The sequence below is a fragment of the Coregonus lavaretus genome, assembly GCF_964263955.1.
Source record: "Coregonus lavaretus genome assembly, contig: HAP1_SCAFFOLD_848, whole genome shotgun sequence".
NCBI lineage: Eukaryota > Metazoa > Chordata > Actinopteri > Salmoniformes > Salmonidae > Coregonus > Coregonus lavaretus.
Window position 1 is genome coordinate 56,514 of NW_028163880.1, and position 144,179 is coordinate 200,692.

General features: G+C 44.4%; 1 protein-coding gene across 1 annotated transcript; it reads left to right on the forward strand.

The window, feature by feature from the left end:
- Positions 1-102,565: 102,565 nt before the first annotated feature.
- On the forward strand, positions 102,566-103,681 carry LOC311117689 (A-type voltage-gated potassium channel KCND2-like; the record flags this gene model as incomplete). The annotated part of the gene is made up of 1 exon (XM_084192619.1): positions 102,566-103,681. The coding sequence occupies one exon, from the start codon at positions 102,566-102,568 to the stop codon at positions 103,679-103,681; it is 1,116 nt and encodes a 371-aa protein (XP_084048745.1).
- Positions 103,682-144,179: the final 40,498 nt, after the last annotated feature.

Consider the following 144,179-nt stretch of genomic DNA (forward strand, 5'->3'; position numbering starts at 1 on the left):
TTTATGCTGTGTTGTTGTTAGTGCTGCTGTGTTGTACAGGTGTTATAGTAAAGCCCTGGAGGGTGTACCTTCTGTGGTAGAGCTTTATCACTGTAGAGGAGACAAGCCTCATTACTCTGACACACACACCTCATCTCACCTCCACCTGCAAGAGATTATTCTCAGGGAGGGAGGGAAGGAGGGATGGAGAGGGAGATACAGAGTCAGAATGAGTCAGAGAAAAGAGGTACAGAACGTGAGAAAGACCGGAAGAGGGATAAATGATAAACAAGTTGATATGTAGTTGATATGGAGTCCCCTGTAGCTCAGTTGGTAGAGCATGGCGTTTGCAACGCCAGGGTTGTGGGTTCGTTTCCCACGGGGGACCAGTATGAAAAAAAAAATATATATATATATGTATGCACTCACTAACTGTAAGTTGCTCTGGATAAGAGCGTCTGCTAAATGACTAAAATGTAATATGTATGGGGAGCATGGGGAGAGTAAGAGATGAAAATGTGAGAGGAAGAGAGATTAACATATTTAGAAATAGATGCTTCTGCGATATGGATGTTACAGGCATGGGCGGTGTGTTCAATAGGGCGATATGGGCGACGCACTGCCAAACGGGAAAAGGAAGGGATTTTTTTTCTAATCAATTATATCATGGCAACAGTAGTTCAGTGTTCACGTCTGATCTGCCAGCCACTAAATGTCCAATCAGGCTAAAGTCGTGCTTCAAATGTCCCCGCCCGTTTTGGGGCGATTTCAGTCAGGTTGAAAATCGCCCAGAAGTCTCTCATAGCCTCTAATGTAAAATATTTTTTTTTCAAATTTCTGAGCTTTCAATACATTCTCTATGGGTGTCTGAGGGCTTGCACTTACGCGCTTTCGTCATACGTAACGTAACGTAACCATGAACGGCAGACAGCAACGCTTGGACAGCGACTGGTGTAACCGACATGCACCATCTTTCAGAAAAGATTAAGAAAAATGAGCTGTCAAAGACCCACATTGATAGCTGTTTGAGATTGTCTGCTTTGGTGAGAGTGAATATTGCCACTCAACTGGATGAGGGATACAGGCTAGCTGTCCGCCGCCACAACGATGAGGTTAGCAACAGCAGAGTCGTGAACACTGTCTACGAGAATCGAGACGACCTCATAGAATGTTTTGAAGCCATCCGGACGGGTTCATTGGGTTCATTTGACCAGCCCACCGTACCAGAAGCTACAGAATAAGGACATCGATGCTGTCTTTATCAAACGTGCCCTCGACAGCTTCGCAAGCAGTGTGCAGGCCATAAGGTAAGATAAAGATTAAACAATATCATTCGATCTTTCCCAAAGCAGAGCTTTATTTGAAAATGTATGCATGAAAGGAGACTGCATTTGTGTTTGAAATTACATTATTGTCATTATATATGGCCAGTGGTGTAATCTATCTTATTTTATATACTATGTGTACTGTACAGTGGTGCTCATAAGTGTATGAACACATTCTAAAGCTGACTAAAAAGAGGAATAAAAAAATAAAAAAATCATCTTTTGGAAATTGATCTTAATGACTTAATTAAAAAAGTTGGAAAATCCAACCTTTAAGGACACCAATTTTCTTTTCTTTTTTATTCCTCTTTTTAGTCAACTTTAGCATGGGATCATAAGCTTATGAGCACCACTGTATACTGTGCTGAACATCCAGGCTATGTGAGACACAAAGGCTAACTTAAACACTAAAGACTTTATGCATCCCTGCCCATTTTAAGTGGAACTGAAGTATTTGTACTATACATGGATACATTGCATATACCTGTGCATCACATAGACAACAATACTGTACAAAGCCAACAAACACATTGGTCTGTTTGCCTTCAGGGACTCCTCTCAACAGCAGCTGCAAGAAGCAACAGGAGCCAAAAGACCCAGAACAGCTTTGAGAGAAGAGGAGAAGCAGAGGCTGTCTGAAGAGGTCTGCAACACCATCCTGGATCACACCAAAGAAAGGTTCTCTTTCTCTGGCCACCTTGTGAGTGCTACCTTACTGCAAGCAGACATGTTTGAAAGGTACTGCCATTCAAAAAAATAAAAAATCTGTTCATGTTCATTTTTACAAATCTATACAATTGGCCAGAATATGGTTGTTCATATTTACAAATCTATACAATTGGCCAGAATATGGTTGTTCATTTTTACAAAGCCATACATATTGTTTATGCAGTGTTGAGGAATGTGAAAGAACACCCTTGATTATTTTTACTGTGATAACTTATTTTGCTTTTGTAAGCCAACACTTTTGAGATCAGTCAATAAATGCTTCTGGTATTGACTTATATGCTGCCCCTGTCTTCATGTTGTTGCTGGACATATCTTTTTTAAAATGTGTGTAGGTCACCTAAATCATCAGAAAAATTGCCCCTCCTGAGAATTTTTTCAGGAGCCGCCACTGGTTACAGGTGATTCCCCTGTATGAGATGTGATTGTGTAGATCTGTCTGGGAAAGGGATGGAGAGGATGAAGGCGAGAAGAGAGGAAAAGAGAAGAAATGGATGGAGGGCTGGGGGTTGGTGATGTCACTGATCGTGTTCCTGTCCATTCATCTCCTCTATTTATCCATCCATCCCTGCCCTTCTAGCACTACCCCCAGGGTGCAACGGACATATTCAATCTCTCCCTATCCCAGTCTGCTGTCCCCACGTGCTTCAAGATGGCCACCATTGTTCCTGTACCCAAGAAAGCAAAGGTAACTGAACTAAATGACTATTGCCCCGTAGCACTCACCTCTGTCATCATGAAGTGCTTTGAGAGACCAGTCAAGGATCATATCACCTCTACCTTACCTGTCACCCTAGACCCACTTCAATTTGCTTACTGCCCCAATAGATCCACAGACGATGCAATTGCCATCACACTGCACACTGCCCTATCCCATCTGGACAAGAGGAATACCCATGTAAGAATGCTGTTCATTGACTATAGCTCAGCATTCAACACCATAGTACCCTCCAAGCTCATCATTAAGCTCGAGGCCCTGGGTCTGAGCCCCGCCCTGTGTAACTGGGTCCTGGACTTCCTGACAGGCCGCCTCCCAGGTGGTGAATGTAGGAAACAACATCTCCACTTCGCTGATCCTCAACACTGGGGCCCCACAAGGGTGCGTGCTCAGCCCCCTCCTGTACTCCCTGTTCACCCATGACCGCGTGGCCAAGCACACCTCCAACTCAATCATCAAGTTTGCAGATGACACAACAGTAGTAGGCTTGATTACCAACAATGAACACAGCCTACAGGGAGGAGGTGAGGGCTCTGGGAGTGTGGTGCCAGTAAAATAACCTCTCACTCAATGTCAACAAAACAAAGGAGATGATTGTGGACTTTAGGAAACAGCAGAGGGTGCACCCCTCTATCCAGATCGACTGGACCGCAGTGGAGAAGGTGGAAAGCTTCAAGTTCCTTGGCGTACACATCACTGACAAACTGAAAGGGTCCACCCACGCAGACAGTGTGGTGAAGAAGGCGCAACAGAGCCTCTTCAACCTCAGGAGGCTGAAGAAATGTTGCTTGGCACCTAAAACCCTCACAAACTTTTACAGATGCACAATTGAGAGCATCCTATTGGGCTGTATCACCGCCTTGTACGGCAACTGCACCGCCCGCAACCGCAGGGCTCTCTAGAGGGTTGTGCGGTCTGCCGAACGCATTACCGGGGGCAAACTACCCACGCTCCAGGACACCTACAGCACCTGATGTCACAGGAAGGCCAAAAAGATCATCAAGGACATCAACCACCCGAGCCACTGCCTGTTCACCCCACTATCATCCAGAAGGCGAGGTCAGTACAGGTGCATCAAAGCTGGGACCGAGAGAATGAAAACCGCTTCTATCTCAAGGCCATCAGTCTGTTAAATAGCCATCACTAGCACATTAGAGGCTGCTGCTGCCTATTGAAATCACTGGCCACTTTAAGAAATGTAACACTAGTCACTTTAATAATGTTTACATATCTTGCATTACTCATCTCATATGTATATACTGTATTCTATAATAGTCTACTGTATCTTAGTCCATGCCACTCTGTCATTGCTTGTCCATATATGTATATATTCCTTACTTAGATTTGTGTGTATTGGGTATATGTTTTGAAATTGTTAGATATTACTTGTTAGATATTACTGCACTGTCGGAGCTAGAAGCACAAGCATTTCGCTACACCTGCAATAACTGCTAAACACGTGTATGAGGCAAATAACATTTGATTTGATTTGACTAGCCCATTGGGCCCAGTCACACTGCCAGCCAAGCCACATTTCTCCCTGTGGTCAGTTCTGTGGCTAATAGATGGCATTGCTAATGGCGTTTGTGGGAGACGGAACAACAGATGTTGGTTATGAGACTCGAGGCTGAGGGATGAGGCTGTTAGGGCGGCGGTGATTATGGTGCGATGGATGAGACCTGCATACAGAGACACTCATCCCCAACAAATACAGATGCAGCGTTTGTCAGGAAGCATGCCACATACACACATACAGTAAGCACACATGCACACGCACACAAATGCTCACACACTCCAACGTACAATTGGATCACTCTATATATACAGTAACTACTGCTGTACACACCTTTTCTATTCATATTCTACCATAATGTCTATATACACCATCATATACATATATACACTATATATACAAAAAACTGCCTCTGGAAGCAACGTCAGTACAATAACTGTTCGTTGGGAACTTAAGGAAATGGGTTTCCATGGCCGAGCAGCTGCACACAAGCCTAAGATCACCATGCACAATACCAAGCGTCTGCTGGAGTGGTGGAAAGCTCGCCGCCATTGGATTCTGGAGCAGTGGAAACGCGTTCTCTGGAGTGATGAATCACGCTTCACCATCTGGCAGTCCGACTGACAAATCTGGGTTTGGTGGATGCCAGGAGAACACTACCTGCCCGAATGCATAGTGCCAACTGTAAAGTTTGGTGGTGGAGGAATAATGGTCTGGGGCTGTTTTTCATGGTTTGGGTTAGGCCCCGTAGTTCCAGTGAAGTGAAATCCTAACGCTACAGCATACAATGACATTCTAGACGATTCTGTGCTTCCAACTTTGTGGCAACAGTTTGGGGAAGGCCCTTTCCTGTTTCAGGATGACAATGTCCCCATGCACAAAGCGAGGTCCATACAGAAATGGTTTGTCGAGATCAGTGTGGAAGAATTGACTGGCTTGCACAGAGCCCCTCTATCAAACACCTTTGAGAACGCCAACTGCGAGCCAGCCCTAATTGCCCAACATCAGTGCCCAACCTCACTAATGCTCTTGTGGCTGAATGGAAGCAAGTCCCCGCAGCAATGTTCCAACATCTAGTAGAAAGCCTTCCCAGAAGAGTGGAGGCTGTTATAGCAGCAAAGTGGGACCATGATTTTGGAATGAGATGTTCGATGAGCAGGTGTCCACATACTGTACCTTTGGTCATGTAGTGTATTTATATTCTGGACTCTGACATTGCTCGTCCTGATATTTCTTAATTCCTTTCTTTACATTTTTTGGATTTGTGTGTATTGTTTTGTATTGTTAGGTATTACTTCACTGTTGGAGCTAGAAACACAAGCATTTCGTTGCACCTGCGATAACATCAATAAAATGTGATTTGATTTGGCCTGTACAACAACAACAACAACAAGCAGCAGGGCGTGGAGAGCAGGAGAGCATGGAGGGAGAGGACAACACGCTAGGAGGCTCTACAATGGCCAATATCTACAGTATCTCATGGTCATTGAGTTGTACTACACACAGTGCACCAGCATTATCAACACAACCTGATAGAATCAGTGCTGTTAATGAAAATATGAAATTATCTCCCACTGATTTCAAATCAGATCTTACCACTTAATATAACCTATTCACTATGTTTGACTGGTAAAATGCTATTTCCACATTCAGATAGCATGCAGAAAGTGCATTGACTGTAACATGCTCAGACACAGCAGGAGGTGTGTACATTAGTGTGATGTTTCTCCTCACCTGAGTTCCCAAACTCAGGGTGCGTTTTCCCACTATGAGAGGTGACTTTTTACCATGAAAGTCACAGAGGCAGCGGTTTCTGCCAATTCCCCTATGAGTTCCTCTGTTCTGGGGAAGAAGGTTACTTGATAAAGCCCTATTGATGTACACTGGAGCCTTTCTACCGTGTTGACTTTGCTGCTGACAAAGAAATCTCTCTCGCTATCTTCTCTCTCTTTCTCTATGTTTTCTCTCTTTTTTTCTCTTCATATGAGAATAAAGGATTGCGCAAATGGCGATCCTTGGGAATCTGGATTGTGAGTCGATTTTGAAAAAATCGATATCTGCACATTAACTTTCAGAATATTGTATTAAAGATGTTGGCCTTCAAACGGTATTGATCGCCAGCAAAACAAACTCCCTGCATCGAAGTCAGAACAGCAATATTCACAATTCCATATACCTGAGTAACAATGTAGGTTTTTCTGTTGTTTTCCCATTGTATATTATCGTTCATGTTTTACTACGTCTCCCATGAATATAATAACTTGTTGAATGCCAGCAATCTCTTGGTTATGGATTCAATCTTGCCATGTCAGCAATATAGTCTCTAATATCCATAGTTCCATACAGTATCACTACAAGTTCTCTGTTGTTTTCCCATTGCATATCAATGTTAATGTTTCATTACAAATCTTGCATGAATATAATAACTTGATGTTTTAATGATTGGCAGCAATGTCTTGGGTATGGCCTGGATCTTGTGTCAGCAATATTATATAGTCTAAGAAATACAGGGTGAAGAGCTACTGTACTTGATTAGTTCAGGAAAATCAGTTCTGCACCTTTCACATGAGGAGTTGGAACTTGGAAGCATCCATACAATGCATTACTTATCACAAAAAAAGGGGCAAAAATGCATTACTCATTCCACTGTGAAACAAGACATAGGTAGAATTACATAGCATCATCCCGATTTCAAGGTGAAAGACTAATTTAAGATAAAGTAAATGATGGATTAGCAATGTGATATGGTACTATGGAAGCAATGTTAAAGGATTAGAAATCCAACTTGGTTGCAGACTGTTGAAACAAATTAGCCATACCCTGGTTCTTTCCTATTTCTTTAATGGTTTGTTATTTTTTAATTTTACAAAGGATTGTACTTGAAGATACATTTGAACATGTTAGGTTTTAGTAGTCAAAAGTGGTCACTACTGTGATCACAAGATGAAATGGTGCCTTCATGTAAAAAAAAAAAATGAAAAATACAAATAAGAATGTTCTTTGTAGCCTACTGCTACGTATGGGGATATGTTATATTCCCAGTTCTAAATGTTTTCTGAAAGGGTTTGTCTCCTCTTTCATTTCTGCTCAACAAATATCCGTTGTTCCGTGGTTTTGATCAGTCCCACATTAACTATGTAATAAATGTGAAGCACAAAATGAAAACAGCATGGGTGCGGAAAAATTATGTAATTCTCCAAAGCAAGAAACACTTTAAACAATTCCCTTTCATTCCTAATGAATCTGTCGGAATCTGTGCAACAAAACAAAAGATATCAGATCAAATAATTATCTAGCCACGAAATGGCAAATCTGACGACGACCTATTGAAATAAAATCTAATTGTATTTGTCACATGCGCTGAATACAACAAGTGTAGACTTTACAGTGAAATGCTTACTTATGAGCCCTTTCCCAACAATGCACTTAAAAAGTACAAAATTAACAAATAGATAAAAATAAAATAGTAACACAATAAAATAACACCATACCATATAAAAAAAAAAACAATAACGAGATTATATACAGGCTATATACAAGGAGTACTGATACCGAGTCAATTGACTGGGTTACGAGGTAGTTGGGGTGATTGATTTAGGTAATATGTACAGTACATGTAGGTTTGGTTAGGTGATTGATTGAAGTACTATCTACATGTAGGTAGTGGGTGAAACACAGACAATCCAGGTAGCCATTTAATTAACTGTTCAGCAGTCTTATGGCTTTGGGCTAGAAGCTGTTCAGGAGCCTTTTGGTCCCAGACTTGGTGCGCCGGTACCACTTGCCGTGCGGTAGCAGAGAGAACAGTCTATGACTAGGGTGGCTGGAGACTTTGACCATTTTTAGGGACTTCCTCCACTACAGCCCCCTGTATGTGAATGGGGGCGTACTCGGCCCTCCATTTCCTGTAGTCCACGATCAGCTACTTTGTCTTGCTGACGTTGAGGGTTGTGTCCTGGCACCACATTGGCAGGTCTCTGACCTCCTCCTCGGGATTTTTTATAAGCGTCCAGATTTGTGTCCCGCTCCTTGAAAGCGGCTGCTCTAGCCTTTAGCTCAATGCGGATGTTGCCTTTAATCCATGGCTTCTGGTTAGGATATGTACGTGCGGTCAATGTGGGGACTACGTCGTCAATGCACTTATTAATGAAGCGGGTGACTGATGTGGTAAACTCCTCAATGCTATCGGATGAATCTCAGAACATAATTCAATCTGTGCTAGCGAAACAGTCCTGTTGCGTAGCGTCCGCTTCATCGGACCACTTATGTATTGAGTGCATCACTGTTACTTCCTGTTTGAGTTTTTGCTTGCAAGCAGGAATTCAGAGGATGGAGTTATGGTCAGATTTGACAAATGGAGGGAGAGCTTTGTATGCATCTCTGTGTGTAGAGGTGATCTAGAGTTTTTTCGCCTCTAGTTGCACAGGAGACAAGAGGCTTGCTTGCTGTGAAGTTCACTTCCAGGTGACACCAAGTGGCAGTAGGAGGAGGAGAGGAGGGAGGGGAAAAGAGGGGGAAAGAGAGGATTGCGTCTGTCTGTGGTGAAAGGTTGTTTATGAGTTCACACAGAACTGTATTCCAACCACCAAGACCCAAAGGTTACGGAGGTTCTTTCTCAGTTGGGCTTGTGCCAACAGCAGTTTTCTTTCTCTCTCTTTTTAGTTGAAGGTTTTATGTCGATCGTGTTTGGAATGTTAATGATTCCTGCCTCTGTCAGTCGAACAGTGATGGGCCTAGACTGGTAATGTTCTGTTTTTCTTTTCATTTTTGAGTTCATATGGAATAGTTCTTAAAGTTGAAGACAGAAATGTTCACAGTTATTGAGGTTATGTGTGGGTTCGTAGAGTGTATTATATCCCTCCCTGCAAGCTAGCTGTTTGTGTGTGCGCGCGTGCTTGTGTGTGTAGAGTGTTGTACCCTGACCACTAATACTGATCTCACACCCCGGGGTGGGGAAAGGGTGGGGAGGGGACATGCTAATTTAATGAATGACTGATGAGGGGAATAGATGTCGGCCAGGTTGGGGACAAGGGCTTGAGCCAGTGACCTTGACCAGCTCAGACTGATGACACTATCACTGTGTCAGTGGAGGCTGCTGAGGGGAGGACGACTCACAATAATGGCTGGAACGGACCAAATGGAATGACAAGCACATTGAAACCATGAGTTTGATATCATTCCACCTATTCCGCTCCAGCCATTACCATGAGCCCGTCTTCCCCAATTAAGGTGCCACCAACCTCCTGTGCACTGTGGGACAACACAGACACACTGGGTATGCTGTCTGTTATACTGTACTATGGGGATCCTGTCTTGGTTTGGGTGCTCAGGGCATCCCAGAGGTCAATGCCAATCAGTCTCCAAAACTCACATCAGTTTGGGAAACATGAGAGTCTAACTAGTGGGATCCGAACCCCGGTCTCAGAGGAAATTAGACCAAGTGGAAATTCCCCCTTGGGCTGAGGATGACACTAATTTTAAGTCACAGGCAGGACTACCTCATCACAATTGTAACATATATGCTAGGAGTCAGGAAGCAGGTGCAGAAGGTGAGTTGAATAATGAGAATAAGCAGATAAACTAAACATGAGACGCGTACTGAACATGAACAAAACCAATACTGCCTGAAGACTGAGGCTACTGAGGGCTAAATAAAGGGGAAGTAATCAAGGTAATGATGAAGTCCATGTGTGCATAATGATGGGGAGCAGGTGTGCGTAATGATGGTTGCCAGGTGTGCGCAATGTAGATAGCCAGGACCGGTGGTTAGTAGACCGGCGACATCGAGCGCCGGAGAGAGGGAACGGGAGTAGGCGTGACAGTACCCCCCTGACACCCAGGATGACAGTGCCGAGGGCGGGGAGCGGGCCGGTCGGTGGAGATGAAAACCCCAGACAATGTTGGGGTCCAGTAGGGACCTAACGGCATAGGCAAGGGATCCATCGATGTCCAGGGGAGATGGAGGGGTGTCGCGAGGGACGGCATCAGCAAGGGGACCAGGAACCACTGGCCTGAAAAGAGGGTGGGATCCGGTAGTTGGTGGGGAGTTGTAAATGGTAAGTAACCTCATTAACCCTCAGGAGGACCTTGAAGGGCCCCACAAACCGGGGGCTCAGCTTCCAGCAGGGCAGACGGACCAGGAGGTTCCTAGTGAAGAGCCAGGATGGAACACGGGAGCCTCACTGCGGTGGCGGTCCACCTGATCCTTCTGACGGCGGACAGCGCGCTGGAGCCTCACTTGGGCGGCGTTCCATACCTCCTCTGCATGTTGGAACCACTTGTCCACTGCAGTCCACGGAGCCAGGGCTGGCTGATAGCCCAGGACGCACTGGAAGGGAGTAAGCCCAGTGGAGGAATGACGAAGTGAGTTCTGGCCCCCAGCTTTCCAGACCCGCAACATCAATCGGGGACCACAGTTGGAAACGATGTCCTCCGGAAGGCCATACTGCCGGAAGACCTGCTGGAATAGCGGTAGGTAGACCAGAGAGGGATAAAACAGCAGGATTTAGAGAATCTGTCAACAATGACCATAGTGATAAAACCATCAGAAAGGGGGAGATCAGTTACAAAGTCTATGGACAGATGTGACCAAGGCTGCTGAGGCACGGGAAGGGGAAGTAGTTTCCCTGCTGGAGCGTGCCAGGGAGATTTGGATTGGATACATAGTGTGCTACGTCCTGCGCCAAGGTGGGCCACCAGTATTTATCGGAGAGGGATTGGATGGTGTGGGTGATACCTGGGTGTCCAGCGGCGAGGGATGTGTGTGCCCAGGTCAACAGCCGATCTCTCACCCCCGTGGGGACGTAGATGCGCTCTGGAGGGCAGGTAGCGGGTTCCTTCTCCAGAGCCTGGCGGATGTCCACATCTACGTCCCAACACATGGGGCCAATGATTTATGAGGACAGATTGAGAGGCTGGAGGGCACTCACAGGACCCTCCACCAACATGGAACCACAGGGTGCGGGAAAGCAGGTCCTCCGGCATCCTGGTCCCAAGGCGATGATTCTCATCCTTGACCAGGAGATGGTGGGGTTATGAAGTTGGAGCCATGGGAGGCCGAGGATGAGTTTGTGTATGGGTGCAGTGGTGATGAGGAAGGGAAGGCTTTCCTGGTGCCTGGGTCCCACGGTGAGGGTGAGTGGTGATGTGCGTAATTATATCGGATCCCAATGGTCGTGTTTCCAGGGCTTGGACAGGAAAAGGAGAGGAGAGCGGGTATGAAGTTAAGTTCAGGGAGGAGGCGAGGGCCTGGTCAATGAAGTACCCAGCGGCACCGGATTCCACTAGAGCTGTAGAGACGATACTTGAGGGACAGCCAGCGAAATGGGAACCAGAAAGGGTTTGGCGGAAAACGATGATAATGGAATATTCACGCCTACCTCTGCTCTAGTGGACCCCAGATTGGGATACACTGGACACCACTGAAGCTGGTGCCCTCCTGGCTGCAATAGGGACAGAGCCCCAGCTGTCTCCGGCGATGCCACTCTGCCGTGGAGAGGTGTGTGGCCTCTACCTCCATGGGTTCAGGCTCTGCCTCAGGACAGCCAAAGGAGGGAGGCGAGTGGTGAGGTGGACACCGACGCTCCCGAAGAAGGTTATCCAGACGGATGGCCATCGCGATGAGAGCGTCCAAGGATATGTTGTCATCCCGACATGCCAACTCTGTCTGGACCTCCTCGCGCAGTCCACTTCGGAATAGATTGCGGAGCGCCGGCTCATTCCATCCGCTGGAGGCTGCTCACATCACTCTCTTCCCTCTGGAGGATGGTCGAAGACTGCCCTGAACAGAGCCATGAACCTCTTATAGGAACCCAGCTCCTCCTCTCCTCTCTCCCAGATGGCCGTAGCCCACTCCAACGCCCGTCCAGTCAGCAGGGATATGACCGTGGCAACCTTTGACCTCTCGTGGTGGGGGCTCCAGTCTGATAGGCGAAATAGAGGGAGCACTGGAGTAGGAAACCACAGCATTACAATGGAGTACTGTCATACTTCTCCGGAAGGGACAGTCGGGCATCGCTGACCTGGGCGGACGGTTGGGTAGGCTGGGGGACTGGCTCACTCTGACAACCCGTGATAGGAGGCACTCCGACAGAGGTATGGAGAACCTTGCTGGTAGTGTCGAGGCGGCGGAGAACACAGAGGATCTCCTTCATGGTCATACCCAGTAGAGCCAGCTGGTCGTGGTGTTGGTGGAGTAAGTGACCCTGTTCCTCAACCGTCCGGAAGATGGTGTTATCTTCTGCTGCTTCCATTATTTTCAGAGGCAGTATTATGTAACGTATACGCTAGGAGTCAGGAAGCAGGTGCAGAAGGTGAGTTTAATAATGAGAATAAGCAGATAAGCAAAACAGGAGAAGCGTACTTAACGTGAACAAAACCAATACTGCCTGAACAGAGTCTACTGAGGGCTAAATAAAGGGGAAGTAATCAAGGTAATGATGATGTCCAGGTGTGCATAACGATGGGGAGCAGGTGTGCGTAATGATGGTTGCCAGGTGTGCGTAATGTGGGTTGCCAGGACCGGTGGTTAGTAGACCGGTGACGTCGAGCGCCGGAGAGAGGGAACGGGAGTAGGCGTGACAATGATACAGTGAGTCCAACTCACCTTCAATACAAGAGCACTCTCACCATCTCTCTCTGTGGCTCCCATACCACTACACTCTCAAACAACCATATTCAAAAATACCAGTTGCTGAAAACAGCTCGTCAAACTAGCAACGTGGGAGGATTTGACAGCATAGCGCCACTCATGACTACAACATAGGGACCGGAGAAATTCATGTTCATCACTCACCATGTTAGGTCATCAGATGCTCCAAAAAGATATGTCTCTGCAAAACAAATCAATGCTAGCTAGAAAAAAAATCCTTGTTGGACCTGCGTTTACAATGTATCCAATTTCGGTTTCTGTGGTTGTTGGTTTAGCTTTCTGTAACTTTGTAGCAAGTACGGTCAGCATGTGTAGGTGCATATTGCATCATGATTGCAAGGTTTCCCATTTATTTTCCAACTGTCCCGTTATCTGGTTTTAATGTCCATTCTAGAATGCCCTTATAACCAATCAGAAATGAGTATTCAACAATGCTATAGTATAATTGGCATGAATAGACTGGTTTTACGCACAATAACGTTCTATCCAAGCTGGGAGAGAGCGCGAGGACGGCTCATGTCATGCAGGTTCAGGTAGCTATACAGGACAGTTGTATATTCAAAAAATCAATTGGTAGCTTATTAGTATGCTGTTGCATCGAAAATCAATGTAACAATCTACAATGTTTTAATTTCCAACTCCGACCTTACGAAGCGTCCAGATAAACTGTGTTTATGCCAGTGAGCCTGTAGTGTACCGTAAAATTGCAGGAACTATTTAAAATCCTTAAGAGTTTATTGACTCTTATGTCAGCCTTCCACATTTGTGGTGGAAGGTGGCCGAGCTACAGCGTGTTTGTCAGACCATGAGACATCACGAAAATCGGTCTTTTCACAAAAACATCTGTAGCGTCCGAACGGTTTGGCCTACGACCCTCACGGGACTTGTCTGAAGTTGATATCGCCAATGTGCCAACTTCTGTCTGTAGCGTCCACATTTTTTGGGCTACAAACCACTATGGAAAGTGGAGATTCTCACGAACACGATGGTGTTCTCCGTTTTGCTCTACAACTCCCACAAGTGTCACGGGACTTGTATGAAGGTAACCATATTTTTTTTAATGAAAGGAATTATAGAGGTAGTTTTGTGCCAACAAAAAAAGGGAGTAAATATGTGTCCAAAAAACAAAAATAATTCCTTAGCTTTCTTAAATCTCCTAGATATATGAAAGACACTTGACAGATATATGACTTATTTTTTTGACTGTCTTTTGCCATTTATGAATATGTTACTCAATGCATTTCTGTGGGCTACTGTATATTCTATATATATTCTATATATTCTGTATATTCTATATTTATCAAATCATTTTTAAATATATATTTTTTATACCTACAGGGGTCCTAAAATTCCAAATCAAATAGCTCAATGATCCATGGTATGATCATGTCAAAACAATTCCATTGTCACACCCTGATCTGTTTCACCTGTCTTGTGCTTGTCTCCACCCCCCTCCAGGTGTCGCCCATTTCCCCCCATTATCCCCTGTGCCTTTATACCTGTGTTTTCTGTTTGTCTTTTGCCAGTTCGTCTTGTCAAGCCTACCAGCGTGTTTTTCCCAGTACTCCTGTTTCTCCCTAGCCCCTGTTTTTCCTAGTTTTTACAGTTTTGACCACTCTGCCTGCCATTCTGTATCTGTCTGACACTGCCCTGGATTACTGACCTCTGCCTGCCCTGACCCTGAGCCTGCCTGCCATTCGGTACCTTACTGACTCTGCCTGCCCTTGACCTGTTGTCTGCCTGCCCCCTGTTTTGTTAATAAACATCTGTGATTTGAACTGTCTGCATCTGGGTCTTAACAGATGCAGACAGGTTTTAACAGTGCAGCATTTCATGGCATAAAGGAAAACATGATGGAGAGAGAAAGAACAGGATTGTTGTTCACAACCATCACCCTCACCACTGACAAAGAACCCCTCAATAACTTGTTTTTGATTGTATGGTTCACCTCTATCACAATCAGATATGTCCTTTTTTATTCACAGACGCATGCTACCCATCTGAGGAGACAGAAGGTATAGGCGTGCGAGAGAGAAGGAGGAAGAGGGTAAAGTTTTGCTAAACAGATGAGAAAATACTGAAGGGTTTCCAAAACACTCTGAAATAATACCTCCTTTAATCCCTGCTTTCTCTATGCACTCCTCCTCCTGTTTCCTGTCTTCTATAGACAGCAGCAGACTTATCATCTCTCGCTCTCTTCATTGTTTAAAGCCTGCACTCCAATGCTGAAAGGCTCTTTACACCAGTGATTTTGATCAGCCCTGAGGATGTACACTGTAAAGTAACAATTGAAATAATCTAATTCCTGAAAGAACACACATTGCGTCTTCCAACTTCATTACAAACTGGAGCAGGAAAATATCTGAGCTTTGGTCTGGGCTCAAAACAGGTACACTTTTATTAGCTTAAGACCAGCCGACTCCTGCCCTCTCCTCCTCTCTGTCCGTTTATAGCTAGCGTCCCCATCTGCAGTGGTGTTTCCCAGGCAGGCAGACAAGATAGAGCTAGTCCATTAGAGCATCGGCCCACGCACAGCACCAACCACTTAATCATTTATCCACCACAAGCTGAGGCATGAGGCATGGTACAAATCACCTTGCTCCCGGCTGACCCCTCCTCCTCACATTCCAGGACCCATCAGGTCTAGGGGTTAGTCTCCGCCTCCAGACAGGTCAGAGGTAACCAGGTCAGGTGGGTAAGAACCAGGAAATAGGTTAACCCTTGTAAACCGGAGATGTGGTGTTTAATATGCGTCTGACACAAGAAGGACCACTGGGATTCCGATAATTAGGGCCCTGGGTTAAATCACTGATTACCCCTCCTCCAATCCAGACCTTGGCCAGTAGGAGGTAAAGTACCAAACTGACCTTGAATCAGTGTTTAATCTAAAACCATATTGAGGGCTGAGCAAGCTCATGTCTCTGTCTGATCTTTGTATTATATTCATCACTGTAATGACTATGATTATGAGAAGTAGTGATGGATTAAATACATATTTTGATTAGTTTTGATACCCTTTTATAGCACAGCCTCAATAAGCCTCCCTGTCTTTGTTCTTGGCAAAATACACTCAAGTAAAGTTAACAGGATAAACCCTCTTCACTACTCTCCTCATCCCTTTCTCATCTCCTCCCTCCTCTCTACCTCCAGTCTCATCCTTACTTCCTCCAAACATCTCTTCCCTCCATCTTTTTGTTTTGTACCGCGGCCAAGAATCTGTCCCCTCCTTTTCTTCTGCTTAGACCTAAGCAATCCGCTCAGTAGTGTGGAAGTACTTCAGGCAAATGTCTCATTAAAAAGAAATTGAAAGCAAACACTATTTTCTCAGGGGGGAACCGTTGTCTCTCCCGAGTCATAAATACTGGCCAGTAGCTAGCAGCATCGCTTAATGGCACACTAATAAAATAATACTGTGGTATGGTGACCTGTTCAGACAGAGGGAGGAAGAAAATTGAGAAATGTTCCCCCTTAGCCTTCACAATTAAAGACAGGGAGCCGTAGGTAATGCTAGCGATTAGCTCGCTAGCAATCAGAGCAGCCTGAGTTCGTAATAGCAGGTCATTACCTGAAGAGGAATTTATTTCCCACAGAAAGCAATAAGCCTTCTGGCAAAGGTTATTAATCAGTGGCGGTCGGTGCCGTTTAAGATTTGGGAGGACACATTTTTTTAATGAGCATGGCCTTATTTCTATTAGAGTATATTGGATGACTGTCATTCATATTCTATTTCATCCAGCTCAATGTAACATAGATACAGTTGAAGTCGGAAGCTTACATACACTTAGGTTGGAGTCATTAAAACTTGTTTTTCAACCACTCCACAAAGTTCTTGTTAACAAACTATAGTTTTGGCAAGTCTGTTAAGACATCTACTTTGTGCATGACACAAGTAATTTGGGCTTTAGAAGCTTCTGATAGGCTAATTGACATCATTTGTGTCACGCCCTGACTCAGGGGACTCTTATATGTTGAGTCAGGGTGTGAATATTCTATGTTGTGTATATCTATGTGTATGATCTAGTATGTGTAGATCTATGTTGGCCGGTGTGGTTCCCAATCAGAGGCAGCTGTCGCTCGTTGTCTCTGATTGGGGATCATACTTAGGCAGCCTGTTGGCATGCATTAGTTGTGCGATCTTGTTCCGTGTTAGAGGCTTGTTTTGTGTTTAGCCTTAGGACTTCACGTTTCGTTGGTTTGTTGTTTTGTTCGTTGTGTTTATCGGTTAAATAAACATGTACGCATTTCACGCTGGGCCTTGGTCTGACCCGTCCTTAAACGAACGTGACAGAAGATCCCACCAAACACGGACCAAGCAGCGTGCCCAGGAGCAAACACCCTGGACACAGGTGGGGAAGATTTGGTCTTGGGAGGAGATATTTGTGGGAAAAGGACCCTGGGCGAAGAAGGAAGCCCAGGCAGGAGAGGAGCAATGGCAACACAGAAGCCGGCCGAGGAGGAAGCCCGAGAAGCAGCCCCAAGAAAAAAATGTTGGGGGGCTAAAGGGGTGGTCGGGGAGCGAGGGAGAAGAGCCTCGACCACTGCACCCGGTGGGTTTCCAGATTGAGTCCCTACGACCATGGGAAGAAGAGTGGGAACAGTATTATACTGAGGAGTCGGAGGATGACGACGACGATGAGTTTCTGTTCCCTAACTCGTGGGGGCTCCCGGAGGAGTCCTCACTGTAGGAGGAGTGCCGAGAGAGAGAGAGGGATCGGATCTGCAGGGTAAGAGAGGAGGCCACCACATTACGGGGCCTTATAGCTAGAATAGAGCGGGAGAGATCCATTCAAGAGGAGACACTGCAGGAGGCTCGTAGGGAAAAGGAGGAAGTAGAGGCACGGAGAGAGGAGCTGGTTAGGCAGCATAAGGAGCGGGGGTTAATAAAGGAACCCAGCTATGTGGAGATACGCACTGTGTCACCAGTGCACCTTCCCAGTCCGGCCCGGCCCGTTTCTGCTCCTCGTTCCAGGCCAGTGGTGCGTGTTAGAGGCTTGTTTTGTGTTTAGCCTTAGGACTTCACGTTTCGTTGGTTTGTTGTTTTGTTTGTTGTGCTTATCGGTTAAATAAACATGTATGCATTTCACGCTGTGCCTTGGTCTGACCCGTCCTTAAACGAACGTGACAATTTGAGTCAATTGGAGGTGCACCTGTGGATGTATTTCAAGGCCTACCTTCAAACTCAGTGCCTCTTTGCTTGACATCATGGGGAAATCAAAAGAAATCAGCCAAAACCTCAGAATTAAAATTGTAGACCTCCACAAGTCTGGTTCATCCTTGGGAGCAATTCCCAAACGGCTGAAGGTACCATGTTCATCTGTACAAACAATAGTACGCAACTATAAACACCATGGGACCACGCAGCCGTCATACCGGTCAGGAAGGAGACGCATTCTGTCTCCTAGAGATGAACGTACTTTGGTGCGAAAAGTGCAAATCAATCCCAGAACAACAGCAAAGGACCTTGTGAAGATGCTGGAGGAAACAGGTACAAAAGTATCGATATCCACAGTAAAACGAGTCCTATATCGACATAACCTGAAAGGCCGCTCAGCAAGGAAGAAGCCACTGCTCCAAAACCGCCATAAAAAAGCCAGATTACGATTTGCAACTGCACATGGGGACAAAGATTGTACTTTTTGGAGAAATGTCCTCTGGGCTGATGAAACAAAAATAGAACTGTTTGGCCATAATGACCATCGTTATGTTTGGAGGGAAAAGGATACCGAAGAATACCATTCCAACCGTGAAGTACGGGGCTGGCAGCATCATGCTGTGGGGGTGCTTTGCTGCAGGAGGGACTGGTGCACTTCACATAATAGATGGTGTCATGAGGAAGGAAAATGATGTGGATATATTGAAGCAACATCTCAAGACATCAGTCAGGAAGTTGAAGCTTGGTCGCAAATGGGTCTTCCAAATGGACAATGACCCCAAGCATACTTCCAAAGGCTACCCAAAATGTTTGACCCAAGTTAAACAATTTAAAGGCAATGCTACCAAATACTAATTGAGTGTATGTAAACTTCTGACCCACTGGGAATGTGATGAAAAAAAAAAAAACTGAAATGAATAATTCTCTCTACTATTATTCTGACATTTCACATTCTTAAAGTAAAGTGGTGATCCTAACTGACCTAAGACAGGGAATTCTTACTAGGATTAAATGTCAGGAATTGTGAAAAACTGAGTTTAAATGTATTTGGCTAAGGTGTATGTAAACTTCCGACTTCAACTGTAGGTTTAGGCCACTACATGATACTCCAATTGTCTCTTTACCAATCATGAGGTTGTTGCAACCTAGCCTACGAATTAAAGTTTATAACATAGGTGCACAGGTCGAGAGACAAATTGGAGTAATCAAGGTGCCAAACAGGGACACATTCAATATCGCCTTGCACACTCTTGCCTGCATCTAGCTGATCTAGGGTGTAATCATTAGTCCAAACAGTTTCAAACAATAGTTTTTATTGGACAAAGTCAGGTAGGTTTATCCCTGTTTCTTTACGTTTTATTCCATTTAAGAAATGTTTTTCAACAGAATCGGCGGAATGAATACACCCCTGATCACCCACACACACAGTTCACTTTCATAACAGCCACATAAAAACAGCATCATCACTTTGCTTGTTGTATAATTTCTTCTCGCATCTACGCGCTCTCCTCCTCTCACCTTTTCCCTTTGCTTGTGGACTTCAGTGCTCAACACAACAGCTGTTTGTGACCAGGCAAAAAAAACTTTCCAAGCCAAACCTTCATACCATAACCGCTAACCTCTACACACAGCTACACACCCGCTACAGTTACGCAGTACAGTGTACAACAAGCAGTTTAGCAGAGACACTGGCGGGCCCCGGTGGCAATAAACTAATAAAACCAAATGTTTACCTTGACTTGGAAGAGTTTCAGTGTTAGATAGCCTTAGCCATCTAGCTAACATAAATAGCATTCCTCTCTGTTTGAGACAGTTTGTTTAAGTAGGCTAAATTAGGTAGCTGCATTATAGCTGCTGCTTCTTTCTCTCTACTGCTTCTCCTTAATACAAACTAAACATCCATTTGTTCAAAACTGTTCAACTATTGTCTTTCTCTCTCTTTGAGTCAACTGCTCTCCACATTTTATGCACTGCAGTGCTAGCTAGCTGTAGTTTATGCTTTCTGGATTAATTGTCTGATCCTTTTATTGGGTGGACAACATGTCAGATCATGCTGCAAGAGCTCTGAAAGGTTGGAGGACGTCCTCCGGAAGTCGTCATAATTACTGTGTTACTGTAGATCTTCATTGCAAAACAGTGTGTTTTAATCCGTTATTTGGTGACGTGAAAATATTTAGTCTAGTTTTATCTAAAAAGGATAACCTTTTTAATGTTTCAATATTTGTGTTTTTATGAAATTCACTGAGTAGGATGGTCCTCTCCTTTCTCCTCTGAGGAGCCTCCACTGGTTTTAATACCATGTCTCAGAGAGGAAGGGAGGAAGGAGGCAGGGAGAATGGAGGGAGAAGGGAGGGAGGAGGGAGATAGGTCAGAGGCTTCATTCTGACGGAGGAAAATAACAATGTTTGCCGTAAAAAGGCACAGTGACACTTTATAATAACGAGCGCTCATTAAGGAAAATATTAGTCACTTAGTCATTGTGAATAATTAATGAAGGGGCAGTTTACCTCAGTTTATCTGCATGTTGGGACATGAGTTTTGGCACATTGAGCACATCGTGCCAAGTCTGTTGTGGTCATAATGTGCCTGTTCTTTCATAAATATGTTTCATTGCTTCATTATTGAGACTTTAATGTGATTCAATGAGACTTAAATGGTTATCCATGTAATAAACAGACAGTTAGCACATAGTAACCATATCACATGGCTATCAATCAGGTGGTAATGGTTAATTAGGCTGACTGTAAATTGTCATTAGATGCATTGACGCTCAGTCAGATGCATAGACTGCTCATCCATCACACTGATTTATATACAGTATAAAACCGTGCATCGGTCTCGAAGCATAAAGTATAGTATTAATCTATATGAAGCTGGGCTATTTGACAGATAAGGCCAGGCTATGCTGCATATGTGTACACACATGGAGAAACAGAAACACACACACACACACACACACACATACACTCAAAGGGATCGAGTAGTCTTTGATGTTGATAGAGCACACCCGCACACACGCATGCACACACACATATCATTATCTCCTAGATGGTGCTGCTCTGTGACTTAGGGGATACTGTAATGTAATCTAGTATGGAGTGCCTCAGCAGGCCTGACTGAGATCCATAACAATATGTAATAAATATACCAGGAGATTGGGCCTCCGGGTTATTCATCACACACCAGTGGACTGATGTAGAAACACGCACCAACTGTCACACACACACCTGGACTTCCTCCTTTTCCCATTCCCCCGCCACCAGGGATGGAATCTTTGATCATTTATTAGCAGCTGATGCTGTGTATGGACCTTCGGTTATAAAAGCCTATATAATTCCCTTTCTGATAGCCCCGGACCCCTGCTCATTTGGGGGGGTGGGACAGCAGAGTGAGTGAAATAAGATTACCATGCTTCAGCAGTGGCTGTCACCGGCTTGATGAAGCAGTCATCACCGCATAGCGCATAGCAATTGTTATACAGAAATATTTTAAGAATAAACACACTTGTGTAAAAATCAATAGAGCTCAATTGAGCTCACTGGCAACGGCTGGGCCTTTGTCAACCAAATAGGTTTATAATTGCGTTCAAAACAGCTGCAGGTCTTTACCTGACAGTTAGGCATTGCTGCGGTGTTTCTGGGAAAGTTTTATTTGAGTACTGTTGAATTCTCCAGGAGGTGTTGTTTTCAAGCTCGCTGTGATAAAGTTTGTGTGTGTGCGTGTGTGTGTGTGTCTAAATATGTTAGGAGATTAATCTGGTTCTTTCACAGACTCAAATGTACTGATCAAGAGTATTATGTATCTGCATCTGGTAGTGGTTGCTGTTTGCATCAATATGTTATTACCTTCTCCATCTGACTAGGATAACTGTATTGCTGGCTAAAAGTTGTCTTTATTTTTATATGCTGTAAATGAAGATGCTTGGATTAGTAGATAAAGAATGAGGCTGAAAATAAATAGAGTAAATAGATAGTATAGAGAACAGAATGTACAGAATATACTAAGAACAGAATGTACAGAATATACTAAGGTCATACTGAGTACAGAGAATGGATTATAGATTAGAGTATGGGGTTGAAGAATTAACCTAAGAATAGATGTATTCTAGAAACACAGGTAGAATTCAGCTGAAAAGCCATAGATTGATGAGGGTGAAATAGGATTTGAACAGGTGCTGATAGGACCACATACTCTAATTTGACACAGAGGAACACACACACACATACACGCACACACACACACACACACACACACACACAGGAACGCATGTGCATGCAAGCATGCACGCACGCAGACAGACACACACACACACGCACGCACGCACGCACACACACACACACACACACACACACACACACACACACACACACACAAACACTCTTTCTCTGATTGAGACTCTCATTCAGAAAGTAAACACAGATGGCATTGAGATCCAGATCCTTCTATGTGGTTTAGCTAAGCCTATATCACTGCGATTTAGCAAAAATATTATGTCCATAATCTTGTATTTTACAACAGTTAAGCTAAGTATTTAGTGCAACCGGCAAGGTGATATTGTATTTCTCTGAAAATAGGATTTTTGAAGTATCTGTGTGGGTATGATTTCTGTACCCTAACAGTTGCCAGATGGCTATATGGACACATACAATCAATGTGAAAGCTCACTAATCCTTTGTGGACAGAGAGCCGAATAGATAAGAGGTTATTTTCCTTGACGAGAGACAGAGAGAGAGACAGTGGAAAAGAGAGAGAGAAAGTGAGAGAGATCAATGGAGAAGGAGAGAGGCTCTTTCCGATTGCTCCAATTTGACAGGATTATACGTGTTTTGCAATTCCCTCTAATGACATGTGAAGGCATGCCGGCATTTCCTTAATCAAGTGTAATCTATTTTGAAAGTATTTTCACAGAAACAATATGACAATGATAATAACTATCCCCAGTGAGTAGATAGAGAAGTTATTTTGGGCTCCAACAGACTGACACGGGCCCCTGAGATATTAGCCAGGTGTCTCGGTACAAGACTTTTGTTACAAACATGGGCAGAAAGAGAATGTTCCATTTCAGACATAACTGATTATTATCTGTTGGGTTATTTCATTTTCTTCCTCCGTATGTAAGAAGAGGTAAAATGTCAAACAATTTGAAATGCAAAGTCTAGCGGAATATTGAGGGCTTCGTATAGGCTCTTTTTATTGACCATCATGGACTTCTCATGTCAGTCGATTTCTTTATATGCTCAATATTCTCTTCCCTTCTGAATAAAATCAATCACTCAAGCCGTACCGTACACACAGCACAATGGGAATAGTTAGCCATACAGTCATCTCTCATGGACAGATCTACGTAAACATAACTGATGGAATGGGATGCGTAGGATAACGAACAGCAGTAGTTCTGGTGTTTGGGTTTTTCCTCACTGGTTATTTGGACATATTATAATTTCACAGGTGTTAGCATCTTTGGAATTTCGGAAGGGGAGGGGACATTTAGCCTGTAACTTGCAAAGAGAGAGGGTGGAGCTCCTCGTTCTGGTTCCGCGCCTCGTTCTAGCATCTCTTAATCTCTTCTCTTCACACGTATGGACCCAGAACTTAATCGAGCAGCTGACCAATTACATGAGACTTTAGCTCTGAGTTAACCGAGATTAGCCATACAGTACAGGTCGCAGAGTGCATGACAAAACATAGCTCTATCTCCCTCCCTCCCTTCCTCCAGGGTTTGGGATGGGATCGTCTCATCTCATAGCAGTGAGATATGATGAGAGACCTCTCTCTGTGGTTGTGTCTCTCTCAGTGTCAGTCTCTCCTCAGGTAGCTCTGGTTCTGCCAGAGGCCCAGTTTTTCATGTGGCAGCTCACTATGCTGTCTGCACAGCATGGCACTGCTCTTCTATAACGCTATAACTCTAACACTCTCTCTCCCTCCCTCTCTCCCTCTCCAAGGGCTAGGACTGGAGTTGGTTATGATGCTGTAGTGTTTTTTTTTCTCTGTTTCTGTTTATTTCATATCTATTTTCTCTGTCATGCGTTGTATGTGATTTATAGGGGTTTGGGATAGAGATAGATGAGCTACATTTGTCACCTCTCCCCATCCCTCACTATCTGTAACTTCTAATCTCCCTCGCAGGACACCTGAGATCCAGGCGTTTCTTTTTTAAACCGGCGTCGATGTTCTAATTCTGATTCCAAACGACTCGAGTGACATAATAATATTTCATATTTAAACCTGGTTCTGAGAAGTCCTGACGGGGGAGAAAACAAAGACACAGGTGGTTTGAGTTCTAAGATCAAATCCGTCCGCTGCAGTTCAGTGTCACGTATCCGTTTTCTCTCTGCTTGGGTTTATGTTACTTCTTTCCTTCTCTCTTTCCTTGTGTCTTTCCATCCCTCCTCTCTCTCTGTCATCGCAGTCTCTCTGTTTCATTCTCTCTATTCTCTCCTCATCCCCTCTCATCCCTATCTTCATTTCAGTGGATATATTTTGGTGCACCGTGTGAGGATTGGCAGGTCTGCTTTTTTCGGGAGGTGCCAAGGTACCATGTAAATGGATTTAAGCCTCTGAGCCCAGGGACACTGGTTCAGGCCTCCCACGCCACTGTGTGAAAGTAGTTGTGCCCAACAGTTGGCAAGGCCAGGCAGCGTTAACAGCAAACATCCCTCAGACTGTGGGGTTGTGACAAGGCCATGGCTACCCCCCCCCCCGGGGTACTTGTGTGTTTGGTATTTGTTTTATTTGAATACCCAGAGTCTGTTTTGGTTTATTCATGTGCTGGTGCCAAGCGTTGTGCGCCTGGCCCCAAAGCAACACTCAGAGGAGAAGACTGCACACCCTGAGGCGACTGCCTCTCCGAAACACACAGACTACAGCATATCACAATATTGCAGATATCAAAGTTGCAGAGATGGAAGCAGGCACCGGGTGTGTGTTCAGGCTTTTGGGTTGTATTTGTTTTCATAAATAGAGCACAAAAATGTAATCTGCTGCTGTTGCTGGCTTTCATTTTAGGAAGTGCCTTTGGCTTTTGTCAGTCAGAGAGCAGTTGGCCCTTTCTGTCTGTGTGTGTGTGTGTGTGTGTGTTTATTTTTTATTTTTTTATTTCACCTTTATTTAACCAGGTAAGCCAGTTGAGAACAAGTTCTCATTTACAACTGCGACCTGGCCAAGATAAAGCAAAGCAGTGCGATAAAAACAACAACACAGAGTTACATATGGGGTAAAAAAAACATAAAGTCCAAAAAAAATACAACAGAAAATATATATACAGTGTGTGCAAATGTAGCAAGTGTGTGTGTGTGTATGTGTGTGTGTATGTGTGTGTGTGTGTGTGTGTGTGTGTGTGTGTGCCTCAGTGGCGGTCGGTGCCGTTTAAGATTACGGAGGACGATAAAAAATAATAAATGAGAATGCCTTATTTCTATTACAGCATATTGTATGAATGTCATTCATATGCCATTCACCCAGCTCAATGTAACATCAATAGGTTTAGGCTACTACATACTCAAATTTACCCATCACAAGGTTGCTAAAATCTAGCCTATGAATTAAAGTTAAAATGTAGGTGCACAGGTAAAGAGATATTTGAATAGTCAAAGTGACAGATATTGACACATTCAATACTGCCTTGCAGACTCTTGACTGCATCTAGCTGATCTAGTGTGTAATCATTAGTCCAACAGTTGCAAAATAGTTTCTATTGGACAAATTCAGGTATGTTTATCCCTGTGTTATTCCGTTTGCTTCCATTTAAGAAATGTTTTAACAGAATCGGCGGAATGAATACACCCCTGATCATACGCAAACACAGTTCACTTTCATAGAAGCTACATACAAACAGCATGATCTCTTTGATCGTTGTATAATTCCTTCTCGCATCTACGTGCTCTCCTCCTCTCACCTTTTCCCATCAGCTGTCTGTGACCAGGCTAAAAAACCTTTCCAAGCCAAACCTTCATATCATAACCGCTAACCTCTAAACACAGCCTACATCGTTGTCACCATATTAACGTCATACTCAACATACACTACATGACCAAAAGTATGGGGACACCTGCTTGTGGAACATCTTATTCCAAAATCATTGGCATTAATATGGAGTTGGTCCCCCCTTTGCTGCTATAACAGCCTCCACTAGTCTGGGAAGGCTTTCCTTTAGATGTTGGAACATTGCTGCGAGGACTTGCCTTCTTCAGCCAGAAGAGCATTAGTGAGGTCGGGCACTGATGTTGGGCGATTAGGCCTGGCTTGCAGTCAGCGTTTCAATTCATACCAAGGTGTTCGATGGGGTTGAGGTCAAGGCTCTGTGCAAGTCAGTCAAGTTCTTCCACACCGATCTCGACAACTTTTCTGTATGGACCTCACTTTGTGCACTGGGGTATTGTCATGCAGTCCCAGACCATTATTCCTCCTCCACCAAACGTTACAGTTGGCACTATGCATTCAGGGAGGTAGCGTTCCCCTGGTGTTCGCCAAATCCAGATTCATCCGTCGGACTGCCAGATGGTGAAGCGTCATTCATCACACCAGAGAACACGTTTCCACTGCTCCAGAGTCCAATGGTGGCAAGCTTTACACCACTCCAGCCGACGCTTGGCATTGCGTATGGTGATCTTAGGCTTGTGTGCGGCTGCTCGGCCATGGAAACCCATTTCATGAATATCGCAGTTTGGAACTTGGTAGTGAGTGTTGCAACCGAGGATAGACAATTTTTACGCGCTACGCGCTTCAGCACTCGGTTGGTATAGTTCTGTGAGCTTGTGTGGCCTACCACGGCTGAGACATTGTTGCTCCTAGACGTTTCCACTTCACAATAACAGCACTTACATTTGACCGTGGCAGCTCTAGCAGGGCAGAAATTTGACTAACTGACTTGTTGGAAAGGTGGCATCCTATGACTGTGCCACGTTGAAAGTTACGGAGCTCTTCATTCTACTGCCAATGTTTGTCTATTGCAATTGCATGGCTGTGTGCTCGATTTTATACACCTGTCAGCAATGGGTGTGGCTGAAATAGCCGAATCCACTAATTTGAAGGGGTGTCACATACTTTTGTATATAGTGTAGCTACTAGAACTAAAGCGTTAGTAAACCCGCTACAATCTTGTAGTACATTGTACAGTCAGCAGCAAGCAATTTAGCAGTTACACCGGCAGGCCCTGGTGGTAATAAATTAATAAAACCAAAAGCTTACTTGGAAGAGTTCCAGTGTTGGATAGCAATAGCCAGCTAGCTAACATAGCATCCCTCTCTTTTTGAGCCGGTTGTTTGAGTAGGCTAAACTAGCTAGCTGCATTCGCTAGCTAAGTGAAAGTGAGAAAAAAAATACAATGAAATCTCTCTCTCTCATGCATCTCCTTCAGGAATTAATTTGTTCAAAACAGTTCAACTATTGTCTTTCACTCTCTTTGAGTCAACTACTCACCACATTTTATGCACTGCAGTACTAGCTAGCTGTAGCTTATGTTTTCAGTACTAGATACATTTTTTGATCCTTTGATTGGGTGGACAACATGTCAGTTCATGCTGCAAGAGCTCTGATAGGTTGTAGGACATCCTCCGGAAGTCGTCATAATTACTGTATAAGTCTATGGAAGGAGTTGAGAACCACGAGCCTCCTAGGTTTTGTATTGAAGTCAATATACCCAGAGAAGGATGGAAACTATCTGTCGCCTACACCATGGTGCTACCCTACAGAGTGCTGTTGTGGCTAGTGTAGACCTTCCTTACAAAATAGTGTGTTTTAATCAATCATTTAGTGATGTGAATATATTTAGTATAGTTTTATCAAAAAGGTATAACTTTTTAAATGTTTCACTATTTTTATTTTTATGAAATTCACTGAGGAGGATGGTCCTCCCCTTCCTCCTATGTGGAGCCTCCACTGGTGTGTGTGTGTGTGTGTGTGTGTGTGTGTGTGTCTGTGTCTGTGTGTGTGTGTGTCTGTTTCTGTGTGTGTGTGTGTGAGTGTGTGTGTGAGTGTGTGTGTGAGTGTGTGTGTGTGTGTGTGTGTGTGTGTGTGTGTGTGTGTGTGTGTGTGTGTGTGTGTGTGTGTGTGTGTGTGTGTGTGTGTGTGTGTGTGTGTGTGTGTGTGTGTGTGTGTGTGTGTGTGTGTGTGTGTGTGTGTGTGTGTGTGTGTGTGTGTGTGTGTGTGTGTGTGTGTGTGTGTGTGTGTGTGTGTGTGTGTGTGTGTGTGTGTGTGAGTGAGTGAGTGTATTTGCACCAGTGTGATATCACGAAATGAGAATGTAAACAAGTGATTTGCATGCAACCTTCATAGCATCAATTCTTAATTATAACTCTCACTGCAAAAAAGTTGAAACAGCCAGCAATCCCTGTGTATGAAGAATACATTATTATTCACATCAGTGTTCCTTTCTGACTTACATTTTATTAATGTTTTGGTCCCAGGGACTGTCTAAATGAGATTTAAATATTCAATTGGGGAAACATTTTCTGGATTCATTGAGTCATACTGTTCCCCTCCCTTTTTTCATTAACACAGACAGTGGAGGACCGCAATACACAAGAGACAAACAGTGAAGAAACCTATTTGGGTCTTTGAGCTCATGACTATGATATCATGGACATACTGTGTATGTCATGGGTTGGGCAGTTCAACAATTCAACGGAACTATCATGGAGTCAAAAGGATAGGAGAGAATCCACCAGGTGACCTGTATTCTTCTTAGATAAAAGAGGAGGAAAGGAGGAAGAATGCAAGGATGACGCGTCCACAAGGTTGGAGTGAAGCAGCATTGAATGTATGGATAAAAGCGTGATGAAGCTGAATTATTACTACTGGTATCTTGCAGAGAACATGTGTCCACATGGTTGAAATAAAGCAGGAATTAATGTGGAATTAAAGCTAGACCAAAGCTGAAGTATCACTGCTCTCAGTATCTTTTTACTGTACTGATGCAGAGTGTCTTATATGGTTGGCTGCCATTGGTGTTTCAACAAGGCTAGCTGAAGCTCAGCACTACAGCGTAGTGCTATGGGGTACGTCTGCTCAGCTCTAAAATGATTTTCTGTCTTATCCAGAGCCATGGGAGAGATATTAATGAGCTCTTATTAATTACGTTTCTTTCACACGATGGATGAGAGGGGCTCGGCTCAACAGGGACTTGATGTAATAGAAAATAGAAGAGGTTTGATTAAATACAGAGGTCTCAGTAGACAGCTGAAGATCTGTATTATGAGAAATAATGGCATTTTGATATTTGGATTATGCAATCAGATTTGTCTGAGGCAAATCGTGTTACGAGAACTTGTTGTGTGAATTGTGCGTGTGTATGTTTGTTTTCCACTCTCAGTTCATCCTGCAGCTCTTGACATCCATTATCAATGTGTTTGTGGCTGTATTTAGTGTAGATTGCTCACTCGTTATAAATTAATGGATGTTGTAGTACTAGAGCAAACTACAAGCACTAGAAAACCACACACCCAAATGTACACGCACACAACCCCTTTTATGGAACATATTTTGTACTAATGAGTCCAGGCAAGTAGTGAGAGATTATGAATTCAGCTCTGATTGGGAAAATTACATACTGAAAGCATAATTAATAAGTAAACAAGTGCTTCTATTACGATGTAAGCTGATTGTAAGGTATGGGCGGGGTCTCATACAGTCCCCATATTGTGTGTGTGTGTGTGAGTGTGAGTGAGTCAGTGTGTCCAGTGTCCTTTAGACTGCAGGCAGAGCCTTCCATGAGTATATGGAAATGACAGTAGCACTCTAAGGTGAGAGTGAAATGGGAGTGTGGCGAATAGAGTTATAGAACACAAAAGAGAGAGGGGGAGCTGGAAAACGAGAAATATAAAAAAAACAAGAGATAGCTGGAGAAGCCGTGTCAGTGTTTGATATCGAAAAGAAAGGACAATATTTTTGAAGAGTGAAATTCTGTCAGAGTACTATCCCACAGAACCAAAAGAGAGATTGGGCTGTCTGGATCATAGATCATGATTGATGTAAAAGAGTATGTTAAATACATGTAAATTGCACGTAAGAGGAACAATCTAGCTTGATGTGGTGGGATTTGGCTGACATCACACTTTTGTTTTTGAAGTTAGACAGTAGTAAGTTATCCTCAAATAGCAGACCTATTCTGTCTGTGTCCAGTGAATGACATTAGAAGAGGTGGACTAATGAGCAACTACACACACACACACACACACACACACAGAGAATCCTTGGAAACCCACTGTGGCAATTTCTACATAAATTACATCAGCCCGCCCCGTATCTTATTTCGTCTATGCTTACATTCTTACTTTTTGAGTGTTATTGTTCATTTTCGGCCTCCTCTTGTGTATCTCTTTCTCAGGAGTGAATTCCATTTCCCTCTCTGATTGATCATATTCAAATAACCCTGCCGCTCCCCATTCACCATGGATTTCTTTCTGAATTGGAAGGAATTTTTTTCTAGCCTCGCCTTTAAGTTTCTAGCATCTGTCTGATAGCATGTCCACAGATGCCAGCGCTGTTTTAAGAAGTCATGAGGGGAAATTCACAAGCTTTCTGTCTGTGGAACTAAAGCTCACACATCACTAGGTCTGATGTGAGAATAGAAATGTAATGAGATCCTGTTGTAATTCACACATTTGGTTTGAAGGTTTATTTTATTATTTATTCTAAAGGATCATAGGGAAATTGATGAATTTCCATGTTCAGCCTTTTTTTTTTACTTGTCGTGTTCCTTCCATGGTTTTTAGAACACAAGGTTTTATTATACTTCATGTGGAACCATTAGGGCAGAACACACAACTGAACATATCATGTGGATTGGTGTGTGTGTGTTAGTGTTAGAGCGATTAACCAAATTGTTTTTATTTTTATTATTATTATTAAACAACTAATTGACTGACTTCGGTTCAATTACTTGAATTCCAGTTAGTTTTTTTGTTTTATTGCCCAATGCAACGTTTCTCTAGAAAGAAATCAAATAATTCACAAGAGAAATCAAGTCAAGAACTAGGCTACGTGGGACGCTAGGCTAAAGGAAGTAGTAGTTTTCATGAAGCAAATATTCAACCTAGTTCAGCGCAGAAACGTGGTAATTAACTACAATGACCATAATCCATTGCACCTGTTCTTTCAGGCTCGTACAGAGACGGATACACTTTTACGCTTGCTACGTTAGGTTAGATACACACAGACCACGTAGACCGCATAACAGAGGAATGTACACAACACAATGAGGAGAGGGATGGAGACCGTTTGTGAAAGTATGCCTTTTCTACGTTGAAAAACAAGTACAATTATTTTGTCAGACAGCTCTGCAGCATGCTTAGGCAGGCTAGCTAAATACAATAGGATGACTAAAGACAGTACAGTATGTGGAGGACAGAGATAACGTTAGTTGGTCTGGCTGGCTGCTACTGCCTGAGCAGAGATGAGATGATGATGGAATTAAAAATAATAATATATATGAACACATCTGGAATATTTTATTATGTCACAGTAATTTCCTATTTTACTATTGATGTCTACCCAATGTGGACCTGACAGTGACAATGGAATATTTTCAATGTTATGGCAATTTAATGTTCACTATTTTGGCTTTGTAATTTCCATTCAAAAAGCTCTAAAATCATTTTTATGTCACTATTTCATAATATATTTAATGTTTTTAAAAAATCATTGAAATCGAAAACCGTGATTATTTTTTTATAATCGAACCGAAACGGAACCAACTTCAAAAAGCACTAATCGCTCAGCACTAGTGTGTGTGTGTGTGTTCAGCTAGCTTGTCTGTGGTATGAATTGTGTAAATGTCTGAATGTGTGTGTGTATCTGCCCGGGTGTTTATTGTTCATTTACATCCAAATGACTATTTTCTCCCTTTGGAGGCTGAAAACAGAGAAAGATTGATTGCATAGAAATGTGCAGAGTCCATGAGCATCAGTAAATGCTCTCCATCTCTGTGTATGCACCAGCCAGCTCCCCATATAGACTCACAACCATGTAAAATGCACAAGGGCTGCAGTGAGAGGTGTATCGGTGTGTGTGTGTATCTGATTGTGTGTGTGCAAAATACTAATTTGATGAGGTCAGTGAAGCCCCTTTCTCGCCCCGTACCCCCCTTCTCTCTTCTCCTGTGTGTTTGTGTTCACCAGACGATAAGAATATTGGTGCATTTCTCCATGGAGCTTACGATTCGCCCTCCTCACTGCCAGGCCAGCATTAGCCCACCAGATAGAGACATTCTTAATGCTCTCAGGACTGAAAGAGATTGGACCTCCAAAAGCAGAGAGGGAAAAGAAGGATTGAAATGAGGTAAAATAGGATAAATGATAGAGGGAAAGTGAAAGGGATATTTGTGTGTGTGGCCTGTGCTTTATGTCTGTGGGTTTGTGTGCCTGCATGTGTTGTGTGTCCAGGCCTGTATACATGTGACTGTGAGTGTAGGAAAGAGAAAGCAGTCTGTCTGCTAATCCCTCATTTGAATCAGTTACTCATGTTAAACATGGACACACTGCTCCTCTCTGGCTGGTAAGCCAACATGTGTGACTCACTCAGGCATGGGAGGGATGGGAAAGAGGGATGGGAGGTAGGAGAGAGAGGGGAGGGAGGGGGTAGAATGTTGCAGGGGTAGGTTATAGTTGGAGTGGTTGACGCTCAATATTGTTGCCACTGTGATTTCTGTCTGTCTGTCCTCCCTCCCTCCCACCCTCTTTACCACACACCTACTTGTGATGAGGTGTGAATGACGGAGTCAGGCGCAAGAGGTAAAAGACAGAAATCCAGAGTTTATTCAGTGTACATGAATAAAGCGTAGCAAGCGTCAAAACGAAACTAGCACAAGGGAAAAATCCATCTTGGCTACATACAAGGAAAGAGTAGCTCAACCGAGCTACTACCTCTCACAATGAACAATCACTCACAAAGGACAAGGGGGAAGAGGGAACACTTATACACAGACTAATGAGGGAATGAGTACCAGGTGTGTGTGATTGACAAGACAAGACAAGACAAGACAAATGGAATGAGGATAAATGGAGCTGTAGTGGCTAGTAAGCCGGTGACGACGAACGCCGAAACCTGCCCGAGCAAGGAGGAGGGGCAGCCTCGGCTGAATTCGTGACACTACTAGCTCAGACTTCTGGCCCTGAACATGCCGTGTGTGTATGTATGAGAGAGAATAAGATGGGAGGGACAAAGAGAGGGGGGGATGTTAAATGAAGAGAACAGGAGCTCATGGTCGTTGATGAAAGCCTGTTGGAGGTATTCATTTAGGAAAGATTAAACAAACTCTCCACAACTGACGGAATTACTAACAGAAGGACTTGTTCAAATGATGACGATTGTCCTCAGTGTTTCATGTTTTCAATGTCAGATCATGTACTTGCCTGTTATTCTCCCCACCAAGCAGAGATTGAAGGTCAATGGTTTATGTAACATGGGAGTTTATCAATTGTATTTTTGTGTGTTTTAATATGACTAAACATGTACAGTGGATTCGGAAAATATTCAGACCCCTTCCCTTTTCCACATTTTGTTATGTTACAGCCTAATTCTAAAATGGATTAAATATAACATTTTCCTCATCAATCTACACACAATACCCCATAATGACGAAGTGAAAACAGATTTTTATACATTTTTGCAAATGTATAAAAAAACAAAACAGAAATACCTTACTTACATAAGCATCCAGACCCTTTGCTATTAGACTCAAAATTGAGCTCAGGTGCATCCTGCTTCCATTGATCATCCTTGAGATATTTCTACAACTTGATTGGAGTCCACCTGTGGTAAATCCAACTGATTGTACATGATTTGGAAAGGCACACACCTTTCTATAAAAGGTCCCACAGTTGACAGTGCATGTCAGAGCAAAAACCAAGCCATGAGGTCGAAGGAATTGTCCGTAGAACTCTGAGACAAGATTGTGTCGAGGCACAGATCTGGGGAAGGGTACCAAAACATTTCTGCAGCATTGAAGGTCCCCAAGAACACAGTGGCCTCCATCATTCTTAAATGGAAGAAGTTTGGAACCACCAAGACTCTTCCTAGAGCTGGCCGCCCGGCCAAACTGAGCAATCAGGGGGAGAAGGGCCTTGGTCAGGGAGGTGATCAAGAACCCGATGGTCACTCTGACAGAGCTCCAGAGTTCCTCTGTGGAGATGGGAGAACCTTCCAGAAGGACAACCATCTCTGCAGCACTCCACCAATCAGGCCTTTATGGTAGAGTGGCCAGACGGAAGCCACTCCTCCGTAAAAGGCACATGACAGCCCGCTTGGAGTTTGCCTAAAGGCACCTAAAGGACTCTCAGACCATGAGAAACAAGATTTTCTGGTCTGATGAAACCAAGATTGAACTCTTTGGCCTGAATGCCTAGCGTCACATCCGGAGGAAACCTGGCACCATCCCTACGGTGAAGCATGGTGGTGGCAGCATCATGCTGTGGGGATATTTTTCAGCGGCAGGTACTGGGAGACTGGTCAGGATCAAGGGAAAGATGTAGTACAGAGAGATCCTTAAAGAAAACCTGCTCCAGACCGCTCAGGACATCAGACTAGGGCGAAAGTTCACCTTCCAACAGGACAGCGACCCTAAGCACACAGCCAAGACAACACACGAGTGGCTTTGGGACAAGTCTCTGAATGTCCTTGAGTGGCCCAGCCAGAGCCCGGACTTGAACCCGATCAAACATCTCTGGAGAGACCAGAAAATAGCTGTGCAGCGACACTCCCCATCCAACCTGACAGAGCTTGAGAGGATCTGCAGAGCAGAATGGGAGAAACTCCCCAAATACAGGTGTGCCAATCTTGTACCGTCATACCCAAGAAGACTCGTGGCTGTAATCACTGCCAAAGGTGCTTCAACAAAGTACTGAGTAAAGGGTCTGAATACTTATGTAAATGTGAGATTTCATTTTTTTATTTGTAATACATTTGCAAAAATTTCTAAAAACCTGTTTTTGCTTTGTCATTATAGGGTATTGTGTGTAGATTGATGAGGGGGAAAAAACGAGTTAATCCTTTATAGAATAAGGCTGTAAGGTAACAAAATGTGGAAAAAGTGAAGGGGTCTGAATACTTTACGAATGCACTGTACAGTGGGGAAAAAAAGTATTTAGTCAGCCTGTAATTTTCATCATAGGTACACGTCAACTATGACAGACAAATTGAGGAGAAAAAAAAATCCAGAAAATCACATTGTAGGATTTTTAATGAATTTATTTGCAAATTATGGTGGAAAATAAGTATTTGGTCACCTACAAACAAGCAAGATTTCTGGCTCTCACAGACCTGTAACTTCTTCTTTAAGAGGCTCCTCTGTCCTCCACTCGTTACCTGTATTAATGGCACCTGTTTGAACTTGTTATCAGTATAAAAGACACCTGTCCACAACCTCAAACAGTCACACTCCAAACTCCACTATGGCCAAGACCAAAGAGCTGTCAAAGGACACCAGAAACAAAATTGTAGACCTGCACCAGGCTGGGAAGACTGAATCTGCAATAGGTAAGCAGCTTGGTTTGAAGAAAACAACTGTGGGAGCAATTATTAGGAAATGGAAGACATACAAGACCACTGATAATCTCCCTCGATCTGGGGCTCCACGCAAGATCTCACCCCGTGGGGTCAAAATGATCACAAGAACGGTGAGCAAAAATCCCAGAACCACACGGGGGGACCTAGTGAATGACCTGCAGAGAGCTGGGACCAAAGTAACAAAGCCTACCATCAGTAACACACTACGCCGCCAGGGACTCAAATCCTGCAGTGCCAGACGTGTCCCCCTGCTTAAGCCAGTACATGTCCAGGCCCGTCTGAAGTTTGCTAGAGTGCATTTGGATGATCCAGAAGAGGATTGGGAGAATGTCATATGGTCAGATGAAACCAAAATATAACTTTTTGGTAAAAACTCAACTTGTCGTGTTTGGAGGACAAAGCATGCTGAGTTGCATCCAAAGAACACCATACCTACTGTGAAGCATGGGGGTGGAAACATCATGCTTTGGGGCTGTTTTTCTGCAAAGGGACCAGGACGACTGATCCGTGTGTAAAGGAAATAATGAATGGGGCCATGTATTGTGAGATTTTGAGTGAAAACCTCCTTCCATCAGCAAGGGCATTGAAGATGAAACGTGGCTGGGTCTTTCAGCATGACAATGATCCCAAACACACCGCCCGGGCAACGAAGGAGTGGCTTCGTAAGAAGCATTTCAAGGTCCTGGAGTGGCCTAGCCAGTCTCCAGATCTCAACCCCATAGAAAATCTTTGGATGGAGTTGAAAGTCCGTGTTGCCCAGCGACAGCCCCAAAACATCACTGCTCTAGAGGAGATCTGCATGGAGGAATGGGCCAAAATACCAGCAACAGTGTGTGAAAACCTTGTGAAGACGTACAGAAAACGTTTGACCTGTGTCATTGCCAACAAAGCGTATATAACAAAGTATTAAGAAACTTTTGTTATTGACCAAATACTTATTTTCCACCATAATTTGCAAATAAATTTATAAAAAATCCTACAATGTGATTTTCTGGAGAAAAAACATCTCATTTTGTCTGTCATAGTTGACGTGTACCTATGATGAAAATTACAGGCCTCTCTCATCTTTTTAAGTGGGAGAACTTGCACAATTAGTGGCTGACTAAATACTTTTTTCCCCAACTGTATATGCGTCTGTACTAAGATGTATGTCTGTGTGTATTTGTCTGTCTGTTTGTCTGCCCATCTATTTGTGTCTGTCTGCCTTTGTCTGTCCGTCCGTCCGTCTGCATGTCTGTCGGCCTCTATCTATCAGTCTCTTTCTCTCTATCTGTCCGTCTGTTTGTCACTCTCCGTGTGTCAATATGATTTGTTGGAGAAAGAAGTGGCCTCTCCGGCTGACACCATCTGTCACCAAAGCACAGAGGCCACCCCATGGTGGGACGGCAAATGTCACACACTCACACATGCCCACGCTTGCAAACACATGCATGCACGCCCACACACGCACACCATCACACACACTGTGGTACTTGAGTAAGGCGATGTAATGCAACGCACAATGAATTTACATGAATTGTGTGCTCTGACCATGGCCCGCTTTGCTTTCATGCTCTAATGGCAATATTAAAGGACTATTACTGTAATCCAAGCATCACTTTAGCTTCACTGTCTCTCCGCCTACATACTGTTGCTCATAGAGTACTGAGCATTTACTGATACATATGTTACATGTGAGGCATTTAACAGTCTCTGGAGGCCATGTGTGTGAGGCCTTAGCAATTAGACCAAAGAAAACATAACGTTCAAAATAATGAATGTATGTGTGTGTATGTGGTCATGTGTAAAATGAACACCAATCCACTGGTGTACAGCATATTCCGTTGGCCTTCCTGCTGCTTTATCTGCGATGACCAATGACAACATCATCCTCTCCCTGCCCTCCTCTCAACCTCCCTCGCCGGTGACGATACAACAAACGACAAGGACAGGTGTCTGTCACTGAATAACAGTGAAGGGGGATATAGCCCAGAGAGAGTGAGAGAGAGAGAGAGAGAGAGAGAGAGAGAGAGAGAGAGAGAGAGAGAGAGAGAGAGAGAGAGAGAGAGAGAGAGAGAGAGAGAGAGAGAGAGAGAGAGAGAGAGAGAGAGAGAGAGAGAGAGAGAGAGAGAGAGAGAGAGAGAGAGAGAGAGAGAGAAATGGAGAGGAGAGTGAGTTAGAGTGAATGAGAAAGAGAGAGAGAGAGAGAGAGAGAGAGAGAGAGAGAGGAGAGAGAGAGAGAGAGAGAGAGAGAGAGAGAGAGAGAGAGAGAGAGCGAGAGGACATATGGACAAAGGAGAGAAAGGATGGGTATATTTAAACAAGAGAATCCGTGTTCAAGCCTTGTCTGTCGAGTGTGTTCTGTGGGTATATTCTTATACTCAAATAAGCCTTACGGTTTCCAATGCTCCTGATAGGTCGATATTTCATTAGGGGCGGGAATAGAGAATCTAGAACAGCTGTCTGGTATCATAATGACTTGACACGATAACAACAAGAGATCAACTGATCTGCTGGTTTATCCTTGTGGGTTTTCTGATGCAATCAAACTTAGTTTAAGCGCATTAAGTTCTGCCTTCTGCAGGAACGCATTAAGTTCTTCCTGTTCGCTGCAATCGAGCCATAATGTTGATATCATATCATTTTGATATTAGCCAGTGGTCTTTTGGAATGTAGAATGAGTGACACATAAAACATTTATTAACATATTTTCTTCTGATTCAGAACTCTTTTATTCAGGCTATGTAAAAGGAAAATACGGACTGTTGATCACTTTTGAATAATAGCACTTATGTTTTACTGTTTTCTGACGAATTTATTATGAGTCTGCTTCGATGCTTGCTGAGGAGAGGTGTGTGCTCATGTCGTTGGTGTGTGTTCATGTCATTGGTGTGTGCTCATTTCATTGGTGTGTGTTCATGTCATTGGTGTGTGTTCATGTCATTGGTGTGTGTTCATGTCATTGGTGTGTGTTCATGTCATTGGTGTGTGCTCATGTCATTGCCTTTTACTGCATTTTTTCACTGCAGTTATTTAATCTCATCCAGTAATAAAATACAATAACCAGCAGCAGTGTGTCCCATGTCCAGTCTATGTCCATGCACTGCAACACAACACAGAACCGAAGCTAGAGTGCAGTAGCCAGCGTATTCACGCATAGGCCCAGACCGGCTACACTAACAATAAAAGTTACATTAATGAACATAGTAGTTTATTTACTTGTGATTGTGTTAATCTGTCTGGGTAGAAATAACATTAAATTAAGTCAAGTATACAGTTGAAGTCTGAAGTTTACATACACCTTAGCCAAATACATTTAAACTCAGTTTTTCACAATTCCTGACATTTAATCCTAGTAAAAAGTCCCTGTCTTAGGTCAGTTAGGATCACCACTTTATTTTAAGAATGTGAAATGTCAGAATAATAGTAGAGAGAATGATTTATTTCAGCTTTTATTTCATTCATCACATTCCCAGTGGGTCAGAAGTTTACATACACTCAATTAGTATTTGGTAGCATTGCCTTTAAATTATTTAACTTTGGTCAAACGTTTCGGGTAGCCTTCCACAAGCTTCCCACAATAAGTTAGGTGAATTTTGGCCCATTCCTCCTGACAGAGCTGGTGTAACTGAGTCAGGTTTGTAGGCCTCCTTGCTTGCACACGCTTTTTCAGTTCTGCCCACAAATGTTCTATAGGATTGAGGTCAGGGCTTTGTGATGGCCACTCCAATACCTTGATTTTGTTGTCCTTAAGCCATTTTGCCACAACTTTGGAAGTATGCTTGGGGTCATTGTCCGTATGGAAGACCCATTTGCGTCCAAGCTTCAACTTCCTGACTAATGTCTTGAGATGTTGCTTCAAATAATCCACATCATTTTCCTTCCTCATGATGCCATCTATTTTGTGAAGCGCACCAGTCCCTCCTGCAGCAAAGCACCCCCACAGCATGATGCTGCCAGCCCCGTGCTTCACGGTTGGGATGGTATTCTTTGGCTTGCAAGTTTCCCCTTTTTCCTCCAAATATAACGATGGTCATTATGGCCAAACAGTTCTATTTTTTGTTTCATCAGACCAGAGGACATTTCTCCATGTGAAGTTGCAAACCGTAGTCTGGCTTTTTTTATGGCGGTTTTGGAGCAGTGGCTTCTTCTTTGCTGAGCGGCCTTTCAGGTTATGTCGATATAGGACTCGTTCTACTGTGGATATAGATACTTTTGTACCTGTTTCCTCCAGCATCTTCTCAAGGTCCTTTGCTGTTGTTCTGGGATTGATTTGCAACAAAGTATGTTCATCTCTAGGAGACAGAACGCGTCTCCTTCCTGAGCGGTATGAATGCTGCGTGGTCCCATGGTGTTTATACTTGCGTACTATTGTTTGTACAGATGAATGTGGTACCTTCAGTCTTTTGGAAATTGCTCCCAAGGATGAACCAGACTTGTGGAGGTCTACAATTTTTTTTCTGAGGTCTTGGCTGATTTCTTTTCATTTTCCCATGATGTCAAGCAAAAGGGCACTGAGTTTGAAGGTAGGCCTTGAAATACTTCCACAGGTACACCTCCAATTGACTCAAATTATGTCAATCAGCCTATCAGAAGCTTCTAAAGCCATGACATCATTTTCTGGAATTTTCCAAAGCTGTTTAAAGGTACAGTCAACTTAGTGTATGTAAACTTCTGACCCACTGGAATTGTGATACAGTGAAATATAAGTGAAATAATCTGTCTGTAAACAATTGTTGGAAAAATTACTTGTGTCATGCACAAAGTTGATGTCCTAACTGACTTGCCAAAACTATAGTTTGTTAACAAGAAATTTGTGGAGTGGTTGAAAAACAAGTTTAATGATTCCGACCTAAGTGTATGTAAACTTCCGACTTCAACTGTACATAAAAGCAGTGGTGTAAAGTACTTAAGTAAAAATACTTTAAAGTACTACTTAAGTATTTTTTTGGGGTATCTGTACTTAACTTTGAAAATAATGTACTTTTTACTCCATACATTTTTTCCTGACACCCAAAAGTACTTGTTAGATTTTGACAGGAAAATGGTCCAATTCATGCACTTGTCAAGAGAACATCTGTCACGATCGTTTATGGAAGATACGGACCAAGGCGCAGCGTGATAAGCGTACATTTTATTAAGTACTTAAACTCACGAAAAAACAACAAACAAACGAAACGTGAAGTCCTAGGTTACACAAACAAACCTATACAGAACAAGATCCCACACCGACTAGTGCCAAACAGGCTGCCTAAGTATGGTCCCCAATCAGAGACAACGAGATACAGCTGCCTCTGATTGGGAACCACCCTGGCCAACATAGATCTAAACGATCTAGCACGTCAACATAGAAAATAAGACATAGAAACTCCACACCGTGGCTCAACATTTAAGAGTCCCCAGAGCCAGGGCGTGACAGTACCCACCCTCAAAGGCGCGGACAGCGACCGCCCCACACAAACAAAACAGGGTAGGGGCCGGGTGGGCATTCCGCCTCGGAGGTGGATCCGGCTCAGGCGTGACCACCACTTTCTCTCCACCTCCCCGTTGCGCCCCTGGTCTGGTCTGGCACCGCTGACTGGAGCTGGACCCGACGACGGTGGATCGACCTGTACAGGCTCCGGACTGGAGCCGCTGGCCGGAGCTGGACCGGGCACCGGTGGAGCGGATTGCTCTGGCTCCGGAGTAGAGCAGCTGACCGGTGACGGACCAGGCACCCGTGGAACAGGCACGGTCCGTGCTTGACTGGACACACGCACCACTGGCTTGGTGCGGGGAGCAGGAACGGGCCGGACCGGGCTGACGACGCGCACCACTGGCTTGGTGCGGGGTGCAGGAACGGGCCGGACGGGCTGACGACGCGCACCACTGGCTTGGTGCGGGGAGCAGGAACGGGCCGGACCGGGCTGACGACGCGCACCACTGGCTTGGTGCAGGAGCAGGAACAGGCCGGACCGGGCTGGCGACGCGCACCACTGGCTTGGTACGAGGGGCAGGAACAGGCCGGACCGGGCTGGCGACGCGCACCACTGGCTTGGTGCGAGGGGCAGGAACAGGCCGGACCTGGCTGGCGACGTGCACCACTGGCTTGGTGCGAGGTGCAGGAACAGGCGGGACCGGGCTGGCGACGCGCACCACTGGCTTGGCGCGAGGGACAGGAACAGGCCGGACTGGACTGGGAACACGCACCACTGGCTTGGTGCGGGGAGCAGGAACGGGCCGGACCGGGCTGACGACGCGCACCACTGGCTTGGTGCGAGGGGCAGGAACAGGCCGGACCGGGCTGGCGACGCGCACAACTGGCTTGGTGCGAGGGGCAGGAACAGGCCGGACCGGGCTGGCGACGCGCACAGCTGGCTTGGTGCGAGGGGCAGGAACAGGCCGGACCGGGCTGGCGACGCGCACCACTGGCTTGGCGCGAGGGACAGGAACAGGCCAGACCGGGCTGGCGACGCGCACTACTGGCTTGGTGCGAGGGACAGGAACAGGCCGGACCGGACTGGGAACACGCACCACTGGCTTGGTGCGAGGGGCAGGAACAGGCCGGACCGGGCTGGCGACCCGCACCACTGACTTGGCGCGAGGGACAGGAACAGGCCGGACCGGGCTGGCGACGCGCACCACTGGCTTGGCGCGAGGGACAGGAACAGGCCGGACCGGACTGGGAACACGCACCACTGGCTTGGTGCGGGGAGCAGGAACAGGCTGGGCTGGACTGGGAACATGCATCACTGGCTTGGTGCGGGGAGCCGGAACGGGCCGGGCCGGACTGTGGAGGCGGACTGGAAGTCTGGAGCGGAGAGCTGACACAACCCGTCCTGGCTGAATGCCTACTTCCACACAATACGTGTGAGGCATCAGCACAGGACGTACGGGGCTGTGCACTCGTACTGGCGCTACAGCACGTGGCACTGGCGCAGGATATACGGGACCGAGGAGGCGTACTGGAGACCACGAGCGCTGAGCCGGCACACCCCGTCCTGGCTGAATGCCCATCTTTGCACGACACGTGCGTGGTGCTAGCACAGGACGTACAGGACTGTGCCGGAACACTCACGGCACAGTACGTGGCTCCGCATAACACGGAGCCTGCCCAGTCACACGCTTCCTAGCCTGAGTACAGAGGGTTGGCTCTGCTCTAACCGTAGGCTCCGCCAACCACCCTTTTAGCCCCCCCAAAAAAAATTATTGGGGCTGTCTCTCGGGCTTCCTCTTCGGCCGGTACCCTCTGCGTTGCCGCTGCTCCTATCTATAGCGCGCCTCCACAGTCTCCTCCCATGGACGGCGATCCATTCCGGCCTGAATCTCCTCCCAAGTCCAGGATCCCTTCCCGTCCAGGATCTCCTCCCAGGTCCAGGCTGTCTGTTCCTGGACACGCTGCTTGGTCCTCTTTTGGTGGGATCTTCTGTCACGATCGTTTATGGAAGATATGGATCAAGGCGCAGCGTGATAAGCGTACATTTTATTAAGTACTTAAACTCACTACAAAACAACAAACAAACGAAATGTGAAGTCCTAGGTTACACAAACAAACCTATACAGAACAAGATCCCACACTGACTAGTGCCAAACAGGCTGCCTAAGTATGGTCCCCAATCAGAGACAACGAGATACAGCTGCCTCTGATTGGGAACCACCCTGGCCAACATAGATCTAAACGATCTAGCACATCAACATAGAAAATAAGACATAGAAACTCCACACCCTGACTCAACATTTAAGAGTCCCCAGAGCCAGGGCGTGACAACATCCTTGGTCATCCCTACTGCCTCTGATCTCGCGGACTCACTAAAAACAAATTCTTTGTTTGTAAATTATGTCTGAGTGTTGGAGTGTACCCCTGGTTATCCACCAATAAAAATAAAAAAATAAAATTGTGCCATCTGGTTTGCTTAATATATGGAATTTGAAATGATTCATACTTTTACTTTTGATACTTAAGTATATTTAAAACCAAATACTTTCAGACTTTTAGACTCAAGTAGTATTTTACTGGGTGACTTCCACTTTTACTTGAGTAATTTTCTATTAAGGTATCTTTACTTTTACTCAAGTATAACAATTGAGTACTTTTTCCACCACTGCATAAAAGTAAAGTTATAAAGAAATGAACAGTAAGGTAAACAGAAACTATGGTGAATCTATTAAGAAAGTAATAGTAATTTACATGGTAACAGGATAACAGATATTTGCTATATAATACAGTGTCAAGTCCTGAAACTATGGTGAAACTATAAAGAAAGTAATTGTAAGTTACATAATAATTACTTAAGTATAGCGCTGAAATAACTGGGTAGCGACCATACTAGGAAACAACAGGGAAACAAGACGGAAACAAAACGGAAACAAGAAAGCAAAGACCCAGCTACAAGCAAAGACCCAGCTACAAGCAAAGACCCAGCTACAAGCAAAGACCCAGCTACATGCAAAGACCCAGCTACAAGCAAAGACAAAGCTACAAGCAAAGACTCAGCTACAAGCAAAGACCCAGCTACAAGCAAAGACCCAGCTACAAGTAAAGACAAAGCTACAAGCAAAGACTCAGCTACAAGCAAAGACTCAGCTACAAGCAAAGACCCAGCTACAAGCAAAGACAAAGCTACAAGCAAAGACTCAGCTACAAGCAAAGACTCAGCTACAAGCAAAGACCCAGCTACAAGCAAAGACCCAGCTACATGCAAAGACCCAGCTACAAGCAAAGACAAAGCTACAAGCAAAGACTCAGCTACAAGCAAAGACAAAGCTACAAGCAAAGACTCAGCTACAAGCAAAGACTCAGCTACAAGCAAAGACAAAGCTACAAGCAAAGACTCAGCTACAAGCAAAGACCCAGCTACAAGAAAAGACCCAGCTACATGCAAAGACCCAGCTACAAGCAAAGACAAAGCTACAAGCAAAGACTCAGCTACAAGCAAAGACCCAGCTACAAGCAAAGACCCAGCTACAAGCAAAGACCCAGCTACAAGCAAAGACCCAGCTACAAGCAAAGACGAGCTACAAGCAAAGACCCAGCTACAAGCAAAGACCCAGCTACAAGCAAAGACCCAGCTACAAGTAAAGACCCAGCTACAAGCAAAGACCAAGCTACAAGCAAAGACCCAAAGTTACGTTTTGAGGTTGGCCCACATACAGTATAAGTATGCTGTAGTTTCTTAAACGTTTCTGTTAAATAAACAGTTTGAAGTACATTCTTAATAAGTGTAGACAGTGCTGCAGAGAAGAGGTGAAATGGCCTTAATTAAATACTTACTACTTAAATGTTGCTTATTAGCCTCTGTTGCTGATAGTTCTTCATATTGTTATTTAGCAGCTACATACTAACTATTAACGGGTTATTACCGCATTCTTGCCCGGTTGTTGCCGTCTTATTTCCCTGTTGTTTCATATTACTTTCCGTAAATTACTTCAGCACTGTAAACTAAAGTACTACAGAGGTGTAAGGGAGTGAGGGGAATGAGTTCTTGAGTTAGGGTTATTACCTCCCTGATGCAATCTCAACCACTCATGACCTGATATCAGACTGTACCCACAATGGAAGAGATGGAGAGGCTCTCTAAGTAGAGAGAGATTGAATACATGGAACATAGAATGATCCGGAACATCGGTGATGGGAGGAGAACAGAGATATACTCAGGGTTTTAGTACCATATGAAGGTGTGTATGTTGATATTAAATATTGCTCTAGTGTCCAAGGATACATGCCATGCTATTGAAAATCATATCCACCCTTGCCTGACCAATCAATTCATTGTTCAATCGATACATGATTGATAGAGTGCAAGCCTGATGGTGTCAGTGTCGTGTATTCATGGATGCCAAGGGAAGCTAGGCTCATACATTTCTTTCAATTCGCAAGAGGCTGAATGTATCTCACTGGAGAAAGCATCCGAGCGAATGAAACAGCGCCCCTCTGTCTCAGTATGTGTAGCCCATCTATCTGATTCTGTCTGGTCAAAAAGAGTATGACATTGTTGCCGCCTGTAGCACTGAATGCAAGGGAAGCCAGCAAGCATTTGGCCTCCCTTTTTTGTAAAATAATAGCCAATGAGCGTTGCGCTAAACTGAGTGAGCTCAGCTGTAAATGGTCCTGGCGCACCAAAACAAAGTGTCAAGGGAAGCCAGTTTGGATTTGGCTTCACACCAATCATATTACATCAGAAGCCAAACGTCATTGTTGTCATTGTCCTCCGGTGGCTAGCTAGCTAGCTAAAATTGGCCCTTTCCTAAATTAGCCATGGATGGAGATAGGAATTTGACTTGTGGTTCTTAATTCTCCGTACTGGTCAATGATTGTAATTGCACACACACAGAGAAATCAGTATGTTACCATGGACAGCCACATCATATTTAGCTGACGTTGATTGGACTAAATAGTTTTTGGTATCTTTTAGTTGTCACTGTATTAGAGTAAGCATATGTGATTAGATGATGTTGAAACGTTGAAGTTGAAATGGTGCTGGAATAGTGGCGGCATCTCCAAATCAATATTTGTTTAGTAGTCCTAAAATGTTGGAAACATTAACTTGCTTGACCATGCTGTAGGTCATGTAGCTGTTTGTTACATGCATTATGTTTTGTGGACTTCGCCCGCCAGAAGTTGTTCTCCAGTTTTGTGATGAAACAAACGTATGGTTGAATTTATTCTGTCACTGTGTCTTATGATTGTCTTGGCCTTAGGCCTATATATCACGGTGGCAAGGCATATGAACTAACAGGTTATAGAGCAAACAACGCAATTATCACAACACATAGGTCATAATATGGCTTTTTTTGCGGCGGGGCTTGGCTTCCTTAGTGATTTTACCCACACACCGCTACTGCATGGTGTTGGACCAAAGGCCAAGTCCCTGGGGTCAAACTGATATCCTCATTACGACCGTAACTGACCCTAACCTTGTCCACAACCAACCCCCAACCATGATAAATATCCAACACTAGATCAACGATGCTGTTTGATAAGTCTATTGCAGGAAATCTATGGGCATTTTCTGAGGTTTCATTAGCACATCCTCTCCAGAGAGACTCAGGAAGATGCAGAATGTCTTTTGCAGGTCGGAGGGCATAGCGTTGTTAGAACATGCATCACTTTAAAGAGCCATTGTCTATGGATGGTAAGCTGCAGCCTTAGACTCTTTACAAGTCTTCATATGATGGATCTCTCTTTCATCTTCTCTTAATACACGCTTCTATCACTTTTTTGAACATTGAAATACACACACAAATACACGAGTGGGTGAGTAAACACAACAAGCACACCGCACCTCATTTCTCAGACAAACAGTGTCCGTTCGCCTGTCAAAGAGCTCTGCACACACACATACAGTGAAGCAAAAAAGTATTTGATCCCCTGCTGATTTTGTGCGTTTGCCCACTGACAAAGAAATGATCAGGCTATAATTTTTATGGTAGGTTTATTTGAACAGTGAGAGACAGAATAACAACAAAAAAATCCAGAAAAACGCATGTCGAAAATGTTATAAATTGATTTGCATTTTAATGAGGGAAATAAGTATTTGACCCCCTCTCAATCAGAAAGATTTCTGGCTCCCAGGTGTCTTTTATAAAGGTAACGAGCTGAGATTAGGAGCACACTCTTAAAGGGAGTGCTCCTAATCTCAGTTTGTTACCTGTATAAAAGACACCTGTCCACAGAAGCAATCAATCAATAAGATTCCAAACTCTCCACCATGACCAAGACCAAAGAGCTCTCCAAGGATGTCGCAAGGTCCCCCTGCTCAAGAAAGCACATATACAGACCCGTCTGAAGTTTGCCAATGAACATCTGAATGATTCAGATGAGAACTGGGTGAAAGTGTTGTGGTCAGATGAGACCAAAATGTAGCTCTTTGGCATCAACTCAACTTGCCGTGTTTGGAGGAGAAGGAATGCTGCCTATGACCCCAAGAACACCATCCCCACCGTCAAACATAGAGGTGGAAACATTATGCTTTGGGGGTGTTTTTCTGCTAAGGGGACAGGACAACTTCACCGCATCAAAGGGACGATGGACGGGGCCATGTACCGTCAAATCTTGGGTGAGAACCTCCTTCCCTCAGCCAGGGCATTGAAAATGGGTCGTGGATGGGTATTCCAGCATGACAATGACCCAAATCACACGGCCAAGGCAACAAAGGAGTGGCTCAAGAAGAAGCACATTAAGGTCCTGGAGTGGCCTAGCCAGTCTCCAGACCTTAATCCCATAGAAAATCTGTGGAGGGAGCTGAAGGTTCGAGTTGCCAAACGTCAGCCTCGAAACCTTAATGACTTGGAGAAGATCTGCAAAGTGGAGTGGGACAAAATCCCTCCTGAGATGTGTGCAAATCTGGTGGCCAACTACAAGAAACGTCTGACCTCCTGTGATTGCCAACAAAGGTTTTGCCACCAAGTACTAAGTCATGTTTTGCAGAGGGGTCAAATAGTTATTTCCCTCATTAAAATGCAAATCAATTCATAACATTTTTGACATGCGTTTTTCTGGATTTTTTTGTTGTTATTCTGTCTCTCACTGTTCAAATAAACCTACCATTAAAATTATAGACTGATCATGTCTTTGTCAGTGGGCAAACGTACAAAATCAGCAGGGGATCAAATACTTTTTTCCCTCACTGTATACACAAACACACACCTGCATGTTCGCACGCACAAACACACACACAGTTAGTTTTTCATGAATTGGATCTCTGACATTGAGATGAATGCTGTTGTTATTGAATCGTAGCCTGAGGTTATTACATAAGGATACACAGGAAATTTGACATTTAATGTACACATTTATTATGGGAGTATATAGACACAGTTCTCTGACAAAAACAATGACACAAGTAATGACATGTAATTCCATTTTAGGGAACTAGATAGCATATTTTGTGTTGCCTAAAGGAAAACCAACTGCCTGCAGGCCTATGTTTCATTCAAACGTTTCTTAAACTAAAGTTCTACCCACAGGACACACACTCAACAGACAAGGCTTGAACACGACTTCTCTTGTTTTAATATACCCATCCTTTCTCTCTTTTGTCTATGTTCTCTCTCTCTCTCTCTCTCTCTCTCTCTCTCTCTCTCTCTCTCTCTCTCTCTCTCTCTCTCTCCTCATATACTGAGTATGTCAGTATATGAGGCTTTATTTGGCTTTATTTTTCAAACATACACACACCCACACACAGACCCACGCACGCACACACACACACACACACACACACACACACACACACACACACACACACACACACACACACACACACACACACACACACACACACACACACACACACACACACATACACACACACACACACACACACACACAGGGAGGGTTTGGTGTTTGGGCGTTGTTGACGTGTGTTGTATGGGTAATAAATGGGCCGACCTCTGTGTCCCACAGACAATACTGATTATCACCGTCTGTCAAGAACAACAAAGACCTCAGTACGCAGGAGGAGACGGGGTTGTGGAAAAACATACACTGATCCTGTGTGTGTGTATGTGTGTGAGTGTGTTAGTGTGTGCTTGGTTGCTTGTGTTTGTGTGCGTGCGTGCAAGCGTTTGTGCGGTCAATTAACAGGCTGACACTAAGAGCACCCGATGTGCAACTCCCTCCATCTCTGTCTCTCTCTCTCTCTCTCTCTCTCTCTTTTCATACTCAGCAAAGTACGATGTGTGTGTGTCTTTGTGTCAGAGAGATATTTCACACACACACTCACTCACACATGCACACACTCACCCATACATACACACATGCAAGTGGAGGCAAGAAAAACAACTCGCTTTGGCACAATTTACAACTAGCATTTCACAACCCACCTTTGGCAGCTAAAAATAGACAATGAGTGTGATGGTAGTTGGAGCTGATATTGTCAGAGGTAGCTAGCTATAAGTTTGTTAAGATTCATAGAGTTCCATAACAGCCCTTCCCCTATAGATACAGATACACACACATGTTTAGGTTGACATTAAAGTACCCAGCTGTGGCAGACAGCATTGTTTGTGAAATTATTACAATTTCTATAGTACAGTAGCTGTCAATCATTTCATTCTACACGTATATAGAAACCTAATCTCGCAATGTATTTTTTTATACTCTCTGCCTTTCCCAGTTTCAATGGTAATGGCTGATAGGCCCCCAGCTCCCTCCTGTGATTATCAGCGTCATTTACAGGATCAGTGAGTATGTGTGTGTGTGTGTGTGTGTGTGTGTGTGTCTGTGTGCATGCATGTGTGTATATGTGTGTGTGTCTGCGTGTGTGCATGTCTGTGTGTGTGTGTGAGACGCAATGATTAGCCTTCATCAGGCTCCAGATGTTTTTATGTGGTCACTCCTGGACTGACACAATCTCTGCCAAGCCGTGCCAGATACAACCCCGCAAAACATCTGTGCCCATCACCCTCAGTGCATCTGTGTCCATCAGATCTATGAATAGAAAGCTCTGCACCATTACCACTGTTTTCTCTTTCAAATCAAAGACACAATGTTTTACTCACACATCCCTCCCAAAGGTGGTCAGGTTTCCTCATTGCAATTGTTATGGTAACAGCTGTGTGGTTTTAATTCCCAAATTATTTCCAGTTGAAGATCCTGCAGTATCGTACAGTGTAGGTCAATGCACTCCCATTTGTTGCCACCCTATGCTTCCTTGCATGATATGAAAATATGAATTCACTGTATGATGTTTGCGTTGTCAACAACTCCTAGCTTTTCTGTAGCCTGTCAACTATGTGTCTGTCTATCCCTGTTCTCTCCAAACCTGCACAGGCCATACAAACGCTTCACACCGCGTGGCTGCTACCACTCTAATCTGGTGGTTCCTGCGCGCACGACCCACGTGGAGTTCCAGGTCTCCGGCAGCCTCTGGAACTGGCAGAGTTCATCTCAGCCTATGCTGCCCTCCAGTCTCTCGACTTCTTGGCGCTGACGGAAACATGGATTACCACAGAAAACACTGCTACTCCTACTGCTCTTTCCTTGTCTGATCATGTGTTCTCGCATACCCCGAGAGCATCTGGTCAACGCGGCGGTGGCACAGAAATCCTCATCTCTCCCAAGTGGACATTCTCTCTTTTCCCCCTGACCAACTGTCACGCCCTGGCTCTGGGGACTCTTGTATGTTGAGCCAGGGTGTTCAGGTGTACCTATGATGAACATTACAGGCCTCTCTCATCTTTTTAAGTGGGAGAACTTGCACAATTGGTGGCTGACTAAATACTTTTTTTCCCCACTGTAGTTGTCCCTGATTGCACTGACTTTGCTCAAGAGCTGCTTGTTGGAAGAAGTGTACTTACTGTGATCAAGATGTGGTTGTCCCACTGGCTATCCTAAGTTGAATGCACCAATTTGTAAGTCGGTCTGGATATGAGCGTCTGCTAAATGACTTAAATGTAAATGTAAAATGGATGAGAGTGGTGTGTCAGTCAAAGGAGGGCGGTTGTGTGTAAAACCTGACATGATTGGTTATAAATCACTTATTGACAATCAGTCAGAGGAGGGAGAGTGAAGAAAAGAGAGTGAAAAGGGAGAGAGAGGGGTGAAGGGAGAAAAAAGAAAGAGAGAAGAAAGTGTAGAACAAACGGAGTAGACAGGTTAAACTGTCTCTTGTATAGTCAGCTACCAGTGTCTACATGAGTGTGTGTAAATGTACTTGTGTGTGTTTGCTATGTGACAGTGTTTGCCTCTGTGTGAGTGTTTGTTTGGAACTTTACAAAAAAAGTATAGCAGGCCTATGGTGTGAATGATAGTGTTTTGTGTACATTTGTACGTGTGGGAAAACCCATAAACCCAAACAGCCCAGATCCTTCCACTTCCTCTTATTTGTCAAAGTCTCACCACCTCATATTTTTACCCCAACACAGTAAACCGACAAAGACAACAACAAAAACAACTATATATACTTCTTTACCTTTAAACAGATATAAGGAGGAACGTTCCAATGTGACACAGCTCCTAAACATACATAATAGTAATGATAATAATAACCTGAGTAAGCTGTCTGTGAGACACAAGCAAGCAAACACACACACACACACACCAACACACACGCACACATAAACACACATGCAGTGATGGGGGAAGAAATTGATACAATTGTATTTTGGACAATATTATATCGATACTTTTAGTCCAAGTATCGAATTCAATCATTTTTCTTCTAGATAGCATTAGCTAGCGCTAGTTGGCTGTACTTGTGCCAAAACTCATCCTATAGCTTGTTCTCTATCTTCTTTTTAAATTGTGAGCCAACATGTTTTCAGCACTTTTATTTCCATGCTCTCTCTTGTCTCTCTGCAGCAGACATTTAGTGAGCAATATGTTTGGAACATGAAATCGCAATAAAACTGCAGTATCGTGAGAATCGCAATGCATATGGTATTGGCACCTTAGTATCGTGATAATATCGTATCTTGAGCTCCCTGGCAATTCTCAGCCCTACATGACACACTCTCACACACACACACTCACACACTCACACCTAAAACCAGCCGCCCAATTAGAGCTAGACTAAGTTGCAGTGAAGCATCACACTTTTATTTTTATCAGTTTTGTTGGGGTGTGTGTTGGCATCCCGCTGTGCAGGGACTCGTTTGAAAACTCGCCCCTCGTCCCCAAGGACCCGAGCGAACACTCAATCTCTCAACAGATAGATAAAAAAAACAAGGAGCTGACATTTAAAAAAATGATGAGTGGGTTGAGAAAACAGCTATGTGTGATTCCATTGTAGTTTTATGTATTTCTGGACTGTTGAATTATGACTGTAATACAAATCCTAAAGCGAAGCAAACAGCACAATTGAGGTGATGATTATAGATTCCGACAATCTAGAGATGGCTGATAAATATAGCGCTATGGCCAAAAAAAATGTGTTAGGCTAAGATATTGTCACGGTTTCGGCCGAGGCTGCTCCTCCTCCTGGTTCGGGCAGGCTTCGGCGGTCGTCGTCCCCGGAGTACTAGCTGCCACCGATCTATGTTTCATGTTCGTTTGGTTTTGTCTTGATGTTGTACACCTGTGTCTTGTTAGTCCTCGTTAGTGTCCTATTTAGTTCTCGTTGTGTGTGTTTGTCTTTGTGTGTGATTGATCTTCTGTTTCGTGTTGGAGCTACGTACTTCCCTCCAGTGTTTTGGAGAGGTTTTTCGCACATGTTAGTGCGCCGTTTGATTGACGCCTGTGTGCGCCGTTATTTCGCCTTCGGGCTTATTGTGCTTATTTTCTACGTGAATATTGCACTAAAGTCTTTTGGACTGAGCTTCTGCGTCCTGCGCTTGATTCATGCACCACACCCACCTTCAGCACCCCTTGACAGATATGTGTGCAACCAGCTATTTTGACCTGCATGATATTGTTTATTGCCACTCATTGTATTAGATGATGAACACTGTTTGTTACTACTTCCTGGTCCTGTATCTTAACCACAGGTCCTAACTCATGGCCCTATATAACCCCTGGTTACCCTGACAATGACCCCCTCAGCCACATCACTCTGTTGACACTTTTAGAGCCTTCCGCCTGCCGGACCACTATTTCACTGTGACACACATTGACACACTACTGAAAGCCCAGGTCTTTTCTCCTCTCCAGGGATTGTGTGTGTGTGTGTGTGTGTGTGTGTGTGGGGGGGGGGGGGGGGGGGGGGGGGGGGGGGTCAATGGTAGACATGACTCACAATGGAACAAACAATGGGAGATTACGTAACCTAATCTTATCTTGACTTCTGTCCTTCTCTGGTCATAATGCTCACTGCACTCTCCTTGTGTCTGGTCAAATTGGAAGCTTGCAGTATTCCTGGGACCTTTGGGATGATGGCATTTATTTAGTTCATCAAGGGTTTTTTTGGGTTAGTGAGCATGCTCACACATACACACAGACACGCATACACACACAGGCACTCATAAAGAAACACACACACACACACACACAAACACCAGAAAATAATTTTATCCCAAAGGCCAGAAGTTAAATGTTTATCTTTCATAACATTGATGCTTTGGGTCAAATCTAACAGATTTCGCCAGTTTGTTTCCACATTTCAGAAATAGGTTATTGGATGAGGGAACAAAAAAGGATTGTGAAGTTATTTCACACAAACAGAGCCATCCACTGTGACCCTCTAGCACAACTGTCAATCACAGGAGAAAGACAATAAATAACATAGCTGTGGAGGTGGAGAGAGAGGGGTGGGAGATAAATAACAAGTCAACTACAGAGCTAGAAAAAAGAGAAAGGGGATGAAGGAAATCAGAAGAAAAAGAGAATGAAGATATTTAACGAGAGAACGACAAAGAGAGAGTGAGTCAGTCAGAAAGGGAAGATGGAAAGTTGCCAGTCTCCGCCTATTGTATAGATACACTACATTACCAAAGTATGTGGACACCTGCTCGTCGAACATCTCATTCCAAAATCATGGGCATTAATATGGAGTTGGTCCCTCCTTTGCTGCTATAATAGCCTCCACTCTCCTGGGAAGCCTTTCATACTAGATGTTGGAACATTGCTGCGGGGACTTGCTTCCATTCAGTCACAAGAGCATTAGTGAGGTCGGGCACTGATATTGGGCAATTAGGCCTGGCTCGCAGTCGGCGTTCCAATTCACCTCAAAGGTGTTCGATGTTGTTGAGGTCAGGGTTCTGTGCAGGCCAGTCAAGTTCTTCCACACCGATCTTGACAAACCATTTCTGTATGGACTTCAATTTGTGCACGGGGGCATTGTCATGCCGAAACAGGAAAGAGCCTTCCACAAACTGTTGCCACAAAGTTGGACGCACAGAATCATCTAGAATGTCATTGTATGCTGTAGCGTTAAAGATTTCCCTTCACTGGAACTAAGACGCCTAGCCCGAACTATGAAAAACAGTCCCAGACCATTATTCCTCCTCCACCAAACTTTACAGTTGGCATTATGCATTCGGGCAGGTAGTGTTCTCCTGGCATCCGCCAAACCCAGATTAGTCAGTCGAAATGCCAGATGGTGAAGCATGATTAATCTCCAGAGAACGTGTTTCCACTGCTCCAGAGTCCAATGGTGGCGAGCTTTACACCATGCTTGGCATTGCGCATGGTGATCTTAGGCTTATGTGCGGCTGCTCGGCCATGGAAACCCATTTAATTAAGCTCCCGATTAACAGTTCTTGTGCTGACGTTGCTTCCAGAGGCAGTTTGGAACTCGGTAGTGAGTGTTGCAACCGAGGACAGACGATTTTGACGTGCTACATGCTTCAGCACTCGGCGGTCCTGTTCTGTGAGCTTGTGTGGCCTACCACTTCGCGGCTCAGCCGTTGTTGCGCCTAGACATTTCCACTTCACAATATCGGCGCTTACAGTTGACTGGAGCAGCTCTAGCAGGGCAGAAATTTGACAAACTGACTTGTTGGAAAGGTGGCGTCCTATGATGGTGCCACGTTGAAAGTCACTGAGCTCTTCAGTAAGGCCATTCTACTGCCAATGTTTGTCTATAGAGATTGCATGGCTGTGTGCTCAATTTTATACGTCTGTCAGCAACGGGTGTGGTTGAAATAGCCAAATCCACTAATGTAAAGGGGTGTCCACATATTTTTGTACATATACATTTGGAGAATGACACAAGTATTGGTCTTCACAAAGTTCGCTGCTTCAGTGTTATGAGATATTTTTGTCAGATGTTACAATGGTATACTGAAGTATAATTACAAGCATTCTATAAGTGTCAAAGGCTTTTATTGACAATTACATTAAGTTTATGCAAAGAGTCAATATTTGCAGTGTTGACCCTTCTTTTTCAAGACCTCTGCAATCCGCCCTGGCATGCTGTCAATTAACTTCTGGGCCACATCCTGACTGATGGCAGCCCATTCTTGCATAATCAATGCTTGGAGTTTGTCAGAATTTGTGGGTTTTTGTTTGTCCACCCGCCTCTTCTAGGATGGTTGGGAGAAGTTGCTCTCGGAGGATGTGTTGGTACCAATCTTTATTCATGGCTGTGTTCTTACGCAAAATTGTGAGTGAGCCCACTCCCTTGGCTGAGAAGCAACCCCACACATGAATGGTCTCAGAATGCTTTACTGTTGGCATGACACAGGACTGATGGTAGCGCTCACCTTGTCTTCTCCGGACAAGGTGTTTTCAGGATGCCCCAAACAATCGGAAAGGGGATTCATCAGAGAAACTGACTTTACCCCAGTCCTCAGAAGTCCAATCCCTGTACCTTTTGCAGAATATTAGTCTGTCCCTGATGTTTTTCCTGGAGAGAAGTGGCTTCTTTGCTGCCCTTCTTGACACCAGGCCATCTTCCAAAAGTCTTCGCCTCACTGTGCGTGCAGATGCACTAACACCTGCCTGCTGCCATTCCTGAGCAAGCTCTGCACTGGTGGTGCCCCGATCCCGCAGCTGAATCAACTTTAGGAGACGGTCCTGGCGCTTGCTGGACTTTCTTGGGCGCCCTGATGCCTTCTTCACAACAATTGAACCTCTCTCCTTGAAGTTCTTGATGATCCAATAAATGGTTGATTTAGGTGCAATCTTACTAGCAGCAATATCCTTGCCTGTGCAGCCCTTTTTGTGCAAAGCAATGATGACGGCATGTGTTTCCTTGCAGGTAACCATGGTTAACAGAGGAAGAACAATGATTTCAAGCATCCAGTCTGTTATCCTAACTCAATCAGCATGACAGAGTGATCTCCAGCCTTGTCCTCGTCAACACTCTCACCTGTGTTAACGAGAGAATCACTGACATGATGTCAGCTGGTCCTTTTGTGGCAGGGCTGAAATGCAGTGGAAAAGTTTTTTGGGGATTAAGTTCATTTTCATGGCAATGAGGGACTTTGCAATTAATTGCAATTCATGACATTCTGGAGTATATGCAAATTGCCATCATCAAAACTGAGGCAGCAGACTTTGTGAAGACCAATACTTGTGTCATTCTCAAAACTTTTCACCACGACTGTATAGTGTGGAAGGCTGTCGGCATTAGAGTAAGGAAGACTTCAGCATATGTAGCTGTAACAGCCATACTACATCCCACATGAAGGCTTTCACCCACTCAACCCCTCAGGTGTCATTCATAGCTCAGTCAAATATCCTTCACATTTACAGTACCTCAGGTCTTTCTCCACCGTAGCTTCCATTAGTACCATGTGGTCCTCTGTAGCTCAGCTGCTAGAGCACGGCGCTTGTAACGCCAAGGTAGTGGGTTCGATCCCTGGGACCACCCATACACAAAAATGTATGCACGCATGACTGTAAGTCGCGTTGGATAAAAGCGTCTGCTAAATGGCATATTATCATTATTATATGTCTCTTCTTGTCACAATCATCCCAGATACTGTTCTTTATAGTGGGAGGTCCAAACCCACACAGACAGACATTACACCTACATACGTCCCATAACCCCCAGCCTAGCAGACGCACAGCGCTGCTCAGCCACAAACCACTGAATAACTTAGTACCCAAGGCCTCACACACACCTAAACATACACACACAGACACAGACACACACAGAGATCTACAGTCGCACAAGTGCACAAGCCAAAACCGCTACATCCGCAGCCCCCCACCCAAACACACCACCCTGGGGTCATCTATCATTCAATCTATCCATCTTTCTATCCCTCCATCTCCAGACCTCTATAGATCACTCTGCATCACTCTGCTCATCAAAGTGTCACTTTCCCATCTCTCCCATTGACAACTAGACATACGTCATTGCACCTCATTGCTGATTAAAATTGATTGCTTCCAGGAACACACTTGAACACACTTGATACCGGAGAGTCGCTGGGCCAGGAATGTGCTGCGTGAGGATATCATTTTCAGCCAGAGGATGGGCAGTATCACTTATCACAATCGATAGCCTGCTATTATTATGATTGGACTGTGGTAGGAATCTCTCTCTCCCTCTCACTCACTCCCTCCCTCCCTCCCTCCCTCCCTGTCCCTTTCCCTCTGTGGGTTGATTTGTAGTCACCAGTGGCCTACCCAGAATAGGAGCACTGGGCCTCGAGGCCCGGCTTTAGCCCATCCAACACAGAAGGCCATGCTCTGCAGTTTAGCCACAGCTCCCACACATTACCGACTCCTGACCCCTTGAGAGCTGCCACAAGTTGACATGTCAACCACAAGATACAGAGGGTGTGAGGGTGATGGAAAGTGACAATGAAAGAGAGAGAGATAAAGAGAGACAGAGTGAGAGAAATTATGATGAGAGAGAGAAATGAGGATGAGAGAGAGAGAGAGAAAAGAGAGCGTCATCCACAGGAGTGAGTTGGAGGCTAGGTGAGTGTTACGTGTGTCACCCGCACTCCTCCCCTCCCCTCCCCCTTATCCTTATTTGTTTATCCCGTTGCCTTAGTGACAGCTCCCTCGCTCTCTGAGTGATGAGCATGAAATGGAGAGAAATCCCTGGAATGAGGAAGCAGGAGCGCAGCTGACTGCCACTTAACCAGCCAATTACAGGCAACAGGGATAAGGGCTCGCAAGACACACAATGGTGTGACAGAGGGGGGGAGGGAGGGAGAGAGGGGGAGAGGGGAAGAGGGTGGGGGAAGGAGAGAGAGAGAAAGAGAAAGAGAGAGGGAGAGAGGGAGAGAGAGAGGAAAATAGGAGAGAGAGGGAGATGGAGGAGAGGAAAGAGAGAAACCAAGATAGAGAGGGAGAGAAGCAAGAGAGAGAATGAGAGAGGGGGGGGGGGCAAGAGAGGAGACAGAGAGAGAGAGAGAAGGAGAATAGGAGAGAGAGAGGGAGATGGAGGAGATGAATGAGGGATGTTATAAACAGAGAGAGTGTGTGTTAGAGAGCGTAGGTGTTAAAGGAGACCCCAGTGTGCTCTCAGACAGAGAGGAGAGCTCCTTTAGTTCCACACAATCACTGAACAGAGGGCTGGTGTCTGCTCCACTTACCTTCACTGTGTCTACCTCTTCTCTCTGCTCTACCTCTCTATCTCTGCTCATACAAACATACATACACACACATATGCTCCTTCACGCACTCATGTGCATACACACATGCACATAGGTGTATTCATCCACTTATTGAGACCTGGAGAGTCGTTGTATTTGTCTGATAGGAAGGCCTCTATGAGTGCTCTCAGCACAAGGACATGTAATGGCATCTCAAATTTGTACACACACAAAACGTTATAGCTAGGCCCAAACAGAAACTTCTTGATTTTTTTTTCTATTTTCTGCAGAGATTTCTGTTGAAAATCTGCGGAATTCTGTGGAAAGCTTCTCTTTTGGGTGACATGTCTGGTGAGTATGTAGGCCATGGAAGAACTGGGACATTTTCAGCTTCCAGGAATTGTGTACAGATCCTTGCGACATTGGGCCATGCATGTTCATGCTGAAACGACAATGGGCCTCAGGATCTCGTCACGGTTTCTCTGTGCATTCAAATTGCCTTCCCTGAGACGGTTTCTGACAGTTTGTGCAGAAATTCTTCGGTTGTGCAAACCCACCAGCTTTCCAGGTGGCTGGTCTCAGACGATCCCACAGGTGAAGAAGCCGGATGTGGAGGTCCTGGGCTAGAGTGGTTACACGTGGTCTGCGGTTATGAGGCCGGTTGGACGTACTGCCAAATTCTCTAAAGTGACATTGGAGGCGGCTTATGGTAGAGAAATTAACATTAAATTCTCTGGCAACAGCTCTGGTGGACATTCCTGCAGTCAGTATGCCAATTGCACGCTCCCTCAAAACGTGAGACATCTGTGGCATTGTGTTGTGTGACAAAACTGCACATTTTAGAGTTACCATTTATTGTCCACAGCACAAGGTGCACCTGTGTAATGGTCATGCTGTTTAATCAGCTTCTTGATATGCCACACCTGTCAGGTGGATGGATTATCTTGGCAAAGGAGAAATGTAACAGGGCCAACATCCTTTCCTAAATACCTGTGCAAAACAATACATTTCTGCCTGAACATTCTGTAACATTCCATAACTTGCTACCTGTTGAACTGACCCAGGGGGTTTTCAGAAGGCTCACCTCCCAGCGTTCTTCAGAAGGCTCACCTCCCAGGGTTCTTCAGAAGGCTCACCTCCCAGGATTCTTCAGAAGGCTCACCTCCCAGGGTTCTTCAGAAGGCTCACCTCCCAGGGTTCTTCAGAAGGCTCACCTCCCAGGGTTCTTCAGAAGGCTCACCTCCCAGGGTTCTTCAGAAGGCTCACCTCCCAGGGTTCTTCAGAAGGCTCACCTCCCAGGGTTCTTCTGAAGGCTCACCTCCCAGGTGAGCAAGATACTATACAATACACACTAAGCGTATGATGTATAACTTACAGTAATTCTGAGAGAGAGAGAGAGAGAGAGAGAGAGAGAGAGAGAGAGAGAGAGAGAGAGAGAGAGAGAGAGAGAAGAGAGAGAGATAGAGAGTGTGTGAGAGAGAGAGAGAAAGCAATAGAGAGAAAGCAAGAGAGAGAGAGAGAGATGTACTGTCTGATGTTTAGAGCAGGGCAGGGGGAGGAGTGAGACAGTCGGAGAGAGTTAATTTTTCAGCACTGCTGTTGAACTTGGTGATAAGAAGCATCTTAACGTTTTTCTCAGTGAGGCTTCTCCTGTTATGAGTTAACAGGTTCTGGTACTGTACGAAGAGTTTCTTAACATCTTAACATCCACAGAGGTGGTGGGGAGCCACAAGTAAAGAGAAGCAATAAGGGCCAGACATCTTTTTTGAAGGGCCTCTTTCCCAACGCAAACCATATGACATGTATTGCACATCTCCTAAACCTTGTTTTAGAGGTCTTGTCTGAAGTGTTCCTGGAGATGAACACCTTGTGTGCTCTTTTAAGAGGTATTTTTGCCAGGCCCCCAAGCACTCCTTGATGGGCTTTTTCATGTAGCTGGCTGAATCTGATACAATGACCAACACCTGATTGAAGCTCAGACCATTGCTACTCAGACAGAATATCAACGCCTGGGACACTGTTGGAAAGTTAATTTTGTCCAAAAAGGTAAAGTCTGCCATTTTGGGTCTCTCCTCTACTGGCTAAAGTAGAATGGCCAGGGCACACCTCCCACAGGCGTCGGTGGTCTCGTCCAAGATCACGTAGAGATCATCTTTGATATCCTGGATGTAGTGTCGGTAGAGCTCAGGTAGGTATTCAGTACGCAGATGGGATGCTGCAGGAACACTCCCTCCTTGCTTGAAGTGGGGTTTTGTAACGTGGAGAACTTTGGTGCCTTCTCCAGCGGAACATCTGCCTCAATCCGTGTTTTCACAAAGTCCAGGACAAACTCCTTCCTCTCCGAAGTACAGGGTGTCTTGGCAAAACACTGTGCCAGCATCTGAATTCTTGATTGACCTGTAGGATAACAATACATATAAATGACAAACGAAGGATAACTTAAAGCCATAATCTGGTTTTGGCAAAACAGACTCTCTCCCTCTCTCACACATACAGCATACAGCGTGCTCGCACACGCACGCACGCACACACACACACACACACAAACACACACACACACACATACACAGAGAGAGAGAGAGATACCAACACCCCCAACCTCACACACAGCACACAAATGGATGCCCCATCATTCATTTTTATTTTATTTTCATAACATAGGCCTATTTATTGTTCTGGTCAGTATTTCCTCCATGCTAACCCTAACCCTATTTAGGCCAGTGAGTTAATACAGGGTTGGAAAGCTAGAAATATTGGTCACTGTTGCCTTTGATCAATGTGCATCAAGCACTCTCTCTCCCTCTCACACACGCAGGCAGAACCAAACACCCCTCCTCCCCATACACACACCAGAGAGTTCACACACACAACACACACACACACCACAGCTAGCCAACTTTTACAAAGCTGTGTGTAACACTCTCTCTCCCTCTCTCACACGCAGGCAGAACCCAACACCCCCACACACACAACAGAGTTCACATACACAAACACACAACAGAGTTCACACACACACAGGTGCTTCACCACCGTTTGCTTTCTTATGTGGTCGACAGAGTGCACGCTTTACAAAATAAGATCCCCTTGTCCTCGTAAACATCATTTGGGACCTTGTTTTTGCGGTCACATTGGTCGAAGCAGTGGCGACCCCCGTCATTCAGGGCAGTTTCCCACCTGTTTTGAGCCCCACCTGTTTAGCTAAAAATGATATTTTGGCATTAATATACGTCACATATCAGTTTGCAAACAATGTAAAAAATAAAATTAAAAAAATAAAGCTGCATAGAAACATGGTCTCTTTTTTGCTTTCTTGAGTAAGGCAGCTCCAAAATGCAGTTGTTTCAGCCTAGCTCAGTGCTTTCTGTGGTGGTGGGGCAGCCAGCGGAAAATACAAAGCGTAGGTTTTGGCAATGTTCTCTAGTTGCGCCGTGCTTGGCTCAGTTTTCTGTCACTTATGGGGACACTACATCACCGCAAAATCTACAGGGGAGAGCACCCCCTTGGGTGCTGCCATAGATTTTCATTAGCAGTGCCCATCCAAGAAGGCTCAAGGTCATTGGCCACAGATAAAATGACATCAAATCACGTTATATCTACCATAGCTTTGATTGGACTAATCATGTCAACATCATACTTTCAAAATCTTAGCTAGCAAGCTAGACAAGCAGTCATCATCATGAATCAAGTCGACAATCCACTGGCAAATCCTTTTCAATCCTTGTCATATGAAAATCATTTATAGATAAAATGTGTCGATGCTTATCGGCCATTGGACATAAACATTACACAACAAGTTGGAAATCACAAATTCAACAATGAGTGGTTTGGAAAGAATAAGTGGCTAACTGCAAGCTTTGCAAAGCAATCACTATCCTGCTATTCAGTGGAGAGGGTGTGTGGTCCAAGTCTGGGTTTAAGGGTCTCTTTTCCAAGCTTAAAAGGATAAACATTCACATGCAACACCATGGGCCAGAAAAGGTTGAACACATTGGCCATGCTGTCAATCAAGCATGACTTCTGCCGCGATCAAAACAACTGGATACTCTGAACTGGGATATCTCAGATTTCAGTGAGTACAAGACAACTGGGAACTTTGAAAAAAACGAGCTCCGACTGGGAAAAAAACGTTTTGAATGGTCATCCAACTCGGAATTACAAGTCGGGAACTCTGGCCTCTTTCTAGAGCGACCTGAAGATCACTGACGTCATGATTCAACCTTGTTTTTTTCAGAGTTCCCTGTTGTCTTGAAAGCACCATAAATCCAGAGAATGACAGACTTTGATGACAAAGTTGAATGACAACATTTGCCCACAAGAAGGACCGCCGCGCCACCATCCTGTTCAAGTGAGCACAGCACAACAAGGTGTCCAAAAATGTATTGTATGCTGCTGCATAAATTATGTAATATGCCAGGGAGATGTATACTGTAGCTAAGAAAGTAATACTAAGTGTATGTCGTGTAGTAAGCTGTTAGTAGCCCATGTGTCTCACCCTAATAATTTGGTCCCTTTCCCCCTCATAACTTAGCCTACTGTTCTGACTTGGTGGTGCACATCTAGCCTATAGCCTGTTTTAGAGAAATGTCATCATCGAATATTGTAAGAGTTTTCATAATCTGCTTATATGACCCCTTTATTTATTCTACGGTTCTGACTTGGTGTACAGGGAGAATACTGTAAGAATGTTCTGAATTCTGTCGATGTACATTTAAAAAGTGCTGAACAAATAGTTATATTGACTACGTCCGTCTTAGCTCGCTCATTAATGTCTTAATCGAAATTACGGATTGCCTCTTATCCACTCATTGTTCCCTTATGCCATAGTTTGTACATCTCAATTGTCAGTAGAAACCACATTTGTTTAAGCAAGTCAGTCATATCAGCTATGTATTTTAAAAAGGCAGTAAATTAGGCTGAATGAACTGTTTCGCTGCCAGACAAGGCTCCGCTGATAGCCAGGTGTAGCGTTGGTAAGGATTCACTCCATGGTGCTGAAAAGAAAGCTCTGCTGTAGGCCCTAGCAGTTTGTGGGCACCGTTTGTCACTGTTAAAGTGCAATTAATGTATTGTTTAGTGTTGTGTTGTGTTGTGTAGTGGCTTTCCCCACCAAGATTTACATACTAAAATCACCACTGGTCTCGACATGTCTTCTCCTAAGCTCTTCTGTTGACAATCTTTGCATTTTTTTACTTTCAATAATCACTGACTGACGTGATGAGTGACTGTCACCGCTGTCTGTCTGTCATCTCACATCCTCCTTTTCCCCCCCGCCCCAATCTCAAATCCCATTGGAGGAAAAGAGATGATGTCCCTCTCGGAGAAGTGCAGAAGTAGATGTACACGACCTGTCACCTGGAATGCATTTCAATTAACAGGTGTGCCTTGTTAAAAGATAATTTGTGGAATGTCTTTCCTTCTTAATGCGTTTGAGCCAATCAGTTGTGTTGTGACAAGGTAGGGGGGGTATACAGAAGATAGCCCTATTTGGTAAAAGACCAAGTCCATATTATGGCAAGAACAGCTCAAATAAGCAAAGAGAAATGACAGTCCATCATTACCTTAAGACATAAAGGTTAGTCAATGCAGAAAATGTCAAGAACTTTGAAAGTGCAGTCGCAAAAACCATCAAGCACTATGATGAAACTGGCTCTCACGAGGACCGCCACAGGAATGGAAGACCCATAGTTACCTCTGCTGCAGAGGATAAGTTCCTTAGAGTTACCAGCTTAAGAAATTGCAGCCCAAATAAATGCTTCACAGAGTTCAAGTCACAGACACATCTCAACATCAACTGTTCATAGGGGACTGTGTGAATCAGGCCTTCATGGTCGAATTGCTGCAAAGAACTAACGGACACCAATAATAAGAAGAGACCTGCTTGGGCCAAGAAACACAAGCAATGAACATTAGACCGGTGGAAATGTGTCCGGTTCAAACCGCCTTGTCTTTGTGAGACGCAGTGTGGGTGAACGGATGATCTCCGCATGTGTAGTTCCCACCGTAAAGCATGGAGGAGGAGGTGTTATGGTGGGGGTGCTTTGCTGGTGACACTGTCTGTGATTTATTTAGAATTCAAGGCACAATTCACCAGCATGGCTACCACAGCATTCTGCAGCGATACACCATCCCATCTGGTTTGGGCTTAGTGGGACTATCATTTGTTTTTCAACATGACAATGACCCAACACACCTCCAGGCTGTGTAAGGGCTATTTCAACAAGAAGGAGAGTGATGGAGTGCTACATCAGATGACCTGGCTTCCACAATCCCCCGACCTCAACCCAATTGAGATGGTTTGGGATGAGTCGGACAGCAGAGTGAAGGAAAAGCAGCCAACAAGTGCTCAGCATATGTAGGAACTCCTACACGACTGTTGGAAAAGCATTCCTCAGGAAGCTGGTTGAGAGAATGCCAAGAGTGTGCAAAAGCTGTCATCAAGGCAAAGGGTGGCTATTTGAATAATCTCAAATATAACATATATTTTGATTTGTTTAACACTTTTTTGGTTACTACATGATTCCATATGTGTTATTTCATAGTTTTGATGTATTCACTATTATTCTACAATGTAAAAAATTGTAAAAATAAAGAAAACCCTTGAATGAGTAGGTGTGTCCAAACTTTTGACTGGTACTGTATGTATTGATCTAATGCAATACAATAACATGTGGGTTGATATATTTATTGATCTAATTTAATACAATAACATGTGGGTTGATGTACAGTATGTATTGATCTAATGCAATACAATAACATGTGGGTTGATGTATGTAATGATCTAATGCAATACAATTACTTTGGAATTCCTTCGTAGTTCTGCGTGCGCGGATTCCGTTTGGTCCTGGTTATAGCACAGGGACACAAAGGTATAACACCCACACAGCAGGCATGCATGTACAGAAACTCACACACTACACTACTTTCTGTATGAGCTACAGCATGAGTGATTAAAGTCTAATTTAGTTTGTGGGCAAATTTTATTTTGTTGTCCTACATTCTGTGAGCAGATGGTGCTAAGCTACAACGGTAAGAACAGCATCTGTTGAGGGCTAAGGCTTAGTGTTTCAAGGAGTATCAATGTAGAGCTCACTGGAGCTAGCTTCCAAAACACAATACTGTAACAAACAAGTTTTGTTTTGACATGATATGGACGGAAGGAAAGTAAGGGAGGAATGATAGAAAACGTCAGTTGAGGGGAAAGGTAGAGAGAGGGAGCTGGGAGAGAGAGTGAGAGAGGGAGGAGGCCGGGAGAGAGTGTGAGAGGGAGAGGGAGGAGAGAGAAAAGGGCTGAATGAAAGATTGATGAGTAGCCCATTCTTTGTGTCAAAAGCTAGCATAAAAACACACTCATGTTTGGTTGGGTTTAGCCTAGCAATTTAAAACCTTCACTTAATTTTTTTAAATTGTGGAGCAATCTGTGTAAATACTCCATCACAACATCTCACAAAACAGACAATGCTGAGGGTAGAGAAAACAGGAGAAAAGAGATGGAGAAATCTCAGGGATAGATATAGAAAATCTAAAAGTTATGGACAGGTGAAGAGGGGAACGAACATGAGGCGTGGAAAGAGAGAAAACAAGACAACAAGACAGAAAGATAGATGGAGTAAACACTGGGATAATGTCCGTTTCCAGTCACAAAGAGGTTCTGAACAGAAAGCGGGCTCGTATTGAGTTGGTAAAGTGGATGTGAGTGGTGTGTAATTTTCAGTGTTAGCCTGCTGTTATGTATTATTAAGGGAAAGAATGAGTTTGTGAACTGCAGGGTAAATCTCAGTCATGCCAGATCTGTGTGTCAGAGCGTGTGTGCGTGCGTTGTTTCCAAAAGTCATTTATGGAGTCAATGCGTCAAGCTACCATTCTAGAGCCCTCTTCTTTTTCTTCACACAAACCATGGAGCGTTTGATTTGGAAATTGGAACGTCGTACCTTGTAAATGTATGGCTGGTCAGGCCTGAGGTTGTGAAGCTGGGAAGCTGGGTAGCATATCCAAGGACCCTGATCTAAGTGAGAAATCCCAGTCTGTAGGACACAAGAGGACAGTGATACACATGACAGCATGTACCCATGACGCCCACACAAAAACACACACCTACACACTTCTTCAGGTCAAATCAAATCAATCAAATTTTATTTGTCACATGCTTCAGTGAAATTCCCAACAATGCAGAGAGAAAAATAGAGAAAAATAATAATAACACAAGGAATAAATACACAATGAGTAAGGATAACTTGGCTATACACGGGGTACCAGCAACGCTCCCTCTAATATTTTTCGGCACTGAGGACATTTCAGGTCTGCTGAGCGCAATCTTAAACGTTGTAAAAATTCTGTGCAACTTCCAGCGCGCGTTTACTGTGAACAATGAGGCTGTACCCGCTTTAAGTTACAGTTTTAACAGTGGCCAAGTAGGCTACTGTGGCTATTTGATCCTAATGTAGGCCTACCAGAGTGGCCTACCATCAAAAACAATGGAGAAAATGCATCCCATAACATTTTAACATGGAAATAGCTGTTCTATCATTCAGCCAATGTGTGGTGTTCAATGTAGGCCTAAATTCCATGATACTTTTAAAAAACAAACATGCACTTTAACATATAAAATGCATTATTATTCCCATACCATTATTACAGAGAATCAGACAAATTATGCTACCCTCTGCCTATTGGCTACTTAGCTTATTCAAGCCTGTTTCAAAATACAACACTGCCTCTTTAAGACAAAAAAAGCTATTTACCTAACTCGCTTTTCAAAGATGTCTAGAAATACATATTTTGTGCTCTTGTAGTAAGCAATCATTCCCGTATTTCTAACTAAAAATTATCTATAACTGGGCTAATAATTCACTAACTAGCAAAGGATATGAACAAAATGTGCACACGTCTACAAGCAGCTCTCGCTTTGATCTCAAAACAAGCGCATCTACTCACGACCGCTCATGCTGTAAACAAGTTCAAAGTAAATGCCACAGATCCATATATGGCAATGGTCTATTTGCAAATAGGCCTACTGCAGCTCTGATTGTTAATGCCACACCAGTCTGTGTAGAGTACAAGCTGAGTAGTGAGTGTCAATGCAATAGAATCCTACTCCGATGCATTCTTCCTACAACAAAATCTCTTGCATAGTTCGTTTTGTTTCGGTATGTTGCATTGAAGGTGGCTAATATTGCATTGATTCGATCACAATTGCCACAGTAAAGGGAAACGTTAATAGTGTTAACAGGGAAAACTCTAAAACAGTGGTCACCAACCTTTTCTGAGTCAAGATCACTTTCTGAGTCAAAATGCAAGCCGAGATCTACTGCTCAAATTTGAGTTTAACAACATAAGCCTGTGCAATATTAACCAATTAAAAACAGTTCTGTAGCAATGAGGTTTGTGCAGTAAGCTATGGACCCAATACATTATCACCACATATTGGCTTTGCTTGAATTCCCCTGCCAATGCATTGTTGTCAGGGCCATTTTTAGGTAGGCTATATTTAATCACACTGGTAATAGATCCGTTGTTGTATTACTTGTGAGGCACTGCTGAGTGAGTATACATCCCTTTGTTCTCCCTTTCCTCCACTGACACTGACCAAAAAGGGACACAGTATTCCAGCTGATTGTCACGATCGTCTTGAGAAGAAGCGGGCCAAGGCGCAGCGTGATATGCGTACATAATATTTATTGAATGTACAACACAACGAACAAAACAACAAACGATACGAAACGTGAAGTCCTACGGTTACACGAACCAAACGGAACAAGATACCACACCAAAACAATGCCAAACGGCTACCTAAGTATGGCTCCCAATCAGAGACAACGAGCTACAGCCGTCTCTGATTGGGAACCACCCTGGCCAACATAGAAATACCAAACTAGAACACAAAACAATGAAAACTCACACCCTGGCTCAACATACAAGAGTCCCCAGAGCCAGGGCGTGACACTGATGGCAAAAACTTGAGTTGCACCGCTAATTGCTGCCTCATGCACAAATTAATGTTGTTACTCCTATGAACAGAGAAAGTGAAATATTCCTTGATATTAAAAAAGACCCAAGCCGCTAATAATAACAACAACGCAAGCCTATAGATACACTTTCCTACTCATTCATTACTGCTGCAGTGCTTGTTGTAGCGCTGACTGGAAATAGGAAGAACGCACATTTTATGGCTTAAAAAAGTGTTGAATACAAAGTGTTGACAGTGCTGAGTAAGAACTTAAACATGAACTCACTCATAAAAACAGCAGCTCTTTGCTGTATTCGTTGACAGTCTCTCTCTAGTCATGATTTTAAACGTTTTGAAATCTCGCAGTATCAACTTTGCTGCAGCTTTCTTTTATGCTTGCTAGTTACTGCAGACACGGTAATCTGAGCCATCCGATTTGACAGCGGTAGGCCTATAGTGCACTGATTTGCTCTCCGGGCTGCTGGGAAGGCAGAGTTTGTACCTTCAGACAAATGAAATGGTTCAAAATGGCAACAGTTTGCCTACCCGACGCACAGGGCAGCTGAATCGGGTGCACCTACCACCAACAGCCCGAGACCCCCCAAAAAAATAGGAACACAAGACTTTATCGTTGGGTTTTTACAGAAATGTTTGGGGATCGACTAGGAATGCCTTGGAGATTGACCAGTTGATCGCGATTGACCACGCGCGCAGCTTAGAGGGAACATTGGGTACCAGTACCAAGTCGATGTGCAGGGGTACGAGGTAATTGAGGTAGATATGTTCATATAGGTAGGGGTAACGTGACTAGGCAACAGGATAAATAATCAACAGTAGCAGCAGTGTATGTGATGAGTCAAAAGAGTTAGTGCAAAGATGGTGAATGCAGATAGCCCGGGAAGCTATTTAGTTAACTATTTAGTAGTCTTACGGCTTGGGGGTAGAAGCTGTTCAGGGTCCTGTTGGGTCCAGACTTGGTGCATCAGTATCGCTTGCTGTGCAGTAGCAGAGAGAACAGTCTGTGACTTGGGTGGCTGGAGTCTTTGACAATTTTTAGGGCCTTCCTCCGACACCACCTGGTATAGAGGTCCTGGATGTCAGGGAGATCGGCCCCAGTGATGTACTGGGCCATACGCACTACCCTCTGTAGCGCCTTGCAGTCGGATGCCAAGCAGTTGCAATACCAAGCGGTGATGCAGCCAGTCAAGATGCTCTCAATGGTGCAGCTGTATAACTTTTTGAGGATCTGAGGGCCCATGCTTTTCAGCCTCTGAGGGGGAAGAGGCGTTGCCGTGCCTTCTTCATGACTGTGTTGGTGTGTGGACAATGTTCATTCCTTAGTGATGTGGAGACCGAGGAACTTGAAGCTTTTGACCCGCTCCACTACAGCCCTGTCGATATGGATAGGGGCGTACTCGGCCCTCCGTTTCCTGTAGTCCACGACCAGCTCCTTTATCTTGCTGACATTGAGGGAGAGGTTGATGTCCTGGCACCACACTGCCAGGTCAGTGACATCCTCTCTATCGGCGGTCTCATCATCGCAGGGGATCAGGCCTACCACCGTCACATGATGTCGTCAGCAAACTTAAGGTTGGTGTTGGAGTCGTGCGCTGCCACACAGTCGTGGGTGAACAGGGAGTACAGGAGGGGACTAAGCTCACACCCCTGAGGGGCCCCCATGTTGTGGGTCAGCATGTGGAATGTGTTGTCGCCTACCCTCACTACCTGGGGAGGCCCGTGAGAAAGTCCAGGATCCAGTTGCAGAGGGAGGTGTTCAGTAGGGGTGTGCCAAGTAATCTGACAAAACAAGTATCGTAACAGATATGGGCAATTTTCAGGATACGATTATGATCCGAGTATTTTTCCTAATGATCTGTGATCGGGAAAAATAAAAAGAATTTGGGTGCCAGCATGCATGTTTCTTATGTCAGTCAGGTCATGTGTGAGGTTTTACGTGGTTTAAATAACTCAACTGTGTTGATCCTGCTGCTCTGATTGGATAAAGTGAAGCTGTATTTCTCAGTCATAATTTCAGCCAAGCACATTTCCCTGCATGTTTTCGGTCTGAACATTCAGATTGCTGCTGCATGCTACTATGATAAATCAAGCTAAAAATGTGCATAATATCTAACAAGAGGGACAAGGGTACGGAAAAAATATGAAATGCTTATGCGCATTCTGACTGAGTGACAGCAAACTTGGCTGCACACTGTAAATCGAGGACACACACACCTCCGCACGCTGCTCCTAATCTGCAGCTTTTATTAGGTAGGTTCCTCTTGTCCAGGTAGGAGAGGGCAGTGTGAAGTGCAATAGAGATTTGCATCATCTGTGGATCTGTTGGGGCGGTATGCGAATTGGAGTGAGTCCAGGGTGTCTGGGATGATGGTGTTGATGTGAGCCATGACCAGCATTTCATGGCTACAGATGTGAGTGCTACAGGGCGATAGTCATTTAGACAGGTTATCTTGGCGTTCTTGGTCATTTGGACAAAGGTGGTCTGCTTGAAACATATAGGTATTACAGACTAGGTCAGGGAAAGGTTGAAAATATCAGTGAAGACACCGACTAGCTGGTCAGCGCATTCTCTTAATACTCGTCCTGGTAATTGGTCTGGCCCTGTTTAAAGGTCCTCCTCACATCGGCTACGGGAAGCGAGATCACACAGTGTTGCTTGCCTTCAAAAGGATGACGTATTTACAATATATTGATCTAGAGCCAGAAATACATTCCTGGGACAAGGATTCCACACCAGTCCCAGTGAGAGAGAAACATTGGCATACAGTGGGGAAAAAAAGTATTTAGTCAGCCACCAATTGTGCAAGTTCTCCCACTTAAAAAGATGAGAGAGGCCTGTAATTTTCATCATAGGTACACGTCAACTATGACAGAGAAAATGAGAAAAAAAATCCAGAAAATCACATTGTAGGATTTTTTATGAATTTATTTGCAATTTATGGTGGAAAATAAGTATTTGGTCAATAACAAAAGTTTCTCAATACTTTTTTATATACCCTTTGTTGGCAATGACACAGGTCAAACGTTTTCTGTAAGTCTTCACAAGGTTTTCACACACTGTTGCTGGTATTTTGGCCCATTCCTCCATGCAGATCTCCTCTAGAGAAGTGATGTTTTGGGGCTGTCGCTGGGCAACACAGACTTTCAACTCCCTCCAAAGATTTTCTATGGGGTTGAGATCTGGAGACTGGCTAGGCCACTCCAGGACCTTGAAATGCTTCTTACGAAGCCACTCCTTCGTTGCCCGGGCGGTGTGTTTGGGATCATTGTCATGCTGAAAGACCCAGCCACGTTTCATCTTCAATGCCCTTGCTGATGGAAGGAGGTTTTCACTCAAAATCTCACGATACATGGCCCCTTTCATTCTTTCCTTTACACGGATCAGTCGTCCTGGTCCCTTTGCAGAAAAACAGCCCCAAAGCATGATGTTTCCACCCCCATGCTTCACAGTAGGTATGGTGTTCTTTGGATGCAACTCAGTATTCTTTGTCCTCCAAACACGACGAGTTGAGTTTTTACCAAAAAGTTCTGTTTTGGTTTCATCTGACCATATGACATTCTCCCAATCCTCTTCTGGATCACCCAAATGCACTCTAGCAAACTTCAGACGGGCCTGGACATGTACTGGCTTAAGCAGGGGGACACGTCTGGCACTGCAGGATTTGAGTCCCTGGCGGCGTAGTGTGTTACTGATGGTAGGCTTTGTTACTTTGGTCCCAGCTCTCTGCAGGTCATTCACTAGGTCCCCCCGTGTGGTTCTGGGATTTTTGCTCACCATTCTTGTGATCAATTTGACCCCACGGGGTGAGATCTTGCGTGGAGCCCCAGATCGAGGGAGATTATCAGTGGTCTTGTATGTCTTCCATTTCCTAATAATTGCTCCCACAGTTGATTTCTTCAAACCAAGCTGCATACCTATTGCAGATTCAGTCTTCCCAGCCTGGTGCAGGTCTACAATTTTGTTTATGGTGTCCTTTGACAGCTCTTTGGTCTTGGCCATAGTGGAGTTAGGAGTGTGACTGTTTGAGGTTGTGGACAGGTGTCTTTTATACTGATAACAAGTTATAATATAATAATAATATGCCATTTAGCAGACGCTTTTATCCAAAGCGACTTACAGTCATGTGTGCATACATTTTTACGTATGGGTGGTCCCGGGGATCGAACCCACTACCCTGGCGTTACAAGCGCCGTGCTCTACCAATTGAGCTACAGAGGACCACATTCAAACAGGTGCCATTAATACAGGTAACGAGTGGAGGACAGAGGAGCCTCTTAAAGAAGAAGTTACAGGTCTGTGAGAGACAGAAATCTTACTTGTTTGTAGGTGACCAAATACTTATTTTCCACCATAATTTGCAAATAAATTCATTAAAAATCCTACAATGTGATTTTCTGGAAAAAAAATTCTCAATTTATCTGTCATAGTTGACGTGTACCTATGATGAAAATTACAGGCCTCTCTCATCTTTTTAAGTGGGAGAACTTGCACAATTGGTGGCTGACTAAAAACTTTTTTCCCCACTGTATGTGGAAGGAGTTTTCCACTGGAGAGGACAACCCATGACCCTATTCTACCAGATGCACGCACACACACAAACATGGCAGATAAGCACGAATGCATGCACGCGCACAAACACACACGCTCACACACTATGGTGAGTACTTCATTATGTGTCCACAGGGGAGTCAATAACTCATTAAAAGAGACAATAGACCCCATTACACCCCCCCCCCCCCCCCCCCACACCCCCCCCCACACACACACACACACACTCAGACACACACATGGAAACACATAGACACACACACAGGTATTAGGAAGAAGGGCAAGGGGTGGAATATGGTTGGCTGGAAATAAGGTGAAAGATGGAGGCGAGAGTAGAGGAGAAAGTGATGGAGCGTAACGGACAAGGTGAAAAGAAGGACAAAGGGGGAGGACTCGAGAGCTATTAAGGATGGATCAAGGAAGGTATTACGTAAACTCTGAAGTCCCATGACATGGGTCAGAGTCTGGCAGATGAGGTGCTACAACACACATATCCATCACTCCTGACAACACACCCACAAGGTGTTCTGGGATTTGTAGGCCTACAGTGTCATGTGTAATATCCTAGCAAGCACATTTGGTTGCTTGGAAATTGTGGGAACATAAGTTTTTGGTTTCCCATTGGTTCTGGGAACGAAGCCATAATTGGTCAAACTATTTAGTAGTCTTACGGCTTGGTAAAACATAACGTTTTCTTTGTTCCGGGAATGTACATTTTTAGGTTGCTGGGAGGTTCTGAGAACGTTTGACTATGGTTCCCTGAAAGTTTTCATGGGAGGTTTTATTAACATTCAGAGAACAGAAATAATAGGTTATTTGAAGGTAAATAAATAAAGCTCTGAAAACATTCTCTAAATGTTTTGAATGTTTTTGAATTACTTCCTTAAAACTTTCACTGAACGTTTCAATACGACATTTAATAACACTGCTAGCTTAGGTTAACTCCAAGCACATATAGGACACGGAAATTAATTTGCTTATGCAGTAATCATGCAAACATGTCTTTTTTTATTGTGGCTCGGCTTCAGTGAGATATAAACCTATGATATTCTGTTCTATTTCCATGTAATTAGTCCACTGCGCCACCAGGATGGAGCCAGCATGACATGTTTTTTTTTACTCATACAAAGCTGTTCATTTTAGTCTATTCAAACAGACCCCATACAAAGGAAACAAGCACTCATTAAGATCAGGTGTGGCCAATTAGTGGGTGTGGCCAACACACCTGAACACACTTAACAAGATAGAGGATAGAGAGAGTTTTGTTGACGCTGAGAAAATTATGTATATGTTTTTAAATAACATTCTTAGAACGTTCTTTGAATGTTACTAATGTTTTCTTGTGGTTTTTATGGAAAGTTTTCTTAATGTTCTGAGAACATGACATTAAATAGAACTATGAGGAAACCTGCATAAAATGTTATGCTGAAGTATTGAAATTCCCACAGAAGAACGTTGTTTCTTAACGTTCTCTGAATTATTTGAGAACATTCCCAATGTCAAACCAGTTGGAGAACGTTCCTAGAACATTACCAAAATTGAAATAAAATGTAACCATGTTTTAACTTTTAGGAAACATTCTGTTAAAGTAATGAAATACCAAGAAAATAATGTATTTTTGTTACGTTTCTTAAATGTGCTGAGCATGTTCCACAGCCAAGCAACTATCCTGCACCATTCCCAGAAAGTTGTGGGAAGGTTGTATGCAAAATAACCATTGGACAACCACGCTCTCACCAAGCTCTAAGAAACAAGTTGTTCTCAGAACGTTATGTGCTAGCTGGGATATCATCACACATTAATTATATTATCAGTATAAGGTATTTGGTTTGTGTCAATGAAACAGCAGGGTTTGGAGGCATATAAGATAATAGATTTTTAATCTCTGAGGTGCAGGCCAGAGCATGGATCAAAATCTGACCTTCCATATTTCAACCTGTCTCAAGAATGTGTGTGTGTGTGTGTGTGTGTGTGTGTGTGTATGGCTACAAATGTCTGTGTTTCTTAATGTGTGTGTGTGCATCTTTATGCGTGTGTGTGTTTTGCTCTCTGACTCTGCCTAGCCCTAGAGCAGATGGTACCAGTGACCACGGCCGGAGGTGGCAGCAGGTGGGCGGAGTCGGTTCCTATCCCAGCGTCCTTTCTGTCTGGCCTCGCCCTGTGAGCCTCCTGAGACATGGCCTCAGACAATCACCTCACTCTGCCAGGTCATCACGGGTGATGTCACTGCGTCGTGAGGAGCTCCTTCAGAGCGTGACCACCACAGACTGAGAGAACAGAGGGAAGAGGGGAAGAGTGTAGCAACCTCTCTCTGTCTCTCTCTGTCTCTCTTTCTCACTTGCTCTCTGTCCATCTGTCAATTGCACTCTGACTTCATTTGCTCTTCTCTCAGTGTATTTTTTCTCTTTCTCTTTTTTCTCCTATTTCTCTCTGGCCTCATTTCTCTCTCTCCTTATTGTACTTTATTTCTATTCCTGTACCTTTCCTCTCCCTCACTCTGTTTTCTCCCTCTGTCTGATTCTATTATCTGCTGTGTTAGTGTGTCCAATGCTTTCATGACCATCTCCAAGCTAAATAAGTACTTCCTATAAACCAGCACACCTGAGAACAATGCATTTTGCACAGTATATTATAGTCCACCACACTGCTCTCCTTCTATGTGACACCTTCACACTTCAAACTGACCTAGCTGTTTCTGTTCACCATTTCTCTTTCTGTCTTTTTTTTCCTTTTGCCATCACCCTCTTTCCCTCTCGCTCTCTCCGGCTTTCAATCTATCTATCACCTCTCTCTCCCTCAGTTCATGCCGTTCTACCCCTCCTCCCTCCCACTGTCAACTCATGCAGGCTGGACTGGGGCTAATGGGTGCCCCCCCTGTGCCAGCTGCAGCCTCTCACACATTGCAAGCTCACTCTCATTCACTCTCTCCATCCCTCTCTCCCTGTGCTGAGCCCACTGTGCACACACACACACACACACACCCTCATACACACGTGCACACCCTCCTACACACACACTCATACACACACTCCTCCAAGAGCGAGTGAGAGGAAGCGGAAACAGTTGTGTGTGCTGATTGGTACAGTACATTAGCTGGAAAGAGCGAGTGAAGTATCTGGTCGAGGCAGATGGCTGTGGTGGCAGTATTGGTGCTGGGATGGAGAGAGGCCTCTCTAGCCACCCATTTAGTATTCACGATGTAATTGTATGTTCTGGGTTGCATCTGTTTCTCTGGGGCTTTTTAGTATTGGTGGGTATAAATCCCTATAGCAATGATGCTGAGGAATATGGATGATTGATCCACAGTATAAGGAAAGCTGTCTGTTCTTCCTATGTATTGTAATATAGGCAAATACAATATGTCATTACAGGCATAATAGAGTGTGGGAAACATTTAGATAGTCACTATACTGTGTTCTGTTTATTTCAGAATACTACTGAGATGTTCTTGATGTGGGATCAACAGTAACCTGTGTGGGACCTCATATAGGGGTTCAGGTTGGTAGTAAAACTTTATCCCTGGAATAAATCACTGTCTGTCTGGTTGCTGCACTGGAAAATATGATTAGATACATTTTACTCTCTGAAGTATTATTTATTTTTACAGGGACAGTGCACATTAGTCAACGTTTCACTAAAAGTGCCGGTTTTAGCCAGCCGGCTAATTTTCAACCGTAGTCCTTGGGCAGGTAGTAACATTTTAATCTGCATATGTGACTAGTTGGCATGTGTAGCTCCAACCCACACCTCCTTACTGGTCCTTTAAAATAAAGTCAACATCATGGTTTACCACAGATGGTGTTGCTCTCTCTCTCTTTCCCTCCATCCTCTCCTCCCTCGCTCTGACCAATTATATTCATGTGTCTAAATGCGTTATCCGTTGGCATGGTGAGTTGGAGAGAGAAAGAAGAACTAGCTGAAGTTAACAGATTCTCTTTTCACCATTCAAGTATCAGTATTTTTCTAATCACAGTCTCAAACACACAGAGGTTAGCACAATGGGCTAATACACTGCTCAAAAAAATAAAGGGAACACTTAAACAACACATCCTAGATCTGAATGAATGAAATAATCTTATTAAATACTTTTTTCTTTACATAGTTGAATGTGCTGACAACAAAATCACACAAAAATTATCAATGGAAATCAAATGTATCAACCCATGGAGGTCTGGATTTGGAGTCATCCTCAAAATTAAAGTGGAAAACCACACTACAGGCTGATCCAACTTTGATGTAATGTCCTTAAAACAAGTCAAAATGAGGCTCAGTAGTGTGTGTGGCCTCCACGTGCCTGTATGACCTCCCTACAACGCCTGGGCATGCTCCTGATGAGGTGGCGGATGGTCTCCTTAGGGATCTCATCCCAGACCTGGACTAAAGCATCTGCCAACTCCTGGATAGTCTGTGGTGCAACGTGGCGTTGGTGGATGGAGCGAGACATGATGTCCCAGATGTGCTCAATTGGATTCAGGTCTGGGGAACGGGTGGGCCAGTCCATAGCATCAATGCCTTCCTCTTGCAGGAACTGCTGACACACTCCAGCCACATGAGGTCTAGCATTGTCTTGCATTAGGAGGAACCCAGGGCCAACCGCACCAGCATATGGTCTCACAAGGGGTCTGAGGATCTCATCTCGGTACCTAATGGCAGTCAGGCTACCTCTGGCGAGCACATGGAGAAATGCCACCCCACAACATGACTGACCCACCGCCAAACCGGTCATGCTGGGGGATGTTGCAAGCAGCAGAATGTTCTCCACGGCGTCTCCAGACTCTGTCACGTCTGTCACGTGCTCAGTGTGAACCTGCTTTCATCTGTGAAGAGCACAGGGCGCCAGTGGCGAATTTGCCAATCTTGGTGTTCTCTGGCAAATGCCAAACGTCCTGCACGGTGTTGGGCTGTAAGCACAACCCCCACCTGTGGACGTCGGGCCCTCATACCACCCTCATGGAGTCTGTTTCTGACCGTTTGAGCAGACACATGCACATTTGTGGCCTGCTGGAGGTCATTTTGCAGGGCTCTGGCAGTGCTCCTCCTGCTCCTCCTTGCACAAAGGCGGAGGTAGCAGTCCTGCTGCTGGGTTGTTGCCCTCCTACGGCCTCCTCCACGTCTCCTGATGTACTGGCCTGTCTCCTGGTAGCGCCTCCATGCTCTGGACACTACGCTGACAGACACAGCAAACCTTCTTGCCACAGCTCGCATTGATGTGCCATCCTGGATGAGCTGCACTACCTGAGCCACTTGTGTGGGTTGTAGACTCCGTCTCATGCTACCACTAGTGAAAGCACCGCCAGCATTCAAAAGTGACCAAAACATCAGCCAGGAAGCATTGGAACTGAGAAGTGGTCTGTGGTCACCACCTGCAAAACCAGTCCTTTATTGGGGGTGTCTTGCTAATTGCCTATAATTTCCACCTGTTGTCTATTCAATTTGCACAACAGCATGTGAAATTTATTGTCAATCAGTGTTGCTTCCTAAGTGGACAGTTTGATTTCACAGAAGTGTGATTGACTTGGAGATACATTGTGTTGTTTAAGTGTTCCCTTTATTTTTTTGAGCAGTGTAGTAGCTTTGGATAATCTAGTCTAGCAGGAGTCTGCTTGATAAGAGTTATTAATACATCTTGATTGACTATGTACACCAAACCTGTTTCTAAAAGACTTTCATATAACATTTTGATTACACACCCCCATTGGACAGAAACTGATGAGGAAATAGTGTTTGAACATGGAGAGCATGGTTGTTGGTATTTGAGTAACATAAAGAGAAACATTCAAAACTTAGGGTCTGAACACAATAAATATGGTAATCTGAATCAGAAGTCACTGGTGATACAACAGTGCAAATACCATGAGTTTGTCATTTCTGAAGGGAGGGGAATGGAGTACTAACCAGTCTTCCTCTTGCATCCTGTGAAAATGTGACGTCGGACATTTGAATTTCCCTCCATTTCTCTCCACATGAACTCATTGTTTGGTAGGCTACAACGTTTGTTGCTATCATGTTTGCTAACTTAACTACGCTATTGCTAGTCCCATCAAATATTATGCATTATAACATGTAAAATAACAAACGCAAGATTCTGGTTGTTATCTATTTAGAAATGTTTAGTATTCATAGTTTTGTTTGAGATGCCAACTTGTACTAGCCTAGGCTACTCAGCAACGCTGTGAACTAATGATGTGCAGTTTGCTAACGATTCGTTATTGTTGAACAACTCTTGTAACTGACTCAAGAGTTATGATTCATTTTTCCGAGTGAATCGTTCATTTTAGTCGTTCGTTTGACCTGCTGGCCGTAATTATCTGTGTTTTTTTTAAATAAAGAATTTGACTATAGAATTCACACATCGTATAATGAAAACTTGGTGCAAGTAATAGGCTGTGTCTAGTTACAAATAACATAAACACACCTCGAATGTCAAAACGCTTGTATTGAGTAATGCCAATGATTATGTAGAGACGCATAACTCATTTGAGCTATGGGGCTTATATTCTGCATTAGCGTTTCCATGTTGAGGTGGTGGGCCAAAGCCAAAAAAGTTCAGTTGATCCATCCCCATCGAGGGAGGAGCTGATCTAATGTATATGACAGTAAAACATTCTTATGATGACTATAACATTTGTTGGCACCTTCAATTTGTGCACATTTTGTCATAGCAATTATATTTCAACACTGTGTCTGATCAGGCAAATGTGTTGATCTGCTAAACTTGGAACAAATCAGATCTCCCGTACATTCCCCTGGTGATGAAGGCAGCCAATGGCCTGCTTCTATCTAAGATGTACAGTAAATACAGCCTCATGTAAAACCTGTTGTGATGAAGGCTGAAATAAGATAGATATTTGTTTTCGAGTGCACTTGAAATATGCAGCATGCAATGCAAATTGTCTTGATCGTATGAAGAGGTAACTCTGTTGACCACTTAGCCAATTTATTCAAAGCCAGACAATGTTACAGTTTGAATAGCCTAGCTACTGTAAATGCCAACTTGCCTGCTCAGGAATCTAGTGTTTCATTCTCTCTGTCTACCTCTCTGTCTGTGAATTAAATTTTTGAATCATGCTTTGGCATGGTTATATGTCTCATTTCAAGTAACTAGCTGCAGGCTTAAAGAAATATTCAATCATAACATTAGCATAGAAACTCAAATAAAACATATAAATAGAAAGCTGTGTGTATGTATGCTAGAATGGAGGTTTAAAAATGACAGCTGCATATGCATATTAGCCAACATGGCATATCCTACACATATACCTTTCAATACAATCTTCTCTAAAAACAGCTGGGCAAAATGTAGACAAAGTGCTCTGCAATAAGATGACCAGAGTTTGATTTCTAAACCAGATTCTCCAATGTCAGCAGCTGTCCAATACCATGGTGGGCATGCATAATGTTGAATGCATTGGAATATTAGGTATGGAGAATGATAAAGAGTCTGCAGGATTATGGAAAAAGCAGTTGGGAAATTCATGTTTGAGTTTCAAATACTAAATGTTCAGTAAGTGTGAATATATTTAAGCGGTTAATGATTAGGCTAACCTTCTAAAAGTTGACGGTACCAAATTCTTGCCAATCCATTATTCTTCTACTGACTATGACTGAGTGTGAGACCATGAAGTATGTTTTATGCATATATATTTGAACAATGAACAACATCACATTTAGTGTTTCACCATTTATTGTACCGTGACAAATAGTGAAGGTGTCTGAGGCAATATTGAAGTATCTAAATATAGTGTAACCTACCAATCAGTCATGGTCAAAAGTTTTGAGAATGACACAAATACTAATTTTCACAAAGTCTGCTGCCTCAGTTTTCATGATGCCAATTTGCATATACTCCAGAATGTTATGAAGAGTGATCAGATGAATTGCAATTAATTGCAAAGTCCCTCTTTGCCATGAAAATGAACTTAAACCCCAAAAATCATTTCCACTGCATTTCAGCCCTGCCACAAAAGAACCAGCTGACATCATGTCAGTGATTCTCTCGTTAACACAGGTGAGAGTGTTGACGAGGACAAGGCTGGAGATCACTCTGTCATGCTGATTGAGTTAGGATAACAGACTGGATGCTTGAAATCATTGTTATTCCTCTGTTAACCATGGTTACCTGCAAGGAAACACATGCCGTCATCATTGCTTTGCACAAAAAGGGCTTCACAGGCAAGGATATTGCTGCTAGTAAGATTGCACCTAAATCAACCATTTATTGGATCATCAAGAACTTCAAGGAGAGAGGTTCAATTGTTGTGAAGAAGGCATCAGGGCGCCCAAGAAAGTCCAGCAAGCGCCAGGACCGTCTCCTAAAGTTGATTCAGCTGCGGGATCGGGGCACCACCAGTGCAGAGCTTGCTCAGGAATGGCAGCAGGCAGGTGTTAGTGCATCTGCACGCACAGTGAGGCAAAGACTTTTGGAAGATGGCCTGGTGTCAAGAAGGGCAGAGAGGAAGCCACTTCTCTCCAGGAAAAACATCAGGGACAGACTGATATTCTGCAAAAGGTACAGGGATTGGACTGCTGAGGACTGGGGTAAAGTCATTTTCTCTGATTAATCCCCTTTCCGATTGTTTGGGGCATCCGTAAAAAAGCTTGTCCGGAGAAGACAAGGTGAGCGCTACCATCAGTCCTGTGTCATGCCAACAGTAAAGCATCCTGAGACCATTCATGTGTGGGGTTGCTTCTCAGCCAAGGGAGTGGGCTCACTCACAATTTTGCCTAAGAACACAGCCATGAATAAAGAATGTTACCAACACATCCTCCGAGAGCAACTTCTCCCAACTATCCAAGAACAATTTGGTGACGAACAATGCCTTTTCCAGCATGATGGAGCACCTTGCCATAAGGCCAAAAGTGATAAATAAGTTGCTCAGGGAACAAAACATCGATATTTTGGGTCCATGGCCAGGAAACTCTCCAGACCTAAATCCCATTGAGAACTTGTGGTCAATCCTCAAGAGACGGGTGGACAAACAAAAACCCACAAATTCTGACAAACTCCAAACATTGATTATACAAGAATGGGCTGCCATCAGTCAGGATGTGGCCCAGAAGTTAATTGACAGCATGCCAAGGCGGATTGCAGAGGTCTTGAAAAATAAATATTGACTCTTTGCATAAACTTAATGTAATTGTCAATAAAAGCCTTTGACACTTATGGAATGCTTGTAATTATACTTCAGTATACCATGGTAACATCTTACAAAAATATCTAAAAACACTGAAGCAGCAAACTTTGTGAAGACCAATACTTGTGTCATTCCCAAAACTTTTGACCACGACTGTATATATAGAGAGAAGTGCCGTGGGGGGCACAATCTTACAATGTTGCAGTCCAGAAATGAGCGCTTTACCATCTAAGCCAAAAGCCTGAGCCTCTGATGGAGACAGTAGAACTGTCATCAACGCATGCTTCAGTATTCCCCCCTCTCTCTAGGAACATTTGTGTGCCCAGGCCCTAAAGGTGAATCGAAACAATCCCACCCTGGTCACCAATATAGCCAACCGATGTAGAGAGAGAGAAGTGCCTTAGCGGAATGCAATCTTAAAATCGTGTGCTCCAGACATGATAACTCAACGATCTATGGCAAAAGCCTTGGGGACACGGGAACAATAGAATTCTCATTACTGCATGTTACAATAGTAAAACATCATCTGTTTATCACCTTGTCAAACTGATTCGATATTGAATTTAATCTTTGAGATGCTCTAACAAGCATGTATCTGTAGCTGGTGCTCTTCAACTCTAAAATGAACAAGACTGTGTAAGACAAACCTCCCTCCAAAAAGACAACAGGCAAATGCATATGGGGTCTCAATGTCTAGTGACGGCAGGGCTAGTTCAAGCTGCAGTAGGATGGTTCTCCTCAAAGGTGAGTGAATCAGCTGGGCCCATGCTTGGTAAATTGCACTTGGTTGATCTCTGGGAGCAGGGCACAGGAGAGGAGAGTTGAATAGATCATGGGAGACAAAAGTGAGAGACAAGATTGAATCAAAGAAATCATCACAGCAAAGGATTGTAGTTTATGAGCAAGAAATGAACATCCTGACAGTTAAAAGAAATACACCAATGAGGCTACTAGGATAAGGATAGAGGCAGGGTGCTCTGCATCCTACTCTAACTAGACCTATTGACAGGGATCATTTGGCAGTTCTTATTTGTCAGCATGGATGAAATTAGTGAGTTTTGCCTTGATGACTGTATTAGCTTTACAATACCTGTCCTATAGATTTTTGTAGTTTTAAATTATTACTTGGAATAATGATAGCTAAAGCTCCCTGTCCAGGAATGACATGCTAGTAGTAGTGATAAAGCAATCTGTTCCTGCTAGCTAGCAACAAGTCTACTTGTTGTAGATAGCTAGCTACATTGCTAAGGTTGCTGTGTTCTAAGTAAAGTTGGGAGATATTTTAGATTGCATTGATGGTATCACGTTTCTATAACTAAATAGATCACAAATATAAAAAATACCTGATAGCAGTTTATTGGACGGACATCTCTCTCGAGCTGTCACCAGCTGTGTTTATGTACAGAGAACGTGATAGGCAGACGTGATCAGCAGAGATGGTAAATGGATAGTACACAAGTTTTGATTGGTTTACTGTTTAGTACATGGCAGAGTTTGCCTGCTTCGGCCCACCACAGGTTTTTTCAAATCAGTTCAACTAGTTCCCTTTGGAGGTCTGTAAATGTGATTTTCAACTTAACTACACGTAATTTAGAAAATAGGAAAACTTTCAGTCTGAAATAAAGCTTTTTATTTTGAAGATTTGTGTAAAGGGGTGCATTTTAGGTTGTGATCAGGGACTTGAGCATCTTTGGTGGGGATGGCTGGTGGCTCTTTCATTGGTCACTGGGACAGTACAGGGGTGGTTGCAGATGATACTTTTGGTGTAACTGTAAAACAAAGAGCAATGAAATGATTACTACTACGAAGTGAAGTTCATGGTAAAGATGACAATGCACATTTCAATTTACAACCAAACTTTGTCAATTAATAAAGATCACTGCTTAATTTATTGTAGTTCTCACTGGTGATGACAGCAAAGGCAGGTTGCTCTTCCATTGGTCACTCGGACAGCAGAGGGGTGGTGGCAGGTTCTAGCTTACTGTAAAACAAACAACAGCAATGAAATTATAGTACACTAAGTCATGTGCCTATTAAAGATGACAATTTACATCTTTGATGACTTAAGTAACATCACTAAACTAAGATCACACAGCTTATCTTAATGATCTTCTCACTGGCGATGACAGCAAAGGCAGGTGGCTTTTCCATTAGTCACTTGGACAGCAGAGGGTTTTCATTGGCCACTTGGACAGCAGAGGATTCTCAGACAGCAGAGGGTTTCCAGACAGCAGAAGGTTTCCATTGGTCACTCGGACAGCAGAGGGTTTCCATTGGTCACTCGGACAGCAGAGGGTTTCCATTGGTCACTCGGACAGTTAGCTGTGTAGCGACGAGTCGTTTTAATGTCATATGTTGAACAATGTTGAACATCCCATTACTGACCGTCTATAATGCTGAACTTTTATGGGCTACTGAGTTCCTCCAAGCTCTCTCTCTCTCTCCAAGACAAAGGGTCATAAAAGTGTCCCTTCACACCTAGATGTGATACCATGTGACCTCACAGGACTACAAAAGGACTCTGCTGTCTCCCCCTCACTCTCTTAGCTCTTAGCCTCTTATCCTGCTGGACCTATCAAGCTGGACCTCTCTCGAGGAGGGAGGAGAACCTCCATCTTTAGTAAGCCGACCACAGGGCCTGGACCTTCGCTTTTAATGGCAAGAACTGGTGAGCTGATAAGTTAGGGAAAGTACCGTTTAGGGAATAGTACCTGTAATCCAGTACAGAAATTGAGACAGAATAGCCCATGCACTAAACAGTCTCAGAAGGAGATTTAGTCTTTATAGAGCTAGTGTAGCCTGAATGGTACATTTAAGCTAACCTTCTTCAAGGAAAGAAGGAAAAATACCATTTAGAGCCCAGCGTCTGCAACTTAAAGGAAGAGCCAGCAGACAGAGCAACAAGGGACACAACCCAAAGGAGCAGCCCATGAGGGACCATCCAAAACCACCACCAAGGAACCTCTCAATTCAGGACAAAGGAGGACCCACCGCCATCTTGCCTTTGTTCACCTCCATGTGGCCTAACCAGAGCCAATGACAACAGACTTTGTTCACAGACTGAGTATCACATCTTTAATATTCAGATATCTTCAGGTCTTTTTCTTGTCTTTCATTTTACTTCCTACCTTTTCATTATCACTCTCATTATGTTTGTAAATATTTTGATTATCGTTATTAAATGTTGTTTGTATAAAGAACTTGTGTTTGTCTTGTTATTCTGGGAAAGAACTCCAACTGATTCTCAAATAATTCATACCTTCAGATTAATCAATGTATTACTATTATTATAATTTGCCCAGGAAAGGACTGGTGCCCTGTTAAGTATACACTCCCTTACAGCTGGGAAGCAGAAGGTTTCCATTGTTCACTCAGACAGCAGAGGGTTTCCATTGTTCACTCAGACAGCAGAGGGTTTCCATTGTTCACGCAGACAGCAGAAGGTTTCCATTGTTCACTCAGACAGCAGAAGGTTTCCATTATTCACTCAGACAGCAGAAGGTTTCCATTGTTCACTCAGACAGCAGAGGGTTTTCATTGTTCACTCAGACAGCAGAGGGTTTTCATTGTTCACGCAGACAGCAGAAGGTTTCCATTGTTCACTCAGACAGCAGAAGGTTTCCATTGTTCACGCAGACAGCAGAAGGTTTCCATTGTTCACTCAGACAGCAGAAGGTTTCCATTGTTTACTCAGACAGCAGAGGGTTTTCATTGTTCACGCAGACAGCAGAAGGTTTCCATTGTTCACGCAGACAGCAGAGGGTTTTCATTGTTCACGCAGACAGCAGAAGGTTTCCATTGTTCACTCAGACAGCAGAAGGTTTCCATTGTTTACTCAGACAGCAGAGGGTTTTCATTGTTCACGCAGACAGCAGAAGGTTTCCATTGTTCACTCAGACAGCAGAAGGTTTCCATTGTTCACTCAGACAGCAGAAGGTTTCCATTGTTCACTCAGACAGCAGAGGGTTTCCATTGTTCACTCAGACAGCAGAAGGTTTCCATTGTTCACTCAGACAGCAGAAGGTTTCCATTGTTCACTCAGACAGCAGAAGGTTTCCATTGTTCACTCAGACAGCAGAGGGTTTCGAGGGTGATAACAGCAGAGAGGACAGGCTGGTGATGACAGCAGAGAGGACATGCTGGTGATGACAGCTGAGAGGACAGGCTGGTGATGACAGCAGAAAGGACAGGCTGGTGATGACAGCAGAGAGGACAGGCTGGTGATGACAGCAGAGAGGACAGGCTGGTGATGCCAGCAGAGAGGACAGGCTGGTGATGACAGACGCAAGGACAGGTTGGTGATGACAGCAGAGAGGACAGGCTGGTGATGACAGCAGAGAGGACAGGTTAGTGATGACAGCAGGGAGGACATGCTGGTGATGACAGCAGAGGGGACAGGCTGGTGACGACAGCAGAGAGGAAATGCTGGTGATGACAGCAGAGAGGACAGGCTGGTGATGACAGCAGAAAGGACAGGCTGGTGATGACAGCAGAGAGGACAGGCTGGTGATAACAGCAGAGAGGACAGGCTGGTGATGTTAGCAGAGAGGACAGGCTGGTGATGACAGCAGAGAGGACAGGTTGGTGATGACAGCAGGGAGGATAGGCTGGTGAAGCTTCACTACTCATTTCTATCAACTGCAATCTCTTTGATGAGGGGATTCTGTAGATTAACCAACGCACAACAGACCTGCATCAGCACATCAGCGTGGCCTCTGAGATAAGCTGGGATAAATCTAAGGATTCTGCGATCCTTCAATCTTGCATTTTCCCTTTCGACATGGATCCGATTCCTTGAAATCTGCTTCCCCATTTTGACTTCAGTCTCTGTGAACTTTCCATGACATAGGAAGGGAGGTATGTTCACCGAAACTCCAGCAGGCAATATTCCTTGGATGAGAAAGCCTTTGTCAGCCAGGATTAAATCTCCAGACTTAAAATGATCCAACACTCCACTCTCCTGCACAACAGCCGTATCGGACACGGAGCCAGGAAACAAATTGATACTGTATGTTATCACTGCATTTGGAGCAAGCCCCAATAAGAGATTGAATGAGTGCATCCCTCTGTAGGATGAGTATGTGTTTCTGCTGTTCCATTTGACTTGGCGTGGCAATTTCTATGTCGGTACAGTCAATGACCATTCTACAATTTTAAAACACTTTAAAAGAAGCAGGGGTACATGTTGCATTCTTCTCTTTGCTTGGAACTGTGGTCATGATGTTTTCGAAAAACAGTTTATGGAGCACATGAATAAGAGTGATGGTCACATTACTAGTGATGTTAGTACTATAATAGAAGAGACTGGCCAAGTGCAAATTAGTGTAGTTAATTTTTTATTTTATTTTTTTTCACCTTTATTTAACCAGGTAAGCCAGTTGAGAACAAGTTCTCATTTACAACTGCGACCTGGCCAAGATAAAGCAAAGCAGTGCGATAAAAACAACACAGAGTTACATATGGGGTAAAAAACATAAAGTCAAAAATACAACAGAAAATATATATACAGTGTGTGCAAATGTAGCAAGTTATGGAGGTAAGGCAATAAATAGGCTATAGTGCAAAATATATAACAATAGTTCTGACAACTTCAAGAGGGCAATAAAAACATGGTCCTCAAGAGACAGCCCCTGTGGCCTCCATCCACCAAAGTATCCAATGGAATCTTCAAAACGCTGAATATAACCGACAACAGTTAGGAGGATGTTCTTGTCAGGTAATCCAGTCTCCATCCTAATTACGTCATCTGACAGTGGAGAAGCAGAGTACCTCTCCTGGAAATACCCCTACTTATTCTTTAAGGCCTTCAACTCCATTTGAGTTTCCTCCAGAATTATACCCTGAACAGTGGATGTCAACCAACCTGCGTCAGTGGATGGCAGTGGTGGGTTGTTGATGTCAGATCCTGTGGAAGTGTTTGCCAGCTCTTGAGCCTCTGCTGTGCCAGAACTTGCTTGCGGAGGCACTGCTGGTTCTGCTGTGTCCGGCTTATCCATCTTCCGGTTGAGCCATACAGGTCCTTTGGCTTTGCCAGATGGAAAATAGCAGCTGCAAATCCTTGAGTCCCTAATATTAGGCCTCCTGTCAGCTTATCTGAAATACAATGCAAATACTTGTTGACATACTTTTACATTAGTTATCATGTAGTTACTCTGCCTCCTGTCAGCCCGTCTGAAATACAATGAAAATACTTGGTGACATACTTTTACATTAGTTATCATGTAGTTACTCTGCCTCCTGTCAGCCTGTCTGAAATAGAATGAAAATACTTGGTGACATACTTTTACATTAGTTATCATGTAGTTACTCTGTCTCCTGTCAGCCTGTCTGAAATACAATGAAAATACTTGGTGACATACTTTTACATTAGTTATCATGTAGTTACTCTGCCTCCTGTCAGCCTGTCTGAAATACAATGAAAATACTTGGTGACATACTTTTACATTAGTTATCATGTTAGGAAGAATGTGTTATAGCTCTACATGCCTACTGTTTTGTTTAAATTTCAAAGAATATAGTTGGCTAGCTGTATACAAGATGAAAGCAACAAACACACGTATCATCATCTACTTGATTAATGTTGTAGCAATGTAGCTAGCTATGATGAGAAAGTGAAACACATGACGATCATTAGCTTGCTAGGTACCAGCATGGGGCAAGGGCTAGCTGACTTACCTTATCCTTCTGATCCCTCGCTCTCTCGTAGTTGTGCGCTCCATAGCGATGGTTGTAGTCTGTTACAAAACAGTTGCCCATTTCTCCAATTTGTTTTCTACATTTAAAACTTAGCTAGACTGCCAAAACACGGGATAGCTAGTTAGCTAACTAAGAAGCTAACTGGTCAAAGAACTAAAATAGAAGAAAGCAATCAAAAATATCATCAAAAAATGTATTTTGCATATCAGCTAACCACATCATATGTTATAGCAATCTGTCAGTCTATGACACGGTCGATAACGTGGAAGAAAGAAACAGTATTTGGCTTTGTCAAAGAGTTCGAGATTTTTAATCATCATTGCTATGTAGCTGACAAGCGTCCCAGCAAAAGCAGAGATTAATTTATCCATCAATAGATTTGTCATATCTTGCGCATAGACAAAGCCACATAGAACATCTCTGACACAGATTCAACTACGGGGCTGAAGTCCGTTTATTCGCAGCCTCTTCACCGTTCTACCCAACACAGCTTTCTTTTCTCCGTTTTTTTTATTTTCAATTTTTCACCACAAATAAAAATATATTTCCAGCTCACACTGCTTTTAATCTTAAAATGATCAGAGACTATCACAGATTCCCTCTCCAATATTAACACATTTAAATCCATGAAAAGGTATGTGAATAGACTAATAGTACAGTCATTCACCCCTATGCAGACTCCTCCACCAGTAATGCTTCGAACACACCGACTACGTCATTGCGTTTTGGTACACCAGAAGTACATTCATTTCCAATGGAACGCTGCGTTTGCCTTGCAGCATTGCGTTGCAGAGGCAGTTGCAGTGCGTTCTGTGTGGTGCATACGTTGGATTTATCGAACGTATGTGTCAAACTGTATGTGTAAACGGGTTGACAGAAATGGTAGCAGAAGGTGAATGTTGAACTTTTGTTGCACACATATCTAGATGATGCTGCATACTATTTTGCGCAATGACGCAGTCTGTGTGTTCAAAGTGTAAGATTTACCTGGCTACGCAATGCCACAGCCCTAATTCCCATGCCTCAGTCCTCTACCACACACCCAAACAAACCTCAGCCTTGTTACCCATCCCATATACATGTTTATATATTTTCAGACTCATCCATAGAAAGAGACGGAATGGCTCATAGATCTCCTGTTTCTGTAGCGCGAGGCAGCTTGATGTACAAGCACACCCCCTGGACAGGATGCTTGTTTATCACAGGGCCTTAACCCCAATCAATCTCCTTAATGCAGAGTGCCAAGCAGAGACATACCGGTTCACATTTTTACAGTCTCTGGTATGACTCGGACCACGAGTTACATTGGCGCCCACATGGGACTGGACATCACAATGCCAGTGTGATGAAGGAAGGGGAAGAATCTGACCTTTAAGAGGATGTATCAGTCAGATATCTTCATGTCTGGTGTGCCGTGCCTATATAGCACGTTGAGTATGACATTCACCCCTATTGTACAGTGGGGGAAAAAAGTATTTAGTCAGCCACCAATTGTGCAAGTTCTCCCACTTAAAAAGATGAGAGTGGCCTGTAATTTTCATCATAGGTACACATCAACTATGACAGACAAATTGAGGAAAATAAATCCAGAAAATCACATTGTAGGATTTTTAATGAATTTATTTGCAAATTATGGTGGAAAATAAGTATTTGGTCACCTACAAACAAGCAAGATTTCTGGCTCTCACAGACCTGTAACTTCTTCTTTAAGAAGATCCTCTGTCCTCCACTCGTTACCTGTATTAATGGCACCTGTTTGAACTTGTTATCAGTATAAAAGACACCTGTCCACAACCTCAAACAGTCACACTCCAAACTCCACTATGGCCAAGACCAAAGAGCTGTCAAAGGATACCAGAAACAAAATTGTCAAATAGACCTGCACCAGGCTGGGAAGACTGAATCTGCAATAGGTAAGCAGCTTGGTTTGAAGAAATCAACTGTGGGAGCAATTATTGGGAAATGGAAGACATACAAGACCACTGATAATCTCCCTCGATCTGGGGCTCCACGCAAGATCTCACCCCGTGGGGTCAAAAATGATCACAAGAACGGTGAGCAAAAATCCCAGAACCACACGGGGGGACCTAGTGAATGACCTGCAGAGAGCTGGGACCAATGCAACAAAGCCTACCATCAGTAACACACTACGCCGCCAGGGACTCAAATCCTGCAGTGCCAGACGTGTCCCCCTGCTTAAGCCAGTACATGTCCAGGCCCGTCTGAAGTTTGCTAGAGTGCATTTGGATGATCCAGAAGAGGATTGGGAGAATGTCATATGGTCAGATGAAACCAAAATATAACTTTTTGGTAAAAACTCAACTCGTCGTGTTTGGAGGACAAAGAATGCTGAGTTGCATCCAAAGAACACCATACCTACTGTGAAGCATGGGGGTGGAAACATCATGCTTTGGGGCTGTTTTTCTGCAAAGGGACCAGGACGACTGATCCGTGTAAAGGAAAGAATGAATGGGGCCATGTATCGTGAGATTTTGAGTGAAATCCTCCTTCCATCAGCAAGGACATTGAAGATGAAACGTGGCTGGGTCTTTCAGCATGACAATGATCCCAAACACACCGGGCAATGAAGGAGTGGCTTCGTAAGAAGCATTTCAAGGTCCTGGAGTGGCCTAGCCAGTCTCCAGATCTCAACCCCATAGAAAATCTTTGGAGGGAGTTGAAAGTCTGTGTTGCCCAGTGACAGCCCCAAAACATCACTGCTCTAGAGGAGATCTGCATGGAGGAATGGGCCAAAATACCAGCAACAGTGTGTGAAAACCTTGTGAAGACTTACAGAAAACGTTTGACCTGTGTCATTGCCAACAAAGGGTATATAACAAAGTATTGAGAAACTTTTGTTATTGACCAAATACTTATTTTCCACCATAATTTGCAAATAAATTCATAAAAAATCCTACAATGTGATTTTCTGGATTTTTTTTTCTCATTTTGTCTGTCATAGTTGACATGTACCTATGATGAAAATTACAGGCCTCTCTCATCTTTTTAAGTGGGAGAACTTGCACAATTGGTGAATGACTAAATACTTTTTTTCCCCACTGTATGTTTAGTCCCCAGGCCTGACTCGCATCTTGGCCTGCTAACAGGCTGTAGGTTCCAGCCCCTTACTTCAGTCTTATGAATTGCTAATAAAGCTCAGGTGTTTTGACCTCAGACGCCGGACCATACTGGCTTACCAAAGGTGGTGGCACAGTAGGCTACAGTATGTGTTTTAGCAGGGGTGTTTTATTTTGAAACAGCAGTGTTCTTAGAGTGGACTGGGTCAAGCGGTTTCTCTGAGGTTATTGTTTTTTTTCTGAATTTATTGCTATAAATGATGATATATTATTTTTCAAGTCAATATTGACAATCTTATTCTGGTCTTGTGGTGAGTGATTTTGAAGGAGTCAGGTGCAGGAGGGTAAATCACAGAATAAAAGGTTCATTCCGAAAACACAGTGGTACGCAGCAATGCGTCAAACACTCCAGTGCGGAAATCAGGCACACTGGAAAACAACAAGGCACACGGGTGAAATATCCCGGCGATACAAAATACAAGAGCTCCACCGAGCTTCTCTATCCTCCACAATAAACAGTCACACACAAAGACAAGGGGGCAGAGGGAACACTTATACAGGTACTGATGAGGGGATATGAACCAGGTGTGTGTAATAAACAAGACAAAACAAATGGAATGATGAGATGAGGAGCGGCAGTGGCTAGAAGGCCGGTGACGATGAACGCCAAAGCCTGCTTGAACAAGGAGAGGAGGCAGCTTCGGAGGAAGTCGTGACAGGTCTAGCAAAGCTGACATTGGTAATGCAGTTGCAGACTATTGGTTTGGTCCACTGCCCAATGTATCCCTGTTGCTGCCCTATTCAAATAAAAACTGTAACAGAAAGGGAAGTCTTCTGGATCAATGACAATGGTTTGCAGCCACAGGAAAAGCTAGCTGCCTGTTGTTGGCGCAATAATAATAATAATATGCCATTTAGCAGACGCTTTTATCCAAAGCGACTTACAGTCATGCGTGCATAAATTTTTTTTGTGTATGGGTGGTCCTGGGGATCGAACCCACTACCTTGGCGTTACAAGCACCGTGCTCTACCAGCTGAGCTACAGAGGACCACAATAGAAAGTTATGTTGTGGTTACCATTACTGCTTGCTGATAATGCCGCCAAAAATTATGTGTAGAACTTTGTAACTACGGTCTTTGGACAAAGCCAGATACTGTTCCCTCATTGGTTAACTTGATAAAAGTCAATGCGAACAAGTGAAGATTTTGTGGATTGAGCTGTAGGGGCAGAGCTTATGATTGACAGACACTGCTCCTCCTACCTCTGTGATAATACCCATAAAACCTAGCGGTCAAACAGGGAAATGGTTCCAATCGTTTTTCCATCTTTCATTTTCCCATAGGGAATTTTGAAACACTTAAAATAAGGGCTGTGTTTTGTGTAGGCTTACCCAAGCGTGACGTTTTGATAACCATGTAAATATCTCGGACAAGGTGACTTTTATCAATACATTCAGCTCTATTTACTCTCGATTCGAAAATGCTAATTAGCATCTAAGTAGACATTATGCGAGACTACAAATCCCTGCAATCTCTTGCACGTCATCTCTAGCTGACACCTTTGCTAACAGGTATTGTGTCAATTTAAAACTTGCACAAGACAGTTCACAGAATTGTCCATTTAAGGAAATGTAGCCTATTTATTCGTTACTTGTCATGAACCCTGCGTCCTGAGTCTGTTCCTGCCTGTGTTGCCATTTTTCTGCTCTGAATCTCCTGTTTCCTGAAGGTTCCTGAACGCACACTGTCCGGTTGCCGGGCAACGTTGCTAGGCGGGTGATCTCTCGATTACCCGCACCTGCTTCTCATCAGCTTCGGCACACCTGGTCCTGATCATCCCCCCTTCATAAGCTCTGACCTGACATCCATTCCCTGCCGGATCGTTAGCCATGAACAGTATGTTTTGTCAGCGTATCAGCTTCTGAGTTACTAGCGTTAGTTTTGTTGTTTTGCACCTTGTTGGCCTGCCGTGTACTTACCTCCGTTTTTTTCTGTCTACAGTCATTCTCCCGGGACCTTCACCCAACTCCTGCCTGGTTGTCGGCGGCTGCCGTGCCATCATTGGATCTGCCACTTCACCTCCACCAACTCATCTCCGCCGCCCGCTCCGTCTCCTGGATTATTCTGCATTTCTTTTTGAATCTGTTAATAAATACTCACCTTCGTTCAACTCACCTTGTCCTGGTCTGCTTCTGGGTTCTGTCGTAGAGAACCGTGACATTACTAAATGTAGCTAACATGAGATAGTTAATCCAGAGATTCTTAGCTTTGCCTCGATTCGGCAGTCTTGTCCAGATCATCATGGCATCTGTAGTTCTTTATTATATCAGCTTATTATATATCTTTTTTTTTTTTGGGGGGGGGGGGTAATTACAGCCAAATATATTTATAAAAGTCACCTTGTCCTAAAGAGATTTACATGGTTATCAAAACGCTACACCAGGGTAAGCCTACACAAAACACAGCCCTTATTTTAAGTGTTTATAAAATCCCCTATGGGAAAAATGAATGGTGGAAATGCGATTGGAACCATTTCCGTGTTTGACTGTTAGGTTTTATGGGTATTATGACTCATACTGTGGTACTCTACAGTATATGCTCCCCATAGTGAAAGGCACATCACAACATGGAAACGCTAACACCGAATCCCATAGCTCTCTAATATGCGCCTCTACATAATCATTGCAATTACTCAATACAAGCCTTGCGATTTTGACATTCCAGGTGTGTGTATGTTACTTGTTAGTTACACCAAGTTTTCATTATATGATGTGTGAATTCTATAGTCGAATGTTGAATTTTTTAAAGATCCATTACTGAGTCAAATGAATAACATCTGTCGAAAGATTAGTCCGAAAAAAGTGCAGAACTTCCCATCACTACTGTGAACTCCTGGCTAAGCGTGCACCAGTAAATTCACGGCTTTAGGCAAAGGTTACGCGCCTATCAATTTGGTTTCTCCCATTGAAGGGGTGTTTTCAGAGTTGAATTGAAACGCTAATGTTTACGCATATTATCCCTTTGTTTTCAGTAACGTGTTTACATTGCTAAATGAGAATTCACCCAAGATTTATGCCAGGTGAGGGTAGGTCCTTTAGGATGCCCTTTCTCCTTAGAAATAACTGTTGGTGAGGTAACATGAAGTTACCAGCTGTCAGATATACTGAGTGGTATTAGTTTATTCTATTGACACTCAAGTGGCTTTTTGCCTTTTGTAGGCCTTCTCAAGTAGAGTTATTGCTATTAGGTAAGTATGTTTATTTTTGTAAATTATGTATTTCTGTCAGTTATTTTCATTGAACTCAGCTGTTGCTGCTCCAGAACCAACTAATTAGGCTGCTGGGTCGTCTATCTTAACACTTCCCCACTCAAATGATAAATTGCATAGCCAGGCTGACCAGGCCAGTGCACTGCAATAATTGAACCCTATCTACATGAAGCACCCCATCCAACTGCCCATCACCATGACAGCCAGATTCCCCAGGCCAGTACCGTTCAGCAGACCCCTGCCTGAAGCCTGTGGCCAGGGGGTGCTTACATCCACAATCCTCTCCTTCCATCCAGACGAGCCCACTGCCCTCTGCCAAACATGTAATTTCCTTTATGATCACTCCATCACACTTAATGTGGCCACAATTAAAGGGCTCAACTGGATCTTAATAAACCCCAGAGTGAACTTTCCACACCATTATGTCCCATCAGTGAACCCAGAATGGAGGGTAAAAGACCAGAGTGGGCCAGGGCCAGAATATGCACTGGTAATTTAGAAAACAGTGTATTCAGCGCATAACCATAATGTGAATAATTTAACATTATTGCTGTGGTCAATGTGTTGAGGATCCTTTTCCCTCTGAGTTTGCTTTTATAGTCCATTTCAGTCCAGTAGTGGAGATCATGACCCATAGCCCTATAGCCTAACTTCCGCAGGAGGATGTGAAAAGGGATATTATGTCCTTTAAATTTAGTTAAAGAGAAAATAACAATTCTGTACCTAGAATATCACCAGTTCCCTATAGCGTTCTACTGACCTCCCCCTTTAGACCCCCTGAATGCCTGGGTCCATTCCCCCCATTTCCTTTGCTTCAGGGTGAAAATGGCGTCACCGACACAACCCGCTACCATTGGTGTTGTCAACCTATAGGGACAGACGTAGATCATAGACATGACAGACAGAGGCAGATGGAAGCGGCCTCTGAGAGCGGCCCATGTCAGCGGTGAGTAATAGCGTTATTACAGGAATGGAGTCACCATGAGAAGTGTCTGTCATGTGATTAATATGACCCGGAGTCTAAGGTGTAATCTGGGAAGAGCTGCACCGCTCCAAGGCTTTCTCTTCCACTCATACACTCATACATAGTCAGGAATGGCTCTGCAATAGCCTGGTTCCAGATCTGTTTGTGCTGTCTTGTCAGCTCCTATATGATCATTGTCACTATATGTTGACAAGCCAGTACAAACCAATTTGGAACCAGGCCAGCTCTGCAATATGTTCACATTACAACTTGTCATCGATATCATAATGCTTGATACAGAAAGATTATTGATACATGTTTTGCTTTGCTGTGCTGGATAATTATTGGTGTAAGTGTTTTTTTTAATATAGTGAGTGAAACTAAGTGAATGTTTTTTAAATGAAGCGGAATTGAATGTGTATTGTAGAAAGGATGTTTACAGCTTTGAGAAAATAAGAGATAAGATGTTTTGATATCAACTACCTTGGCCCTGCCAGGATAATAATATCACTACACATATTAGACACTAGGCTACACACTTACCAGTGTACCACTAGAATCACTAGTTCATTATTGCTATCATAAATGGTCATCAACGAGACCTTGTCTTTGATTGATTGATTGATTTTATTTCACATAAACAAATATGTATACACACAGTACATACTGACAGGGATAACGAAATAAAGTCAATGATTTATTTCCATTGTGGTCCCTTTCTTTTCAGTTTTTTTCGCTACCTTCCTTTAGATCAATATTTCCTATGGCTGATCTATTTGCTTGACTCCCTTTTTTCTTGTTAACAAACTATTGTTTTGGCAAATCGGTTAGGACATCTATTTTGTGCATGACACAAGTAATTTTTCCAACCACCGTATCTTTGTGAGACGCGGTGTGGGTGAATGGATGATCTCCGCATGTGTAGTTCCCCCCGGTTAAGCATGGAGGAGGAGGTGTTATGGTGTGGGGGTGCTTTGCTGGTGACACTGTCTGTGATTTATTTAGAATGCAAGGCACACTTGAATCACAGCATTCTGCAGTGATATGCCATCCCATCTGGTTTGGGCTTAGTGGGACTATCATTTGTTTTTCAACAGGACAATGACCCAACACACCTCCAGGCTGTGTAAGGGCTATTTGACCAAGAAGGAGAGTGATGGAGTGCTGCATCAGATGACTTGGCCTCCACAATCCCCCGATGAGTCGGATGGCAGAGTGAAGGAAAAGCAGCCAACAAGTACTCTGCATTTGTGGGAACTCCTTCAAGATGGTTGGAAACGCATTAGAGGTGAAGCTGGTTGAGAGAATGCCAAGAGTGTGCAAAGCTGTCATCAAGGCAAAGGGTGGCTATTTGAATAATCTCAAATATAAAATATATTTTGATTTGTTGAACACTTTCTTGGTTACTACATGATTCCATATGTGTTATTTCATAGTTTAGATGTATTCACTATTATTCTACAATGTAAAAAATTGTAAAGATTAAGAAAAACCCTTGAATGAGTAGGTGTGTCCAAACTTTTGACTGGTACTGTACATACAGTATGTACCCATTCAAGTCAATGATGGCATAATGGGTGGACTGGCGGCCATTGCGAGTTTACCCATAGAAACAAAACAGGAAGTGTACCCATCAACCTGTGCTGTGATTTTTTAAATCAAGTCAACTGACATTACAAAAAATACATTCCATTGCATGAGCCACATCAGTTAACATCATTTGAATGAACATTCTACATTACCAAGGAAATTATTGCATCACAATACCAGGCAGCCATTGCAAGTGTACCCATGAGTTTCCCATTCAAATTTCCAGGCTTAGAGGGTCAAAGTCTGTTTTATTCATTCTATTTCTATGGTATAGAGAGCTCAAAAGACACCACAGCCCATGGGTCCAAAATAGCTTCATGCCAGTAACCATGGTGACGACAGACAGCGCTTCACAGCTTCACAGCATCATAACCACACAGAACAGGGAGCCTCTTAACCGCTAAAGTACCACTAAATCACCATAATGTCGACGCAAAGCACTGGGCTGGATTCTTGTATGTCAATAGTAAAGGGATAAAACGTGGTTAAAGTAACTACAACATGGTCACCTCACCTCAGACATAGATCATATAATTACTGAGTCTATTCACAAGTATGGTAGCATAGGGGGTAGTGGGCAGGACATATAGTTTACAAAGAGTTCATCTGTATTTTTAGAGGGGGGATTCAAGTTTCAACAAAAAAAAATGCTAATGTTTCATGTATCTGTAGGCTAGATTATGACAGTTTCGTGGTTTTGATTCATTTTCATTTGCTTTCAATTTATATGCCCATTTTTCTATTCCCCTCTGACAATCAGCCATACTAGAAAAGAACTGCTCTCTAAAACTCATGTTACAACTATGGTTAGAGTCAACTAAAGATGCTTTACATTACTGTGGAGGTATAGTCGTTTCTCCTTAGGTTTAGGTTTGGATCATTTTGGGGCTGTGAGAAACGTAGCCTATTAAACAGGGAGTTAGGTGCTTGCCTATCCCACTGTCCCTCTGGCTTTTGCAGTAGCCAAATACATTTGTTGCGCTCTCCAAGGTCCTGAATTCCACTCAGCAGGATATCTGCACAGCCAGGGCTGCTCAATAATTTGTTTCTCTCTCTCTCCCTCTCTCATATTTTCAAAACGTGACAATGTGCAATCGGGTTTTATTTTGGAATTGGTTGGTATCAAGAGGCCGCCCGCCAGATAATTCATTAGAGGCGTAGGGCGGTGAGACGCACCGTTTTGTAGAACCGGAGTGGCGCAGCCATCCTGGCTGGCGAGCTAAGTCAGCTTGGCAAAGGGGGTGCGACCACGAGAGAGCCTCGGTCCAGCGTGGTGTGTGGCGCATTTGGGCAGTAGCGGTGCGTGGGTAAAATCACTGAGGAAGCCATCATTTATATAAGCCTAAAGGCTGAGACAATAAGAAGACGCAGTGGCAGAATAAATTCAACCACACCTTTGTTTTATAACAAAACCGGATAGCAACCTCTGTCCGGTGAAGTCCACAAAGCATATTGCATGTAACAAACAATTACATGACCTACAGCATGGTCAAGCAAGTTAATGTTTCTGACATTTTCGGACAGTTACCGCAATTCGCAAAGAAAACAGGAGCTACCGCCACTATTCCAGTACCATTTCAACTTCAACAAATCACCTCTTCTTAGTCTAATACAGTGACAACTAAAAGATACCAAAAACGATTTAGTCCAATCAATGTAAGCTAAATATGATGTGGCTATCCATGGTTCTGATTTCTGTGTGCAAGTGCGCGTTCATGCAAGTAGAATTTGATTTGAAAAACATGTGGACTCACCCTACTTGTAGAGAAACGCCAATGCCATCCTCCTCTCTTTCATGTTGACAAAACGGTCTATCACTCTGTCATACAGTGCAGGCTTTTATTTTTTGTTTTCCTAGGCTACCTGGCTAAAATGCTTGTTTGCTAGCCTAACTTCCATTCATGGGAAACGTTAGCTAGTTAACATTAGCCTTCTACATCTAGCTACATATTGAACTTCCATCCTCTCAGGCCAGGGGCACAACAATGTATAAATTAATGGTTGGATCAGAATCGCCATTATAATCATTGGCCAGTACAGAGAATTAAGTAAAACCACAAGTCCAAATCCCTATCTTCATCCATGGCTAATTTAGGAAAGGACAATTTTAGCTAGCTAGCTAGCCAAAGGAGGACAACAACACAATGAGATGCAACAATTCAAGTTGTTTCTGTCAATGATGTATGCTCTCAATGGGATTTGTCAGGAGTGACGCCAAAATCCAAGCTTCCATTACACTTTTATTTGCGCCAGGACCATTCAAAGTTCAGCTCACTCAGTTTAGCTCAACACTGATTGGCTAATTTTGTATACTTTTTTTTTTATCAAGGGAGGACAAATGCTCGCTGGCTTCTCTTGAATTCGATGCTACGGGTGGCAACTATGTCATACTCGTTTGGACCATACAGCATCAGATAGATGGCCTACACGTAGAGAGACAGAGGGGCGCTGTTTTGCTCGATCTGATGCTTTCTCCTGTGAGATACGTTCAGCCTCTTGCGAATTGAAGGAACATTTTGAAACACAGAGAGACTAAAGATTTTATTATTTATTTTGGTCATTTTGGGGGGGGGGGGGGGGGGGGGTAGCCTGGCTTCCCTTGGCATCCATGAATACACGCCACTGCATTTGGGAATGAAATACCCTATTACCAACAGACACAAATCCCCGCTGTGCACGACTGAAATTGGGAAATGAATTAACAACACCATGTCAGTATCACCAAGTCATTTTAGTGTGCGTGAGCTGCAACAGTGTTGGCAATAAATTCAGTTATTTCACTATCGGGGTTCAGGCCAAACCTGGGAGCCCATTTCATTATGCAAGTGCCAACATGATCTCAAACTTGCTGCGTGCCTTCCTTTGACCCAATGATATCCATATTTCCCTTTGAATGAGGTGGCCGCCCCTGGTCACTGTGATGTGCAATATACATGTAGGTCTTTATGGAAGAATAATATGCATCCCAGGGTTGAAGCACTGTAAGGCTTCACCATAACTCATTTGTGTCAATTACTTCAACACAGAGGGGCTTATTATAGTAATGAAAGATTACTATGGAGTGGCCTGCCTGGGCTTATAGGGTCCCAGTGGACTACATATATGATTTTATAGTCACATACACCATGTGTTGTTTTACAGGGTCAGCCATAGTAGTACTGCACCCTTGGAGCAAATTATGGTTAAGTGCCTTGCTCAAGGGCACATCCGCCCTACAGCTTTTCCTCGGGGGTTTGAGTGTCTTCTCCAGGGATGAGTGCTGTCGGGTGGGGGTCAATGCTCACTGCGCTAGACAATGACACACATCCATCATTTTGATGACGTCTATAACGTCTCCATGGACATCTGCTGAGGGGGAGAGCAGATACCCCGGCTGCGGAGCACTCCACTCCTCCCTCCGCTCCGTGGGGCTCCCCTCTCACCTGAAAACTGTCTCCATCTAGCGGTGCTCCTGCTTAGCATCAGTGACAGTGCCCAGAGACAAGGAGGCTGGAACAACAGCCTGTGTATTAGCAACCACCGCAAATATACTTTGAGTCAAGGCTCCTTTTATGCCCAACGTACTGCAGGCTATTGCTTTGAAGTGATACTACTCTGTCAGTACGGGTGTGGTATAATTTCAGCAGCGTGGGTTGAGAGGGTAACCGCTTGTACGGTGTCCGTGCCGTTTCAGAAAGATATTTGGTTATTGCTGACACGGGAGTGCATAACCGGGTATCCGCGATGCATCAAGGAGGAGCGCTCCATCTGATTCCACAGAAGTTATCCGATGCCCGGAGCACGTGACACGCTCCCAACGAACTGAGGAGAGGAACTTGGGTCTTCTGCGCAGCTGCACAGCAGTGAGAGTGGCGGAGAGGAGAGACAGCCGAGCCAACAACTTCCATACTCTCATTTGTTGCTCTCATTAAACGATTCTGCGAATTCGGTTATTGATCCCCCCTTCGCTCTCTAGTGGTTATTATATGACTATTCAACGGTGAAATTTTGAGCTGGAGCGGCAGCTTGTGGATACGGTGGTGGCACACTTGTGTATTTGTGTATGTCTGTGGTGAGCGCGTGTGAGTCAGTGTGTGCGTGTGTGATTTTATGTCCTCCCGCGCTTCAGCTGTGAACACAGAGCGAAGTTGTCGGGGTGGTCTCGGCCCATACAGTCATTGGTCTCCGCAGAGGATCACAGTTGCGCTTTTCTTGAAGAGCTCGAGCTCTAGCAGGGATAAAGACGCGGGAGGCGCGACCTGAGCTTCCGGGTGTCTTTTGGCTAGAGAAAGAGCTCGAGAATGTCCTTGTATGACTGGAGCCAAGTCTTTACCCGTGTTTGGAGCACGGAATTACCCCCGTTTTGAACTTGTTGCTGGTTCGTTTCCACCCTCTTGCCAAGGGGAGACTATTCTGGATACTTTTGTGTGCAGTGAGGATTCTTTTATATTAGAAAGACAACGGAAAGCTTTTTTTCAAACCAGTCGCTTTTACGCAGAGGTTGGTAAACTACATGTTCGTTTGTTGTATGTGCTTTACATTTCCAGACTATTGCCGTTGAAACATGTATGTTCTACTGCTGAATATTGGTTCGGTGGAGTCCCTGATACTAGAACAATCGACTACTCGCTCTCACTCTTTATATTCAATATCGACGACAGTAGGGATATACATGGGAAATGTCTGTGCAATGCATTTAGATTTTATTACACATTTAGAATATAAACTTTACTTATTGAGTTTCAGAAACAAACATAATTTACAGTATGTGGACGATATATTCATTGCAGCCATGCATGCATGATATGTTACAGTGTGGCCTATGAGTGGGCTAATGCTTGGGTTGTTTTCCTGCCTCTCCAGATGTCCTCTCGCCGCGCTGTGGTTCTGTGATCGCCCACCGGAGCGTCGAGAGCTCTTCACCCGGACCGGGTAGCACACAGTGGGTCACCATGTCAGCGGGAGTGGCGGCGTGGTTACCCTTCGCCCGGGCGGCTGCTATAGGATGGATGCCGGTAGCCAGTGCGCCCATGCCGACGCCCCCGCCGGACAACCGGCGAAAACAGGACGGCCTCATCTTGCTCAATGTCAGCGGTCAGAAGTTCCAGACGTGGCGGAATACTTTGGAGAGGTACCCGGACACTTTACTGGGCAGCACGGAGCGGGAATTCTTCTTCCACGAGGAGACAAACGAATACTTTTTCGACCGTGACCCGGATATTTTCAGACACATTCTGAACTTCTATCGTACCGGGAAGCTGCACTACCCGCGCCAGGAGTGCATCTCGGCCTACGATGAGGAGCTGGCTTTCTTTGGAATCATACCGGAGATCATAGGGGACTGCTGCTATGAAGAGTACAAGGACCGGCGGCGGGAAAACCAGGAGAGGATCCAGGATGACGAAGACAGCGAGAACCAGAACGATATGGTCCCGCCGGATATGACATTCAGAGAAACCATGTGGCGGGCATTCGAGAACCCCCACACGAGCACCATGGCCCTGGTGTTTTATTACGTCACTGGCTTCTTCATTGCGGTTTCCGTGATGGCCAACGTGGTGGAGACGGTCCCGTGCGGGACTTTGCCAAACCGGGTCAAACAGGTGTCGTGCGGGGAACGGTACGCCTTGGCATTTTTCTGTCTGGATACGGCCTGCGTCATGATCTTCACCGTGGAGTACCTGCTGCGTCTAATGGCTGCGCCCAGCCGCTGGAACTTCATCAAGAGCGTAATGAGCGTCATCGACGTGGTGGCCATCATGCCCTACTACATCGGCCTAGTCATGACGGACAACGAAGATGTCAGCGGGGCCTTCGTCACCCTGAGGGTCTTCAGAGTTTTCAGGATTTTCAAATTCTCCCGCCACTCTGCGGGGCTGCGCATCCTGGGCTACACGCTGAAGAGCTGCGCTTCGGAGCTGGGCTTCCTGCTCTTCTCCCTCACCATGGCCATCATCATCTTCGCCACCGTTATGTTCTACGCCGAGAAGGGCTCCTCAGCCAGCAAGTTTACCAGCATCCCAGCAGCCTTCTGGTACACCATCGTCACCATGACAACTCTGGGGTAGGTGCTGATCCAGCTTACCATACAGTGCAGATGTGTGATCATATGCTCAGGGGGTATGTTGTCGACCCTAAATCAGCAGCATTGGTTTGCTGTTGCTCTCTCCTTTGAGTGTGTTCTCTCTATGCAGCTGCAGTGTGAATGGAAGGTTGGGTAAATGTCTCATAGGCCTGCCTAAATCCTCCATTTACATGAAGCACCCTCAAGTGAACGGTTTAGGGCATTCACACAACATTCACATTCAAAGGCCTCAGAGGCATTTACCTTATTCACAGGCCAAGCTGTAGGCGTATGATGTCATCATATCATAACCACTGCAGCAGTTCTCATCATTAAGATTCACACCTTTTCAACACAGTCAAATGAAGAGAGCTATAAATAGAAACATGGGAGGAGCAGAGAGAGATCGATGACAATATTTAAATCAGAATTTACTGCAATAGATTTCTCTCACACAGCCCATCTCTCTCTCTCTCTCTCTCTCTCTCTCTCTCTCTCTCTCTCTCTCTCTCTCTCTCTCTCTCTCTCTCTATCTCTCTCTCTCTCTCTCTCTCTCTCTCTCTCTCTCTCTCTCTCTCTCTCTCTCTCTCTCTCTCTCTCTCTCTCTCTCTCTCTCTCTCTCTCTCTGTGCAAGAGGCATATATATTATGTCACCTTGTTGCTATTGATGTATACACCCATTCATTAATATGAGCTCTGGGGCTACTGTTCATTGATGCCTTTGCCGGTTTCTCCTACCTGCGCGGTGCAGTAGTAGTAGCCTATTGTGCGCTCTCCATGGTGCTGAAAAAGAGAGCGGCGCGCTGTGGGGAAACAGAGCCGCAAGGATAGCAGTTGCATTGCGCTCTCCGCGGTGCTGAAGCGGAGCGGCAAGCATGGCAGTGCAGTGCGGTGTGCTCTCCATGGTGCCATTCGGCTCATGATCCCAAACGTAGAGCGGCAGCGTCATAGTTAACATGATGGATTTCACAAGGCTCAATTACTCATAGGTCAAGAGCTGGTATTTCTCTATTTGATTGATGTGTTTTGTTCATTATTGAGCCTACTACCTGACAGTTTGTCTATATGAGTCTCTCAATGAATTTGATTGGAAGGCCTGTTGTGTTCTGATGCCTTTATTCTGTAATTGCATGTGTAGAAGGGGAGAGATGGTGAGAAAATAGTGCCTGAGTGAATGAGGTAGAGGAATAGATTGCCACACCTCACTGTGTGTCATTTGTCTAGTAGCGTGTCCCCACTGTCAGATTGGATGATATCAATAACAAAATGCAATTTCTGGTTCACACTCACAACTAAGCTAATGCTGACGCAGGAGTGGCTCGCTCTTTCTGTGTGTGTGTGTGCGTGTCTTGGCCTTTCTGTTAATGAGCCAGGCCTAAGACAAATAAACTCAGTGAAGAAAAGCAACCTTCTCTCACTCTCTCTCTCTCTCTCTCTCTCACACACACACACACACACACACACACACACACACACACACACACACACACACACACACACACACACACACACACACACACACACACACACACACACACACACAGTCTTGTACAGCTAACCTTGTGGGGACACACAATTCAGTCCCATTCAAAATCCTATTTTCCCTAAACCTAACCCTAACCCTAAGCCGTACTCTTACCCTAACCCTAACCCTAACCCTAACCTTAACCCAAAAACCTAACCTTAACCCTAACCCTAAACCTAAACGTAATTCTAACCCTAACACTAATTCTAACCTTAACCCTAAACCCCCTAGAAATTGCATTTGACCTCGTAGGGGATTAACAAAATGTCCCCAGTTGGTCAAAAATAAATCGGTTTACTATTCTTGTGGGGACTTCACACACACACACACACACACACACACACACACACACACACACACACACACACACACACACACACTAACCTCACTGATACACAGCCCAGCTCTCATCCACAACCAGAAACCATTCTGTTGGCTCATAATATAAGCCTCACCTCTTTGTTTTGCCAATGCGTCAATCAGCTGGTTACTGTGTGTTGTGTGTTTCTGGCAGTAGTGCCTGGGTGGCAGTGCCAGTGTGTGTGTGTGTGTGCGGGCAATGGCAGTACCTGAGGCCAGTCTGTGTTTACTGTGCCCAGGGCTTGACAGGTGGTGACTACACAGCTGCGTTAGCCTTTGTTTGAGAGTACGAACACACAGTCATCTGTTTCTATTCTATTGCATTGGTCCAGTGCCTTACACAAAGTCAATGGATGAATCGAGTGTATGATAAAATGCCCTGAACCGAATTATCAAAGTTCTCATGTCCGTAAAAATCCCTACAATTCCCTCGTGTGTGTGTGTGTGTGTGTGCGTGTGTGTGTGTGTGCGCGCGTACGTGCATGCGAGGAGTGTTTTGGTAGATTGAGCAAGGACATAGCTCTTAAGCGGACGTAGGCTATCGTTCTTTAATGTCTCATTACCTTGCCAGGGGACCAGAGACAGGGATGGATCTGTGGCTGGGAACTGCAGGGAGCAGGGGAGGGGAGGGAGGTGTGCTCAGTGAAGCAGGTGAAAGAGAGAGAAGGAGGGAGGGAAAAAGAGAAGGAAAAGGGTCATAGAGAAATTGAGAGAGAGAGAGAGAGCAGTATGAGTTTTCTCTCACTGCTGTGTCTTTTATGAGCCCACTGCAGCACTCCACGTTGCTCAATGCACCCATATACTCTAGCAATATCACTGGCTGCACCAAATTCACCATTATAAACTGAGTGGTTCAACCCCTGAATTCTGATTGGCTGACAGCTGTGGTATATCAGACCGTATACCACGGGTATGACAAAACATTTATTTTTACTATTCTTATTACATTGTTAACGGGGTTTATAATAGCAAAAATGCACCTGTGGGTTTGTGGCATATGGCCAATATACCACGGCTAAGGGTTGTATCCAGGCACTCTGCGTTGTGTCGTGCGTAAAAACAGCCCTTACCTGTGGTATATTGGCCATATACCACAACCCCTCAGACCTTATTGCTTAAGCATACCTCAGCCTCTTACTGTTGCTAGCTCTCTCAGATCCCCAGCCTGTCTCTGACCTGCAGTATCACAATGTATTATATCTGGCTCCTGTGGTGCAGTTGCCCAGGGTTTCATTTACATTCCATTTTAGTCATTTAGCAGACGCTCGTATCCAGAGCATAGTGAGTGCATAGTATATTTTTTTTCATACCCCCCGTGGAATCGAACCCACAACCCTGGCGTTGCAAATGCCATGCTCTACCAACTGAGCTACATCCCTGCCGGCCATTCCCTCCCCTACCGTAGACGACGCTGGGCCAATTGTGCGCCGCCCCATGGGTCTCCTGGTCACAGCCTGCTACGATAGAGCCTGGATACGAACCAGGATCTCTAGTGGCACAGCTAGCACTGCGATGCAGTGCCTTAGACCACTGCGCCACTCGGGAGGTTGCATATTGTACTGGGTACACTGTGTGTCCATGCTGTACCTAGGCAGACACGCTGCCAGAGACAAATCCAGTTGCGTGTCCACTGAATTACGGCCTAATTTCAGCCAATTCTCCTTCCAGCCTCTGATCCGGTTAGTACGGCCAGGAACCCCGCGGTTGGCTATCCCCGGACCGGGAAGAGAGGCAGTGTGTGTGTGTGTGTGTCTCTGGGAGGTGAAAAACTTCAATTAATCAATCAAATGTATTCTATAAAGCCTTTTTACATCAGCAGCTTTCACAAAGTGCTATACAGATACCCAGCCTAAAACCCCAAAGAGCAAGCAATGCCGATTCAGAAGCACAGTGGCTAGGATAAACGAACCCTAGAAAGGCAGGAACATAGGAAGAAACCTATAGAGGAACCAGGCTCCGAGGGTTGGCCAGTTCTCTTCTGGCTGTGCCAGGTGGAGATTGCAAGAGTACATAGCCATTTAGGCCAGATCATTCTTCAAGACGTTCAAATGTTCATAGATGACCAGCAAGGTCAAATAATAACCACAGTGGTTATAGAAGGTGTAACAACTTGAATAACTTGAATCAGTGTCACAGCTTAACCCCCTTGTTCTGCTTCTGGCCCCCTTGGCCCCCTCTGGCCCCTCACGGCCCCACTAATTGACTCGTTTGTGGATTTAGTGAAAGCGTCCGGGGCCAATTAAATCACTGCCATTCTAATTGGCTTATTCAATGTCAAACGGCATCTATTACTGAAGCAGCTGTCATTACTGGAGATGCTGAGGAGAGAAGGAGAGAGAGAGAGAGAGAGAGAGAGAGAGAGAGAGAGAGAGAGAGAGAGAGAGAGAGAGAGAGAGAGAGAGAGAGAGAGAGAGAGAGAGAGAGAGAGAGAGAGAGAGAGAGAGAGAGAGAGAGAGAGAGAGAGAGAGAGAGAGAGAGAGAGAGAGAGAGAGAGAGAGAGAGAGAGAGAGAGAGAGAGAGAGAGAGAGAGGAGAGAGAGAGAGAGAGAGGAGAGAGAGAGAGAGAGAGAGAGAGAGAGAGAGAGAGAGGAGAGAGAGAGAGAGAGAGAGAGAGAGAGAGAGAGAGAGAGAGAGAGAGAGAGAGAGAGAGAGAGAGAGAGAGAGAGAGAGAGAGAGAGAGAGAGAGAGAGAGGCCAGCAGACTCACTAAATTACACACCTTTTTCCCCATAATCAAGGGCTCAATGTGGACCCTCTGATCTGTGCAGTTGACTGCACGGGATGCCTAGAGCCCCATGAGGATTTGCAGCTTCAATGGACAACCATTTGTTACTTGCCAAAGGTGTTACACACATTGTAGAGTGCCTTGCAAAAGTATCCTATTTTGTTACATTACAACCTGTAATTTAAATACATTTTTATTTGGATTTCATGTAATGGACATACACAAAATAGTCCAAATTGGTGAAGTGAAATGAAAAAAATAACTTATTTCAAATAATTCAAAAAAAATTATAACGGAAAAATGGTGCGTGCATATGTATTCACCCCCTTTGCTATGAAGCCCCTAAATAAGATCTGATGCAATCAATTACCTTCAGAAATCACATAATTTGTTAAATAAATTCCAGCTGTGTCCAATCTAAGTGTCACATGATCTCAGTATATATACACCTGTTCTGAAAGGCCCCCAGAGTCTGCAACACCACTAAGCAAGGGGCCCCACCAAGCAAGCGGCACCATGAAGACCAAGGAGCTCTCCAAACAGGTCAGGGACAAAGTTGTGGAGAAGTACAGATCAGGGTTGGGTTATAAAAAAAGATCTGAAACTTTGAACATCCCACAGAGCACCATTAAATCCATTATTAAAAAACTGATAGAATATGGCACCACAACAAACCTGCCAAGAGGGCCGCCCACCAAAACTCACGGAACAGGCAAGGAGGGCATTCATCAGAGAGGCAACAAAGAGACCAAAGATAACCCTGAAGGAGCTGCAAGCTCCACAGCGGAGATTGGAGTATCTGTGTCACGCTCTGGCTCCGGGACTGTGTAGTTTGAGCCAGGGTGTATTCATTTGGTTGTGTTGGGTATAGGGTGTGTTCATTTGGTTGTGTTTGGTTTTGGTTGTAGTGTCTTGTCTCGTCATGTGACTCCCAATCGGAGGTAACGAGTGTCAGCTGTCGGCTCGTTATCTCTGATTGGGAGCCATATTTAAACTGTCAGTGTTCACCTTAGGGTTGTGGGTTTTTGTTCCATGTTCAGTCATTGTCACTGTGGACTTCACTATCGTCATTTGTTTTGTTGTTTTCGTGGTTGCTTTAATTTAATAAAGTCAACATGTTCGCTAAACACGCTGCGCCTTGGTCCGCTTCCTTAGACGATCGTGACAGAAAAACCCACCAAAGAAGGACCAAGCAGCGTGTCCAGGAGCAAGGAGATTGGACATGGGAGGAAGCGCCGGGTAAGGAGATCGAGAGGCTGGCGATGGCCCAGGTGGGCAAATCGTGGTCCTGGGAGGACATGCTCGGGGGCAAGGGACCTTGGGGGAGGATCAAGGCCCTGGCGAGAGAGGAACAACGGCGTCAGCAGGGCCATCGTTGGAAGGACGAGAGGCAACCCCCAACATTTTTTTGGGGGGGGCACATGGCTTGGGCGGCTGGGCAGCAGGCGGCTGCCACAGGACGTTTTGGAGAGGAGGTCACCGGGTGTTGGGAGGCAGAAGGCAGGTCTCCTATCCGTCTCCACAGTCCGGTGAGGCCTGTTCCTGCTCTACGCACAAAGCCTACGGTGTGCGTCGCCAGCCCAGCCCGGCCTGTTCCTGCTCCACGTACGAAGCCTACGGTGTGCGTCGCCAGCCCAGCCCGGCCTGTTCCTGCTCCACGCACCAAGCCTACGGGGTGCGTCGCCAGCCCAGCCCGGCCTGTTCCTGCTCCTCGCACCAAGCCTACGGGGTGCGTCGCCAGCCCAGCCCGGCCTGTTCCTGCTCCACGTACGGAGCCTGCGGTGTGCGTCGCCAGCCCGGCCCGGCCTGTTCCTGCTCCGCGCACCAGGCCTGCGGGGTGCGTCGCCGGCCCGGCCCGGCCTGTTCCTGCTCCACGTACGGAGCCTGCGGTGTGCGTCGTCAGCCCGGCCCGGTCTGTTCCTGCTCCACGTACTAAGCCTAGGGTGTGCGTCGCCGGCCCGGCCCGACCTGTTCCTGCCACTCGCACCAAGCCTGCGGTGCGCGTCGCCAGCCCGGCCCGGCCTGTTCCTGTCACTTGCACCAAACCTACGGTGTGCGTCGCCAGCCCGGCCCGGCCTGTCCCTGCCACTCGCACCAGGCCTGCGGTGCGCGTCGCCAGCCCGGCCCGGCCTGTTCCTGCCACTCGCACCAAGCCAAGGGTGCGAGTCGTCAGCCTGGTTCAGCCCGTTCCTGCTACTCGCACCAAGCCAAGGGTGCGAGTCGTCAGCCTGGTCCAGCCCGTTCCTGCTACTCGCACCAAGCCAGGGGTACGAGTCGTCGGCCTGGTCCAGCCCGTTACTGCTACTCGCACCAAGCCAAGGGTGCGAGTCGTCAGCCTGGTTCAGCTCGTCCCTGCTACTCGCACCAAGCCAAGGGTGCGAGCCGTCAGCCTGATCCAGCCCATTCCTGCTACTCGCACCAAGCCAGGGATGCGAGTCGTCAGCCTGGTGAGGCCCGTTCCGGCTCCACGCATCAAGCCTAGGGTGCGTATCGTCAGCCAGTTCCGGTTCATGCCTACCTCACGCGCCAAGCCTGGGGTGCGCGTCGGAGGTCCTGATCCAGCAAGCTGGGTCAGATCGGACCGGGGACACTACGGGGGGAGTGAAGAAGGGTGGTGGTCTAGCCCGGAGCCGGAGCCGCCTCCGAGGAGCAACACCCACCCAGCCCTCCCCTATTTTGGGGTGTAGGCGCGGTCGGAGTCCGCGCCTTTAGGGGGGGGTACTGTCACGCTCTGGCTCCGGGACTGTGTAGTTTGAGCCAGGGTGTATTCATTTGGTTGTGTTGGGTATAGGGTGTGTTCATTTGGTTGTGTTTGGTTTTGGTTGTAGTGTCTTGTCTCGTCATGTGACTCCCAATCGGAGGTAACGAGTGTCAGCTGTCGGCTCGTTATCTCTGATTGGGAGCCATATTTAAACTGTCAGTGTTCACCTTAGGGTTGTGGGTTTTTGTTCCATGTTCAGTCATTGTCACTGTGGACTTCACTATCGTCATTTGTTTTGTTGTTTTCGTGGTTGCTTTAATTTAATAAAGTCAACATGTTCGCTAAACACGCTGCGCCTTGGTCCGCTTCCTTAGACGATCGTGACAATCTGTCCATAGGACCACTTTAAGCCGTACACTCCACAGAGCTGGCCTTTATGGAAGAGTGGCCAGAAAAAAGCCATTGCTTAAAGAAAAACATAAGCAAACACGTTTGGTGTTCGCCAAAAGGCATGTGGGAAACTCCCCAAACATATGGAAGAAGGTACTCTGGTCAGATTAGACTAAAATTGAGCTTGTTGGCCATCAAGGCAAATGCTATGTCTGGTGAAAACCCAACACCTCTCATCACCCTCAGAACACCATCCCCACAGTGAAGCATGGTGGTGGCAGCATCATGCTGTGGGGATGGTTTTCATCGGCAGGGACTGGGAAACTGGTCAGAATTGAAGGAATGATGGATGGCGTTAAATACAGGGAAATTCTTGAGGGAAACTTGTTTCAGTCTTCCAGAGATTTGAGACTGGGACGGAGGTTCACCTTCCAGCAGGACAATGACCCTAAGCATACTGCTAAAGCAACACTTGAGTGGTTTAAGGGGAAACATGTAAATGTCTTGGAATGGCCTAGTCAAAGCCCAGCCCTCAATCCAATTGAGAATCTGTGGTATGACTTAAAGATTGCTATACACCAGCGGAACCCATCCAACTTGAAGGAGCTGGAGCAGTTTTGCCTTGAAGAATGGGCAAAAATCCCAGTGGCTAGATGTACCAAGCTTATAGAGACATACCCCAAGAGACTTGCAGTTGTAATTGCTCTACAAAGTATTGACTTTGGGGGGGTGAATAGTTATGCACGCTCAAGTTTTCAGTTTTTTTGTCTTATTTCTTTTTTGTTTCACAATAAAAAATATTTTGCATCTTCAAAGTGGTAGGCATGTTGTGTAAATCAAATGATACAAACCCCCAAAAAATCCATTTTAATTCCAGGTTGTAAGGCAACAAAGATAGGAAAAATGCCAAGGGAGGTGAATACCTTCGCAAGCCACTGTATAGGTTGGCTATGCATGGTGTCACTCAAGGCTATAGACTCATTCTAATAGGAGGTCATATAGAATAGGATTTGTCTCTAGGGTCTAGTCAGGACTGTAGCTCATAGGAACTCAGTAGTCACATGGGAAGTGTCAGGGGTTAGAGGTCAAGTCTGTTGGGGTCACAAAAGGGTTACAGGCATGATCAGGACTCTCATTAGTATGTCTGGAGTCTGGTAGGGACCCTGCTTCAGGTTACATCCCTTACTAACTGATCCTAGATCTGTATGTCTCGAGCCCAGTATTGAGCCGGACTCAGGTTGCACTCATTACTGGCAGGCTTTGGATCAGTATATGCTGCCTGGGAGGAGACATGCAATAACAGCCATGTATTATTCACTAACTGGTATGGTCAGCTGGATAAACAGAGCTTAAAGGGTTAAAAGGAAACTTCAAAATTGTTCATCTTCATATTCATCATCTCCAGCACCACCCCAACATCAACATATGTGAAAATGGCGCGTTGTGTAGTAAAAAAAGATTGAGGAAGATAAGTGTTTCTAATGACATCATCAACATATTAGTAGACAATTAGTAGTCAATCCCTACTCATAATTGGTCAAAATCACACTTATCTTCCTCTATCTTTTTTACTCCAAAATATAGAAACGCGCCATTTCCACATATGTTGATGTTGGGGTGGTGCTGGAGATGATGAATATGAAGTTGACACATTGTGACATTTCCCTGTAAAATAGGGCTGGTTGACTCTAATTACATTTCCCTTTAATATAGGGCTGGTTGACTCTAGTGACATTTCCCTTTAAAACAGGGCTGGTTGACTAGTGACATTTCCCTTTCATATAGGGTTGGTTGACTCTAGTGACATTTCCCTTTAATATTGGGCTGGTTGACTCTAGTGACAGTTCCCTTTAATATTGGGCTGGTTGACTCTAGTGACAGTTCCCTTTAATATTGGGCTGGTTGACTCTAGTGACATTTTCCTTTAATATAGGGCTGGTTGACTAGTGACATTTCCCTTTAATATTGGGCTGGTTGACTCTAGTGACAGTTCCCTTTAATATTGGGCTGGTTGACTCTAGTGACAGTTCCCTTTAATATTGGGCTGGTTGACTCTAGTGACTGTTCCCTTTAATATTGGGCTGGTTGACTCTAGTGACAGTTCCCTTTAATATTGGGCTGGTTGACTCTAGTGACAGTTCCCTTTAATATTGGGCTGGTTGACTCTAGTGACAGTTCCCTTTAATATTGGGCTGGTTGACTCTAGTGACAGTTCCCTTTAATATTGGGCTGGTTGACTCTAGTGACAGTTGCCTTTAATATTGGGCTGGTTGACTCTAGTGACAGTTCCCTTTAATATTGGGCTGGTTGACTCTAGTGACAGTTCCCTTTAATATTGGGCTGGTTGACTCTAGTGACAGTTCCCTTTAATATTGGGCTGGTTGACTCTAGTGACAGTTCCCTTTAATATTGGGCTGGTTGACTCTAGTGACAGTTCCCTTTAATATTGGGCTGGTTGACTCTAGTGACAGTTTCCTTTAATATTGGGCTGGTTGACTCTAGTGACAGTTCCCTTAAATATTGGGCTGGTTGACTCTAGTGACAGTTTCCTTTAATATTGGGCTGGTTGACTCTAGGCCTGGAGGGCTTCAGTGTCTGCTGGTTTTCATGATTGTTGTCTTTGAACGGTTAGCTGGTGACTGGTTTAGACCTGGGAAACAAGGTTACTGAGCTAGATTGAGAAAGCAAACCAGCAGGCAGTATACAAAAACTTGCGGTTAACCCATGATAGATGTTGGGGAGGTGTGTGTTTCATCTAAGAAATTTAGATGAATTAACTAAATGAGTGTCGAAAACATCAGTCAGAAATGGTCAGATTGTATCAAAGCCACGTGACGGAGTAGATGCCCAATAATGTCACAGACGGTGGCCCAAATGTGCAGTTCTGCTCTTCACACACCATACGCTCCCGCCATGTGACCAACCATGTCACAGCATGGGACTATGACAGGAGAGGCTGAACGTGGTTAAAACAACGGTGACGGTTCAGTTGACCACGTACCCGAACGGAGTGGACTCGAATTGGAAGATGATGATGATATACTTTTGACTAATGTTGCGTTGACATAATTACGGTAATGTTCTGTGGTAATGCTAGGACTAATGTCCCTATGTCATGTGGAATCATACTCTCATTCCTATACGAAGTCATACACACACAGACATCTGTCTTACTCTATCCATATAATTGATACATGTTATATCATATATCATATTATATTACATACTATTAACCAGGTGGTTTGAGCCCTGAATGCTGATTGGATGAAAGCCATGGTATATCAGACCATATTCCACGAGTATGACAAAAAAATACTTTTTACTGTTCTAATTACGTTGGTAACAAGTTCATAATAGCAATAAGGCACCTCGGGGGTTTGTCATATATGGCCAATATACCACGGCTAAGGGCTGTGTCTAGGCTCCCTTCGTTGCGTCGTGCATAAGAACAGCCCTTAGCTGTGGTATATTGGCCATATACCACAACTCCTCGGGCCTTATTGCTTAGTTATATCATATGTATCAATGTATGGAGGGTTCATGACGTGAGGGGTATTATAATTAGATTCTTCTCTACTTTGTTCTCCACCTGTTTGTTTAAATAAAGCTTTAAGGATTTGAAATTGGATTCCAGTGCAGCATGTGCTCAGACATATATCGATTTAAAGAACTGCAATTAGTTTTGGGAAGGGGGGATTTTTTTCTTAAGTGTATAAAGACTGTTTGAGCTGCTTTTATGTGTATGTGTTTAATGATTTGTCCATTCATCTAATAATGATTTCTACAATGCAACAACGGAATATAATTGAAATCGGAAAACTAATATTTGCTCCTTACTTTGATCTGATAATGACTGTTTCTTCCTTCCTACTGGGCTTTTTGAAATATAAATTATTCACAATATTTAATTTCTTACAATTTTCTCATCTAAACAATCATTATTAGTGCATGTGTGTGCATATATTTGTGGTGTGTGTACTGTGTGTGTACTGTGCATCAGTCATGTTTATGTCAATGTGTCTGCATTCTTGCATGTGTGTGATGTAGAGATGTTTTGCTGCGGAGCAATGTGCACAGTATGTGAGTCAACAAGCCTAACTGCTTGACTTCCTGTATCTACCTGACATGTAGTGGCATAGCCCCCTGTCTATACTGTGATCCAGTCCACCTACCTACTGCAGTGGAACACCCACTGACTCTCAGCTCTGGGTGAACAAAACACTGGAGCTGTACATGTTTATTCATCATTGTATCTCTCTCTCTCTTCATCCCTCTTTCTGTCTTTCTCTCCCCCTCTCTCTTTCTCTCTGTCTCTCCACCCTCCCTTTCCCCTCTCTCTCTCTCCCTCTTTTTCTTTCTCTATCTCTCTCTTCTTCTCTCCCCCCTCTCTATTACTCCCTTTGTCTCCATCTCTCCCCCATGTTCCTCACCTCCCTCCCTCCCCCTCTCTCTCCATGTCCGCATCAGAAGTATTTTAATATCCAGGAAGAGCCCATAAATTAATAAAGAGATTCAATCATACAGTACACTCAGATGTCACGCACCAGTTGCAGCGCAACGGGCGTCAGAGAGGAACAGAGAAAGCGAGCAGATTTCAGGTGAGCAGGCCGACTGGGTTAAGAGGTGGTTGTGTTGTTACCACTGTTTTCTCTGATTGGCTTGTGTTCGGCATTCAGGGCCAGATAATAAAAATGCTAAAAAACTCATTCAGCGTGCTATTTGGATTCCAATCATATAGGGAATTAGCTAGGGCCGATTCTCTCTCCAACCTTAAGAATGCAATTATGTAGGGTTTCCATTAGATAACAAAGCCACAAAGCCATATTTCACAGCCGCAAAGTCAAAATTGGCTACAAAAATGCACTTTTTGGTCTTAATTTAATGCTAGGTTTAGGCGTAAGGTTAGCAGGATAGTTAAGGTTTGAAATTGTAGAAATGCACGGGGTTTAGCCATAATTATGACTTTGTGGCGGTGTTAGTGGTGACCATTATGTAGAGAGGTGCAGTCCAACGGTACAGCAGGTGTTAAAGGCATCGATTTCCTCTCATACGAGCCACGCTGGTTGCAAATCACATCCACACAACAGCTTTAAGTGTTTAGCGTTCACTGAACATTGAGTTTTAAAACTTTTTGTTTGTTAGGTTTTGCACTCAGATGAGTAATAGGTAAACAGAAAACCTTTGTTGTGGTCATCATCAAGGACACCACACACCCCAGCCAGGAGCTGTTCTCTCCCTTAACGTCAGACAGACGGTATCAGAGCATGTGGTCTGATACCAACAGGCTCAGAGACAGTTTCTATCTACAAGCCATCAGACTGTTGAACACTTGAACTGTACTGACCACCTGCTCTGATTCTCCACACCTTAGCACACATCACAACTGCTGCTACCAGACTCTTATTACAATTTATACACTTGACCCCCATTCACCCCTTCTCCAATACACGTGTAAATATTGTGCTATACATTTTTCCTTCCTGTTTTATACTGATACTAAAATGTTAATTATATTCTACTGCCATTTACTTTATGTTCATATTCATATTTTTTACTATTTGTTATTGTTGTTGCATTGTTGAGAAGGAACCTGCAAGTAAGCATTTCGTTGGACGGTGTATACCATGTGTATCCCGTATATATGACTTATACAACTTGAAACTTGGTGTTCTATACTCTACCTTTGGGGTGTCTTGCTCAGTGTCGTCCATCTCTCTACCCCCCATCCCTCTCTCTCTTCTTTCTCGCTGTCTCTGGGTAGCTTATATATGCTATTAACGGTGGGTTAGGATGGGCCTAATTTAATTAATGCGTTATGCTGCATGGGTTAGGATCTAACACACACACTGAGGCTACTACATACACGTACACACTCTCTTGTATAGCGCGGCTAAGTGATTCTTTTAAATAGGATCTTTAATGAAGCCACCTAGAGACGCATTGGAGTAGAAACGATGGCTTCTCATCCCAGAGAGAGGAGGAGAGAACAGAAGAGAACATTGCTGAGGAAGGCTTCAACTGCAGCCTGCAGCCTTTACAGATAGATCTTGGCCCGAGCTTTGGCTTTGGCGCTGTTGGACGGTTGGTCAGGTGGTGTCATAATGGTGGTCCTGTATAATGAGGAAATTATTTGGGGGAAGTGAGTAGAGAAATAAAGAGTTGGCTTGGGAGAGAGAGAGATTGCAGTGGCAGCGAGAGGGTGATTGACAGTTTGTGGTTGGGAAAGAGATTGATTGACAGATTGGCATATGCAGTTTGGCAATACTTCCTGTATTGCGTTACGCCCATAAACACAGCTAGCTTCATTTGCTCCTCTGAAAAAGCTAGCTATTGACCTAGCCAACACCTAAAGACGGGTGTATTTTCACACACCTCTTGCATAGAAGCCTTACATCTGACATAAACTGCAACTTTTATTCGCCATACAGGATTACTTTATGCTTGGATGATTTGCGTTTTCTCCTCGTCGTCAAATATTATGAATGCAACAGGATCAAGAGCGAGGGAGACGACAGACAAGCTTTTCAAGTTAAATCTCAACTGTGTTTATTATTTCCGGTTTTACAACTTTGAGTCTCTGCCGTCGACACAGGCGTTTGCAACTAGAACAAGATATTACTCAAGTTACAACAGATAGGCCAGGGGAGAACGACTGCCCCCTTTCATTGAAGCAACGGAAGCTCAAGGCCAACCGCGGTACTGCAGGCATTGTTTGCAGAAAACAGGATCCCCCATTATAGTGAATGGGAAAATGGCAATCTTCGTGGTCAATCTTCATGAAAATACCATTTTACCTTTTTTTTTTAAGACAATCATGGTACCAATAATGGATTCTAATACACCAGATGTATGTCCTTGAACTGATTCTTTTTTAAATTGCACACAGAATAAGAATCATTTAGTTGCTTATGGCAGCCTGCAGTACCCCGGTCGGCCTTCAACTCAAGTTACTCAAAGAGAGGGGGCAGCACTGAGCTAGCCTGCAATGTCACTTCCTGGAGTAAGGTCAAACTGCGTATGTTATGTCTCCATTAACCGACTTAATTTGGCTTCAATGCGCTATTGAGTATTCACATAGGAATGAATGGTGTCACGTGATCGATGGGTTTGTCCAGTCATATACAGTAATTGAGATACACTGTACAGTACAGTAGGTTAATTCACCTAAACAGCCTTTCAACCAGTCACTTCTCCAGGTCTCTTGTCTTCTTCCATTGATTATGTCTCAATAGAAACAGAGAGCGACAGATGGTGACAGGTGGGCTCTGTGGCCCAGACACGCAGTAGGAGATGGACAGGAGACAGGCAGGGAGTCAATAGTCCTCTACTGAGCTGTGTTACTGTACTATAGCTCTTCTTGTAGACAGTTGTTTCGTCCATCTTGTTTTAATTTGCGTACGGCTAGGCTATCATGTGTTGGTTGAGGAGAACGAGCCCTAGCTCATTCCTTTTTGCTGTCAAGGTGCATTTAGAGCCAGGGCTTAACTGGACGTTTTGTTGTTCTCAGAATGTCGGCTCAAATGGAGTGGAACGGGGGTAGAGCGCCTTGCAAATGCTGCATGTCAAGCGAAACACATACAGGCACTCACAAATACACACAAGTATATGCATTCACACACACATAAATGAAATGCACTGTAAATGAAAGTACAAACCAGTGGAGAATTAAACATGTGCTATAGGGGTCAGAGAAAACCTCCACTGCACCATTTAAACCAGCCAGGGCCAATTTAGCGTATGCTGCCTCCACTATTACTGCACCATTTCAACTTCAACATTTCAACAACAAATCACCTCTTCTTAGTCTAATACAGTGACAACTAAAAGATACCAAAAACAATTTAGTCCAATCAACGTAAGCTAAATATGATGTGGCTGTCCATGGTTCTGATTTCTCTCTCTCTCTGTGTGTGTGTGTGTGTGCGTGCGTTCGTGCAAGTAGAAAAACAATGCCATCCTCTCTTTCATGTTGACGAAACGGTCTATCACTCTGTCATACAGTACACGCTTTTAGTTTTTGTTGTCCTAGGTTACCTGGCTAACATGCTTGCTCGCTTCCTTTCATGGGCAACAATGAGCTAGCTAGTTAACATTAGCCTTCTACATCTAGCTACATATTGAACTTCCATCCTCTCAGGCCAGGGGCACAATGTATGAAGTTATTGTTGGATTAGAATTGCTGTTATAATCATTGGCCAGGACGAATAATTAAGTAAAACCACAAGTCCAAATCCCTATCTCCATCCATGGCTAATTTAGGAAAGGGACAATTTTAGCTAGCTAGCTAGACAAAGGAGGACAACAACACAACGAGATGCAACAATTCAAGTTGTTTCTGTCAATGACGTTTTGCTTTTGATGTGATTGGTGTGAAGCCAAATCCAAACAGGATTCCCTTGACACTTTTTTTTGTTGTGCCAGGACCATTCACAGTTGAGCTCACTCAGTTTAGCTCAGCGCTGATTGGCTATTATTTTATACTTTTTTTATCGAGGCCAAATGCTCACTGGCTTCCCTTGCATTCAATCTACAGGCGGCAACAATGTCATACTCTTTTTGACCAGACAGCATCATATAGATAGTTTACACATACAGAGACAGAGGGGTGCTGTTCTGCTCATTCGGATGCTTTCTCTGGTGAGATACATTCAGCCTCTTGCGAATTGAAGAAACATTATGAGAATGTTTTCTTATTTGTTTCCTGGTCAGTTTTTTGGGGAAACCTGGCTTCCCTTGGCATCCATGAATACACACCTCTGTTTTTCCCTATCATCATGTTGTCTATCTCGAAGGTTGGCTGGTGCTCATACTCCTTCTCTACCTCTCTCTTATTCATCCCTCTTTGTGCTCTTTCGCTCTTTCCATCTCTCCGTCGTCTCCCTCTCTGTCATTTGCACTCATTTCATTGCACACTAAATGTTGGTTAATCTCTCTCTCTCTCTCTCTCTCTCTCTCTCTCTCTCTCTCTCTCTCTCTCTCTCTCTCTCTCTCTCTCTCTCTCTCTCTCTCTCTCTCTCTCTCACTTCCCATTTATACCTACGTGTGTGTGTCCGTCTGTGCGCATTTGTGACACCAGTATTTCTATTAACTGGTCTTGGCAGAGCTCTTATCTATCAGGCATATTGATCCACCAACGGTGGGTCGGCAGTGTGTTCATTGTGTCCTGTTAGTAAATAGAGCACTCTTTCTATTCTCCCTCAGTCTTTCCTTCTCTCTTTTCTTCATAAGAAAACATTGATCTGGTCATCATCAAGTCATACCAAAGACTCAGAAATGTCATTTTGCAGGGCCGCTGCTCACCTTGGATGCTCCGGCATTGGCGGTTTTAATTGGATAAAGAGGGTTATTTTTGCCTGCTATCATCTCAGATTGTTTTGATTGTCCTACAGCGTCTGTCTGTCTAGCTATCTCAGAGGGGCCTTTTGTCTCTGTCTGGCTCGCCGGCTCGGCTTGAAAGGCTCAGGAAGAATCCTTGAGTGTTTCCCACTGAAAGATGCTGAAAAGCTTTGAACACAGTACTTGTTGAAATAATAACGTAAAATATTTGGTATGTTACCTTGTGCTATACTTATGATGAATCTCTGGTCCAACATTTGATCCAAAGAGTAAATTGACTGAAGCCTTGAGTTCTGACCATATTCCACTGTAACACTTCATCTGAATCTGAATCTGTTTATAGTGTCCACAGCAGATACATTGTAGTGTAGCCTTTATTCCTGACCCTAGTAATGACATAAGACGGTCCTGAGCTCTTTCAACTCTGTTGGCTATATCTGAATATCATTCTTGTTTGATATTGTACAGAGATCAGTGTTAATGGTAGCTTAACAGTGCTGATAGAGGACTACAGGGTCGTGCTGAGGTGACAGAGAGAGGACGTTATGGTGGCAAGACACACTTCCCCCGAGGAATGCAATTAATTTACCATCGACTGTCCCTTCCCATCACCTCCTGTCCCCTCCCGCAGCACTGTCCTCTGCACACTGTCACACAGCCTATGATACTCTGGCATCCTGTCATAGACATCTGAATGTCATACGCCCATGCATCTCAGAGGGAGGGATCTATTTAAAATCACCTTTCGGATTAATGATAGTTGACGTTTTGAAGAATGCATTGAGGATTCCATTTTAACCCAACTCAAACATGATAGACACACATGCACGCTAGCGCATGCGCACACGCACACACACACACACCCACACACACACAAACTTCCTGATGCCCTTGCCTTGGCTGTGAGGGAGCGGAGGGTTTTTCACTCTGCTGCTTTAATCCCTGTTCAGGCCGATGAGAGATGACTGGATAGGTCGACAAGATGGCGTGGCGAACGGTGGCAAGGTCTTCTGCTTTTGGGCAGATAGAAGGAGGGGTGCCCAAAAGCAGAAGACCTTGCCACCGTTCGCCACGCCATCTTGTCGACCTATCCACTCACACAGACAGTCTCTCTATCTTGCTTTCTCTCTCCTCTCCTCCATCCTCTCTCTCTCTCTCTCTCTCTCTCTCTCTCTCTCTCTCTCTCTCTCTCTCTCTCTCTCTCTCTCTCTCTCTCTCTCTCTCTCTCTCTCTCTCTCTCTCTCTCTCTCTCTCTCTCTCTCTCTCTCTCTTTCTGTCTCTTTCTCATCTTCTCACCTCTTCTCTCCTAAGCGTCTGACATTCACACACTCTACGTCTGTCCGGCCTTGATACCGTATCTCTGTAACCTGAATATAATGGGCACATCACCCTTTCCAACCACCACACACACGCACACACGCACACACAAACACACACACACACACACACACACACACACACACACAGTGGTGGTGGCAGCCTCTCTTGCGGTGTGTGACCGTGTCGTGCTCATGGTCATTGGTTAAGCAACATTTATGTTTTATGTGATCCACGGAGAATAAATCTTCCTCAGGCCCCGCTCATCTTTGAGTACCCCTCCTAATGTCAAAAGTGTGTGTGTTAGTGTTCATGTGCATGTTTGTGCGTGCGTGCGTGTGTGAGTGTGTGTGTGGGACTATCAAATCTCAAGTAGCATAGGAACTCCATAATTCCAACTGCTTATTTCCAGCACCATTTTGTGTGGGTACAGTTCAGTGTGTCCCTGTGTGCATGTTGTAGCAGTACAGTACAGTACAGGTGAGGTGCTGACACAGTTTTTAGTGAAGTAGAGCTCATGTCTGACATCATACCATTCATCCCCATCTGAATGAGAACACAGGGACCGGCAGCAGTAATGCATCTCACTTAGCTAGCATGCTGCTAGCACACACCATCTGGGAACTTGAACACTATTTTGGGCTGACTCTGGGCTTCTTGACTATCCAAAGTAAATAAGTGTTCCACTATGCTAACTTTGTGTGCATCCGGTGTACAACCAGTGTTTTTGACTGTATTAACATAATGCTATGTGTTTTTACCTTGTCTTACTGTATATGACCAGCTATGCTAACAGTGTGCGTGCATGGCTTTACTAATGGACTGTTAACTAACACAACTTAACAATGGAGCTCCGCTACAGCAGTTTGATCAGTCTAACTAATACTGTGTCTGCTTGTGCTTTTAGCTACAAATACAAACATGGATTCTCTAACTCCTAATATAGTGTTTTTAGCTAACACTTCATGTGTGTGTTAGCTATACTAACAGACTGTCTCAGCAGGCTACACTAACACAGCTATTCACGCTAATGTGGAAATTTAGCCCTACTAACACAGTGCATTTAACTATAATTGTGTGTGTGTGTGTTGTTCAGCCCCATGAACAAGGCATTATGGCAGGCACCTCCATTAGCCCAATGCTTAGCCACCCTCCTGAGGTTGCTGATTTGAGTCCCCCTACAGCATATGTTCAGCTACACTGTGTGATGCTACACTGCCCATCTAACTGGGGGGTTTTGTCTGTTTTCAAACTGTTATGTTCAGTACTACACTGCTGACTGACACAGCACTTTCTGATTGCTCCCAGAGGTGGTCTCGGGGCCAGGGGTGTGACCATGACTGAGATGAATCCCTCACCCATTTCCTTGACACTCCTCCTCCCACTGTTTCCCTCAGCTTTCTCTCTACACTTTCTTCCTCTCTCTGTCCTTTCCCCTTTCCATTCCTTCCCTCCTCTTCTTCCTCCCTACTCCTCCTCTCCCTCCACCTTTTCAGCTCTTCACCCTTTTCTCTTCTCCTCCCTCTGTTACATCCCCCCCCCCCCCCCCTCCCTTGAGTGTGGACTTAACAGTCTCTGAGCAGCAGGGTGTATTATCTGTGGCCAGCCTGGCATGACCAGGCCCCATCTCCTCTGTTACGGTTGCGGGCGTTGTGGAGATGTTGTTAGGTGTCAGACGTAGCTTGTCTGTGAGACTAATCACCTTGTGTTTCCAGTCAACATGCCAGTCGCCTGGTAGATAATGGGTTTGGAGGTAACTGTTGACTGACTTGGCTCAACAGTGGAATGGTTAACACTGAAGAATTTGTTTCGGACAGACAGCTTTCAGTCAGGTCTCAAGCGATATTTGATTGGCTGGGTCTGGCTCTGATCTGCTGCCTATCACATTCTCTGAGTTGTGATGTCGCTAGTTGAAGTGCAATTGTATTCTCCAGTTGTAGTTGTGCTAATGCAGCAATACTGTATATCTCTTTATCTTCCCCTCTCTCTCTCCTCTCTCTCTCTCTCCTCTCTCTCTCTCTCTCTCTCTCTCTCTCTCTCTCACTCTCTCTCTCTCTCTCTCTCTCCTCTCTCTCTCTCTCTCTCTCTCTCTCTCTCTCTCTCTCTCTCTCTCTCTCTCTCTCTCTCTCTCTCTCCTCTCTTCACCTCTCTCTCTCTCCTCTCTCTCTCTCTCTCTCTATCTCACCTCTCTCTCTCTCTCACCTCTCTCACCTCTCTCTCACCTCTCTCACCTCTCTCTCTCTCTCTCTCTCTCTCTCTCTCTCTCTCTCCTCTCTCTCTCTCTCCCCTCTCTGTCTCTCTGGGAAGTTTAGCATATCCCATCCCGTCTCTACCTCCCCTGCTCCACTCCTCCCCGCGTACAATCTTTGTGACGACTCAGCCAAAACGAACTCAAAACTATTTAGCTGAATCCTCGCTATGCCTTTTAGATACAAGAATGAAATAATAGCCAGGCTGCCAAGGATCATTGATCCGGAGCTAGCTGTGAATATTAATGATGTGCCATTACACTGAGATAAATACGCTGCTCGACGGCCACCGACTCAGCCCAATACACATACACACACACACACACACACACACCCTCCTCTATCCCTAACGCTAACACACATCCCTCCTCCATCTGACTAACTCCCTCTGGGCACATTCACACTCCTCCTCTGTGCCCCCCCCCCCCCCCCCCCCCCCCCCCACACACACACACACACACAAACCCTGCCATCTCTGTTAGATCAGAGAGCAGTGGGGTGAGACTCTCAAACAGGAGAGCACCCAAAGAGAACCGTCAGGAGAATACAGCTCAGACTTTCCTGGTTCTACAAGGAATTCCTCTCTCTTTCTCTCTTGACTTCCTTATTTTCTGTACGCATTGGGCCGTAGAACAATAGGTGTCAGCAAAAGGAAAGTAGAACTTGAACAATTCGATTAGCATTTTGATACATGATCAAAAACACCCCACACAATTCATCCCACAACTTCTCAACAGAACCTCCTCCTCTGTCTGCCATAGATATGGAACTGATCATAGATCAGATATGGACGCGTTAGCCTTGTCAGCACAGTGGAGATATACTCTGCCAATCTACTTCCCTCAAGCTCTACGGTCTGGTCACAACCATGGCCCAGTTTGCTGGCGGTGTATAGGTTGGTCTATAAACCCATCTAGATGTGTGTGATATAGGGAGAGGAGAGCGGCTATTATGACTGTGTGAGCAGGCCCCAGCCAGGTGGGCGGGGGTATTCGGTCCCCCAGTAAATCATGGGCTGTAAATCTTTGGTTTTGCCTGGCACCTTTATTAGAATAGGGGAGCATTAGGGTGGTCGAAACCAGAACACTGTGCAGCCAGGGACTCCTGTTTCCCCGACTCCCCCCTCTCTCGCCCATGTGAGAGGGTGTGTATCCCCTCTGTTTTCTCCCCCTCCTCACCCCTTTGTCACGTTTTCACTTTTTAATTTCCCCCTGTCAGTACCACCCATCTGTCTTTCTATGTCAGCCTTTCTCTCTCTCTCTCTCTCTCTCTCTCTCTCTCTCTCTCTCTCTCTCTCTCTCTCTCTCTCTCTCTCTCTCTCTCTCCTCTCGCCTTCCTCTTCTCTCCAGAGAAATAGTGAATGGTGATTGACATGGTTTATGACTGTGGTTTACCGTGGTAAACATATGCCCAGCTCCCCTGAGAATGACTGTTATGAGTTAGGCTTTTAATCTGAAGGTTTTTTTTCTTCTCTTTCTTGTTTGCATGTCTGATTTGATGAGGATAGAGAAGTCTGATGTTCTGATCTAGTGATTATTACTGAGGAACAAGACACACTCACGCAATGCACACACACACACAAAGAGATAAACACGCGTTGCTGTTAAGACTGTAACGTCAATACATTGACTACTTGTGATGAGAAATTGCACTTTTGCATAGGTGCTCATACATGTGAGTGGCTGCGTGTTAGCGTGTGTGTTCATGTGCTTGCATGTGTGTGTCCATGCTGTCCATATGTGTGTGTGTGATAGAATGTGTGTGTGTGTGTTTGGTGTGTGTGTGTGTGTGCAAAGAGGTGGGAGATAATGTAAATTCTCAGTAATGGGTGTGTGGCTACAATCGAGATTAGCGGCAGAATGACTTATTTGAATGTCAAGATCTCACCCGCCTCACTCTATGGAACTCCAATAGAGAGGGAAGGAGGAGGAGAGGTGGAGGAGTGATCGACAAATGATTAGATTAGAGTGTAGGATGGAATGGTGGGATTTGAGCTCTCTCCGCGGGGATCAAATGAAAAACTTTTCTTATGTCGTAACGCTGCCATTGTGAGGTGATAGATTAATTTGTATTTTAAGAATAATGACTAAAGGATTTCACCCCAAATACAGTATAAATGTGTGAACGGTGTTAGAGTTATAATGTAGTGTCAACCCACTAACAGAGGGGGAGGAGTTAGAAACTGTTGAGAAAGCATTCCAGGGTGAAGGGGACTAAGAAACTGTTTAAAGGTGGGCGGAGCAAAGTGCCTTTGTGTGTCAAGGGATATAAAAGCTGTATGTATGTTTTTTGGTGCCAGAGCTCTCCATGATTAAAACATACAGATCATTCTTGTTGGTTGCGGACCTTCGTTTAATTCATGATTAAACCAGAGCCTTACACCCTCTGGGAATTATTCAAAGCATTAAGTTTGACTAATTAGAGATAGAAATTCTCGTGACAGAGGCCATTATTTTGACAGGAGAGAGGACTGGGTGAGGAGGTGGTGGCAGGTACAATCCAAAGCACAGACACATATCCACTGTATCTCTCTTCTTCTTTTTCTCCTCTCCCTCTTTCTTCTTCTCCTCTCCCTCTCTCTTCTTCTCCCTCTCTCTTCTTCTTCTCCTCTCCCTCTCTCTTCTTCTTCTCCTCTCCCCTCTCTTCTTCTTCTTCTTCTCCTCTCCTCTCTCTTCTTCTTCTCCTCTCCCTCTCTCTTCTTCTTCTCCTCTCCCTCTCTCTTCTTCTTCTCCTCTCCCCCTCTCTCTTCTTCTTCTCCTCTCCTCTCTCTTCTTCTTCTCCTCTCCCCTCTCTTCTTCTTCTTCTCCTCTCCCTCTCTCTTCTTCTTCTCCTCTCGACCTCTCTCTTCTTCTTCTCCTCTCCCCTCTCTCTTCTTCTTCTCCTCTCCCCCTCTCTTCTTCTTCTCCTCCTCTCCTTCTCTCTTCTTCTTCTCCTCTCCCTCTCTCTTCTTCTTCTCCTCTCCCTCTCTTCTTCTTCTTCTCCTCTCCCTCTCTCTTCTCCTCTTCCCTCTCTCTTCTTCTTCTCCTCTCCCTCTCTCTTCTTCTTCTCCTCTCCCCTCTCTTCTTCTTCTTCTTCTCCTCTCCCTCTCTCTTCTTCTTCTTCTCCTCTCCCTCTCTCTTCTTCTTCTCCTCTCCCCCTCTCTTCTTCTTCTCCTCCTCTCCTTCTCTCTTCTTCTTCTCCTCTCCCTCTCTCTACTTTTCTACCTTTCCCTTTCTATTACTATTGTTTTCTCTCCCTCTATCCACATCAACACACCTTCTCTCTCCCCTGTCTACCCCTTCCTCCATCCATTCCCCCTGTATTTTCAGTACCTAGTGTGTCTGTGTGTGTGTTGTGTTGTTCCTCCATCACATAGATAAGAGTCTGTTATCAGAACCTGTTTCAGACATGTCTTCCCCAGGACTGTCACAAACTCACATAGAAAAACAACAAACAGAGAAGGAAACACAGGGAGAGGCATACGGTAGTCAAGGATCAGATTGCTTTTCTGTTATCTCTATGCAGTGCTTGTGTTGTCCCCATCTCTCCTCAATGTGAGAAATACTTTTTTTTAGGGGGTAGATCAGCTTAATATTGCAGATAGATTGTAACTTCCATCAATGTAATTGTCTGCATCACTTCCAATCCTCCATGTATATATATATATATATATATATATATATATATATATACATACATACATACATACATACATACATACATACATACATACATACATACATACATACATACATACATACATACATACATACATACATACATACATACATACATACATACATACATACATACATACACATACATATCCTTTTTTAAATATATATATATATATTCCCCTTTATTACTTTCCAACCCCACCACCCTTTCCCTAATTGGAGTAAACTAGTGAACAACAATGCTTAGGCCTCTACTTGTGAGGAAGACTTGCATGCTGCATGTCACAGTGTCACTTTTATGTGTTTTATGGTGTAATAGAGGGAATTGAATTGCATTGAAGTTACAGCTTCGGCGTAGTTCACACTATGAGCAGGGCATATTTCATGAGGTAAAATATGCAGGGGAGATGACTTCTTGAAACCTTTACAGTAACATTATATTCTACTAACAGCTGGCAGAGTGAACCCAGGACTGGTACAGTACGTGTGTGGCATGCTTTTGTAACCGGTGTGAAATGGCTAGCTAGTTAGTGGTGCGCACTAGTAGCGTTTCAATCGGTGACGTCACTCGCTCTGAGACCTTGAAGTAGTTGTTTCCCTTGCTCTGCAAGGGCCGCGGCTTTTGTGGAGCGACGGGTAACGGTGCTTCGAGGGTGACTGTTGTCGATGTGTGCAGAGGGTCCCTGGTTCAAGCCTAGGTAGGGGCGAGGAGAGGGACGGAAGCAACACTGTTACACTTTATGTGTGTGGGCAGTGGGGCACACCAGGCCAGGGTCTATGAGCTAGAGGAAGGAGAGTGGATGCCACTGTTAAACCTGGGTGTGTGCCCCATAGTTAATCACCTCTTTTATAGAGGACACATGGGCGTGCTCGTACCCACACTCACACTCCTGTATCATCATTGTGGTTTATATTGAACCCAGCTCTGTTTCTGAAGTGCTTCTAGATCGTCCCCTATCCCAACTATAGTATTCATCTTCAAGGTTTTCACCCTTTGTCTTGATGCCTTGAATTGAGGATAGGTAGTGGATAGCTCTAAACAGTGAGATAACAACCACTATTTCCTATCAATCACTCATCTTCCAGATCACTCACCCCAGTTGTATTACTTTTTTTTTTTAATCAAAATTTCCAGGAGAAACCCCATGAGATGCACCATATTGTTTCCAAGGAGCTTCCTCTTCTATTTTCACTCAGTCTCTCTCCTCCTCTGGCTTATGGGTTCTCTCCATCAGAGGTTGCTGACGGACGTGTAAAACGTGTGTAGCCAATGCTGCTGGCTGTGAGTAATGGCGTCTAAACGGGGCATTTCAAAGGGAAATGGAGCGGCCCTGGCCCTTGATGACTGGAATAATGTACCATGAGGAATTCATAAATATAAAAAATATGGCTGCCTCCTTTCCACGTGACTCAGCAAATTTTTTCCCCCTCAATTTTTCTATTTTTCTCCTCTGTTCCTGTGACCGGGGGGAGATTAATGACAGGAAAAGGAAATGGATTAGGGTCTCGCTGTGCGCCGCCTCCCCATAACGGCGGGCGGGTTTGTGGGCATCGCCTGACAGGAGCGCGGCAGCAGCGTTGGGAAACGGGTCTGTCGATGGCGTTCCGCTGTGAACAGCATCAATCACAACCACATTACTGTACGCAGGGATGTTGGATGGGATACTTTATTTTGTCTCGTCTTCCTTCCTGAATGAAAAATATAGCATGGGAGATGCTCAGTTTACAGGTCTATACAGAATCAGATGCCTTGAAGACAGTAAATGCACATACAGTGGGGAGAACAAGTATTTGATACACTGCCGATTTTGCAGGTTTTCCTACTTACAAAGCATGTAGAGGTCTGTAATTTTTATCATAGGTACACTTCAACTGTGAGAGACTGAATCTAAAACAAAAATCCAGAAAATCACATTGTATGATTTTTAAGTAATTAATTTGCATTTTATTGCATGACATAAGTATTTGATCACCTACCAACCAGTAAGAATTCCGGCTCTCACAGACCTGTTAGTTTTTGTTTAAGAAGCCCTCCTGTTCTCCACTCATTACCTGTATTAACTGCACCTGTTTAAACTCGTTACCTATATAAAAGACACCTGTCAACACACTCAATCAAACAGACTCCAACCTCTCCACAATGGCCAAGACCAGAGAGCTGTGTAAGGACATCAGGGATAAAATTGCAGACCTGCACAAGGCTGGGATGGGCTACAGGACAATAGGCAAGCAGCTTGGTGAGAAGGCAACAACTGTTGGCGCAATTATTAGAAAATGGAAGAAGTTCAAGATGACGGTCAATCACCCTCGGGGATTGGAAGTGATGCAGACAATTACATTGATGGAAGTTACAATCTATCTGCAATATTAAGCTGATCTACCCCCAATAAAAAAATAAAAATTAAATAAAAACAACAGCCGTGCTTCCTGCTCGCTGTGCTTTAGCACCAATTCGAACTGCTCTCGGACTCACATATTGCTGTTCACTGGACCTTGTGATCACTGAGCTGCACAGCTGATGCCTGCTGGACTGTTCCTTTACACGGTACCCTGTCCTGTTTATCTGTTTAGCCTCAGCCCAAACTTTCATCGCCATTGCCAGTTGTTGTCTTAGCTCTCTCAAATAACACCTGTGATTGCTTTATGCCTCTCACCCATGTCAATATGCCTTGCCTATTGCTGTTCCAGTTAGTTCTTATTATACAATTTCACTGTAAAGCCCCAAGTCCCTCTCAAACTGCCCCAAATAGCTCCTTTGTTCCACCCCCCATACACGCGGAGACCGACTCAATCGGTGCCTCCAGTGATGCTATCTCTTTCATTGTTACCCAACGCTTAGGTTTACCTCCACTGTATTCATATCCTTCCATATCCTTGTCTGTACATAATGCCCTGAATCTACTCTCCAGGAGCTATCATTTGTTGACTTCTGTAACCGTAAAAGCATTGGTTTTTTGCATGTTAACATCAGAAGCCTCCTCCCTAAGTTTGAGTTATTCACTGCGTTAGCACACTCCGCCAACCCTGATATTCTAGCAGTGTCTGAATCCTGGCTTAAGAAGGCCACCAAAAATTCAGAAATGTCCATCCCCAACTACAACATTTTCCGTCTAGATAGAACTGCCAAAGGGGGTGGAGTTGCAATCTACTCTAGAGATAGCCTGCAGAGCTCTATCATCCTATCCAGGTCTGTGCCCAAACAGTTTGAGCTCCTACTTCTAAAAATCCACCTTTCCAGAAATAAGTCTCACTGTTGCCGCTTGCTACAGACCCCCCTCAGCCCCCAGCTGTGCCCTGGACACCATATGTGAATTGATTGCCCCCCATCTATCCTCAGAGTTCGTACTGCTTGGTGACCTAAACTGGGATATGCTTAACACCCCGGCCATCCTACAATCCAAACTATATGCCGTCAATCTCACACAAATTATCAAGGAACCTACCAGGTACAACCCTAAATCCGTAAACATGGGCACCCTTATAGATATCATCCTGACTAACTTACCCTCTAAATACACCTCTGCTGTCTTCCCTGGTTCTCCTCAGACTTGACTGCCCTTGACCAGCACAAAAACATCCTGTGGCGTACAGCATTAGCATCGTATAGCCCCCGCGATATGCAACTTTTCAGGGGAGTTAGGAACCAATATACACAAGGAGTTAGGAAGGCAAAGGCTAGCGTTTTCAAAAAGAAATTTGCATCCTGTAGCACTAACTCCAAAAAGTTTTGGGACACTGTAAAGTCCATGGAGAATAAGAGCACCTCCTCCCAGCTGCCCACTGCACTGAGGCTAGGAAACACTATCACCACCAATAAATCTACAATAATCGAGAATTCCAACAAGCATTTTGCTACGGCTGGCCATGCCTTCCACCTGGCTACCACTACCCCGGTCACCAGCTCTGCACCCTCCGTTGCAACTTGCCCATGCCCCCCCCCGCTTCTCCTTCACACAAATTCAGACAGCTGATGTACTGAAAGAGCTGCAAAATCTGGACCCCTACAAATCATCTGGGCTAGACAATCTGGACCCTTTCTTTCTAAAATTAGCCGCCGAAATTGTCGCAACCCCTATTACTAGCCTGTTCAACCTCTCTTTCGTAACGTCTGAGATCCCCAGAGATTGGAAAGCTGCCACGGTCATCCCCCTCTTCAAAGGGGGTGACACTCTAGATCCAAGCTGTTACAGACCTATATCCATCCTGCCTTGCCTTTCGAAAGTTTTTGAAAGCCAAGTTAACAAACAGATCACCGACCATTTCGAATCCCAACGTACCTTCTCCGCTATGCAATCCGGTTTCCGAGCTGGTAATAGGTGCACCTCAGCCACGCTCAAGGTCCTAAACGCTATTATAACCACGATCGATAATAGACAGTACTGTGCAGCCGTCTTCATCGACCTGGCCAAGGCTTTCGACTCTGTCAACCACCGCATTCTTATTGGCAGACTAAATAGCCTTGGTTTCTCAAATGACTGCCTCGCCTGGTTCACCAATTACTTCTCAGATAGAGTTCAATGTGTCAAATCGGAGGGCCTGTTGTCTGGACCTATGGCAGTCTCTATGGGGGTGCCACAGGGTTCAATTCTTGGGCTGACTCTTTTCTCTGTGTATATCAATGATGTCGCTCTTGCTACTGGTGATTCTCAGATCCACCTCTACGCAGACGACACCATTTTGTATACATCTGGCCCTTCATTGGACACTGTGTTAACAAACGTCCAAACGAGCTTCAATGCCATACAACACTCCTTCCATAGCCTCCAACTGCTCTTAAACACAAGTAAAACTAAATGCATACTCTTTAATCGAACGCTGCTGGCACCCGCCCACCCGACTAGAATCACTACTCTCGACGGGTCTGACCTAGAGTATGTGGACAACTACAAATACCTAGGTGTCTGGTTAGACTGTAAACTCTCCTTCCAGACTCACATTAAGCATCTCCAATCCAAAGTTAAATCCAGAATCGGCTTCCAATTTCGCAACAAAGCCTCCTTCACTCATGCTGCCAAACATGCCCTCGTAAAACTGACTATCCTACCGATCCTTGACTTCGGCGATGTCATTTACAAAATAGCCTCCAACACTCTACTCAGCAAATTGGATGTAGTCTATCACAGTGCCATCCGTTTTGTCACCAAAGCCCCATATACTACCCACCACTGTGACCTGTACGCTCTTGTTGGCTGGTCCTCACTACATATTTGTCGCCAAACCCACTGGCTCCAGGCCATCTATAAATCACTGCTAGGCAAATCCCCGCCTTATCTTAGCTCATTGGTCACCATAGCAACACCCACCCGTAGTATGCGCTCCAGCAGCAGGTATATCTCACTGGTCATCCCCAAAGCTAACACCTCATTTGGCCGCCATTCCTTCCAGTTCTCTGCTGCCAATGACTGGAACCAACTGCAAAAATCTCTGAAGCTGGAGACTCTTATCTCCCTCACTAACTTTAAGCATCAGTTGTCAGAGCACCTTACCGATCACTGTACATGTACACAGCCCATCTGAAATTAGCCCACCCAACTACCTCATCCCCATATTGTTATTTATTTTGCTAATTTGCACCCCAATATATCTATTTACCCATCATCTCTTGCACATCTATCATTCCAGTGTTAATACTAATTGTAATTATTTTGCACTATGGCCTATTTATTGCCTTACCTCCATAACTTGCTACATTTACACACACTGTATATATATTTTCTATTTTCTGTTGTATTTTTGACTTTATGTTTTGTTTTACCCCATATGTAACTCTGTGTTGTTGTTTTTATCGCACTGCTTTGCTTTATCTTGGCCAGGTCGCAGTTGTAAATGAGAACTTGTTCTCAACTGGCTTACCTGGTTAAATAAAGGTTAAATAAAATAAAATAAATATCCTCTGCAGCAGAGGTAACTCTGGGTCTTCCTTTCCTGTGGCGGACCTCATGAGAGCCAGTTTCATCATAGCGCTTGATGGTTTTTGCGACTGCACTTGAAGAAACTTTCAAAGTTCTTGGACATTTCCAGATTGACTGACCTTCATCTCTTATTTGACCTGTTCTTGCCATAATATGGACTTGGTCTTTTACCAAATAGTGCTATCTTCTCTATACCACCGCTATCTTGTCACAACACAACTGATTGGCTCAAACGCATTAAGAAGGAAAGAAATTCCACAAATTAACTTTTAACAAGGCACAATTGTTAATTGAGATGCATTCCAGGTGACTACCTCATGAATCTGGTTGAGAGAATGCCAAGAGTGTGCAAAGCTGTCATCAAGGCAAAGGGTGGCTACTTTGAAGAATCTCAAATGCAAAATATATTTTGATTTGTTTAACACTTTTTGGTTGCTACATGATTCCATATGTGTTATTTCATAGTTTTGATGTCTTCACTATTATTCTACAATGTAGAAAATAGTTTATTTTTATTTTATTTTTAAATGAATGAGTATGTGTGTCCAAACTTTTGACTGGTACTGTACATCCGCACTGAACCATGTGACCTGATCTCCGTTTGGGTGACCAGAGCAGATCCGGTGGCCGGTAGATCAGATGGAACCACCGCAGGGCCGTGTGATCAACCATGTGATCAACCATGTGATCAACCCTGATAGCCTGATCTTCTTAATCACATATGCATGTATGGTGGAGGGACATATCCCACTGGGCACAGATGTCAATTCAACGTCTATTCCACGGTGGTTCAACGTAATTTAATTCAAATGACGTGGATTATTTTTTTTATTCAACCAGTCTGTGCCCAGTGGGATGACTGCGATGTCAATGGTACCTGGTCACAACATGAACACATATGACCAGAAAAGTGTGTGACTAGTGGCAATGTGTGTAGGTGTGTGTGTGCATCTTTGGGGCTCTGTGTTTGTGTAGTAGTATGGAGTGAGAGGTTTTTGAGTAGCTCTGAGCCAGCCCAGCTCCTATCAGCTCTGACATTCTAACTCTATTAGGCCATGGCCTCAGACACAGACCCAGCCAGACCCCATCAGACCCCATCAGACCCAGCCAGACCCCATCAGACCCAGCCAGACCCCATCAGACCCAGCCAGACCCCATCAGACCCAGCCAGACCCAGTCAGACCCAGTCATACCCCATCAGACTCAGCCAGACCCCATCATACCCAGCCAGACCCCATCAGACCCAGCCAGACCCAGTCAGACCCAGCCAGAACCCATCAGACCCAGCCAGAACCCATCAGACCCAGCCAGACCCAGTCAGACCCAGCCAGAACCCATCAGACCCAGCCAGAACCCATCAGACCCAGCCAGAACCAGTCAGACCCAGCCAGTCCCCATCAGACCCAGCCATACCCCGTCAGACCCAGCCAGACCCCATCAGACCCAGCCAGTCCCCATCAGACCGAGCCAGACCCAGCCAGACCCCATCAGACCCAGCCAGACCCAGTCAGACCCAGCCAGACCCAGCCAGACCCCATCAGAACCAGCCAGTCACCATCAGATCCAGCCAGACCCAGCCAGACCCCATCAGACCCAGCCAGACCCAGCCAGACCCAGTCAGACCCAGCCAGACCCAGTCAGACCCAACCAGACCCATCAGACCCAGCCAGACCAAGTCAGACCCATCAGACCTAGCCAGACCCCATCAGACCCAGCCAGACCAAGTCAGAACCAGTCAGACCCAGTCAGACTTGGCTGCTGGTTGCTGGATGTGATTATGACAGGAGGTTCAGTCCTAAGGACATTACTCCCAATTACACAACTGAATAGAAATAGGAACACCACTGGGTATTATGGCACTGAGTATGATTGTTGAGTGTGTGAGTGTGTGAATGCTCATGCATGGCTTGCGAAAGTATTCACCCTCCTTGGCATTTTTCCTATTTTGTTGCCTTACAACCTGGAATTAAAATTGATTTTTTTGGGGGGTTTGTATCATTTGATTTACACAACATGCCTACCACTTTGAAGATGCAAAATATTTTTTATTGTGAAACAAACAAGAAATAAGACAAAAAAACAGAAAACTTGAGCGTGCATTACTATTCACCCACCCCCCCCCCCCCCCCAAAGTCAATACTTTGTAGAGCCACCTTTTGCAGCAATTACAGCTGCAAGTCTCTTGGGGTATGTTTCTATAAGCTTGGCACATCTAGCCACTTTGATTTTTGCCCATTCTTCAAGGCAAAACTGCTCCAGCTCCTTCAAGTTGGATGGGTTCCGCTGGTGTACAGCAATCTTTAAGTCATACCACAGATTCTCAATTGGATTGAGGTCTGGGCTTTGACTAGGCCATTCCAAGACATTTAAATGTTTCCCCACTGGAGTGTTGCTTTAGCAGTATGCTTAGGGTCATTGTCCTGCTGGAAGGTGAACCTCCGTCCCAGTCTCAAATCTCTGAAACAGGTTTCCCTCAAGAATTTCCCTGTATTTAGCGCCATCCATCATTCCTTCAATTCTGACCAGTTTCCCAGTCCCTGCCGATGAATAACATCCCCACAGCATGATGCTGCCACCACCATGCTTCTCTGTGGGGATGGTGTTCTCGGGTGATGAGAGGTGTTGGGTTTGCGTCAGACAAAGAGTTTTTCTTGATGGCCAAAAAGCTCAATTTTAGTCTCATCTGACCAGAGTACCTTCTTCCATATGTTTGGGGAGTCTCCCACATGCCTTTTGGCGAACACCAAACGTGTTTGCTTATGTTTTTCTTTAAGCAATGGCTTTTTTCTGGCCACTCTTCCGTAAAGCCCAGCTCTGTGGAGTGTACAGCTTAAAGTGGTCCTATGGACAGATACTCCAATCTCCGCTGTGGAGCTTTGCAGCTCCTTCAGGGTTATCTTTGGTCTCTTTGTTGCCTCTCTTGGCAGGTTTGTTGTGGTGCCATATATTATTTCCATTGTTTAATAATGGATTTAATGGTGCTCCGTGGGATGTTCAAAGTTTTAGATCTTTTTTTATAACCCAACCCTGATCTGTACTTCTCCACAACTTTGTCCCTGACCTGTTTGGAGAGCTCCTTGTCTTCATCAAATCAAATCAAATCAAATTTTATTTGTCACATGCGCCGAATACAACAGGTGTAGACATTACCGTGAAATGCTTACTTACAGCCCTTAACGAAAAATGCATTTATTTCTTAATAAAAATGTAAAATAAAACAACAACAACAAAAAAGTGTTGAGAAAAAAAGATCAGAAGTAAAATAAAATAACAGTAGGGAGGCTATATACAGGGGGGTACCGGTGCAGAGTCAATGTGCATGGTGCTGCTTGCTTGGTGGTGCCCCTTGCTTAGTGGTGTTGCAGACTCTGGGGCCTTTCAGAACAGGTGTATATACAGTGGGGGAAAAAAAGTATTTAGTCAGCCATCAATTGTGGAAGTTCTCCCACTTAAAAAGATGAGAGAGGCCTGTACATTTTCATCATAGGTACACGTCAACTATGACAGACAAATTGAGAAGAAAAAAATCCAGAAAATCACATTGTAGGATTTTTTATGAATTTATTTGCAAATTATGGTGGAAAATAAGTATTTGGTCACCTACAAACAAGCAAGATTTCTGGCTCTCACAGACCTGTAACTTCTTCTTTAAGAGGCTCCTCTGTCCTCCACTCGTTACCTGTATTAATGGCACCTGTTTGAACTTGTTATCAGTATAAAATACACCTGTCCACAACCTCAAACAGTCACACTCCAAACTCCACTATGGCCAAGACCAAAGAGCTGTCAAAGGACACCAGAAACAAAATTGTAGACCTGCACCAGGCTGGGAAGACTGAATCTGCAATAGGTAAGCAGCTTGGTTTGAAGAAATCAACTGTGGGAGCAATTATTAGGAAATGGAAGACATACAAGACCACTGATAATCTCCCTCGATCTGGGGCTCCACGCAAGATCTCACCCCGTGGGGTCAAAATGATCACAAGAACGGTGAGCAAAAATCCCAGAACCACACGGGGGGACCTAGTGAATGACCTGCAGAGAGCTGGGACCAAAGTAACAAAGCCTACCATCAGTAACACACTACGCCGCCAGGGACTCAAATCCTGCAGTGCCAGACGTGTCCCCCTGCTTGATCCAGAAGAGGATTGGGAGAATGTCATATGGTCAGATGAAACCAAAATAGAACTTTTTGGTAAAAACTCAACTTGTCGTGTTTGGAGGACAAAGAATGCTGAGTTGCATCCAAAGAACACCATACCTACTGTGAAGCATGTGGGTGGAAACATCATGCTTTGGGGCTGTTTTTCTGCAAAGGGACCAGGACGACTGATCCGTGTAACGGAAAAAATGAATGGGGCCATGTATCGTGAGATTTTGAGTGAAAACCTCCTTCCATCAGCAAGGGCATTGAAGATGAAACGTGGCTGGGTCTTTCAGCATGACAATGATCCCAAACACACCGCCCGGGCAACGAAGGAGTGGCTTCGTAAGAAGCATTTCAAGGTCCTGGAGTGGCCTAGCCAGTCTCCAGATCTCAACCCCATAGAAAATCTTTGGAGGGAGTTGAAAGTCTGTGTTGCCCAGCGACAGCCCCAAAACATCACTGCTCTAGAGGAGATCTGCATGAGGAATGGGCCAAAATACCAGCAACAGTGTGTGAAAACCTTGTGAAGACTTACAGAAAACGTTTGACCTGTGTCATTGCCAACAAAGGGTATATAACAAAGTATTGAGAAACTTTTGTTATTGACCAAATACTTATTTTCCACCATAATTTGCAATTAAATTCATAAAAAAATCCTACAATGTGATTTTCTGGATTTGTTTTTCTCATTTTGTCTGTCATAGTTGACGTGTACCTATGATGAAAATTACAGGCCTCTCTCATCTTTTTAAGTGGGAGAACTTGCACAATTGGTGACTGACTAAATACTTTTTTTCCCCACTGTATGCTGAGATCATGTGACACTTAGATTGCACACAGGTGGACTTTATTTCACTAATTATGTGGCTTCTGAAGGTAATTGTTTGCACCAGATCTTATTTAGGGGCTTCATACAAAGGGGGTGAATACATATGCACGCACCACTTTTCCGTTATTAATTTTTTAGAATTTTTTGAAGCAAGTTATTTTTTTTCATTTCACCAATTTGGACTATTTTGTGTATGTCCATTACATGAAATCCAAATAAAAATCAATTTAAATTACAGGTTGTAATGAAACAAAATAGGAAAAACGCCAAGGGGGATGAATACTTTTGCAAGGCACTGAATATACCTTTGTGCACCTGAGTGTGTTTACATGAATCACAGGCATCTGCATGTGTGTATCCATGTACCACATTGAGAGGTAGCCAGCGAAGCACAGCGGATGATGTCATAGTATCAGGGCTCTCCTCCCAGACTGTTGTTCCTGTCCTTAGGGAACAAACAATCCCCCTGCTGTCCCTCCCTCTGGGGCCTGGATGGATAGATGGAGGAGAGGGGGAGCTGTTCAGGAGCTATGCCTGGAGATGATGACTCAACCCTGGGAAGAGCTGAGCCATGTTTGGGGGCTCATTGTGGTTCTCTCCCCCCTGGGCCTTTTCTCTCTAACATCTCCCTGTTTAACCATCATTAGATACCACTTATCAACCACTCTCCTCCCTTTTTCCTCGCCCTGTATTCTTGCCATCTTTCAAGCCCTCAGGACACAAACACACACAAGCCTAGATACACACACACACACACACACACACACACACTCACACACACACACCCACACACACACACACAGAAACACACACACAGAAGCGGTTAGATACTTTCTGTGGTCTATGTCTTTGTGTGTGTCTGTGCTCCTCTCCTCCTTTCCTCCTCTCCTCCTTTCCTCCTCTCCTCTCTCCTCTCTCCTCTCCTCTGTCCTCTCTCCTCTCCTCTCCTCTCTCCTCTCTCCTCTCTCCTCTCTCCTTTCTCCTTTCTCCTCTGCCGATGCTTTTAGAAAGCAGTGAGAGCCAGTGAGAGATATGAAGAATCAAAGCCTCTCCCACATCTTTATATTGAGTTCCACTTTGGCCTTAGATCCCCCTCCCTCTCTCTTTTCTTTTATCACACTCTCTTCCTCCACTTATTCTCCACCTTTACCTCACCCTCACCATTTACCAAACCATCAGACAACTCTCTCTTCCTTAACCACTCTCTTCTTTTCTCCATCTGAAATCACCCCCCACTCTTTCATCCAGTAGAAGAATATTAGTGTCCATGATTGAAATGTATTAGAGGAAATGTAATATTATTCTCTGTATCTCTCAGACCAACATTTTCACCCCACTCTCAGAGCCATATTCCCATTGACGGTATTAGAGCGTATCTTAAACCTTTAACAATCTGTGTCTGTATGGTGACTATCCATGGCCAGATCCTATCATTAACACAATGATAGCAGTAGCCCAAAGATAGTACATCCTTTTAACTTGACCAATTTAAGCTGCAGGATTGATGTCACATTATAGTTGTATTACAATGGGTGTCTGTATCAGTGAGCTGTGTATTGAACTAAGGGTGAATGAGGTGGAGCTTTAAAAGCAGACCTGAAAGTAAATCTGCATTTGAGACTGGCTCTCAATGGGCTTAAACACTCCACTCCCGCTGGGAGAATGATTTCCTATTCTATTCAGATCTCTTAATGAGAGGGTGAGGACAGAAGAGGAGTTTAGTGAAGAGATGGGAGAGAGGAGAGAGGAGATGAGAGGTTTAACTAGCAAGGCTACAGTTAGAGATGTGGCCCTTTTCTCTGTCTCTCTCTCTCTATAGCATCCCTTTATCATCTCTCTCTAGGGTGATTAAAGCAGAGAGAAACAGACCAGAGTCTCTGACTCATCATCTGTGTCTGATAGAAAACAGACAGGCTGGCGAAGGGCATATACACACACACACATATACACATATACATATACATACACACACACTGCTCTCCTACCACTGCGCTGCAGCAGAACAGAAGTAGGTTGTGTATTGGTCTCTGGAGGCAGAGAATCTCTTCCTGTTCTGTAATGAGGGGTCTGCACCAGGGCTGCGGAAGGGCAGACAGTGTGTGTGCGTGCGTGTGTGTGTACTTTAGTGATGGGGGAAAAAATGGATACAGTTACAAATCGCAATATTATTTTGGACGATATTATATAGATAATTTTGTATTAAAATAAATGTACTGTATGTACAGTATACAGAATATAAACCTGTGTATAGATAAAAAAAATATGTTTTGCTAGGTAGCGTTAGCTAGCTCTAGCAGGCTGTACCTGCACCAAAACTCTGGTATTTTTCATCCTATACAGTAGCTTGTTCTCCATGTTCTTTTTAAATAGTGAGCCAACATGTTTCCAGCACTTTTATTTCCATGACTGATCAAAACTAATTTTCTCATGCTCTCTCGTCTCTCTGCAGCAGACATATAGTGAGCAATATGTTTAGAACATCAAATCGCAATAATATTGCGGTATCGAATTGCAATACATATAGAATCGTGAGAATCGCAATACATATTTTGTCATGATAGCATCGTATTGTGATGTCCCTGGTAATTCCCAGCCTTAGTGTACGTGCATGCATGCATCTGTGTGTTGTCCATTCAGTTAGTCTATATACTGTATATATATATATATATATATATATATATATATATAGATTTCTATTCTATCAATGCTATGATGCACTACATAATCAACATCATGGTCACCATCATCATCATCCATTATGTTGTTATTGTTTACTGTAATGCTCACTGATTCCACCCAGTAGATGATGAAACACGGCATATGTTTCACTCCTCACTGAGCAAGTTTATTCATGTGGCTGTTCCGTTCTGTAATTTAGGCTCTTTTCTTACATTAAGACACCATCGAATCGTTTTGAAAGAAGAGATGTCTTTTGATAAATGTCAGGGACTGATTATTCAACAAAAACAATAGAGACTGGGAGGAGGTTCTTCATCACTTTCTGCTTTCATAGTAATGGAGGGGAACACTTATCTTTCTCCAAAAGTCAACGAACCAAAAAATAGATCTCTCTGCCTTCCCCTATTTTATCTAAAGGGATGAAAAGAGAACTCTCTGTGTGGAATTAAAACAGGGGTTTGTTTGGCAAAGGGAACCAAGTCTGCATGTGCGGGTTCTCCCACTTGAAAAGATGAGAGAGGCCTGTAATTTTCATCATATGTACACGTCAATTATGACAGACAAAATGAGAAAAAAAATCCAGAAAATCACATTGTAGGATTTTTTATGAATTTATTTGCAAATTATGGTGGAAAATATGTATTTGGTCAATAACAAAAGTTTCTCAATACTTTGTTATATACCCTTTGCTAGCAATGACACAGGTCAAACGTTTTCTGTAAGTCTTCACAAGGTTTTCACACACTGTTGCTGGTATTTTGGCCCATTCCTCCATGCAGATCTCCTCTAGAGCAGTGATGTTTTGGGGCTGTCGCTGGGCAACACGGACTTTCAACTCCCTCCAAAGATTTTCTATGGGGTTGAGATCTGGAGACTGGCTAGGCCACTCCAGGACCTTGAAATGCTTCTTACGAAGCCACTCCTTCGTTATCCGGGCGGTGTGTTTGGGATCATTGTCATGCTGAAAGACCCAGCCACGTTTCATCTTCAATGCCCTTGCTGATGGAAGGAGGTTTTCACTCAAAATCTCACGATACATGGCCCCATTCATTCTTTCCTTTACACGGATCAGTCGTCCTGGTCCCTTTGCAGACAAAACAGCCCCAAAGCATGATGTTTCCACCCCCATGCTTCACAGTAGGTATGGTGTTCTTTGGATGCAACTCAGCATTCTTTGTCCTCCAAACACGACGAGTTGAGTTTTTACCAAAAAGTTATATTTTGGTTTCATCTGACCATATGACATTCTCCCAATCCTCTTCTGGATCATCCAAATGCACTCTAGCAAACTTCAGACGGGCCTGGTCATGTACTGGCTTAAGCAGGGGGACACGTCTGGCACTGCAGGATTTGAGTCCCTGGCGGCGTAGTGTGTTACTGATGGTAGGCTTTGTTACTTTGGTCCCAGCTCTCTGCAGGTCATTCACTAGGTCCCCCCGTGTGGTTCTGGGATTTTTGCTCACCGTTCTTGTGATCATTTTGACCCCACGGGGTGAGATCTTGCGTGGAGCCCCAGATCGAGGGAGATTATCAGTGGTCTTGTATGTCTTCCATTTCCTAATAATTGCTCCCACAGTTGATTTCTTCAAACCAAGCTGCTTACCTATTGCAGATTCAGTCTTCCCAGCCTGGTGCAGGTCTACAATTTTGTTTCTGGTGTCCTTTGACAGCTCTTTGGTCTTGGCCATAGTGGAGTTTGGAGTGTGACTGTTTGAGGTTGTGGACAGGTGTCTTTTATACTGATAACAAGTTCAAACAGGTGCCATTAATACAGGTAACGAGTGGAGGACAGAGGAGCCTCTTAAAGAAGAAGTTACAGGTCTGTGAGAGCCAGAAATCTTGCTTGTTTGTAGGTGACCAAATACTTATTTTCCACCATAATTTGCAAATAAATTCATAAAAAATCCTACAATGTGATTTTCTGGATTTTTTTCTTCTCAATTTGTCTGTCATAGTTGACGTGTACCTATGATGAAAATTACAGGCCTTTCTCATCTTTTTAAGTGGGAGAACTTGCATAATTGGTGGCTGACTAAATACTTTTTATATATATATATACACTACCGTTCAAAAGTTTGGGATCACTTAGAAATGTCCTTGTTTCCCATGAAAACATACATTAATTGAGTTTGAATATGAAATATAGCAAAATGCATAGGAAATGTAGTCATTGACAAGGTTAGAAATTATGATTTTTTATATAAATTGTGTCCTTCAAACTTTGCTTTCGTCAAAGAATCCTCCATTTGCAGCAATTACAGCCTTGCAGACCTTTGGCATTTAGTTGTCCATTTCTTGAGGTAATCTAAAGAGATTTCACCCCATGCTTCCTGAAGCACCTCCCACAAGTTGGATTGGCTTGATGGGCACTTCTTACGTATCGTACGGTCAAGCTGCTCCCACAACAGCTCAATAGGGTTGAGATCCGATGACTGTGCTGGCCACTCCATTATAGACAGAATGCCAGCTGACTGCTTCTTCCCTAAATAGTTCTTGCATAGTTTGGAGCTGTGCTTTGGGTCATTGTCCTGTTGTAGGAGGAAATTGGCTCCAATCAAGCGCTGCCCACAGGGTATGGCATGGCGTTGCAAAATGGAGTGATAGCCTTCCTTCTTCAAGATCCCTTTTACCCTTTACAAATCTCCCACTTTACCGCCACCAAAGCATCCCCAGACCAT